At 35.6% G+C, this 144,179-nt stretch overlaps 1 protein-coding gene across 2 annotated transcripts; it reads left to right on the forward strand.

Annotated features, from left to right (window-relative positions):
- The first annotated feature begins 55,685 nt into the window (after positions 1 to 55,685).
- On the forward strand, positions 55,686 to 118,379 carry LOC117074480. Of its 2 annotated transcripts, XR_004433594.1 has the most exons (5): positions 55,686 to 56,001; positions 58,760 to 58,868; positions 58,991 to 59,364; positions 110,781 to 110,865; positions 116,482 to 118,379. XR_004433594.1 is itself a non-coding variant. In XM_033195946.1 (2 exons), the coding sequence occupies exons 1-2, from the start codon at positions 59,353 to 59,355 to the stop codon at positions 60,490 to 60,492; spliced, it is 387 nt and encodes a 128-aa protein (XP_033051837.1). In that variant the 5' UTR covers positions 59,152 to 59,352; the 3' UTR covers positions 60,493 to 60,861. The 2 variants fall into 2 exon arrangements, 1 of the variants encoding a protein (XP_033051837.1); XM_033195946.1 differs by lacking the exons at positions 55,686 to 56,001; positions 58,760 to 58,868; positions 110,781 to 110,865; positions 116,482 to 118,379 and adding an exon at positions 60,118 to 60,861 and having other exon boundaries at positions 59,152 to 59,364.
- Positions 118,380 to 144,179: the final 25,800 nt, after the last annotated feature.

Below are 144,179 nucleotides of genomic sequence, written 5' to 3' on the forward strand. Positions count from 1 at the left end.
AAATGTTGATTGAAGAAAATTTTCATTAAAGATATCGCCTATAGGCTTTTGACAATATTTCTCATTTTATATAAATACGTACTCACATGAGACATACATACAAGTCACACATAGTACTACAAGCCAAAGGATTTAAAAAGTAGTTCATGGGAATAGAACAGTTAGAAAAAGCAAAATCAAGGTTCTCATCTCTACTATAAATACATGGCAAAAGTACTTCCAAATGCAAGATTTTGGAATCACAGGAAAAGTATCTAGATTCTAAGCACTCTCTGCTTTGCCATTTAACAGCCAGAGTCATTAGATAATTTTATTAAGTTCTCAGCTATTGAAATCCCTTATATAGAAAATGAGGATAACAATGCCTTCCTTGATTTATGTCAAAGGCCTCCGCCAAATACTCTCTCTCTGAGGCTACATATAAAACCAATGAATCTCTTATTTAGGAAACTTAGATAACAAGAGTTATAAAGCAGTTAAGAGTAAGCTAGAACATATAGTAATAATTTTAAGCCTTTAGATTTTTCACTTAAAATACATAATTCTACTCTAGTCTTAAATTGTGCCCAGGAATGCAATCAGATTCCCCTTAACTGCATACAAGGAGACACAGGTAGAGTTTTCCTCATAATATTCCAAAAGATTGTTGGACATGAGACACATAGAGTTACCAGCAACAGGGATGTCTGCCCTGTGCCTTCCTCAACCTTAAGTTCCAGTTAGAAGGCCCCGATATTTAAACGGTAACCAGGCAGAAGAGTGAACCTTCACACAAAGATTTTCAGCCAATAAAGCACCAAATTGGGGCAAGCCTTCTTGGATAGGTGCCAACATAGACTAATTCATAAATTCGTCAGGGCTTGGGCCTTCTCCCAGCTGTGCAAGTTAAACCTTTTTAGTGCCTCTCTATGCTATTCCTTCCTCCTGAACCTCACAATGTCCAGCTGACATTCAGGCTGTGGAAAACTGTATTGCCTTTCTTGATGGAGGAGAATGGAGTCTGCACTAACCCAAGGACACTGAGGATATGCCTTTTTGCTGTAAAAAGAGGCCATCACAGCTTACACAGTGTTTCTGCTCAGAAGAACACCTCCTCACTATTATTTCAGCAGATATCTTGGTGAAGCATATTTTACTATTTATGTTAGCCTTCTGTAAAACATCTGAGAAAATTCAGAATAACAATAAAAAATGATTGTGTTCACAAAATCAAGTAAATCCAATAATATTTCTGACAGAATTGATTACAATAATGTCAAACGCCCCTCTCCACTCTCTTTGAAAGTTATTTCAAACATAAAGATAATGAAATATGTTGCCTGTCACTTGTAAATTGTGTGCTGAAAGTCTAAAGAGATAATTTAAAGATTTCCAGGTAGAACAATACACTTGCTTTATTTTATTTGTCAAGTAAATATATTAGTGGGAACTTTCTACTGTGGAAGTTGGAAACCCCACAAGAGAAGCAGACATTTAAATTACAATATGAAATTTTTTCACAGATCACATTCCTGAATTGTAGAGGCTTCTTTACAATTGGTGGTGGCAGTGAGTGGAGAGAGAAGCAGATACTTAGTTAATATTTCCATAAAATTTAGATATAGGTTTTGTTATGGTGGCATAGCATAGTGGTTAAGTGCATGAATGTTTAGTATTAAAACACCTGGGATCAGGTTCCAATTCCATCACTCACTATCTGTGTAACCTAAGAAAATCACTTCACCTCACTGTGCTTAAATTTCCTGCTCTGTAAAAGGAGACAATACTAATTACCTCATTGGTGTATAAAGTGAACAAAATGAGATATATAAATAATTGTATGGCATGAAACACATAATAATTGCTCAATAATGATAGCTATTTTATTACTGAATGCACTGATAGCTATAGTTGTTATCAGATATAGTCCTCTATGTATATTCCTTCAGCTCTATTTCTTTCTAGTCCCCCTTTTTATTATTTTAATCCCATAATTACATCACACTTCTCATAGTCTATACCCCTTCCTCATTGATTGCTCACTAAACTCTGTAATGAGGGGCTTATGATCTTATTTCTGAACTGGTTGATTTTTTTATTCTTTGCTTTCCCCACTATATGTAAACCCTGCGTGGGTATGTCTTGATCCTCACTGGCTCCTCCAAATCTAGCATTTATCTGTCATGTGGCAAGTGCTCAACACACACAGTTAAATAAATGAGCGCATCATTGTGCTTCATTTACAGATAAGGAAAGTGAGGCCCTGAATATTTCAAGAAATTGCTTAAAATCAAAGTCAGTTCAACCAGCAAATGGAGGAGCTAAGATGTGGAGACTGGTTTTCACTATTCGAGCTCACGCTCACTTCCGTGCACTCACTGCCTTGTTGAACCTAGAGCTGCATGTGGCAGAGCTCTAGAAACCTGACTCACACGTTTTCCTAACAATTTTTCAGAGCACACTTTCCCTCTACAATATTTTTAATGGAATATCAAAAGGGGCTACTTGTAAATCTCAGTTAGTGGAGTCCTTTTGAACACCAACCACTGACATTCAAGCAGTTAGGCAATTATTGCTGCTGGAAATCCAAAGGCCCAACCTGCATGCTACCAGTACTTCCATCTCCAGTGAATTTACCACCAGGGACAATAAAAAAGAAAGTAGTGAAATGGTAAAGTAAGTGTCTGATGGTTAAATGTCACAATAACAGATTTCTACAGCTTAATTGTTGTTTGGGGGGTGAAAGGGAATGTTCCTTGGGAAACAGTAGGGAACAGTTGGTAGTAAAGCCAATTTATGCTCATATATTTTGCTGTCATCAACAAAAGACATTGCCTAGATCTGGTTGAGACAGTGTTTTATTGCTTAGCTCTTTTAGATACATCAAATTTGATATTCATTTTAACACCTTTATCTCTAGATAGCAATAATAATAATACACATTTTGTAGCATTTCAAAATTCTTCTCACTGCTAGTATACATCAATTATCTTTGATAGTTACAGTATCCTCAGGTTGGCCAAGGAAAGACTTATTTTCCCCATTTTCCACATGAGGTCATTGAAACAGATCAAAAGCTAAGAGATTTATGTGCCATCACACAGACTATGACTGACTCAAGAGTAGAGCTCATCCCTGACTCGAAGTCCAATGTTCCTTCTTTAGCGAATATACAAATATGTTTGGGAGCTCCACTGACATTCTGACTTAATTCCAAGCCATTTCAGATATGTCAAAGTCTGGTATTCATCAAAGAGCAAGGAAACTGACACAATGCAGCTTTTGCATTAGCCCTTTTTTTTTTTTTTTTCTGCAGTAAATTTCAGTTTCTATCAGTACACAGGCCACTTAATATTCTTCCCATGTTTATTTGGGAGATTCCATTTTTCTCACTTTCAATAAAATCCCATAGATTTTTTTTAAAAACTGAAAACAAAACACAATAATGAGAATACTTAAGGACCAGTATCCAAATCTGATTAGCATCCCCAAAAGGGTACTTCCACTTATTTCATAGCCCAGCCTTAACTGTATTTACCTTGTTCAGAGCTAGAATGTCAACATTACTCAAGGTGCCGGTGTGTGGGGTCTGCTGTGAAATCACAGTGAACACATAAGGGACCGATTAGCATGACCTGCTATTTATTAGGCAACCATGGCATTTTGACCACATCATAAAAAGTCCTTCCGAAGAAAACAGTTTTCTGGCCCTTTGCTACTTAAATCAGGAGAGGGCTTCTTAGACAAATGTGTACTTTGCCTAAATATCTACATTTCGTAGTCAGAAAGACATGATAGGCTTCTGAATTTTAAACATCAGAATGCATGGCTGTGAAACATGTAAGTAGCTCACCTTTATGACAAAGCAGTGGGTTCTATTTGGACCCTTTTGTTCCTTTCAAAGTAAGACAGCACTTGTTAACAGAACTCTTCCCTTTGTTACCAATACTTTGCTAGGCACAATAGGGGGAAATAAGATTAAGGTTAAAAGTCTTGACCTGAAAGAAACTGCAGTGTCACCAGGAAGAAAACATCGAAACACTAAGTGCACTCAGAAGATGTCAAGTTAGTAGCCATTTGATGAAATTTCTAGAAATGTCCCACCTAGCAAAGGTGCTTCCTACTTCAAGGTACATTTTGTTAATAATTCTTGGTTTTCCTGCAGCCAGGAAATTCCTTAAGGGAACCAGTATAACCCAGAGGGGAAGATCCTCTGTTATAGGGTTGGACAGTTCTAAATTTGAAACTGATTTCCACTTTATATGCTGAGGAATCTTAAGCAATTTATTTAACCTCTCTGTGCTCAGGTACTTCGTCTTCAAAGGTGTAGACAGGAGAGTGCCACGCTGGATATATACAAACCAGAGGTGCTACAGAATGTTAATCTTCCTACTTTCTTACTTCATATATTTTTGTATCCCAAGATACCTTGCACCCTGCATTTGTAATTGCTGACCTTGATGTAAAACAAAGGAGGCCGGGCGCGGTGGCTCAAGCCTGTAATCCCAGCACTTTGGGAGGCCGAGACGGGCGGATCACGAGGTCAGGAGATCGAGACCATCCTGGCTAATACGGTGAAACCCTGTCTCTACTTAAAAATACAAAAAACTAGCCGGGCGACGAGGCGGGCACCTGTAGTCCCAGCTACTCGGGAGGCTGAGGCAGGAGAATGGCATAAACCCGGGAGGCGGAGCTTGCAGTGAGCTGAGATCCGGCCACTGCACTCCAGCCTGGTGGCAGAGCAAGACTCCGTCTCAAAAAAAAAAAAAAAAAAAAAAAAAAACAAAGGAACAAGAATGCTATTAGGCATCCACAAGAGTTAAATAGCAATTTTAACCCAAGGAGGAGGCCCTAATTAGATTAATTTGTAGATATGAATGTAGGCCATTCTGTTGAGATGGTCAATTAATTCAAAAGAAGATCTTCCTTTGCAGAAAGACAGAACCCTACCAGAAAACAAATCCCCTTTCATGTTGTTCTTAGCCAAGAGCAGATGTCTGGCAATATGAAAACATAGTGGTTATTTTCACAAATGAGATCCTTCTTTCTGCAGGCAGCATTGCAAAGCTAACTCTGGCTCCTATTTGAGGCTCAAAGATTACTATCTGTGCAGTGTTTATAGCAGTATTCCTGCAGCTGCATTAAAAGATACCATGACCTCTTTAAGTACATGAATAATATTCTTCAATGTGCAGTTGTACAGGTTCGGAATTCATTGCTCTTAAACAACCAGCAGGTTCCCAAACTTGACTCCCTTAGGAGGTTCAATTAGCCTCGGATTATTTGCATATTGATCATTTCTTTCCCCACCCCCCTTTTATTTTTAACCCTACATCCTTATTCTACTAGTGTGAAACATATATTGAGTTTGTCAAACCACTTTTCCTCCTGATGCTTTACACCAATATTTATTTGGAAAATGCCCCAGTTTACCTGTGCCCACTTGCTCCTTATGATAGTAAAGGGTTGTTTTATCTAGCATTAATTATATGGTAATTTCAGGAACTTTATGAGCATGCATAATTCAATATTGCCTTTCTCATTGTTTTGCAGACCAAATTACCCATTGCCTAGGCTGGAGAAAACAGTTCAAAAGCACCAGCCCTGACTCAATTTAGGATGCGGCTCCAGCAAGTTCATCAACCTACTCTTTAGATATTGATCATCACTGCTGGTAGACACAATGCTGTTTTCTTTTCTTTTCTTTTTTTTTTCTTTCCATGTTGGGCCCAGCCTTTGGTACAGTTTGTTTACAGAAGCAAAATAATTGTGGAATAAATCAGGGAGCACAAGTTATATGGACTTCATAGAAGGATCCAGATAATTTAGATCAGAAAGCTAAGTAAACCTGAGGCAAAACCCAGTTTTTATACTCTATCCATATTGTATTTCAGTTCAAATCACCTCAATTTACAAATCTTGACTTTTGCCATCATATTCCCTATCCTAATCCCCAAACTTCCCAAGCTTCCACTGTCTATCTTTTCTACTTCTAGGTATAGAGCTGTGAAAATTTAAAAATTTGTAAATACTCTATGGGTTTCATCTTTACAACTTTGAAGTTAAAATAGTCTAAGGAGCTAACTCTAAAGCTAAAGCTATCTACCTCAGGAAGTGCCACCTCTATTTAAAAATATCTTCTCTAAATCACACAAAAAAAGTTTACTTCATTCTTCATACTGCCTGAAAGCCCAACATTCATTCATTCATTCAACAAATAATATTGAAAGCTTAACATATGCCAAGCCCTATGTGAGGTGCTCTTATACATTTACACATGAAAAATTAATTTGAAGTAATAAGCCTTATTTTTAAGGATGAAAATATTGGATCCCTGGCAGGCATGAACTATTTTCCAGCCATTTAAACACTTGTGTGAATTAATTCAATCAGTACACTTTCTACTATCAACAGCTTAGATCGGTGGTATTGATGTGAATCGCAGTTACGAAAAGGGAAGGTGAATTGGGAATGTAGGAAACTCAGAACAGAAAGCTTGGCTTTGGACAGAGAGAAAAATTAGAACACAGGGTCAACAAATATCTGTTGTAAAGTAAAAACAGTAAAACAGTTACTATATGAAGCAAATACATCCATCATCTCATATAGTTATACATTCTTTTATAATTTTGTTGCAAGAATGGCTAAAATCTAATCTACACATTTAGCATGAATCCCAAATATAATACAATTGTGTTACCCTATAGTTCTCATGTTTGTCATTAGATCGCTAGACTCTTCAGCCCACATGTCTGCTACTTTGTATCCTCTAACCTATAATAGCTATTTAAACATTTTGTCCAATTCAGTATAAGATAGAGATTTAAAAATCCGTCACTTCTGCCAGGATCACAGCTGTAATTTCAGCACTTTGGAAAGGGGAGGCTGGCACACCACTTGAGGCCAAGAGTTCAAGACCAGCCTGGCCAACATGGCGAAACCCTGTTTTTACTAAGAATACAAAAATTAGCCGGGCGTGGTGACATACCCTGTAATCTCAGCTACTAGGGAAGATGAGGCACAAGGATCACTTGAACCCCAGAGGCAGAGGTTGCAGTGAGCTGAGATTGCCCCACCGCACTCCACCCTGGCAGCAGAGCGAGACTCTGTCTCATTAAAAAAACAAAGCTGAGCATGGTGACTCATGCCTGTAATTCCAGCACTTTGGGAGGCTGAGCTGAGTGGATCACCTAAGGTCAGGAGTTCGAGGCCAGCCTGGCCAATATGATGAAACCCTGTATCTACTAAAAATACAAACAAATAGCCAGGTGTAGAGGCAGGTGCCTGTAATCCCAGCTACTCGGGAGGCTGAGGCAGGAGGATCACTTGAACCTGGGAGGCAGAGGTTGCAGTGAGCTGAGATCGTGCCACTACACTCCAGCCTGGGAAACAAGAGTGAAACTTCATCTCAAAAAAAACAAAAACAAAAAACAAAAACAAATCCTCACTTTTGCCACCAAGGCCATATGTCCCCTTTGTGCTCTTGGGATTCAGATCATAGGCTAATGCTTTGAGGGACATTATTGAGTTTCTCTAGAGCTAGCCTAAATATCCAATCATGGTTTAATTCAACTATAAATCTATTGTGAACTACTGCTATGGTTTGACTATGTCTGCCAGAGTTCATGTATTGGAAATCTGATTCCCAATACAGTAGTGCGGAAAGTGGGGCCTAATAAGAGGTGATTAGCCGATGAGGGCTCTCCTCTCATAAACAGATTAATACAGGAGTGAGTTAGTTATCACAAGAGGGAACTTGTTTATAAAAGCTAGTTTGCCCCCCTCTTGCTCTCACCCTATCTCTTGCCTTTGTGCCTTCCACCACGTGATGATGCTTTATGACAGCCCTCACCAGAAGCAAGTCCATCAGTCTTGGACTTCCCAGACTCTGGAACAATGAGAAATAAATCTCTGTTCTTTGTAAGCTACCCAGTCTCATTTATTCTGTTACTGTAGCACAATACGGACAAAGCAACTATTTATAGCACTCCATGAGTAAACGCCTTCCTGGTTCCAAATAAACACATACATGTATATGTTACAATCCAATCCACTTACTATCTAGAGGATTTTTGAAGAATAATTAAAATCCACACATTCACTTCTTCACTCACTAGGCCTGTGAGTGGTTCAAGATAAGATCTACATTATAAGTATAAAGAACAATTAATTTATTTGTTACTTAGGGCCCTCTACACAGATCATTAATGCTAAATTCATATGTAAAAGTCAACAATGTCTATCAGTGAAAGATAACACATTCAAGTCTCTTAATATAACCATTTTATGAATATTTACTTTGGTAACAAGAATTTAAATCGGAAGTTTCACCAAGTCAGATACTAAGATACAACAAAGGGTGAATTCCATGCCCAGAATTTAAAAATGAATGGGTGAAAAGTAGTTATTGGACTCTTGAAAGCCCTCGCCCCCACCAAGGATATAAAATGGCCAAGATTTTGAAAACTGAAAGAGGATTTGTAAGGAAAGCCATTCTTTAGAGACAGCCTTCAGTGTGCTATGAGTAGACAGTGGAGAAGATACCTTCCTCTCAGCTCAAGCTTAGACAATAGGGCTAAAGGTATGCCCTGATATGTGCTAACTGGATTTTGAGAGGCACAGTGGAATGGTGTCTGACACACGCCTGAGAAATCTAAAGGAAAAAGGCTCTGCTATCAATCTGAGGTAGCAGGCAGTGAAATAGATTGACATGGGCTACACCAGTGTGGCTACTGGGATTCAAAAGTGTGGCCCAGGGAAGCGAGAGCCAGCCTGGTGTCTGTGGAAAAACTGGATAAAGAGGATGATCTGGCAGGCAAGGTAAGCCCACCTGGGGTAGATCCATGTGGGGCTGATAAGGGAACAGCCAAGCAGAGGAAAATGCATCATATGAGTTCCAAATTACCCACCTCTAGGGAAGTGGGGTCAGAGAGGCTCCCAGCGAGGGTCTCTGAAGAAATGACAGAAAGCTCATGAGGGAAAGAACAGATTTAAACCTCCAATGCCACTGCACAGCAGTGTCAGCCCAGTAAAACCTTCTCGGCCTCTTCCCCACCCTCCCTTCTGGAATTTCAACCCTGGCAGTATCAAATAGAACAACTTGCCAGAGAGAAGGAAGGAAGAAAGACAACAGAAAGTGCTGCTGTGCATCCAGCCCTCTGTGAGGACAAAGAATTCCTCCAACTGTGAATGAAATTACAAGTTTTGGTTATTACATAGGACCCTATGCATTTCTAATTATTCAGTGAAGACTATGTTTTTGACTTAAAATGGCTATAGGCCTTTTTATTACCCAAAAATAAACAAAATTTTAGACTGTGTGAGTTTTTACCCAGGGTCAGAGGAGGAACTTCTCCCCACTGAACAAATTTCATTAGAATATGGGAGAAAAAATAAAGTTGCCTTTGATTACATCCCATGAGTCTTGCTCATTGAGCATATCAGTTAAACTTCTTAAGATAGAGGGAATTGCTTAAGGGAATACACGATGATTCTTCTCAGCAACTTATAAACAGACTCTAATTCATAAATTTGCTAACAGCTCTTTCCTGCTAGACATTAACAGATAAAAAAAAAAAAGTCTCTGTTTGGTCATTAGCTTTAATTTAGATATAGCCTTAGAGTTACAAGGAACATCTTGAGGACAAGCAAATGGCTCTAGACTTTATTAAAACCACACTCCAACGAAACACTCTTGAAGCAGTGCCCTTTAGAAAGGATTGCTTGAAATAGATGAAATGTAGTTCTTTGAAAATTTGTCCAACACTGGTTGCCCTTTGTTTTCCCAGTGCGTGTGCATGATCTGCCTCTTTCCCCCTCACCAGTAGCAAGAAGTCTTCATGATCAAATTTAGGGCCACTAAACATTCTCTGATGTTCATCTCCACCATTCTTTACCCAAAATGACTTATTAAGCACATTTTTTTTATTTTTAGATAGGGTCTCGCTGTTTTGGCTCAGGTTAGACTCAAACTCCTGGGCTATAAGGAGTTCTTCCATCTCTGCCTCCTGAGTACCTGGGACTACAGGCATGAACCACCATACCCAGCTTATATTTCTTTTCTTCTTTCTTTCTTTCTTTTTCTTTCTTTCTTTCTTTTTCTTTCTTTCTTTCTCTTTCTTTCCTTCCTTCCTTCCTTCCTTCCTTCCTTCCTTCCTTCCTTCCTTCTTTCCTTTTTTTATTGTTTTGAGATGGAGTCTTACTCAACTGATTCTCATGCCTCAGCCTCCCAGGTAGCTGGGATTGCAGGTGCATGCCAACACACCTGGCTAATTTTTTTGTATTTTTAGTAGAGATAAGGGTTCGCCATGTTGGCCAGGCTGGTCTTGAATTCCTGACCCCAAGTGGTCCACCCACCTCGACCTCCCAAAGTTCTGGGATTACAGGAATGAGCCACTGCACCCAGACTTATATTTCTTTTTTTTTTTTTTTTTTTTTTTTTTGAGATGGAGTCTCGCTCTGCTGCCCAGGCTGGAGTGCTGTGGCCGGATCTCAGCTCACTGCAAGCTCCGCCTCCCGGGTTCACGCCATTCTCCTGCCTCAGCCTCCCGAGTAGCTGGGACTACAGGCGCCTGCCACCTCGCCCGGCTAATTTTTTGTATTTTTTAGTAGAGACGGGGTTTCACCGTGTTAGCCAGGATGGTCTCGATCTCCTGACCTCGTGATCCGCCCGTCTCGGCCTCCCAAAGTGCTGGGATTACAGGCTTGAGCCACCGCGCCCGGCCCAGACTTATGTTTCTTAAACATCAAGTATAGACCAGGCTCCAGGTAGTGATACTAGGACGACTAGAATCTGCCATCCCAGGACTACCAATATAGAAGTGGAGCTAGACAGTTAAATAAGAAAATCACTAATAGAGAACAAAAAAATACACTGTTGGAGCAGAGAAGCAGAGATGATAAACTCCACTTAGAGAGGTTGGGGAAGCCCTCCCAGAAGAGGTGACAATTTGATCTGAGTCTTGACAAGTGAGTAAGGGCTCACCAGGCAAAGGGCAGGCAGAATAGCATTTCAGGCATTACGTGAATGAGGGACAGTGAGAAGGAGCATGGATATTATGGGAATTGGATAGAATTTAGAAAGTGATGAGGGCAGAAAATGACTCTCGGTGATGGCAGGGATCAGAAGAGATTATCTGTGTGGTTTGTCTTGTTGGGTGACCTGTAAATGAAAGGGAACCAATGAAGAATATTCAAGCTACTAGATGCCTGACTGGAAGAAGACAGAAACTGAAAGAAGGAAGTTATGATGACTTTCCGTACATACACAAGAACCATATCTTTCTCTTGCTCTTCCTGAACTAACAGATTGTGCACATGATATCAAACTGTCTGGGTATTTTAGTGAAACTGCGCAGTGGCATCCACCTCAAATTTAACTCAGAGAAAATTCTTCCAGTTTCTGAATTAAATGCAAAAGATAGATGTATCATACCGCTAAAAGAATAAAGTCTTTTAAAAAGGTAACCCTGTGTTACCCCTTAGCATTCTCATGACACTGAGACAAGGTATTGAATCAGATATATAAAATTGTTGACAACTTTCTGTATGTGATAATAATCTGTTCAAAAATTTAAGTGAGTTATGATATGTACTTTTCTTTTTTATTGTGTTTCCTTCAGTTTGTGTCTCTCCCCACACCTCTTGCATTTTGGTACTATGAGTTATACTTTGCTGTTTTTAATGTCAATTATTGTGAATGAAGTCAAGATTAGATTCTACTCTGGATTTACAAAGTTATTATTTATTCTAGCACTATTTTCTCCAGAGAACCAAAGAACATAGTTTTAAAAATTGAAGATGAGGCCAAACGCAATGGCTCATGCCTGCAATCCCAGAAGTTTGGGAGGCGAAGGTGGGTTCAAGACCAGCCTGGCCAACGTGGCAAAACCTCGTCTCTACTACAAAAAAACAAAACAAAAATTAGCCAGGTACGGTGGCAAGTACCTGTAGTCCCAGCTAGTTGGGAGGCTGAGACTGGAGAATCACCTTAACCCGGGAGGTAGAGGTTGCAGTGAGCCAAGATTGTGCCACTGCACTCTAGCATGGGGCAATAGAACAAGACCCTGTCTCAAAAAAAAAAAAATAAATAAAGATAATATTTATCATTTCTATATGAAACTCTTGAGAGGTGAGCATCAAAAAAACAACAAGAAACTTAGATGTTTAGGTTTTATTTTCAAGTTTTGTAAAACTATGATTGAGTTTAAGAATGTTAAGATTTAAATGAAGAGTAAGGTAAACTGTTTTATTACATAACTAGTATCACAAAATATTGTGGGATTTTTAGTCCTATTATATTTAAAAGATATTTTATTCTGTAGTCCTTGACATTATATAATTATAAATATTATTAATACTATAAATATTATTTATAATTATTTTAACTGAATAATTTATGTGAATCAAAAGTAAATAGTTTATTCTATTCTACTTATAACCTTTCATAGTCCCAATTTTTGTCACTATACATGAGATCGAGTAATTCATAAAGAATAGAAATTTATTTCTTACAGTCCTGTAAGCTGGAAAGTCAAAAAGCATGGTGCCAGCATCTGGGGAGGATCTTCATGCTGCATAATTCCATGGTGGAAGGAGGAAGTGCAAGAGAGGCCATGGGAGCAAGAGAGCAAGAGGGGAATGACCTCATATTTAAAAAAAGTTCAAGCTCATGATAATGAACCCACTCCCTAGTTAATGACATTAACCCACTGATGAGGGCAGAAACCTCGTGACCTAATCTCCTTTTATTAAGTCCCACCTCCTAACATTGTGGGATTGTAGATTAAGTTTCCAATGCATGAGTTTTGAGTGACACATTCAAACCACAGGATAGCCCATAGCACATTTGATTATAGCTTATTTTCTCAGTTTAGAATTTTGTTTCCATTTGTAGATAGCATTTGCCTGTTGTAACATCTCTTGTAATCATGATTTACTGAATCTCTTTCCCTCAAAAGACTACAGCCATTATGAGGCCAGAGGTCATATCAATCTTATTCATCCTTTTATTTCTACACCTAGATCAATGCCTAATGCAAGATAGGTGCTCAATAAACATCTGGTGAATGACATTTGAATCTGGAATGTGCCATTAGCCATTTTTAAAGCATGGACAAGATAACCTAAAGACCTGTTTCCTTAACAGGGAGTGGAAATCATAACATAAAGTTCACAGGATGGTTTTAAGATTAAATTAGATAGCTACATATAGGGTCTTACTTAGAACTCTAAGAATTCTGATCTAGTCTATCTGTTCTAATCTATTAGTACTTCCACACAGTAGAGAAATAGTTGAAAAGGGAAGATATGTAAGGTAATGAAGAAGGTGGTTAAATATTTCTGTTGAGTGTTGCTTGACATTACTCTGAAGTATGAAAATGGGAATCCAAAAGGAATTGAGGACCAGATGCATCATCACTGTTAGGTCTTTTACCCACACGAGTAATTCTCTCCCTGTCTTTGCATCATCAATATTCCCCTCTCTAATCTGTGAGTGAATTATTAACATCAGTGCATGGTGAATTATTCATATCATTATACAACCTAACAATATTTTTTCCATTGGCCTCACATCATCTTCTAGCTACCATTCCATATATCTCCTCCCCTTTCAACACAACTTCTAGAAGATGTTGTATTTTTTTAAATATCTCCTATGCCAAACCTAATGGGCAATTTCAGAGCTCATCTGGCAACCTATTAGCAGCATTTGAGAGAGTTGATCTGTCTCTCCTTCTTGAATGCTTTATCAAAAAAAAAAGTTAACCAAATATCAAAATAATTGTTTTTTGTTTGTTTTAGACGGAGTTTCACTCTGTCGCCCAGGCTGGAGTGCAGTAGTGCGATCTTGGCTCACTGCAACCTCTGCCTCCCAGGTTCAAGCAATTCTCTGCCTTAGCTTCCCAAGTGGCTGGGATTACAGGCGCCCACCACCACACCAGGCTATTTTGTGTGTGTGTGTGTGTTTTTAGTAGACTCAGAGTTTCACCATTTTGGCAAGGCTGATCTTGAACTCCTGACCTTGTGATCCACTCGCCTCAGCCTCCCAAAGTGCTGGTATTGCAGGCGTGAGCCACCACGCCTGGCCTCAAAATGATTTTTAAAGTGTACATACACAAGCACACACACACAACTATGGATATGTATCATTAGTCCCTCCCTTTATTATAGATAAAGTAGCATACTATACATTTTTTACTTTATAATACAACATGGAGATTTTTTCATATTAGTTCTGTAAAGAGATTCCTCACCCTTTTCTAAAACTGCATAATATTCCATCATGTGGATGCACTTTAGTTTGAGTAATCAGCTTCCTATAGATGAACATCAGGTTATATCCAATTTTTTACTGCTATATAAAATGTTTCAATGAATAGTGATATTCAGTCACAACTTCATATTAGTGCATTTTATATGCATTGTGTATGTAGTAGAAGTTCCTGGCAGTGGGATTACTGAATTTTAAGGTAAATTCACTTACAATTTTTTATAGATATTATCAAGTTGCTGTCCAATATAATACATGAGAAATAGTAGTTTTATTTTGCATTGCTCTTATTCGAAATCACTCCATGCTTGTCAAATATACTGTTTTCACTAGGCTTCCAGAAGACAATTTCTCTCTTGATTCTCTCCTTGGGCTAATGATTCTCTCTTTTTCTGACTTCTTTCTATGGCCCAACCTCTAAATGTGGCATGCCCTCACAGCTCAGCCTTTGTTTTCTCCAATGTAATATCCCTGGAATCCAGAATAGCACCTGTCACAGGATATGTGTTCAATAAATATGCATGAAATGAATGTAATATTTGCAGAATGTAACTCCCACAAAACCTTACAAAGAAAATAAATAGTAATCACATTTTATAGATAAGGGCACTAAAATTTAGTAAAGTTACATAATTTTCCAAAATCACTGCTAGTAAGTGGTAGAGGCTAAGATTAAACCTAGGTCTGGTGAATCCAAAGCTAGGAGAAAGAAAAAATGATAGTTGCAAAGAAATGTAGTTCAATATTATCTACACTTGGAAAACTGTGAACAACATAATTGTCCTACAGTAAGGAGTGTTTAAATAAATAAATATTAACTTTATTATTATGAGTCCATTAAAATGAACATTATAGAGACTATGTGGTTACATGGGAAATTCTTCTGATATTAAAATCATGATTACAAATGATTAATTAACTAAAAGATTTACATTTTTTGTCTAGAAGGCAATGAATTTCTTTTTATCTGACTTCTGTGATTATAATGTTGCTTATTTAACTTCTAGACATATATTAAGACAATAGAAAAATCTTTATTTTAAATCTTGTATAAATATACTTATATTATGATAACATATTCTGCTGACTAGCAGTCTCTATGATATCCTGTAATTTTTAAAGAAAAGAATAAATGTTGAAATCATAATGTAAACATAACACACAATTTCATTGCATATATTATTACAGAAAATATGCAGTAGATATTGGCTTGGGATGCCTGACAATTAGCAACCTTAAAAAAAGTAGGTCATGTACTATATAAATACTACATAAATCTTCAGTAAATAACCACAATACCATGTAATAACTTCCTTTCATATCAAAACAGTTTTTTAAATCACTTATCATTTAAACTATCTTTAATTTGGCATGGTTTTCTTCTTCCCTTAATAGAATCCTCTATAAAGTGTAATATTTCCAAGAACACAAAATAGAACTGCAGTTGCTATTTAACTTAATACTCTGAAGTTTTTAAACTAACAAAGTAACATTTAGTTATTGGAAAATTAATGATGATATCTCATGTAAATCCACAATTTTATATGTATACTGTTCATATTGTTGTTAAAATATAGCAGAATGCAGATGGTGATAACAAAACTGATATTATCTGACATAAATATAAATTTGTCAGACAAATGTGCTATCTCGCTCTGTACTCTACGAAATATAGGGATAAACTACAGGCACTTTTAATCTAACCATTAAATTTTTTTAGAATTATTAATCTCTGGTAGAGAATCAAATAATTCAAATATTTAAACAAGTTAAAAATCAGTATGCTTACGTGATCCAAAAGTAATCCAATGGAATTGAGTATAATCCTATCTTCCCAGAACATAGTTTTTAAACACATATACACATGCAACAAACATAAAGACTCCAGATAAAAATTGATTTTGATTATGGTCAAATACTGACAAATATGTTTATCTTCCTTATTCTGCACCTCAAACCATAGTGGAAAAGAATATTAATGATGAAATGTAGAAAGTGTTTACGTAATAACTATAGTAAAGACTGACTGAGCACCATTGCCTCGTGAATTATCCCAAATAAATGGGGTCTTGAGAAAGAGATATTTTTCTACATTTCAAAGCCATCCCCTCTACTTGGGCTCACAATACTCTCTCCTCACCTGTCGAGGGATCTGGAGAGTACATTCATAGCCTCTTTCTTTTACAGCTTCATCTCTCCTTCTCCACAGACTTCTTCCCTTGCGTCTCCAAATATGCATGATTCTCCATTTAAAAAGCAAAACATTATTTCTTTTCATTTTTCTAATTCTTCTAACCTATTAATATATTCCTTTCCACAAATTTTCATAGGAATCATTTGCATTTTATTCTGGATGATGAAGGCTAGTAAGAATGAGCAACATGACATGAATTCATTAACATATTTAACACTAGGCAAGGGTGGCATGAGATTCACTGAATGAGTTTAGTAGCCCACAAAACCTCTTCTTTACTTGCTTCTTTTTAAGGACTCAACCATTCTCACTTCTCATCGCTGAGCTTCCATTCAAACTAAATATCCTTTGTTCATTCTTCAACTCTTCAACAGAGCACATTTCATTCTCTTTTTATAACACTGAAGCTCTGGCTGCTTCTGGCCTTTCCATACTCTCATTTGAGGTTACTTGCATTGTCCCTCTCTATAGCTTCATCTGCCTGCAAATGCCTCCTACAAGACACTCTTTTCTCCTTAGCATTTACTCTTCTGGGGAATTCATTCAGTCTCATATCTAATCACTGACTCATTTTGCAAACATTCAGAGGGTGTTTATTCTATGCATGCTAGTGTCCTGAGCACTGAGTTCACAAGTATGAGTAAGGCAACATACTTGTCCTTAGAGAGCTTAGAATTGAGTTGAGGAAAAGACAAAAAAAAAAAGCAGTTATTGAGGTATAGCTAGGACAATGGGCCCAGCAGAGGAGAAGAAGCCTCCTAGATAAGGGAACATTTGAATTATAACTTAGCAGGAGATGGTCAGGTGTTTAAACATATATATACATATATACCTATATGCATATTTAATATGTGATATATGTGTATGTAATATTATATATACACATATGTGTCCCACATGTCTAAAACTTACTCCTTCTCTCTTTTTTTTTGAGATGGTGAGATGGGGTTTCCCTCTGTCACCCAGTCTGGAGTGCTGTGGCATGATCCTGGCTCACTGCAACCTCCACCTCAAGAGATTCTCACACCTCAAACTCCTGAGTAGCTGGGACCACAGATGCATGCCACCATGCCTGACTAATTTTTTGCATTTTTGGTAGAGACAGGGTTTTGCCATGCTGCCTAGGGCTGGTCTGAAACTCCTGTGCTCAGGTGATCTGTCCCCTTGGCCTCCCAAAGTACTGGGCCACTTTTGGCCTCGCCACTCTCTCTTTCTTTAAAACAACTCCCCTCTTCTACTTCGCCATTTCTTTAACACTGAAATGGGGCTCTCTGGTCCACTAGACTTGAAAAACCCATATTCACATTCTATCATTCTTAGGAAAAATATATTTTGCCCACACCAATTATACTGTTACCATTTTAACTTCTGAAAATCCTGGATGGTTGTTACAGTTTGATTTAAAAACAAGTACAGATCCTAGGTTTTCTTGCAATCAGTGAATTTAATCAGTCTGGGGCAGCTTGGGAAACAGGTATTTTTTTTAATATCACCAGGTGACTTCTAATGTGAAGCCACTTGTCTATGTTCTCATCACTACTAACCTCCATCTAATCTGTCCCTAATCTGTTTCAACAGAAAAATGTCAAATTAATCTTTCAAAAACACTGCTTTAATCACATTTCTCAGATCTAATACAACTGGAACTTTCTCACTTGATCGCTGCAATTTAAAATTCTAAAAAAATTCTGTCTTCTAACAAATATCCTTCATTCATTCTTGTAATCAGCAGTTATTCAATACCTAAATGTTAGGCTCAGGGAACTGATAGTCCTCAACTCCTCACAGTCTTCATTCCAGCAAAACAGACAGACACTATATAACCACATACAATTAAGTGTGATCAATCTTAAGACAAGGAAATACTAGACCCTAAAGAAACCCTTAACAGAAGAAGTCAGCTTAGTTGTCAAAGACGATCTGCTACACTTTAAATTGAAATATCATCAAAAATTTCTCAGGTAAAATGGAGAGGGAAAGGGAAGATTTCCAAAAGATAGGCCAGCAAAAGCAGCATATGGTGGCTAAGCGAGAGATACCTCGTCATTTTTGAAATGTGGAAATAGTTTCATTTCTAAGGAGGGTAATTTTTAAGGAGAACTGTTAGATATGAGTGAGGCCAGACCACGCAGGCCCTTATAACGCATGCTAAGGAGTCTGGACTTTATCCCAAAGGAAATGGAAAATCATTGAGGACTTTTATGCAGGGAGTCATTTGCAGATTTGTGTTTTTGGAAAGATCACTCCGGCAGCAATGTAAGGAACAGATGAAGGGGAAGCAAAATTAGAGTTGGAGAGGACATCTGAGAGACTTGCAGTAATAATGAAAGAGATAGGGAATGGATGGTTTGGATTAAAGAAAAGGAGATGGATTGGGAAGGAGTTCAGATTTAGAGTCAACAGTACTTGGTGGCAGCGAATGTAAGGAACAGAGTGATACTAGGGATGACTCCCATATTGCTGGTTTGGAAAAGTTGGTGGATGGAAGCATGATTTACTAAAGCAGAGAATATGCAAGCAAAACAGTATTTCTGTGTTGTTGGGTGGAGAAATATAATTAACTCACTTTTGGAATTTTAAGTTTAAAGTTCTTTAAAAACAAGTTGGCTCTGAGTGAATGGATATCAGAGTGGTGGGATAACAATCAGGAGTGGCCACAGATGCCAAAGGAAAGGAGGAAAGGTAATGAATGCTGCAGGAAGGGGTATTTTAGATTTGCAGACCCACCAGTTATTGGTAACCTAAGGGGGAAGGCAGATTAGAATGTGCTGAGGAGTGATTATGAAGGGAGAAAATGGACAGTCAGTGTTGAAAACTCTCCCAAAAATCTGATGAGGGAAGAAAAGAAAGATATTGAAATAATTAGAGGAAGTGCTGTGCTTTACGAAGGTTTGTTTTCCTTGCATCAATGAGTTTGGTAGGAGTTTTGTTTAGTTTTAAATTTGATAAGTAGGCATATGTTTACATTCTGAAGGAAAGGGCCGGCATAAAGAGAAACACTGAAAATCACGAGGAGACAGTATGTATAACCACGGCCCAAAGTCTATGAGACATTAAGAGCAGGTGAGATCCAGAACTGAATTGGAGCCTTTAAATACCTTTAAGTAAGAGAAGTTCATTCTCAATCTTAGGATGGAAACAACTGGCAAATAATAGCTTATTCCAATGCAATTTTAACTGTTCCAGAAAACAGTAAGGGCAATAATTGTTTTAAAAAAAATTAAAAAGCAATAAAAGTATTCATACTAAAACCTGAAAAAATTTCAAAAGCATCTACAGACAAATCTCACTTGTGAATATCAGTGCAAATATCCTAAGTGAGATGTTGAAAAGCAGAATCAAGAAATGGTTTAACATAACAAGAAGAAAAGAGGTGTAGTAGCTGAATATCTTCAGGACTGCCAAGATGGGAGTTGAATGCCAGTCACTGTTGGCATTTAATAGGAAGAAGGTGGAAGAAGGAAGAGGGAGGAAATCTATGCCAGGTATTCCTCTTCTTATTAGGAAAGCAAACATTCTTCAAAGTTTCCCTGGAAGTCTGCTATTTGTCATAGGGGCCATAATTGAGTCACTTGGACTCTCATAACTAAAAACGAGGGTGTGTGGTGAGCAGTGACCTCCAAACTCAGTGTAGAAGCAGCAAGGGAGCTTGGGATTGAGGGTGGCTTGAGATACTCATCAATAATCTATGCACAGCATGCATTCATTTCTTTGTGTTTTACTCTTTACTATAGGTTAATTTACATTTGCAAATCAAAGTACAAATTGATGCTGCTGTAAAAAATTTAAAGCTAAAAAAGAAGTACTTTAAAATTACAGTACATTACAAGTAAAACAATCAAATGTATTAATCTAATTCATTTAATTGACAGAAGAAAATTATATAGTCATTCCTTGGATCAGAAAAGACATATGACAACATTAAATGTCCATTCTAGATTTTTTTAAATATTCATCAAAATAAGAACATGAATACTTTCTTAACAGTGCGTGTGTGTGTGTGTGCACGCACGTGTGTGTGTGTGCATTGTGTGTATGTCTCAGAGAGACAAGAGAGAAATATCAGCCCGCAAACTGGCATTCAACCTAATGGAGACATTTCTGCTGAAGTTTAAACAAGAAAAGGATAGTTACACTCACCACTGCTATTTAATTTTGTACTGACAAGAGAAAATAATTAGAGATATAACACTTAAAAGAGGGTGGCAAAACTCTTCCTATTTGTAGACAATTTTGTTATTGAAAAACACAAAAGAATAAAATGGAGAAAAACACTACAAAAGCAAGATAATTGAGAATGAATTAAGATAGTAAGGAAAATAATCAATTCATAAAAATTAGTAGCATTCATATGTAGACACAGCAAGTGAGAAGATAAATGGAAAAGAATATACATTTACAATAGCCACAGAAAGATGAAATATTATGAAATAAACTTTGCAAAAATGTGCCAAACCTATATAAGCAAAACCTAAAAATACTCCTAAAATACACCTAAACATGACTGAAGAAGTAGAAAGACATATCATGTTGTTGGATAGGAAGTCTCAACATAATGAAAATATAAACTGTAAGTTAATTTATAAATTATACACAATTCCAATAAAAATATCAATAGATTTGTTGTAGAAATATACACACTAATTCTTTTTATATGGAAAAAATAAACAAGAATAAATTACCACGAAAGCTTTTTTTAAGAAAAGAACACTGATGTAGGAATAATTCTACTAGGTAATAAACATACCCAAAAGCAGTGCTATCTAATAAAAATATAATAAGAGCCACCTATACAATTGTAAAACATTTAGTAGCTACAAGATACAATGCTTTTAAAGGTAGAATTAATTTAAAAATATATTTTATTTAAGCCAGTATATCCAAAACATTATTTCAACATGTAATCAACATAAAATTTATTATTAATATACTTAAAATTCTTTATTTAAACTACATCTTTAAAATCCAGTGTGCAGTTTTCAATTAAAGCACATCTCATCTCATACTAGTCACATTTCAAGTGCTCAATAACCTATGTGTTAGACAGCCTAGCTCTAACAACTAAAACAGTAAATTATTGGCACAGGAATAAGCAGACAGGTGAATGAAACCAAATAAACAATAGATCCAAATAGAAACATCAATTTATTATATTATAAGGTAGTATCTTAAATCAGTGAGACAATGATAAAGTTTTTAGGAATGGTACTACAACAAACACATAAGCATCAAAAGACAAATGGTGATCCTTATCAGTAAATGCTAAGTGGACCAAAGACATAAATGTAAAAGGGAAACCATAAAAGTATTAGAAAAAAATAAATACATTTCTTCACAGCCTTGGAAGAGCAAATTCTATTTGTAACTCAAAAATCCAGAAACTATGAGGGAAAAAGACTAAGAAGCGGCATTACAGTTTTTAAAGAAGTCCACAAAGCAAAATGCATCAAAATAAAATGCACACACATAAAAAGGGCGAAGCGGAAAAAACTGTCAACTGATGTCAGAAGCTCAGAACTAAACCCCTACATAAATAACAAGCTTTAAGATATGGAGAAGAAAAAGACCAGCAACACAATAAGCAATTAGAAAAGGATATGAGTAATTCTCAGGAATAAAAATACAAACTGTTTTTAAACATATGAAAAATTTATCAGCTATCATTTCTCACCTATCATAATGACAAAAAATGCAAAATGATGTGATATATTCTATTGTCAAACCTATGGGAAAATAGGCATCAAAATTATTAATTTTCTTTCTTCTTCTTTTTTTTTTTTTTTTTTGAGATGGAGTCTTGCTCTGTCGCCCAGGCTGGAGTGCAGTGGCCTGATCTCAGCTCACTGCAAGCTCCGCCTCCTGGGTTTACCCCATTCTCCTGCCTCAGCCTCCTGAGTAGCTGGGACTACAGGCGCCCGCCACCATGCCCAGCTAGTTTTTTGTATTTTTTAGTAGAGACGGGGTTTCACCGTGTTAGCCAGGATGGTCTCGATTTCCTGACCTCGTGATCCGCCCGTCTCGGCCTCCCAAAGTGCTGTGATTACAGGCTTGAGTCACCGCGCCCGGCCAATTTTCTTTCTTCTTTAACCCTCTTTTAGGAACTGACTTAGATATACTTTCACATGAACAAAATGACAAGTATACCAGCGTTTCATTGTGGCACTGCTCATAAAAGCAAAAAGTTGGACACAGACAAGAGGCCTACAATAGAACTGGTGACCATAAACTATAGTACAGACATATATTAGCATGCTATGCAACTATGGTTGACCCTTGAACAATACAGGTTTTAACTGCGAAGACTTTATACACAGATTTTTTTTTAATAAAAGTTACACCACGTGTACCTGCCTCTTCTGCTTCCCCTTCCACCTTCACCATCTTTTCCACCACTGCCCTCTCTGAGACAATCAAGACCAACCCTGTCTCTTCTTCCTTCTCCTCAGCCTACTCAACATGAATATGACACAAATGATGGCCTTTATGAGGATCCCCTTCTACTTAATGAATAGTAAATATATTTTATCTTCCTTATGATTTCTAATTACATTTTCTTTACTCTAGCATATTTTATCGTAAGAATACAGTGTATAATAAACATAACATATAAAATACATGGTAATCAATGTTATGTTATCAGTAAGGCCTTCAGTCAGTAGTGGGCTATCAGTAGCTAAGTTTTGGGGAGTCAAAAGTTATACATGGATTTTTGACTGTGCAGAAGTCAGCACCCTTAATGCCTATGTTGTTCAAGGGTCAACTGTACTAAAATAGCAAATAAACAAAAAATGATGAAAACATTTTAGTGACAAATAAATACATATATACATATAATGCTGTTTTTAATAAGAAAAGTAGATATATAAAATAGTTCTTTTTTATTCAGATATGTTTGCACAAAGAAACACTGGGAGGGTGTCCACCTAGAGTGGATAGAAGGAAATGTGGTGGATAAGGAGGAAAGTGTTGTGCTTTTGATTTTGAACCATATGAATGAATTACCAATTAACAAAAAGAGAACATAAGGTCAAATATATATGTGCTTGTTTGTGTTTTTGCATGTATGTGTATGCGCATGCAACACTTTTTGAGATAATGGGAAATGGAGATCATTGTTGGTAATCAAAAGACTAGTTCTAAGTCTGACTCTTCTAAAATTAGGCTATTACATTGCCTCTAATTTTTACTCTTTTTCCATAAAAATGAATGAATATCTTTCAGCATGGTTATTATAATGACATTTTAACATTTTAGTTAAATTATAATTCAAGATAAAATTAGATGTTTTAGAGTAAATTGGAATTGGAGAAAAAATGAGAAGGAAGACTTGAAGCAGGTGGAGGATATTTGGAAGAGTCAGTGTGAACAATGGGGGAGAGAGTTAAAGGGAAAAAGAATAGATTTTGCTAAAGTTTTGAGGGTCCAACTGCAGGAGGTGATCAAGAATCTACCTAGTTGTATGATTTGTCTCTGTGTTTGTTTCATCTATGTTTCAACCCACAGATGGGTTCATTCATTGTTGAGCTTACTATTGAAAGAAAAAGGAACTATTATAGGAAAGGGAATATAGGATTTGATTAGAGACTGGCTGAGGCTTTGGACCAGAGAATATCAGATTAATCGTGGGGAGTGGAGATTGAGATCAGCAGAAGGAGTTTCAGAGAAGGAAAAAGCAATGGGCCAATGACGTCACTGAATGAATGAGCTGCAAAGATAAAGATTAGGATAAAGACTAGGGTGCAGAAGTTTTCCCAGTGATGTGCCATTCATAGTGAGTTTTCCATTCTCCAAATTTCTCCAGATTTTGAATTTTGTACCCCAAAGTCAGACTATTTTTGTTATCTCAGACTTTCTTGCTACTCAGACTTCCTTGCTTCAAATCTTGGTTCTACCGCTTACTACCTGTGTGGCATTGGACAAGCTACTTAAATTTACGTGTTTCAGTTACCACATCCATAAAAGAGAGAAAAGAATGATGCCACCTGCCTTAGCTTGTCATTTTGAGTTGAGGACACCATCAAACAATTAAAACACGACAAACGCTTTCTTATTACTGGCTGTAGGACAAATTCTGATTTCAGAGATGTTATAATGTAAAAACAAATACGCACCTTGAATTTGATTCTTATTGAATTAGTTTGCTCCTTCACCATAGAACCTAGGCCTTCTAAATTAATATTTTAAAGGCCAGATTAAAGATTTAATATAACAAAGTTACAGCCCATTAATGTTCATTATCAACCCACATTTCTCCCGGTGGTTCCTCTAAAACAGTGAAATAAACCAGCCCAAATTGTAATTATCCTGAAAAGGGGGGTAAGATATTTTTGTGGCTTCTTTAGGCAATGCTTATTGATAAATGTTTCTAGTAAAACAGTTATCAGATACAATGTGCCCTATATTCTTTGTGTTTATTTAATAATTACAGGTTATTATACCTGTTTATTTATGACCCTTTATGAATGCAGAAAAATTAGGGATAAAGATGTCAATATATAAATAATATTATTAATAATATTAATGTTAATAAAGTCATTAATAATATCATAAATATTAATAGCATTAATTAATACTATTAATATCCCCAAATCAAAAGACTATGTATAATAGGACAAAGAATATTGGTTTAGATTCAAGTTCACGTGTAGCCTTCTCCCACCTCTGTTAGTTTCCGTCTGTATGAATTTGGATAAATTACTAACCTTCCCAAACCTATTTTCTAATTTGAAAAATGGGTACATTCTAATAAGTAAAAATACATACCATGTAATAGAATTGTTGGGAAGTTTAAATGACGTGCTGTCTATAAAGTACCTAGATACATGCGATTTGAATGCTTGTCCCTAATGCCCTACATTGATTTCTGCCCTGACATCTCTAACAGTATAAGATTAAATAACAAGGGAATGCTAGGAAAGCTAGACCTATTACAAAACAGTTCATACTTACTAAGATCAGTCCCCCTCACCCAAGTCATTTAGTCACTTCCTCTCTTTTCAATATCCCATTAAAAACAGTCTTTTTCTCTTTAGTTTATGATTGATTACCTGGGAAAGGGCGGTAATACTCTTTGTGAATAATGCTACATATTGAATTGAGAACAAAATAGCTGAAAACAGTCTGAGGCAGTTCTAGTTGGCACACAAATCAATTATAGATCATCATTTAACAGAAACCAAAACACATGCTCACTACAGGACCAATTTTGTCCTCAACCTCTTTCTGAGAGAATACATACATATATATATATACACACACACATATACATATACATACACACATGTAATTGTCAGCTTTCTCCATTGACTTGTAATAAAAGAAAAACTATTTAAAATGCCAATATTGCCATTCATTTGAATCAGAAAAGGATTGTCTCTACAGTATGTAACCGTAGGAGCGAGTTACCTGCAGTAAAACAGAAATTAGATTCTCTGCATCTTAACAAAGTATTGTTTTGTGTAAACATTGATGCAAAAGAATGGCAAGAACTTTTAGCATAGCCACTAATATTGATTCCAAAAAAAGGGAGAAGGGGCATAAATGCTCTCATGTCTGTGTGCACGATTCTTTGCAGTGTGACATTAATGTTCCTTTCATCAAGAGGTAGAGGCAATTTCTTTACCTGCTCATATTTGGGTCTGCCGTATAACTCCCCCTGATCAATGGAATGTGATGGGTGTTATTTTATCAGAGTTCCAAGTCTATGCCTCAGAGGCCTTGCAGTTTCTATTGTCAACCTCTTGGAAACCAAGTAACACTTTCTTTTATTATTATTATTATTATTATATTTTATGTTCTAGGGTACATGTGCACAAGGTGCAGGTTGTTACATACGTATACATGTGCCATGTTGGTGTGCTGCACCCATTAACTCATCATTTACATTAAAGAAACATGAGCTAGCCTTCTTTTTATTATTATTATTTTTTATTATTATTATACTTTAAGTTCTAGGGTACATGTGCACAACATGCAGGTTTGTTACATATGTATACATGTGCCATGTTTGTGTGCTGCATCCATTAACTCATCATTTACATTAGGTATATCTCCTCATGCTATCCCTCCCCCCTACCCCCTCCCCACGTCCAAGTGATCTCATAGTTCAATTCCCACCTATGAGTGAGAACATGCGGTATTTGGTTTTCTGTTCTTGCGACAGTTTGCTGAGAATGATGGTTTCCAGCTGTATCCATGTCCCTACAAAGGACACAAACTCATCCTTTTTTATGGCTGCATAGTATTCCATGGTGAAATTGTGCCACATTTTCTTAATCCAGTCTGTCACTGTGGACATTCGGGTTGATTCCAAGTATTTGCAATTGTGAATAGTGCCGCAATAAACATATGTGTGCATGTGTCTTTATAGCAGCACGACTTATAATCCTTTGGGTATATCCCCAGTAATGCGATGGCTGGGTCAAATGGTATTTCTAGTTCTAGATCCTTGAGGAATCGCCACACTGTTTTCCACAATGGTTGAACTAGTTTACAGTCCCACCAACAGTGTAAAAGTGTTCCTATTTCTCTACATCCTCTTCAGCACCTGTTGTTTCCTGATTTTTTAATGATTGCCATTCTAACTGGTGTGAGATGGTATCTCATCTTGACAATTGGTGAGGGGTGTGGGTTTTGCCAAGAGCCAGACATGTGAGCGAGGTCATCTTAGCTTTCATCCATTAAGCCTCCAAGTTGCTGCAGTCACATAAGTGACCTCACGTGAGACTCGCAGAAAATATATCCAGCTAATCCCAGCTGAAGCAGAATTAGGAGAAATTATACTATTCAAGAGAATTAGGAGAAAATAAAATTATTATTTTATTTTAAGCCACTTAGGTATTTTTTTCTGAAAAAAGTGGCATATTAGTGCTCAACAAAGTTTTCCAGAAGATTAGAAGATTAACAATAACAGTTTGAAACATATTATTAGAAATTGCAACTGTTGGGCCCAAAGAAAGCACTGGTTAAACCAACATGAGTTCACTTCGTTTCTTCTGATTCGTTCATGCTCTACACCTCCTACCTCTACTGGAGCATGTTTTGAATTTCATGTTTCAAAGCAATGATTGGACCAGGACAGCTAGTAAAGAACCTTGGCATTTCAGCTGTACAACACCATTCTCAAATCCTCTACAGGCCACTTCTCCTTTATCTTCTCCAGAGTTGGCCATATTCTAGTTTCTAACAATTTCTTATTTTTACCATAACTTTTTTTCCAGATCCTTCTTCTCCTGAAGATGCTTCTTCAGAAACTAAGGATAAACCAGGTGCAAAGAAGTCCAAAATTGTTGCATAAATATCTGGCTTCATTAAATGTCAGTCTACATCTTCACTTTCACTTGTGAAAGCAATGAAATCTGGGCTAAAGAAGACATTTTTGACTCTTTCCATCCTAAATAACTGCTTTGCCAGAAGGGAGTAAAATGCTGCAGCTGGTGTGGGAAAATCTATGGTCCTTGTCTCTAAAATTGGTTTTCCTCTAATAAACTTCAAACTGTTGGGATTTGGGGTATGTTATGTTTGACTAAACTTATTTTATATGCAGTTACAACTAAGTGATAATCCTTGGTGAAACAGAAATTGAAACTAAATAACCATACGTTTTACTACATCATTGTCCTATACATGTATCAGTTTGTGACACAGCGACCAGGCAGGCAGTTGGAAAAGTGGTCTTAATACATATTGATAAAGAGGCTGTTTCTTAGAGATATGCAAATTTATCATATGTAACAGAATCACTAGCACGGCTCTATAGCAATGGCTACAGTTTCCCCAGTCACTATCACATGAGGTGATTTGTCATCCAGCAGTAGATAACTAATATATCCACCAAAAACGGCAATATGTTTTGGTAAAAGAATACTGAAAAGGCAGATGTTAATCTGGGTTCAAATCCTAATTACACCAATAGATTAACCATGTGAAATTGGATGAACCTCTTCAACTGTCTAGCCCACAAATTTCTACTTGCGCAAACAGAGAAAGTTTCAATGGACAATCTTTTAAGTTACCTCAGCCATAAAGTTTATGCTTCTAACTTGTATAGCTGACAGCAATTGTAGATCCAAATTAATTGAGTTTTAGTTTTAGAATACAGGTCATAACTGTCTAGAAAGCCCAGATTCTCACCTGCTAAAAACAATGACATCTCATATCTTTCTCAGAACAATGATTCTGAAAAACATCTAAGGGAAGCTGCTAGATTGAAAGATACTTTTCTTTTACGAGTTGAATTAATACAATATGATCAGGTGAGTAGTACTGGCTTGTATGTATAAACCTAACACAAACGATGAACTTAGAGTATTTTTAAACTTTCCCCTATTTGAGAGAATATTATTTGTAAAAATCCCTAGCCATGACAATAAATCCAAACAGAGAAATCTGCAGAAATGCAGATGGAAAGTTTTGCACCAAGTTTTCAGAATTTCCATTTCCTAATGTCTTCATATCATTTTAAGTAGCAAGAACTAAAAATGATGCATGTTGTCTAATATTCCATTCTACCATAGACATCATTGAATTTACTTATTTTGTAGCTATCTAAATGTTAACCAAGGATTTTGAATATAGACATTTCCTGAACAATCAAAATATTTGTAATTAGCCTCAGGACATGTTTGTGGGCTCTGAGAAAGCACCCTCTATCTAGAGTCTCATATCCAGAGCATTTGCTGTCAGCTTCCTAGCCATGTGACCCTGGGCAAACTACTAACTGCTCTGAGCTGTCGTTTCCCACTCTAAAAAAAAGGGATGAGGATACCTGTCCTGACTATCTCACAATGATACTGTGAGGATCAAATTGGAGGAATCAATTGAAAGGATTTTACAAATGCTCAACTGGTAATATCCAGAAGAAAAGAAAAGTGAGAGGCCTAGATAATTCTCAAACCAATGCAACACCTGAAAGTTGGCTGTATGTCCATAAAGCTGTAAGGTTTGAGACAGAAATGATTAACACCACAACTAGACTTTGTGGGGTTTTTTTTGTTTGTTTGTTTGTTTTAGAATCATTTACTTTTGTCAGTTGAAAACTTTTCCATTTTTTTTCTTTTTTCAGCCCTTTTACTTTTTGTACCACATGCCTTTCTCATTCATGTGTTCAGTAACTCAAATAAACATTCACTGAGTTCCTAGAGAACGTGGAAGACACAGATGGTCGAGACCTACTCCCTGGCCTGAGGTCCCAGAGTCATAAAGCAACAAGTCATTCCAAGGCAAGGAGAAACAGTAATAATGAAATCACAACCAAGGTGCCAAGGAAACACAAAGGAGGAACAACTCTCTTTTCTGAAAGGCAGAAAAATATACACTGAGTGGCCTCTCCAAAGGAAGTGGTGGCATCTCATCTTGAAACATGAGAATTTTTCTAGGTAAACAAGGGGCATCTGAAGTAAATCATAAGATCACAGCATATGCAAAGCCCTTCAGTAAATAATGATAACAATAATATTAAGAGTTAACATCTAGCATGCATTTGCTATGTGGTAAGAAATGAGTTTAGGCTATATTTTAAAGTAGAAGGAAGAGATTTTTCATACTTCTTAGAGTATTTCACATAGCAAATATTCAATTCCTGATTTTTTAAATTTACATAATATTTTAGTGAATTAATGTATCTAATTGGTGCCTCAGTGACATGATGCCCTCCAATGAAAATTTACCTCAAGGCTATGCATTTAGTAGTTTTTAAAATGCACCCTATGGTTCAGTTTTGAAGAGAGAATAATTAATGATTAACAAGTAGAAGCTGTAATAGCTTAACAATAATACATTAAGGACTCTAGTCTTTCTGTTTACAAGGTGTTCAATCTTTTAAAAAATTGCAACTAAAATGCTAGCTAGCTATTGGAAGCATTAACAATTTAACTTGCACTTTCTTTGACATCAGTGAAAGGGTATTATTTATCACACTAAGTATATATTATAATCTTCTGTTGATAGTAAAAGATCAAAGATTACCTTGCATCAAACAGAATTATGATGCCATAACATTTTATCTTGTTACAGCTGATATCAATCACTAGGCAACAGTGAGCTGCAGAGCAGATTTTTCAGTCAGTATCCCTGACATGCTCAGACATCTGAAATATAGCAACCAACTTCTATGTGCATTGGTTGTGAAAGTGAAAAATGTGGTATAAACAAATAAGTGGCTGATTGCTAATATCATACATGTTGCTAAATATCACTTGGCTTCTGAGTGAAACCAAGTGATAGTATTCTTACCAAGAGCCTCATTAAAAGAGAGAAAAGACAGGTGTCAATAAAAGGAAAAGTGGAACATTGTTTTAAATGAATGGTGGTAACATCCTCAATCACAAGATTAGGGAAAAGTCCCCTCCTAATGTAACTCTCTAGAGAAATATATGCCCTCTCTTTCATCAGAGAGCTATATAAGGCCCTGACTGAAGTCACAAATCTCCCAAGCAAATCTTCTTTCTCAGGAAGAGTCACAGCCTCTTTCTTGCGTCTATTTTGAGTTATATCCTAGGCTCACCCAATGGGTAATCTAGGCCAAGTTTTTCTCCCCTCATGGTCATGTAACTGCATAGGACTTTTCCTCCCTTCTCATTATGGTGGTGGCTTTGCTTTTTGGATAAAGACAGCAGAGTGCATGAGTTTTTGCAGTGTTCAATGTGCATCCAGCTCTCTCAAATACTGAAACTATAGAGAGGAAAACATTTTAGTTGGAAAATCATTAGTTCATCTTCATATGCAAATTTTACAGCATGCTGATTCATGTCAAAAACTCAGCACTATATTCATCCCTTTGTCATACCTGCATCTTTTTTGATATTTTTAAAAAGGAATTACAGATTAAAAAGAGCTTTATTATAAATCTCAAACTTTAACCTTTCCAAGGACTGAATGAATATTAAAGTATTTAGCATTTATAAATTGTTACATTATTTATATTAACAATAACAGTCACTCACCCTGTGATTCATAAAATCATTTGCCTGAAAATTGTATTTCCTTTTTTTTCCTATATCGAGATGGTCATATATCATATTATCGAGAACACAGCAAAACGTTCCCAAACATGCAAAATTATTGGATGGGGACATTCATTTTTATGCAAACTATATGCATATTCATATAAAACAGTTTGAAAAATGTATCAGATATAATTAGCATGTTTATGAATCTATTTGCTCTGCTATTAAGTAACAAATTTGTAGTAACCATGGCAACTGCAACATCACAGGCACAAGTTCTATTTTTGTAATAACATGAGTACTTTTCTTAAAGCAACATTCATGCTCAAACCTCACATTTTTAAAGTATTAAAAGAAGAGTTTTTAAAATGGGTCATTTCATTTTTCATTAGATAAGGGCACATTTTACATTTGAGTTTAATTTATATTAAAAGCTGTTTCTTTTTTGATGTGTGTTGTATCCGTGTCTGTGTGCTTGTGTTTGCCAAAAATAATATTTAAGTGTAAAGGGGAAAAAACCATGGAATATCAGGGGTATGTTAGTTGACACCTGTGGTTATGAGATTGTCAATTTTTTAAAATTCCATTTCACTTGAAACAATACAAACATACTACTTTTCCAAATTTTTATAATAAAAATGAAAATCAAATGTGATTTCTCATTAGGTTTTCATTTAAAATTCTTCTTTAGTTGTAACCATTATGTTTTATCAAATCTAAACAATAACATTTCTCTGTGTGGTCAATTTGGGGAGGTTATGCTTTGGTTAACACTTCGTTAAAATAAATTTTTACTTATTCGTCATCTTAGCAGCACCACTTTCAGACATGTCACCTGGGCATTATCTGTAACCTTTGAAAACCTGAGTTTCCTTCACTGTAAACTGGAGATTGTAATAATACCATTATTAAAATATTTTGGGGAATATAAAATCAGAAAATGCCAGTTTGATAAAAACGTTCATCATCTTTTAAAAATTACAATTCTACATTCAGATGTGTTTTGCTAAAAATATCAAATCTAACCCTGAAATGAAAAGCTACAAATAATACAGGTCCTACAAATATCTGATTTCTGTATTTTCTCAAAAAGCTGCAGAGGTAAAATGTGTGTCTAGGAATTGGGATGATGAGCTTGGAAAAAAGGATTTTGTAAAAACAACTTTTTTCAGTTAAAAAAAAAACAATTCTGGCCTGGGTTTAAGTCCTTGAATCAATCTCTCACTGAGCCTCATTTTCCTCAACTCCATATGGAAATAATACTACCTACTTCTTTGTATTTTTCCATGAGTAAATATAAAGTAGTCATCATATCCTATGATACAGAAGATTTGCCAATAAAAGTAGTTTACTTAATTCCCATCCTTCATTTTAAAACTTTATTGACTTGAGAAAGTAAAGAGAGGGCTAAAGAGAAAGTAAGATGTTCAGATGAAATTGGTCTTTTAGCTGTATGCTCCGAACCAAAGATAGGCTGGAAGGAAATTCCTCTGGACAGACCATAGGAGATGGTGTCTGAGTCAAGACTCAGTGGGCTTTGAGAAGAATGGCTTCAATCTGAGCTTAAAGGGTAAAGCTGTATGCCAGATGGAAAGGACATGCTCATCCTGAGACAGAGGAAGGGACTCTAATCAAACTAGATGGTAAACAGTAAAAGCAAACCTAGTGATACCAAATTTTGGAGCTGGCAAGGTAAAGGAGAACCCAAAAAAGATGGAGAGAGTCTGTGAATCTTTAGTTGCCCTCCTCTACCAATAGATTTAATATTATCTTGACCATTCAATGATAAAATTTCAGCCCCATTCAAGACACATCTATTTCCCCTTACTTTGTTTTATTCATAGCACTTATTACATTGAAATTTGATACATAATTCACTTATTTATTTTGTGTCTGCCTCTACCTGCTAAGATGTAAACTCCAAAGACTTGCATTTCTATCTTCACTGCTTTTTCCTCAGCAACTACTTTTTATGTTGAAACAATAAAGATTCTGTGTGATGTTTGGCTTCTAGTAAGTACAGAGTGAAGAATATTTGTTATTAATATTTTTTTTACTTTTTTCTCAGAGAATTTAAAATTAAGGTCTTCCTGAAGCTGCTGATAATGGAAATAATGATCTGCCTCATTGTCTTTGGGGAAAAGAAACTAATTTTGCCTAGATCGATCACTAGAAAGAGATCTAAACAGCTAATCTTCCAAGTGACTATAATCTGTGGCCAACTGAATACAAATTAATCCAATAGATTATTTGGTCAACCAGTTTAGTTGCTAAATCAAACAAATAATTATCAATTAAGTGATAATTTGCTAAGATAAATCTAATTTCGCCATGTGATCCATATACATCTTTATCTCTGTAAGATCTATTCTTTATTCATAAAAATAAATAATTTGAAAAGTCTATCCCTTTGACAGTGTAATAGCCCCACGACTGAGTTGCTTACTTTAGAGCAGGTACACATTTTAACTGATTTGTTATCATTTAAAAATTTAAGAAGAAAAATAATGATGATGGTGTGATTAGGTCTAATTTATCTCAACCAATGCAGTAGACATAAATTCTCTCTAGTCAAAGTCAACATTTGTTAAGCTGACGTACCTTGTCTTATTTTGTGTGTGCATTTCAGAAGCACAGAAATAGGAGCCATTTTCTGAGCAATAACGTTGTTAGTGATACACTAAACAGGACGTACGAGCTTTCTAATGATAGGAGATACAAACAGTAAAAACAACAGGGAAGGAGTGTTGCCTTTGTCTTAGGAAGAACAGGAAAAGTAATGGGTTGGTCAGGTGTGCTACTAGCAGTCGGTGAGGCAATCTGGATCAGACCGCAAGATAAGTGAAATGAGAGGACCATAAACCAGTCAGCTGCATTTTAGGGGACTCCTTATAGGAAATTTAGAAAGAATATTTTTACTCCAGTTCTATATATCAAACAGAACAGGGACTATCCGGACGCTCACATAACTAGTCTTATTTCAGCTGTCTCAACAGAATTGTGCGTCAGTTAAAAAGCACATATCATGATGGCCGAAAAGGATCTTATTTAGTTAAACTGTATGATCAATTGTTCTAATGAAAATATTTCAAATACATCATGTCCCCACTTGATGTTTATTCATTCATTCTAGAAAAAAAAGTTGTTAAAGTTAAATTTAAAAATAATAGTACACATTGTAAATAATTAGAAGGTTCAAAAATAATATTAACCAATGAAAATCCAATTGCAAATGGCGTTAAAGACAAGGAGAAAAATTGATTTTTATCCCTTCTCATGCTGTGGTGAAGACTGTTCTACAAAATTTGCATCCCAGAAACAGAATTGTAACAAGGCCCAGCAACACTCTATTTTGTAACCTCCCTTTCCTTGCCTTTCAAAGTGGCTTCATGATTTTCTCTCCAACAGAATGAGAGCAGAAGCTATTTTTGTTATGCATAAGCTCTGTTACTTCCAAGGTTGGCCTATAGAGCTCCCTAAGCATCCCTTCAGGTTCTTCCCTCCTTAATATGAGTAACAATGATGTGTTTAAGATGGTATAGTTCTTGTCAACCCAGGTCCTCAAATGATATTCACTCATTCAACAAATACATATTGAGTGCATCACACATTGCTAGGCACTAGGTACCATATGGTTCTAATAATTTACAAAACTGGACTTATTTTATCAAAATGATTTAAATGTTATTTCAATAAATTCAATCATGCCATTCAAATACGTGATTTCATAACATATTTAACGATGTGAGAAATGAGTGTGATATTTAAACTGAAAAATGCCAAACATAACACTATCTATATAGTATAATCCTAACTTTGTTTGATGTTGTAAGAGTTGCATAGGCTTTTTACACCCCATTCCACTCCCCTGCAGCGTCAGAGGCTCAGAAACTAAAAATGGCTTATTGTATATCCCCTTGTAGCTAGGGCTCCAGATGTGATTTGGATTCCCCTTTGATTTGGGTGGAAGTTATGCAAGGAAACAGGGAGAGAAGCAGGATGCAAGGCACCTATCCAGGTTGTTTGTGTGGATCAAGGCAGTAACAGTGAGGTGCTGGAGCCAACAGTCATGAGGAGAGGCTTCTTAATTTTGCTGATTCCTGTGAGTGGCAGACACAGTAGTCCTCTTGCTTCTGCTGTGCTTTGGAGTCATTTCTGAAAGCTGAGAATAGATGCTGATTTTTCAGCCCTGCAAACAATTCTGTGATCTATCCATATTCTCTAGTAAAGTATTCTGTGCTTAAACTAGCTGAAACGGGGTGTGTGTGTGTGTGTGTGTGTACATTGTTATATCTGAATTATTGGATTAAAGATTTCTTAAATTAACTGAATCTAACCCATAAATCATTGACAATTATTATTATTTTAATTGCATATAAAAGGCTTATTCTTCATAAGTACTTTAACTCCAAATTTAATGTTCTAGTTGCTTCTGAAATTACTCTTTAACCATATTCTTTTCTTATGTCTCTATTGTGATAATATGGAATCATAGAAACTGTAACTTCTCTAAAAGTGCTGTTACATAAGGCATTTATAGTCATAGCATTAACTATACTCCAAAACCATGTGACTAAAAGCATTTATGGTCCTTAACAAAAAACAATAATACAAATTGTAAGCTCTGAAGATTGGGACTGGCATTAGCCCCAGTGGAGTCAAAGCAGTTGAACATTCTAAACAATTTTATAGACACTTTTTGTAAAAGCAAAATAATCCAGAAACTTTTCAAACCACATATTTAGATATTATAAATGCATAGAGCTTTTGTAATAATATTTATTATTATTAAACAGACATTTGTTTTGCCCAGATGTATGGTGTCACTCTGAATTGAAAATATACTGGCATTTCTAGCATAATCATATGCAGACCTCTTAATGAATTTTGCATAATTATAACAGTATATTCCATTGGTATTATAAAACGGAAAATACATGACCACATCTTCTTGTTGGAAATTGATAGGCCCTCAATAAAGTAAAATAATAATAATAATTGGTATCAATGCCTTTTGGATTAAAAAACAAACCCTCTGCACTACCCCTACCATACTTTTGACCACAACTTCCAAGACCAGCAAATATCACTTGGATTGATATCACTTGGATTATGTTGCCTTTTTCATTTGTTTTCAATGCACTTCCATTGTGCTCTTGCCAGAGAACAATGTTATAATGCTTGTGACACAATTGTAGTAATTGATTATCCAAATATTTTAAACATCACGTTGCACCAGTATTTCACAATATATCACTATCTACCTTCAGCCCAGTTTTTATTCTCTTCCTTCCCAATTGCATGTCTTTACCTTGATCAGAACTACTCAAGAAAAGAAAAAGGCTGCAGATTACTTGGGAATGTTTGAGTACACCCATTATTGCTGAATCGGGACCTGGTCATACCCAGACCTGGTGACCATATTCTGCTAGGGAGTGCTGTCCCACAGGCTGTTCCCAGGCCAGCTACTCCTGGCTGGGGACTCACTCTCTGTGCCTCCTATCACTGCTTTTTGTCTCCCTCCTCAAGTGTGATGTGACTAACTTTTTACACAAATATTCCTGAACGTGTACATAAAGGTATGTGTATGTATGCATGAAGAGTTAATTTAATTATAATTATAATTCACTTAATTAACATATTCTAAATTCATTTAGAACATAATGCAGCATCTAGTGTGCTTTCTGTTATGGTAGAAATGTAAAACCTCTGTTGAATTTAATTGAATCGTGACAACTTTTTTTTAATATTCTAAAGTAGAAATGTTTTTCTCTGTTTTTTGTGATTAAGTAATCTAAGGTTTATCATACAAAAGATTTAAAAAATCACATATAATCCCCCATCCAGTTATAACTAGGGTGAATAAATTAATGTACTCAGGTTTCTCGACAATTTTTGATGCAAATATACACATTTTTAATAAAAAAGACTGTTCTATTTATACCATTCTATTGCTTTCTTTTACAACTTAAAAATATTGGCCTGGCAGGGTGGTTAATGCCTGTAATCCCAGCACTTTGAGAGGCAGAGGCAGGTGTATCACGAGGTTAGGAGTTCTAGACCAGCCTGGCCAAGGTGGTGAAACCCGTCTCTACTAAAAATACAAAAATTAACCAGGCGCGGTGGCGGGGAACCTGTTATCCCAGCTACTCAGGAAGCTAAGGCAGGAGAATTGCTTGAACCTGGGAGGCGGAGCTTGCAGTGAGTCAAGATCACACCACTGTACTCCTGCCTGGGTGACAGAGCAAGACTCCGTCTAAAAAACAAAACAAAACAAAACAAACAAACAAACAAAAAACACACGTTATTCAGGTGAGAGAGATGAGTCATGAGGATCTGTGTCAAGTTTTGCTCTATGTATTCAATATTATCTCTTCATCTCCTTTTCAAGAAAATTTCCAATAACAACCACTGATAGATTCCAAAACAAACAAAAAAGAACAAATGTGTCACAAGAGGCATTCTCAGTTCCTGTAGTATAATGTAGTTAAATCTTCATTTCTCCACACTAGTTCCGTATAGAACAACAGAGTAAGTAAAACCATTCATCTCCCGGCCTACAGAATAACTAGGACAGAAGGACCACTACAAGTTTCCAATTCTGTGTAAACATGAAAATAAATACCCAAATCTAGCAGAGGAAGCTCCTGAGCCCACATCAAGCAGAGATTCTACACATGAAGACACAGAAGGAGCATTAGCTGACCAGTGTGGAACACAGTTAAAATGCCCATACCCCTATCCCCTGACCCAGAAAAAGAAAGTCCAACCTTGAGATGAGAAAATACAAAAACAAGTCTGAGATAGGATAGATCAAAGCACCATCGACTGGGAAATTAACAGGAAAGGGATAAAGTGCGTGAAACCAGGAGTAGGTCCCTGGGAAAGCACCACTTCTGGAAGGAAAATACCAACTTGCAGAAGGTGCTCTTGGAAGCTTGAGAATGCAGGAAAATATGGAAGCAAGAGATGAAACTTAAGGAACCTGCACAAACAAAAAAAGAATCACAAAATCAAAACACGCAGGCCCCCACTATCCCCTTACCCAAGAGAAAAATAAATGCAATCAAAGAAAATTAATTTAACCATATTACAAGAAAGACTCTTAACCTAAGAAACTTAATGAGCCATGCAAACATGTCTCCTTTGTCTATATAAAGCATATTTCTAGTCTAAGAAAATTAAACGTTTAAAATTTTTTAGAAAGATAATGTCAACATTCATACAAAACTACTTTACAAGAAAAATGGAAAATGCAAATCAAAATAGTTCAGCATATATTTTCCTTAATAAAACTACAATAAAGCATAAGGAAACTGAATTAAATATCCTTAAACAATAACTTACAGAATTTAAGAAAAACTTAAATCATAAGTTTATAAACTTCAAAACAGAAACAGACAAAAAAGCACGAAGATATGAAATAAGAATTGACAGTCAGAAACAAAAGGCTTTCTTAAATAGACAAAAATCACCTTGGAAATAAAAACTAACTTACAAAACACTCAAGGAAGAATTAATTCAACAACGACAAAAACAGATTATAAGAAATATTGAAAAAATGTAAGTGTAGCATTATGCCAATATAAACAAAGAGAAAAAATCATAGAAATGTAGTTGACATAGAAAGTAAATATAGAACATCTACTATAGAAATAATATAATCCCCTGAAAAATAAAAAAGCAAAACAATGAAATAGAATTAATATATAAAATTACAATCAAAGAAGAAGATCCTGGAAATAGAAAAAGACATGACTCCCATATTTTAAAAGGCCCACATGTACCGGAGAAATCACCTAGACAAACTCTAACAAAACTAGTATTTTTTTTTAGCCGTTAGACTGCAAAGGTGAAGAAAAATCCTGTTGGTTTACTCAGAACACACACACACACACACACACACACACACACACACACACAGACTCCAGTTCTATCAATCTAAACAGAAAGAGAAACAGACAAGCAGATAAAGAAAATGTCTATAAAATGTAACATTGATAAATCAAGGTGAATGGTATCTGAGTGTCCATTGAATTGTTCTTTCAACTTCTTTGTAGGCTTAATTTTTAAAATAAAAACAGAAAAATTATCACAAGCAACACACACAAAAAAGATAACGAGCAATGTTTGTGTAAATTATTTCCTAATTTCCTATCATAATGTCATAATATTTTTGGCTGCATAATGTTCTTTGTAAAAATTTTATGCCATTTTTTAAACCAATAAACACTTCTTTGGCATTTAGGATTTGCTTTAATTATTAGAAATCTTCAAATTTTCAATATGGGTTAATTTTTTTTTTTAAATGAACCAAAATGAGAAGAAAAAGCAAACTGGCAACAAAATAATGAGACTGACTTTTGAAATGATTCCAGAAGACAATCTTAAAAAGAGTCTTAGCAATGTCAACATGAACAGAATAAATATAATCATTTTGAAAGGTGAAATGACATTTGCTGTGTAAATTTCATAGTTTGTTTCAAAAAAGAACCTTGAAGATAAGCAAAATTAAAAAGTAGATGAAAAAATAGAAAATATATTACTTTATAGTCACACTAAAAAAAAAAGAAAAAAATGGTAGGGCTATGGATATACCTCAAAAGATAGCACCACTTTCCCTTGATCTTTCTTTTTCTTTCTTTCTTTTCTTTCTTTCTTTCTTCCCTTCTTTCTTTCTTTCTTTCTCTCTTTCCTTCTTTCTTTCTTTCCTTTCTTTCTTTCTTTCCTTTCTTTCTTTCTTTCCTTTCTTTCTTTTCCTTTCCCTTCTTTTCTTTTCCCTTTTTTTTTTCTTCTTTCCTTACCCAAGCAGTCTAGTGTGATTAGTTGGTTGACTGATCCAACATTCATTGAAAATGTACCATGGAAAGCATAAATATGTGATCCCTTTTCTCGTACCGCTCACAGATTTTTAGGGTACAGATATGTACCTAAGAGCTATAATATGGTAACACAAGCATACACCTAGCATACATAATATAGGTAATACAGGCATACAAATAACAGTTATGAAACAGGTAAAGAGCAATTTGATACGTGCCATAGCAGAGGCAGAGGAAGTGCAGGGCACCATGATAGAAAGGAGATGGTGCTTGGTTTGAATTTTTCAGAGGATGCCCAAGAACAGTAACAGAAAGTTTCACAGATGCATAGGCCATGACTCAAGTGAGAAAAGGCTTTCCCAGAGAATTATGGGAAAACTCGTATAGTCAGAAAAAAATAACAAGATTCAGAGATCTTTCAGAATTCTTGGGTAAATGTAGGACACAATGTATGACAGCAAATATCCATGAGCTCATTCAAAAGATACTTATTGAGGCCACACACAGTGGCTCACACCTGTCATCCCAGCACTTTGGGAGGCCAAGTCCGGTGGATCACCCGAGGTTAGGAATTCAAGACCAGTCTGATCAACATAGAGAAACCCCATCTCTAATAAAAAAAAAAAATACAAAAATTAGCTGGGCACAGTGGCACGTGCATGTAATCCCAGCTTCTCAGGAGGCTGAGGCAGGAGAATCGCTTGAACCTGGGAGGCAGAAGTTGTAGTGAGTTGAGATCGTGCCACTGCACTCCAGCCTGGGCAGCAGAGTGAGACTCTGTCTCAATAATAATAATAATAATAATAATAATAATAATAATACTTACTGAGCACTACCATGAGGAGACCTGACTGACATGCTCAGGATTTTGAAATTGGTCCTCAGAAAATACAGAGTTTTGAAGGCTTTGAAGCAGTGTGGAATGTGGTGATCATGCAAATGGTTAGTGGCATATGAGGGCCTGTCATGGTCCAACACTAGACATCATAGTCTGTCTTGACTTTGTACAACTGACATGCCCAATAAGTTTATCTATCTTTCCTGTGGCAACACAGTTTCTGCCTTAAAAACACTTTATTTCCTGATCAAAATTACCAACTTTTCTATTACTTCACACAATTATCCTAATGAGCAACCCAAGGTTCTCTAGAGAAGTCATATGGCTGACACACTATAAAAATAACAGAAGAATCAGTCCTAAGCTATATCATACTATATATACACATGAATGCTGAATAAAGAAATAATTTTTCTTCTAGATAGCCAGATATGGGTATAGCACAAATTATTCATAGAGAAAGCTAAATGGCCCAGTTATTCACTTTTTTCTTCTGAATGTTTGGACATAAAATAGGTTCAGTCTAAAGGTTTCTACAAACTCCAGAAACATTCTCCATATGCCTGGCAGAGATATCTACTTTGTCTGATGCTTCTTTGTCCCTTTCAACCACAGGGATGAAGATAATGTACTACATCAAGAATTATGACTTGATTGGAAGTAAGTGTGATTTTCTAGGTCTTCTTGGTTGTTGTGTTTACATGGTTTCAGTTTGAAGTCAACCTTTGAATAAACCTCCTTTGGCTGAACTGCTGTTAGTTTCGGCCTCATTTGATTTAGGCAAAAAGAGTACAATCATGTGCTGAAAGATAGAGCCAAATTTCCTGCATGAGAAAGTAGAGATGTTGCCCCACTCCTCCTGAGGATTAGGTGACAAGATACAACAAACACTGGATTGGGATAGAGGACACTTGGATGCTAGGACTCAATCTGTCACATTCATTCATTCATTCATTCATGCATGCATTCATTCAATAACTAATTATTGAGCTTCCTGTGCACCAAGCACTGAACTAGGCATTGAAAAGAAAAAGATGGCATTGACTTAGTGAAATAATCTTATTCAGAGTCAACCTTCTCAAAAAAACTTTCAATATTGGGCTATCTCCAACATAGTCATGAATTCAGGATGATTTTAAGAACCAAGCGGAGAGTTTGTGAAACGAGGATGAGAATTGGTAAGGGTGGTGAGGGGTCATGCTGTACTGGGTAATGTATGCCCCAGCTAAAGGCATTCAAATTCAAGTTTCTGAAATATAATATATTGATGGTAGGGAACCACATTTGTGAGCTCAATTTGGAGGGATTCCAATTGCCCATCCTTGAACTATGTAATTTATAGGACATTCTCTGTTCCTCACATCACTTTCATACTTTAAAATGAAGGAATGAGGCCGGGCCCAGTGGCTCACGCCTGTAACCCTAGCACTTTGGGAGGCTGAGGAGGGTGGATCACAAGGTCAAGAGATCGAAACCATTCTGGTCAACATAATGAAACCCTGTCTCCACTAAAAATAAAAAAATTAGCTGGGCATGGTGGTGCACACCTGTAGTCCCAGTTACTCGGGAGGCTGAGGCAGGAGAATTGTTTGAACCCAGGAAGTGAAGGTTGCAGTGAGCCAAGATCATGCCACTGCACTCCAGCCTGGTGACAGAGCAAGACTCCGTCTCAAAAAATAAAATAAAATAAAATAAAATAATGAATGAATGCACAAATGAATCTTGTTTTTTTGTTGTTGTTGTTTTTTTTTTTTGTTTTTTTTTTTTTTGAGACGGTGTCTCGCTCTGTCACCCAGGCTGGAGTGCAGTGGCGCGATCTCGGCTCACTGCAAGCTCCGCCTCCCGGGTTCACGCCATTCTCCTGGCTCAGCCTCCCGAGTAGCTGGGACTACAGGCGCCAACACACCCGGCTAATTTTTTTTTTTTGTATTTTTAGTAGAGACGGGGTTTCACCATGTTAGCCAGGATGGTCTCGATCTCCTGACCTCGTGATCCGACCGCCCCGGCCTCCTAAAGTGCCGGAATTACAGGCGTGAGCCACCACGCCCGGCGCCCGGCCATGAATCTTGTTCTTTAGAGCTTGACTTCCGTTTAGTTTTTCAGACATGGCTAGTCAAATACAAATTTGGGCAGGAATCACTTCTTCCATGAGTTGGTTCTATAGAAATGAGAAGCAAACTTGGGGAAAAGTATAGAAGTAGATAGGAAAAGGAGCTGATGGCACATTGGCCCACTTTGTCGTTTCATTTTAGGTTGAACCTACCTATACACCCTTCCACTTCTACACTTAGCTTAAGCTCAGAAGTGCCTTTTAGTCAAAGTCTTTGTCTCAGATCTATGATTTAGATTTGGTGCTAAACAAGATAGATTTTCAACCTGTGAAGTATTAAGTACAGTATCTGACACATGGTATGTGTTCCATAAGTGAGAATTGTGAAAAAGACACACCACATTGTATATGAGAGCCTTGTCTCATAAATCAGAACTTGATTTGAAACCAGGCTCTACTTTTTACTAGACGGGAGACTTTGAACAAGGCATTTCAGCCTCCATAGACTTAGTTCCCTCAGATGCAATGGGATAAGATGTGTCCCATATTCAGCACAGTGACTGGCACTTAGCAAGAACTAAAGAGGCACCGGCCATTTTGTCGGCAACGATGAAAGTTCTGCTTACTTTTTAAAATATTCTCATTTATCTTTTGGAAATTGATATATAAAATATCTTAGGAGCACATTATTAAATGTATCATAAAAATTACTCTAAAAGAAGTCTTACATATCAGTTGTAAAAATTATACACATTGGATGATTCTACAAAGAGTTTTATCATTGCTTTATCTTGTTTAAGCCTAGAGAAAACCAAGTGGCACAAGGATCAATATCAAACTTCAAATTTTTTTTTTCAGAAGGAAAATCTTACATCTAGAGTTCAGGCACATTTTACACATCAGTGAAAATTTCAATCAATATTTCTGAAACTTGTTGGCTGGCATAGATTTTCTATATGGTTGGGAAATTGTATCCAGTTAAATTGTGAAATGTTTAAACAAGGCAAAAGAAGTTATGCTGGTACAAATGCAAATAATATTTTAAAATTTAGTGACTAACCAAAGTCCCTAATCTTTGGTCTTATCTAAATCTAGGGAAACTAGTTTGATGATTCTAAGTCCTATTTGTGTATTCATCATCCACATTCTGTTCATTTCTTTGAAATCAAAAAGGGACATCCTATTTTTTTTTGCATAAAGGCTTATCTTAATCAACAAACAACCATCATCCCACCGAAAATAATTAAACACCTATTTAAAACATAAAACTCAGTATTTTCGAACAGTGTACTTTTATCATTTACTTCTGTTTTTTAAAGCTTGGTTAGGATGAGGTTTTTTGTTTTTTGTGTTTTTTTTGAGCAAAAGCTTTTTTCAGATGACATTAAAGGGCTGCCCTCCCTCTCTTCCATGCATATCGATACCAATCATTTCTGCGCCTCAAAGCAATTTCTGACATGAGTAGCATCTCTTCAACATGCTAGCTGCCTGAACCTTAAAAGTAAACACTAACAGTGAAAATAATCCCTCAACTTTTAAAAGGAAAATCTCAGAGGTATAATGCTAAGGGAAGACTTCGTTTCACCCTGGATTTTATTTAACTATTATTCTGAGTTGTCTCTTTTCAAAGCAGGAAACATTTCTCCTTTGGCAATGTTCTAAGCAAATGACTTTATTTCAATTATATAAACCATAAATAAACAGAAATAAAAGAGATTAATGAGCACCGGTGCAACTGAATGACAATCGTTAATGACAATTTTGCTTTATTGAAAAACCTCTCTCTGACTTTTGTTCCATTAAGACCGTATCCTAATTATCTCAGTTTCATTCTGCCATTAATAACCTTATTTTCTTAGAATTAGTACTGATAGATGGGTTTTAAACTGTACTTTCATAAGTAAGACAGAGTACAATCACGAAAGGGGTTCCCATGTATAGTTTGTGGGAATACGTTTGAAATGATCACACTTCCTAAATGGTCTTGTAAATCAGACTTCAGCTAAATGTAGTACTCCATTATAAGGGACAGGGGAAAAAATTGAATGTTGGAGTTCAAATTCATATAATAATTAGAAGGGACATTTATTTCAAAATGTGGAGGACTTGACAGTAAGAAAATGACAGAAATTCAGCTCCACCGTGAATTATAAATGTCAAATTACTGGTATGCATGTAAAAAAGTATGTAGCTATTAGAAACCATACTCTGCATTCACGTGCAGTGCTTCTGCCTTTATCAGCTTCTTATATTCCTCTAAGGTGTTCTGTCATTCACTGTCAAATTTTCAGTGTAAGATTATAAGACATATGTCAGATCAGTGTCCAAAGCCTTCCAGGTTCTGGACACACCAAGGCAGTCCCATATTTTACACAATATTAAGTATATTAAATGGGAAAAGCTGCTCAGTTATTAGAAGTCAGTTACAGAGGGTACTCTAGCATGTGATATCATCTACTCTGAGGAATGCAAAGTGCAGGGGAGGGGGGAGCAGCATGACTTTATATTGTGTGTGGACTCACGATGCTGTCAGAGTGTCAGCAGGATGAACAATGAAAAGGATGTTAACTAAATTTTGATGTGCAAGAACATGTGTTTAATTTGCAAGATGCTTTGTTTAATTAAAAGGTAAATACCATTTACAATTCCTCTTGCAGACAAATTTAGAGCAGCAACAACACCTACAGTGTTCAAATTGCCAGCAGAATTTCTTGGATGCATTTGATCAATTAAAAGGGTACACATTTGGGGGAAAATAATTTTTTTTTCCATTTGTCTTCAAATAGAAATGGCTTTATTTTCTATAAACAGATTATTCCTAGAATTTAATGCCTAGCTAAGTACGGATTTAAAGATCCAAACACTATATTATGACGTACCTGGTGCACAGCAAATATATCTGAAGGCTAAAAGCTTCTCTTGTCACTGAACCTCCATCTCAAATAGGATTTGTTTTCCTCTTTCTGTCTTTCTGCTTTTCTTTTTTTGGTGGGTTAGCTCCAAAAGGAATGTGGGTCACAAAGACCCTTTCACCCCTCCAGAAAGATAACCTCAATCACATTATTTGGGAGCTTCAACATAATTATTCCATAAACTCTGTCCAATCCTAAGGCAGATCGAAAAGATCTCAGATCTCACATTTTCCTTGACTTAAGATTTGCTACTTGTGACCACAGTGGGAGAGCATGCTATTACTTCTTCTGGCCTCAGGGCACAAAAAGTTGAAAAAGACCCAGACTTCCTTACTTGCAACTTCTAATCTCCGTAATACAGGTAGTAGAGATAACAATTCGACCACATTTCTGCAATTCAACACTTCGTGTAGTTGTAGCTTGGTTTCGGATAGGCTTGGAGGCAGGAAATATACAGGTGACTCTCCGGAGAATCCAACTTAATCATTTCCCTGGTTGACACTACCACATGACATCTGACAACATGAAAGTGAAATTCTGCAAAATTTCTTCAACAGTTCACATGCAGTGAATTGGACTTGGGTGGCCCCCACTATGGAACAAACATCTAATAGTTTCTTTCAACCAGTCCTGCTTACATGTTTTGTGTTACGTGACTAACATGTAAAAGACTAAAATATGAAGTAGTCAAACTCTTATATTATTAACATATTATATTATAAACTATATCTGTTATATCACTATATCATCAGAACTCCGAAGAAAATAAAAACTAAACTGGCAGAAAACAGTACAAAAGAAACTTCAATGGAGTAAATGCACTTTTTCCCCTTGTAATATCAGACAAAACCGTCCTCCCCCCGTCACAAATTAACTAAAAGTTTCATTCCGCATATTTGCCGAGAGGGAGCTTCCTTTCATTGCCAAGTCAAATACAGTAAAACACTAGGGGGAAAAATGTGCTCCCCTCAAGTGGTAAATATGGATATAAGACAATTGGCCATTGGTCCAAACAGGCAAAAATTCTTGTAAGGGAAGTGGCAGGGAAGGGATTTAAGGAAGTTACTATATCCTAGTCATTTGATAATTTTTCATTTCAATGTCCAGTATATGTTCCCTTTGTAATGACCAATTGTTTTCTTAAAAAACACCGTTTTTAATGAATCTCACAATCACAAAACCCAAGATTTTACAAGACTGAATTATTAATACCTTTCCCTTCTCAATTATTCCATTGATGAGGGAAGACTACCATACACCATATTCTAAAAGGGAAAAGTTGACTTAATCACAAAAACCAATTATAATAATCCCTGAAGCTTCTGCCTTAAACTCAAGATAATGCTCTCTTGCCCTTTGGTTCATCTGCTAGGACAGTCTAATATACATTTGAAAATGTGTCAAACATCTTGTTGAATAATTTCCTCTTTGATCTCTCTTTTATTTCTTTATCCCAGCTCCTGTACAAGTCTATGTTTTCTCTCAGGCATTTAATTCCCAATTCACAGAAAGACCCTGTGATGACTCTGGGAAACAGTCCTCCTTGGTCCATGGATGGATCATCTGAGAGGGCTCTACTTACCCAGTTAGGGCTTGCTATGACCATTTACTACTAATTTCCAGTTGGTGATTTCATTATTTGGTGATTTCATTATTTAGTGGTTCATTAGTTGGTTTCATCATAAGTTCTTCAAATTTCTTTAACAGGAAAAGCAGAAGAATATCAGCATATTTTTGTCTGCCTTGAATTTTATAATCTATTAGAGGTAATTTATAAGAAAAATGTCTTTATGAAATGTCTTTATAGCCATTGTTAAGACTGCCATTTGATTCTGTCCCACTCCATCACCAGAATATGTTTCAACAAATGAAGGCCTTTTTTCAGGACTGGTTTATTTTTCCCTCTGTTGAATTCCTAATGCCTAGAACAGTTGCCAAGTTCATGACAATAACTAGTTGTTGAAAGAGTGACTGAATCTCTGACAATGAAAGAAGTAGGGACGTGATGCTGTGAGAATGCACGGGTCTTGGAGCTTGAATACAGAAAATCTGGGTTCCAGTTCCCATTCTCCCTCTGACTAGATGGGTGACCTTGAGAACTCTGTGTTACCTCTCAGGACATCAATTTATTCATCAGTAAAATAAAAGGGTTAGACTAGATCATTCCAAAAAGCCCTTCAGGTCTAAAAATCTGTGAACAATTTATGGTATAAATTCACACAGACAAGCAAGCTTCATTATGTAACATAATAGTTCAAAACTGATATTGATACTAAGGGTTTTAATGAGAGGTGAGAGGGAAAAAAATCCCAACTTGACAATAACTATCATATTAAACTAAATTAAACCTTTGGAAAAATCACAGATCCCCAACATGACAGGAGGCCATGTGGCCAAATAATCTGCACAAAAATGACTGAGAAACCTAGACATGGGCTGCAGCCCAGTCAGTGACTTAAGGCAGTTCATCTGGTTTTCTCTGATACTTTGAGCCTTACTGAAAATGGAGGAACCCTAAGATCATTTTTTGAAACATATTCTGGATCTGAACTACTTTTAACGTAAAGGGTAAATCAGTTTCCACAATTTACTTCAGTACATCATAAGTGTGTCTTAAAATGTGGATGCCAGTCAAAAATCTTCGGCCAATTAATATTGTGTATATATTTTTTCTGTTAAAGTGTTCATTCCAGAGGTTTGTTTTGACATTTTTACTGTAACCATTCACAGTTGCAAAGAAGAAATATATGAATGAAGACGAAAGGCACCAAAATCTTGTTAGTGTTAAACTCCTTTGTGAACAAAAGCTAGCAGAAATAAATGTAATGTGGAATGGCTTTCCTGGAGTAGGGTAGGATGGGTCTTGGGGGTTGGAGAAGACTAAATTGGTACTGAGAGGAGCCTTTCAGATATCTTTTTAACTGCTTTAACTGCTTTTCAAGCTAAGCTGATGTAATTATTTTAGTCTTTTGCCATTTTTGTCATTTAATTCACCACTGAGAATAGCCCTATTTCCACATTTGCATCTTTTCAGTATAAAAAGGTATTCACAATTAAGGTGAAAGAAAGCTTCCTCACTGAGAAATACGGGATTTGGGTTGTTAATGATCTACTGCTTAGCATTTTCAGAAAAACCAAGGATCTTTTTGTGTTTCAGCAGTATGGTTAACTGAAATGGATATAGAACCTGGACCTGCAACTCTGATTTTAAGGCCTGGCTATGCACTTTGCTATGGTAGCTAAATGGATTCATTCTCTCAGTTTTCTCATCTGTGAAATGGGGATAGGGAATTCATAACAAACATTTAAAAAGCAAATATCTCCCTTTGATCAAATGCTTTCATTCCAGGAAAAGAAAATATTTTCGTCTTTTCTTTATGAAAAATAAGACTGAGACCTGAAATATTAGCTTAGTTACTACCAGTCTGAATTCAATACATAAACTTGAGTTCTCAAGATATCTCTTTTACTGCCTGCTTTCAGATCCTTGCTCTTCTGCTTACCAACTGTTATAACCTTGGTCAAGTAAATAAATCTTCCCAATCCTTACTTTCCTTCTCTGTAAAATGAGAAACTATCATAGTAGCTAATCCATAGGATTGCAGTGGAAATTAAATGAGAAAATGACGGTAAAGCACCTGGCAACGAGTAAGCACTCAACACATGTTAGTTTTTATTGTTATAATTGCGATTTTATCCTCAGGGGGAGCTGCAACTCTTTATGGCCTGTTCAGATCTCCTGGATTGATGAATACAGAGGAAAGATACCAGATCCCTCTTTACTTCAGCCCCATCCCCTTCCTTATTAGCAGGTCAAAGATTCTGTCATCCACCTGAAAATACCAAATAAGAAAACAGACGCCATTTTAATAGATTGTCTCGTGGATCTTTCCTAGATAGAACAAACTAATTCCAGGGACAGTTAAAAAAAAAAAAAAAGTCATTTGGTTTCTTTCCCCAGAAGAATGTTAAGAAAGTAGAAGCCAATATTAATAGTGCTGATCCCTTACTGGACCTATCTATACTTATTTTTTGCCTAAGCTTATGATGTTTTTAAACTATCTTTCTCCAAAGACAGTAAACATCCAGAGGCAACAGACTTTACTAAAAGTCACAATAATCATAGCCTACTACGCCCATCTCTAACTCAAGGCTGCCTGAATATAAAGAAACATTGTGATTTCTAACAACCTTTTCCTGAGAACAGAAAAACATACAGCCTATTTCACTGTACCACTCAAAGCATATAGCCTATTTCAAGGTTAAACTAATTTCAAAACGCCATACAAAACCAAGTCCTGAATTGTCTAGATAAACAAAACAATCACTTCCCCAGTTCCACAGTGAGGGGTGGGAGTACAGGAAACCTCCCAGAAATGGATGACTCTCTCTCTCTCCCTCTCAGTATAAGAATGAAAACTTTTCGGCCCGTGCTAGGACTTAGGACTGAAAGTAGGATTCACACTCAGATACGGGAGGAAGTGTTAAATTAAGAGGAATCTGTCTTCCTTTACCCTCCCTCTCCCCAATTCACAGAATAATTATTGGTGTCTGCGACCTGAAATATTAGTAAACATTTCTTCCAATAGCTGAGGAAATGCTTCCAGAAACATGCACATCGGTATACTCTTCCAGACTGGCAAGTGTGGGTTTGAAGAGAGAGAGAGTGTGTGTGTATATGAGAGAGAGAAAGAGAGATTTTGATGCTTGGAAAACATGTTTTACAAAGCGGCCATAATTTCCTTTTCGGGGTGCCCCTTTTGGCTCCTTCAGACCTCAGCCCAGAGAACCAGAAAAGGGTCAGAGACGCACGAGGGAGAGGCTGAACTCACACTTACCTTTGACCAGTAGACGAGGTGAGAGTGGGTTTTGGCGCTTTGTTTGTTTTTGTTTTGTTTTCTGTTGCTTTTAGCACGCCCCCAGCGCCAGGGCGCTAGGGTGGAGGCGGGTCCGGGATGGGCAGCGCCCGCGGGGCGGAAGGGACCGAGCGGGCCGCCGCGCCTGCCGCGTCCGGCCAGCAGGGGGCTCCGGCGCTCTTCTCCGGGCGCGTGGGGCTCAGCCGGCGCGGCCCGAGACTCGGGCAGGGCAGGGGAGCTGGAGAAGGGAGGACCAGGGGAGGAAGGCGAGAGCTTGAGAGAGACAGACGGGTTCAGCCGCACAGCGGGGTTTCCCAAGAACCCGCGGAGCCTTCTCGGAGCTGCTTAAGACATGACAAATCCTGGAGGCGCCAGGCGTTTTCGTGAACGGGGTCCGAGCCTCCCCCTTACCACGGCTCCAGAGTCCCGCGGGGCCGTCTCGCTCCGGCCTCTAGCCCTGGGCGCCCTTGGCCCGACGGGCAGCCGTCCTCGCGAGGGCGTTAGGGGGCGAGCCGTTGTCCTTGGCCCAAACTCGGGAGGACTGCAGAGAGTGCGGCCAGGGCTGAGGGGAGAGCGGTGACTCCCACGCCCCCGCGCCCGCACCAACCGCGCCTCGCGCTTCAGGAGCCGCAAAGCGCAGGCCCACTTAGGAGAGGCAACGGTTTGTCTATGGATGTCCTGTGTAACCACACCTTTGCTTTGGCTTCCTTTCCTCGATCTGAAATCCAAGGTGATGGTTGATTTTTTTCGCTCTCCTACTCTCCCAGAGGAGGCCCCCGTCCGAGCCAGCGCTGGCGGGCTGCGGCTGCTGAAACTAGAGTTCCTGTGGCCAGTATGGTGCCCCTTGCCCGCTCCAGGGCTTCAGAGGAGAGCGAGCCCGGCCCGGGGCCAGAGTGGCCGATCTGCCCTGCGAAGGCGCTGTGGGCCTGGAGACTTTGCGCTCTTCACTTCGCCAGACGAGAGTTTAGCCCGGGGCCTGCCCGCGGCACCTGGCCTCCGGCGGTTTTCGGGACCCTCTCTCAAAACTGCGCGAGCGCTGAGATCGCTCTGGTAGTAGCTTGCCTCCCTTTAGATGAGGAAGGCATTGTATCTTTCTAAGGGGGTCTCTCAGACCTAAGTTATTTTGGTCTGCAGTGGTAGTGATGGCCTTGAATTTGTTTAAACTTACTGCCCACGACACCTTCTCCCCAAATCCCCCCTACCCACACAGTACACTCCATCACGGCCACCACCACTCCCACTCCATTTGCATTTGAAAACCTCTGGAAACATAAGCGCTTTCAGGATGAACTCTCTCTCTCTTTCTCTCTCTCTCTCTCAGTTTCTCTCTCTCTCAGTTTCTCTCTCTCTCAGTTTCTCTCTCTCTCTCTCTCTCTCACACACACACACACACACACACACACACACACACACACAACCCGCCGAGTGGAAACTGAGTTGAGTCATAGGATGCATATGAATAGGATTGGATGGTCCTTTGCTTCTGCTGATAAGAATGTTTAATAACCCAGGATTCCAGCAATAACAGCATTACAGGGTTTCTAGAACTCTGTTCTGATCCTTTAGAAACTATTAGAACAATAGTAATGATAGTAGGAGGAGAAGTAGAATTATGTTTTTCAAGACACTTGCAAGCAATCTGCTACATCTTTTATGGGGGAACTTAAAAATATTCCCCTTGATTAAGACTCACAGGTCAAATATCATCTCTCTTTTCTGGAGGCTAATTAAAAGCAACTCTGTTCTTAGGTATTTGACAGTCATTTGAATCAAGATACTTGAAATTTTCTGACTCAATAGCAATGTGCTTCAGTACACACAATCAGGTATAATCATATATATGTGAGATATGACTTTGAAGGGGAGATTACTTTAAAAAAAAAAAAATCTACTCGAAGACAACTAGAAATGGCTGCTGCAGGCAACCAGTCACTGGTCTGGCTACAACATATTTGTGCAATTAATAGTCTCACAGCCTAGTCCAAATCCCCTCTTTACTCGGAGCAGGAGTGTTAATGAACTGTAGATGCAAAGCTCTTAATGTATAGATGTAGTGTCCTCTTGAAATTTAACAAGCTTTGAAAATGTAATAAAACAGATAAGTATTCAGGTTATTTTTATTTTGTGTTGACTTGTGTTTTTAATATTGTTTAAAATATGACACAGTTATCCCCAGTTCCTATCCCACATGTCCATTCTGGAAGACCTAGAAAACATATCAGTGGTTAGGGTAACAAAAAATCCTCCAAAATGACTCAAGTTTTGCCACTAAACTTAAAGTCTTTTTTGAACATTTCATAACAGCTTTAAAATAGCAAAGTGCAGTTCATGTTTCTAGCTACTTTAATACAATGTTGAAATAATACTTCTATAATTTGACTAAGTAAGATTCTTATTGATGGCTAATTTGGTGTTAGAATTGATTATATTTCACATAATGATATCCCACTGCTCAATGAGATGAATATTTATATAATAGGGAAATACCATTGCTGGTTTCTTTACAACTCAGTGTGAATAGCCACATCATTGACTTCCAAAGAATAAAAGGATCTTTCCATAAACCTTCTGAAGTCATTTCTATAAACTTGCTCCACTTTGTAATATTGTGAAAGAGTTGATGTAATTTAATTTCTATTCTGTCAATTATAAATTTATTTCATCTGGGCAAGGTGCCCTATTTGGAAAAGTTGATTGTGGGAAAGGATGATGGTATAGCAGGAGTATGGAGGCTGAAATAATGTTTCATTTTATAATCAAGAGAAACGGTGTAATTGACCTCATCATATCAGGAGCAGGGAGAATCTGAAATGGTTTGATTTGCACGCACTTCATTGAGTCTACCAAGAGCATACCGACATCAAATTGCCCAGGGCTATATATTTATTACTGAGAATTCATAATTCCCGTTCTGTTACGTTTGTTTTTTTTTTTTTAATTTTGCTGGATCTTGTGGAATAAGGATAAGGAAAGATGAAGAAAACCGTACTAAGTGCATCAAAATGCTCCTTGTATCACAACAAAGTGGATGGTTTACTCCATGCAGCTAAATTCTCAGGAGAAAAACTGAAATCACGTCTTTAAAGAGCATTTTTTCTTAATGTACTACCTATCTGTAAATAAAAAGTTTAAACCATAATGAAAGCAAACTTAAAAAGTTGACTCTAGTTAAATATTGGAAGAGACTGAGTAACTTGACTACCATCAATTTCCTGAGGACTTGGCCAAATTCTGCCTGCACTTTCAGCCTAACCTGCAGGGGGCAATCGCTTGACACGAATGACAACAAAAGCTGCTGAACTATTATACTTGAATATCTGACTATGACCCTGGAATGTTGTGTAGGTTGGAAAGAGTGCTTAATTAATGTATATTGAAACAAAAGATAGGTAAATTGTTTGATTTGTCTTCAAACTATATTTTTAGACTAACTCATAACTGTTAGTTTTTTTTTCTTAAAGAGATTATCAAAGTTTTAGGAGATGCATTCATCTTTAGAATTTTCCTGAACAAACACTAATTGTTTACTATGGAATTTGTGTAATGTATGTTACCAAAGAAAAGGCAGCAAAATCAAAATGACCATAGTTTTCAGTGTTCAAATGAATGACAAAATCAGAGGAAACATGGAATTTTTAGATATAGTTAATAAAAGATTGTCACATATCTAGATAATAAACTCTGTTTCAATATTTTTTTAAACTTATAACTATAAATGGGTGGGGGAAAGTCATCTAATTGTTTGCAATATGTCTTCTTTCCATATATCAAACCTTAATTTTTAAAACTGGTTTAAACTTAAAATCATGATGAACAATTAGTGAGTTATCTCTTTTATTGCTATATATTTTTCTATTACAAGTGGAATATAATTTATTGGCTATTGATAATCCACACTCTCTTTCCCTCCCGCTTGGTATTTCCACTCCCTCCCCCATCCCTATATTTCCCCATCAACTGATCTGCGAAGACTGGAAACAAACCAAAAGGGGTTTTGGCTAGAGAGAGTAATTACAGAATTAGAAAGGAAAACTCTTCTCATCTCCTCACTGCAATCATATTTAATGTTCATTATATCTATTTTAAATGATACAAAATGCCTTCCCCAAAAGGCATCCTGATTTCAGGAAGTCAAAAGTGTACCTAGCATTAAACAACCTTCAGTCAATCCTGGTGGGATTAACTGGACTGAGTTTCTGTATACTGCACATGCTATGGATCTACTTTGATCACAGTAAGGAAAAAAATGATAATAGATTTTTTTTAAGACTTGCTGCACAGGAGTGTTCCGTTTCTTTTATATGTCAGAGTTTGATCTTGATAAAAACCTTTTAAAACATCCTTTTCCCCCCACTATGGTAAAGAGATCGTATCTATTTTTGCTTTTCTTTAAGAAAAGAAAATGGGGATTGCTTACACGGGGAAAGAAAATTTTATTCTCCAACACCCCCTCCCATTCTACTAAACCATTTTAGTCGACATATGTTTGTTATCAGAGAGAGGTGCTGTGAACACACAGCCATTTTCTTAGCAGCTTTTTGACTGTATGTTACCATAGTCCCACAAGGCATTGGTCCTTTCCCATTGGGAAGTCATGAATAAGAGACTATGAAGCTTGCACGTCAGATCTTCCTCAATTAATCCACCATTAGCATGTTTGGGATCCACTACTGGATGGTTAACAGCAGCTTTTGTAACTGTACGCCGACCATATCCAATTATGCTCTGCTAAAAATGAACTCTTTGCAGACCAACCCTCTCGGCTGTCAGTGTTTTCCGTTTTCCTATTTTAACGTTTGTGTATAGTGGCAGGCGACAGATGGTGTAGATCAGATCGATTTGATTGCATTAGATGATTTTTTCCCTTCCCCACTCCTTTCTGGAAGCTCGCATCAGCTGAAGGCTATCGCCTGGGACTCCTCAGAAGCATGAGCAAGCCGCCACCACGCGAAGGCACTGGGGCACAGCCAGCGCGAGGCGCCGAGGTCCCTTCCCAGGGCTTGTTAACACTGTAACCCGGCACTCGGAGAGAAGAAGCAGCTCCCACTGCCCAGAGCCTACCTCACCGCACATCAGATGACTCCCTGGCTTCTACACACAGTTGGAGTCCCGCTTGAAACCTGGATTTAGAGGGTAAGCACTTCAATCGAGATGGATTTGTGACAGTTACTTTGCCATACAGCAAGACAAATCTCAGCAAACGTAAAGGATGTAGGATGTATGGGAGAGGGAGACTATGTTTACATCGAAAAATGTGTTTCTTTTTGTCTGAGAACGAGAGTATTATTCAGTAAAGATGTGTATACTCTTTTTCCATTGATTGTAAGAGTCGACTACCACCCTCCTCCCGATTTTTTCTCTCTCCTTGGTGTTTCCCCCTTTCTACTTGAGAGGGAAGGAGAGAGGGAGAGGGAGGGAGTCAAGGGGGAAGAGAGAGAGAGGGAGAGGAGGGGGAGAGGGGGGGGAGAGAGAGAGAGGCATTTCAGCTTTAGCTTAATTGGCTTATTTCCTCAAACCGATTGCTTTGTCGCGTTTCTTTATGTATTTTTGGTTGCAAATTGCGAAGCGATTAACTGGAATGGGTGTTGGAGTGTGGGGGATAGCATAGGAAAGTACTGGGAACCGTCAGTCAGTCGCGGTGGCCTTGAGAGATCAAAAGGTGCTGAAAGCCCCCTGCCCGCAAAACACACCTCTAGTTATTGGGGCGCGAGAGAAATGTAGATTCTAATAAACATGGCTTGCAGGAGTCGATGAACAAAGGTACTTAATGCGGACCTAAGCCTCCGCTGATATTGTTCCGCTAGCAGTATCTAAATATTCAAAAGCGAAGTGTAAGTTGATCAACAAACGCCCTAATGGTATTGGGCTTTTTCCCTTTTCTGTTTTTGTGTGGAGGGTGGAGAAGGGGGGGAGGGTGGATGGGTGGGGGAAATCCGACAGCTTAAGGAGGCTTGAATTGAATATGCACCCAGCGGCAGTGGTCTCGTAGGAAATGGTGTTCTCGTAAGTCAGGCTGCCCCGCTCAAGCACGAGAGAGCTTTGGTTAGAGCTCAGAGCGTCAGTTCTGCTGCGAGTGCTGCCGGCAGTCGGCCCGGGTTGAGCTGTCCACTCGTCCAGGTGCTGAAGCTGGTGGAACATTGGGTAGGTAGGGAAAAGGCTGGCACTGCTACTTGGGTAGAAAGAAAGCATATCAACTGCGTTGTTCTAGTTTCTTAAAGCTTGTGAGTCTGTGGGTCAGTGTGTGTATATATTTTATTTTAATTGTGAGGAAGCAAAACTGAAGGAGACTACTTGGAAAGCATTGAAAAGCTGTGTGGGTATTTATGCTGTGATTCTGATGCCCTGTGTATTGGTGTGTGTCTGTGTGTGTGTGTCTGTGTGTGTGTGTGCCTCCCTTGACCATCCTTTTGAATTTAAAAGGTTCCATTTAGTAAATCCAAACCTATCTATATAATGTGTTTCTTGTTTTCCTTTTAATATTAGTTGAGATTTAAATAGAAGAGTGCAGAAGCAAATGTACACTTTGCTCATAGACTATTGCATTACTTTCCCTAAGGGCTTTTGTTTCTAGGAGTTCAAGCTGAAGAGAACCTGTCAGCTTTCTGAATTTTTTTTTTTTTTTGTTCTAGCCCCAGAGAAAAGCTCCAGTTTATACCTATGTTAGGTAACAGCATAAAACAGTGCTTATTTATTTGTTTTATTGATATCTGTCTTTTTGTAAGTGGTGTACTTAAGAGTTACCTGAAAATAATGTAAAACAGTCTGGTAGTTGGGCTATACTGGTTTCCTTTCTAGTTATTTTAGGTTCAGACATTATATATTAAACATCTATTCATAAAACCTAGAATTCAAGTTGATTTTTCCATCTGTAAATAACATGTCAAGAAAATGATGAGTTGGTGTGCCTGGATAAATATTATATTTTTAAAAAAAATAAGAGCAAGCACAACCTAAGTGCGTTAAATTGCAACCAGGTCAGTTAAAGATGAGTTGTGGTAGTGGGAGAGATTCTGTTATATAATTACTCCTTGATGAAGAGCTATTTGCACTTACATAATTTGGGAAATCATAATGTCTATTGCCATGTTTCCATATTCCCCCCCATTCCCCTTACATGGATGTACTTTCATGTATTTGAGAGTAAAGGGGAAAGCAAATTGAGAACTTTCTAATGAAGCTACACCATGTCTTGGGTAGTGACGTTGCACTTGTCCATTTTATTTAGTGAACAATAAACCCCCATTATCAGAATATCCACTGCAGGATCTTAAGACAAAGCTTTTCCAGTAAGAGCCATATTGATCATCAAAGAATCACAGAGATTCTCTCTCTAAATGCCAAAATTACACTCACTTTGCAAATGAGTTTTTATGGGCTTTCTCTTCTTAAAATAATTTTTATGAACACAGAGCTTCAAAGGTTTTTCTGTAGAAGTGTCCACAACAGCTGTACAGCAATGCATTTATAGTATATATTTTAAAGGTGTGCTATGAAATTAAATATTGTGGTGATATAAAATGATACTTAAATCATAGAAACTCTACCAGCTTCTCAACTCAGTTAGTTTTGATACTATGGAAAATGGATTTAATTATTGTAAGCCTTGGAGCTTTTTTTTTCTTTAAAAATCATTATGTTGTATAGCTCTAAGGCCTTCAAAGAAAAGATGCCTATTTTTGTAAATCTATAAGTATTTGATTTCAAGTAGTAAATTGAATGAGTGTTTATTTTCTATGATCTTGGACTTGAGAAAAATGCATTTCCAAAACATACTACTGAAAATTTCACCCATGCATGACCCTATCTTTATTTAAGCCTCACTTCTTCCCAAAGCCGTCTAGGCAAATATATTTGTAATGTTTGTGTGGTTAACTATTCATGTCTCTTACAGGGTTCTCTGGCTGCCATGGCACTCAATCAAACCACCTAGAATGGACTGGCCGAGACCAGACTGGGTACCAAGCAGAGAAGTGCAGAGGAAGGCACTGGGAGAGCACCAGGTAAACTGAAGGTTACTTGTCACTCCCACTTGTGCCCAAAGATCCTTGCCACATCTTCCCTTCTCACTGGAAAGACAGCACTCTTCTGTGTTAAGTATTTGGTTTTGTGATTTGTCTTTCAGAATTGGAAATAGAGCGGCCATTTGGATTTGGGCAGGAAGCAGCCGAGCACAGCTTTGGATCCTTCTTTAGGGAAATCGAGTTATGGATTTATGGTCCCGGTCAAGCTCAGCCCATCCCCAGCCAGGGGCGGGCTCAGCAAGCAGCAAGAGTTCTGGTGGCGGCGGCGGCGGCAGTAGCAGCGGCAGCGGTAGCAGCGGCAGCGGCAGCTTGGTCCTCTGACTCTCTTCGGTGACGGGTATTCTTGGGTGGATAATACGGATTACGTTGTTATTGCTTAAGAATACGCGTAGTCGAGGAGAGTACCAGCGGCAGGGGGGCAGCGGCCGCCCTCCCCAGCCCACCAGCTGGCCACTAAACGCCCATGGTTGCCAAGGTAGCACTTTCTTGTTCTTTTCATTTCCTCGGGTGTTTTCGCACTGGTTCCACCGGAAAGGCTGTGTGCTGCGCCTCTGGTGACCAGGACTGGAAAATGGGTTCGCGCAGGGGGCGGGGGGCGAGGTGAAGGGGCTGGGCGGGGAGAGGAAGGGGGTCCGTTCCCCCGAGCCTGTAGGGCGGTTCTGCGTCCCCTGCCCGCTCCTCTCCTCTCCACGGTGGGGTGCGGCTCGGGGGAGAGACGCGTTCTGGGCAATTTTCTAAAGTTGGGAACGACTGAAAGGCCTTGAGCAGTTTGGGAGCGTCGCGAGTGAGGTGCAGAAGCTGGGCAGAGGGTCGTTGGGGGCTGCCTCCGCATAAAGGGCGTGTCCGTGGGCGAAGGTGCCCCCGCAAGCCTGCGGAAGCGCGTGACTTCGCGAATCCCGGGCCCGGGGCGGTGCCGGAGCCCCACCCCCGGCCGGCTGCGCCGCTCCGCAACCAGACTAGGCGGTCGAGCTGGGGAGGGGGCGGGGGTCCGGGGGCTGGGTCCCCGTGGAACTTCCAGATCGGAAGTGTGGCGGGTCTCTCGGGAACGCATATTTTCTTTTCGGATTCTCCGAGAAGGGGTGGAGAAACAGGATGGGAACCGGATTGGTTGCAGTGTGGCACAGACCTGGAACCTTCCTGAAAGAGGTTGGGGCAGGCAGTGACTGTTCAGACGTCCAATCTCTTTGGGACACCTCTTCAGCGCTGTCTTCCCTGCCTCTGCCTTTAGGACGAGTCTCAAACACCAACAAACTCAAGGCACGTGCCCTCTCTCAGGTCAGCTGCGAAGGGACGGGAGCAAGAGAGAGGCTCTCCCTCCTTCTACTTCGAGTTTTTGTTTGTTTGTTTCAAAATATTAATGGACGATAAAACAACACGGATTTGTCACCTCCTAGCGAAGAGGAAGCTACCGCCACCAACCCCCTCAAGCATGCCCGGGCACTTCTGGGGACAATCGGACGTGGCAGGAGTTGGCATGCCCAAGATGGAGCTGGGAAGGATGACCCAGAGTGGAAGGCGTGGGCCGGTGCTCCAGGTCTCAGCTCTCGCCGGCGTCGAACCACACAACTTTGCCAGCTTTGCACTTTGCCTTTCCCTATTGTGAGGCATCTGGGACCGTCCTATCAAGGCGCTTCAAAAGTGTTAAGGACAGAGTGCTGGAGACAAGAACGTACCAGGGGCCCAGAAGAATTCACTAGCGCGGCCAAACACTAAGACCAGGTTTCCTCCCTGCATAGTGGTCGTTGGTTGTGCACGGGCTGCGCACGAAGACTGAATTCCTGAGAAATGGAAACTGCAGGAGAAAAAGCAAATAAACTTAGAGGCCTGCGAAGCTCTCCCTCTCGTTGCTCTGGGATCGCTCTAAGCTGACCTGCAACTCAGACACCTTCCCCCCCTGGAGGATGGGCCTTTCCCAGGCACGAAGTGCGTGTGCCCCACTGGGCTCTTGCCCACAAGAGTGGTTTGAATCCTGGAGAGGCTGACACCACCGAGGTGTCTTGAAGGAGGCAGGCACACTCTCATGCTTCCCCACCTAGGGTTTCGCCTTTCTTCTAATATTTAGGATTCCCAGTGAAGGGTACTCCACACATACCCTCTCCCTACCCCTAATCCCACCCCATTGTGTCTGATCCCACAATTACTCCCAGGGTATCTATACTCACAGTTTTTGCGCTCAAAAAACACTGCTGTCTGCAGGGAACGGGTGGAGCCCTTCTCAGAAGCTCCCGGGGGCGAGTCCATTTTAAGAATGAGTTGAAGTAGGAAAGAAAACACAGATGCTGTCTTTGCATTCGACATTCTATCACCAGCAAGAGAATATGTAACTCCTGTTCTTTCCTTCATTATTCCATGAATTACCTTCTTTCTCTAGGGATCCACCAGTTGGTGATTTAGGGCTTTTATATATTGTGCTTGTTATGTATTTAACAAAATGCAATATGTCTACTGGTGGCATTGTTTCATTGGGAAATTAGAAAAGTAGAAGCTACATACTTTAGCTCCTAGGTGGTCTCTAGAAAGTTGGCCTCATGCTGGTTGGCTAAATAATAAGTGTTTAGGATTTGAAAGGAAGAAAGAGAGTTGAAGGCCTGGTGACAGAGTTTGTGAGAAACCAAAGATGTAACACTCTGGCATTTGTTGAGGGGATGAGGAAGAACTTTTGAAAAATAAACTATTCTATTTAGTTTCGTGCAGATTTATTGCTGTTGCTTCATCGAAGAAGAATAATGTTTAGAGTGGAATAATTGCAGATGCTAGTGATGAAATCTAAAGGAAATCTCTACTCATAGTTAACAAAGTATTTTTGTTGTTGTTGTTTAAATACTTATCTCATTGCTTTCTTTCCTTTGCAGAATCATTTTCCTATAAAAGCTTCCATTAGGTGTCAGTCTGACTGAACTGGTTCTTATTTAAGTTTGGGGTGAAAATGTTCCATCGTCAGACCTTTTAAGATAAGAAAGTGGGAAAAATTAAAACTTTATTAAGTTGAAATTACTGGAGGTAATTTTTATTGTTACAAGACAGCTTTTTTCTTTCCAGAAAAATAATTTAAAAGTCAATTACAATTGACTGTCACCACTAGTCAATTGCGATTTTGCCCTGTCACTGTCCAAAGCCAAGATTAAGGAAGTACAAAATGCTTGTTTGTGCTTTTCATGCTAGATCCAAGTAGTATTAAGTAGTCATAATTTTTGGATGGCTTTTCAATTGATGTCCTAATACTAGAAGGGTAAGCAGCCTTTTCTAATATTTGTTTTGCTTTACAAAGGTGATAGAAATTTTTCCTGAAAAAAGGAACATAGATTCAGCTTAAGCTGTTCATTTGACAATACTGAGGGCACAGTAAAGGAGAAGGGAGACAAATTGTGAAAATTACTTTTATCCACTAGTTTTACTTTAATAAAGCCTGTCTAAATACTCAGAATTTATGAACACAATTTGTGATGTATAGGTGGGAGATTTTAGGTTGCCCATTTAAATTTATATAATGTCTATAAATGGTCAATTTTATACTATAATATTCATTAATAAGTGTAAGAAGAAACATCAGCTTGATTGGTCATTTGCTACCGGGTCCCAAGTAAGCAGATTGATAGAAACTGCATTTTTCAGAAAATTTGCTTATTTTATTCTTTGTAGTTGTGAATCTTGTTCTGATGTTGTTGCTTGAATAGAATTGTGGGGAGTGGTGATGGTATTCATGGTTAAAGATCCATAGAGCATTATGACAACCCCATGAACTTTCCCCGAGGCCATTGTGAGCCCTAGAATGTTGCGGCTGTTGGTGTCAGAGCAATGGCAATCTAGAACCAGAACAGAGGTCCCAGTGAAAGTCCAAGCAAAGGCAAGAAACAATGAAGTAGCATTTTGATGGAAGGAATATTCCATAAACCCTATTATCAATTTTTGTCTTATATTCCACATTAGTCATGAGAAATATTCAACTATAAAAATATACAACAAAGGTAGAGATGATGGGTATATTGGGAAACATTTTTGTGTTTTATGTAGCACAGAGGAGAAGTACTAAGGGCACAGAAGGAAAGACAGCATAAGGCCATCACAGTTGTTCACCATCTTGTCAATATGTACAGGTGCAGCTACCATTGTATTACAGAAATGACAGAATGATGTTCTTACAGTGTTGGAAAGTAGTGTATTTCTGCATAGGAGACTTACTATTTAAAAGTAAATTTCTTTTGGATGTATTTTCAGTAAGAAGAAAAAATGTAATAATGACATCAGAATATTTAAAGACTTTTAAATCATTTAGCTATTGAATTTAGTTATTGATAGCTGTACAATTATAAACACGAAAGCTAAATAGATTTTAAGCAAATAGCTTTGTAGTACAATTTGTTTTTTAAATGTTTTCAGATTTTTATGTTAGTGCTTATACTTTAAATCATGACTTACAAGTCTTATGTTTAAGTCTGGAAAACATTTTGCATGAGTGTATAAAATAAACATTTTAGTTGAGGAAACAATGCAGTTCATCCAAAAAAACATAAGCCAGAAAAGATATATTATAAAATTTAAAATTTCTTGAAATGTGTTTATTACCCATTAATTAGTCAAGTTTGTTGAGTGCAGCCTAACAATAAAATCAGTGTATCTGTATATTTGTATCGTTGACCAGCTTAAAAATGTATTGCCAACTGTATCTTGTGAGTTCTGAGTTCTGTTGTCCTGGCTAATAATAATGTGAGCTAAGCAAGGCAGTCTGATCTTCAACACAATTAAAATATTATAATGCATATGCAAGGGTAAAGACAACCCTTCATTTGCTTTGTTTGTGGAAAAGCCCTTTGAGACTCCTAGTATTTGAAAATATATACATATATAGTAGATCAAGCTAGAACCAAATGTTAAAAACCTGAGTCCTAAAGCATGCAGTTCAAAGATTTTAAATAAGGGTTATTGCCTTTATTAATATTAAACCAATACTGAATCTCATTCAGTTAAATTACAAACTAAAGAAGACATATTGCTGGAATCTGTTAATACTGTGTTTTCAGTTCAAATGCAATTTATATCATAATATGCTTTTTAAAAAGTTGACAAACTATATTACAATAGCGACATAATTGCATAATTTGAAAGTAGTGTCTATTTGTAAACTTGAATGAAATGTGTGCTTTTTGGAAACACTTTTTCTGAAAAGATTATTTTTATAAAAATGATACATTTTAATTGGAAAATTGATATTTCTTGCAATTTTGTTTTTAAAATTTGTATTCAATACATGAGTGAGTATTAATTGTTTGAAGCCTATTTTTGTCTCTCTAAGCTAGTATAGTCAGTTTCAAGAACTGGTTCAAACAAGTCTCAAGATAAACTAAAAATTACTCATTTAAAATAGTTTTTTATATATCTGCCAAATAGTCTGCTAGTTTTTGTATTCCAAGAAGAATGAATGAATGAATGAATGAATGAATGTCATGCCTGCTATTCTATCAGAAGCAGATATGAGAAAAAGATTTTTTCCTTTGTAATAGAAACATATCATGATAAGACTTCCAAATATCCTGGATTGTTTTACAGATAACTACACAGGAATTAAAGTTGTAGAATGATTATTTTATGGATCCAGTTTCATGTGGTTTTTTTCATAGCTGTTATTTATATGGGATTTGGTGTTTACTGAAACAAAGCAAATTAGAGAATTGAGGCCGTTACATGGAGAAATCTCAAATTTCATTTTGTCCCTCAATGACATGATACTTAAGGAGAGAGAATCTCTCCTGTGGTAGAAAGAACTTTGGAATAAGACTAGAAAATCTGATTTCGAGTACAGATTCTGTTGTGAACTATGACAATGGACCTGTCACACAGCTTGCCTGGTCTTCAGTTGTCTCATCCATAAGAAGGGCTAGTTTTGGATTCGCTTAAAGCCTTTTTACATCTTTAGGGTTCCATTTCAAAGAAAGTCTTTTTTTTTTTTTTTGGTCTGAATTCTATTCTTCATGTAAAGATGGCATGCCAATTAATATCACAACTAAGAGAGAAGCTTTTAAAAAGTATTCACCAACATTTTGTCTTGATATTAAATAATAAAATGGTCTTTAAGATTTTTACTTAAATTCTTAAAGCATGAAACACATGGAAATATTTGTTGCTTTTTCATACTTCATTTTTTATTTGAAGTTTTGGTGGGGAAAAAAAGCCCCCAAAGAATGCTTTACAGATTCATTCTAATGTGTTAGCATGGGAGTACATGCATATGTATATCTGTATAATAAATTTGAAGCTACTCAAACTGTAGATCTATCTTCATAAGCATTTTAGCCTAATGAGGCCAAATCACAAACAACTCTATTCAAAGTTGATTTATGTGATTGTAGCCGATAAAGAATGAACATGAACAGTTGGCCTCTAAAAATGTTTACTCCTTGTGTAAATGTTTATACTATTAAATTCAATTACAATATTTGGAAGAGCGTGAAAATTACTGTGTTTTTTTCCATTCTGTTAAAAGGACCAACAATTGTCTAGGAAATTTAATTCTTCTAAAATGGTTAATCTTTTAAAATACCTAGTCCAGTGTTTGGCACATAGTAGGTGCTCAAAATATTTATGAATTTTGTGAAAGCAATGATATCCTTTTGGGGCATACGTTAATATAAATTTTACATTTTTTCATAATTATTTAAAGTCACTATTATATACAATGATTGTTGTATTGCATATATTTAAGTTTAATTTAATGTTAGACATAAATTTTAATTCTCAAATTTGTGTACTAATAGTGCAGTTCTTCTTGCCAAGAAGGAAAATACGTTGTCTCTGGTTATTTGATATAACTTTTAAATAATGGAAAAATCCATGAGAACTTTGCTTTCAAGCTGGTATTCTTTCTGAAACTCCAAGTAGCTGTTTAATCTACTACTGAAATAGAAAATTTTAGTCCATGTGAATGTTACCTAATGTATTTTATTTAATATTAAATGTATACATATTTGTAAGAATTTATAAAGTTTTAAGACGTAATCAATAGAAACGTATTTTATGCAATATAATAATTACTGTGATAGGTATGTTTTCAAAGCTAAAGATCTGTGTAACTTTTTTTTAATTTTAAAAAATTACTAGGAAAGCAGACTAAGTTACAATTTTATTTGAAAGGTGTGACTCTCTGGGATGTTCAACGTATAGTAAATGTAAGCTGACTTTTTAATCACAAAATAATACACTCATTGTCTAAAAATTAAAATAATATGCTTTATCAGCTATTGCTTTAATCAGATAGTTTACATGCTATCCATTCTCAGTTTAACTATGGGTATAAAATATTATGTCCATTGAAAACTTTGATTTGTGTGCTACATGGAATCAAGCATAAAAAGAATAGAGATTTAAAGAGAAAATATTAATTAAAAAATAAAAACTGAGAATAACTTCAATAAAAGTTCTACAAAGTTTTCTTTTTTTTTTTTTTTTTTTTTTTTTTTGAGACCGAGTCTCCCTCTGTCACCCAGGCTGGAGTGCAGTGGCCTGATCTCAGCTCACTGCAAGCTCCGCCTCCCGGGTTCACGCCATTCTCCTGCCTCAACCTCCCAGGTAGCTGGGACTACAGGCGCCGCCACCTCGCCCGGCTAGTTTTTTGTATTTTTTAGTAGAGACGGGGTTTCACCGTGTTAGCCAGGATGGTCTCGATCTCCTGACCTCGTGATCCGCCCGTCTCGGCCTCCCAAAGTGCTGGGATTACAGGCTTGAGCCACCGCGCCCGGCCTAAAGTTTTCAAAAGTAATTGCCTTCAAATATATATCTGGGGGTAGGAGTATGAGGTTTGGAAGTCCTTTATTCACACTTTTATTAAAATATCTCATGTTCCTTTTTGTTGTTGGATGTGGTTGTCCATAAAACAGCTTTGAGATTGTTTTGATATTATATATTAGAACAGAGTCAAAATAAGGAGATTCTTTACCACAAACAAGCAGGGTTCTGTTAGTTGTGAATGCTATGTTTATTAAAAATAGTGAGTGACGTTAAACTTTTGAGGCAGTTTCGCATTTACATTTGGCGATTTGTGTAGATAACAATTGGATTTGACAAGAGAAAAGGGACAACGATACCAAGTAACAGTATTAATGATGTGGACTGTAGGGAAGAATGTGCAGATTTTGGAGATGTATTAAGTAAAAATAATGAAATTCCTGGTGTCTGGGACCAGTACACCTTGAAAAAATATCAATTTTAGAAAACGTTAGAAGAGGTCTTGTTTGTTACATGGTACCCTTTGCCCTGTTGTGATGCGTAGTGTTCTATATTGATTTTATATAGTTTATCTGTGTAGAAGGATTCTTTCATTGTAGAAGGATTCTTTCATAGTATGAGTGACAAGTGTATCCAAAAGTTCTTGCTTTCAAAGTCATGCTCTGATATAGAACTTTGAATCAATTAAAATAGAAATAATCTCTGAATAAAATAAACCTAGCCTATCTGTAGAAAATTGAGAAAGGCAAGAAATCTGGATGTTTCTCAAGTAAAAGAAAGAGTATCAGTCTGAAAAGACAGAGACTTCTGAAAATTCTAGGGGGACATGGCTTAAAAGAAACAGCCTTTTTAACAGTTTTTCTATTAGAAAATATATGTATGATACTTGAATTTGTGCTCTAGAAGTAAAGTAACCTAGGAGGATTTGTTAAGACAGTATTTCCTGATATAAAATACTGATACCAAGAGTTTAGTTTTTCCCATTCACTTAATTGATTTAGATTTTAGAGAGGAAATCTATTTGTTAGTTAACCATGATAAAGACAGAGAAGATTGACATGTTTGTCTTTGTCTAACTTGGCCCTTATTTCCAAATACATAACATTTCCACCTGATCATTTGTTTGCTTTTAATATGATTATTTTCCCTTCCTATATCCACATGGAATACAAAATTTCAAAAGTCTTTGATAAGCTCATAGTAAATTCATATGATATTTAGTTGTCATTATAAATTTCTATCTCAGATCTAGTTCTTTGGTATGTAATACAATTCTCATGTTTCCCGTATGAAGTCCTCACAACACAGAGAATCCAAATAACTTCTCCATGGACACCCAGATAATATTAGTAACCCATTTTCTAAGTCCTTGTTTGGCGTTTTCTTTTTAATACACCACACTAAAACTTCACTAAATGTTGAAGTTTTTCTCACAACGTTGCTCTTCCTATTGTCTGAGAATAATTCTTATTTTTTTATACTATTCAGTGCTATTTTACCCAATTAATCTAAACTTTTCAAAAATTCTTATATTGTATATATAGATGTGAATGTATCAACATATTCCAAAGGTCTCTAGTGTGCTTGTACTAATGATTTTTTAAATCTTGGAAAATGGTATAGGCTATCTTAATGTAGAAACAGAAAATGAATCATAATTAAAGGAATAACTTGATCTTTTTACCCTAGTTGGAAATATTTCAGTAAAACAAGGGAAATGTTAATCACAAGTATATCAACTCAGTTTAATAAGCTTCCAAATGCAAATGTCGACTAAAAGATTGGATACAAAAATATTTGTCATGCAGTGTATTCAATGAAAAATTTAAAGTAATGTTGTTAAATAACAGTGACCTCATGATGTTCTCATACCAAATAACAGAAATAAAATCACATTTTAATATACAATTTAAAATTATATTTACTTTTACTTCACTTTTTAAATGTTCAAAGCTATCTTGTTGAATAAAGAAGGACAGATCGGCTATTGGATTAGGGCAGAATCAAAGTAAAATTCTCAGTTTTGCAAAACCCTGTTCACTTCTGTTGTGCTATTTATGAAAATTGCGTGGTGGTCTGCCACTGCCACATCTGGGTGACTTGTAATGCTAACCATTTAGGAGTGTGAGAAGGTGAGTTTTCACTGTGGATTCAACCAACTTATCAATCATGAAGCATGCTCCTTATACATATGTTGCTTAATGACAAGGATACATTCTGAGAAACACATCCTTAGGCAATTGTGTCATTGTAGGAACAACATAGAATGTACTTACAGAAACCTACATGGTATAGCCTACTATACACCTAGGCTGTATGGCAGCCTACTGCTTCTAGACTAGAAACCTGTACAGCCACATGTTACTATACTGAATAATGTAGCCCATTGTAACACAATGGTAAGTATTTGTGTATCTAAACACATCTAAATATAGAAAAGGCATAGTAGGAATACAGTATTACAAGTTTATGGGACCACCATTGTATATCCAACCTGTCGCTGATAGATACATCATTATGTGCCATATGACTACCAAATCATTCCTCTATCATAGCAGTGAGGGTTCACTAGAAAAAGTGGTATAACTATCTTTGTTTCAAATTCATCAAGATAGAAAGTTGATATCCTTTTGACCATTTAATCCCGTTTAATAGGTTTTCCTATTTTATTAATTATAAACAATAACTGTAAATAACTATGTTCATTCTTTTCCTCAAGTTTTTTAAGAAGGTTGTAGATACAATCCCGAGATATGTAGGTAGATAAGCAGACAGACAGATAGATTGGCTCTTTAAAATCTATTTTGATGCTCAAATGAAAATAATCCAGTGGAAAAAATGGCACTGAGAAGTTGCACCTAAAATAATCAATATTTTGTCCAAAGAAAAATGTTTTATGGATTCACATAATTTGGCCAAGAACAAAATGTTTTAAATTGTGTAAAGGATAGATTTTAATCCTCATACCAGCTAATTAAGCTTCTTCTGTACAACATACAGTTTTAAGTTAACAGTAATTAATATAGCCAGCTTGGAACCTCAGGAAGCTAAAGCCAGCAAGTGCTTTTTGGTTCACTCAAGAGGATGCAGTTTGATTGCTGGCGCCAGTAAACAGGTTGGGAATTGTCAACATTGTAATTAGCAGCAAGTTTCTGGATTCTCTGCCTGCCAGACTAGTGGGTTGATGCTTGGAGCAGTTGCCCCAGTGGGGAGAGTGAAAAACAAAGGAAGGGAATTTGAGCAACCTTGGTAGGCTCTGCCAGCATATGCCACTGGACCAATGTTTTTCTTGGCAAAGGTCTATTTTAAGACATCTAGCCATGGTTTCCATAAAATATGAAACTCACCATAGCAACCAAAATGGCAAGTGTATCTAGGAACCTTTCCTTGATTGGGTATGAGGTCAAACTGTGTTCAGAGTGATATTGCCTTATGTGCAGTATGCTGTGTACCGTGTACAATGTGGTTATTAACAGTATGATTAAAAGGGTTAAAATCTGTTTTGGCAGCAATCCTTCAATAGTCTGCCTCTGCCAAAAAGCCTTCAAAGAATAAGGTTATGCAAACCTTATTAACCCTTCGTGTAGTGCAAATAGAAAGGAAATGTCAACCTGAATGCCACCCAGCATCCAATCTTCACTACTTACTTAAATGATCGTTTCAATCTAGTTTTCTTAATTCCAAACCATGTGTTTGTTATGAACAAAGGTTGTCATAGATTTTAAATCCAAACCTTATTGCAGTGACTATAAGATGAGGACTACATTAGTACAGTTTATAGGTAATTTATAACCCAACTGAACAAACATTAGACTATCTTTTGAAACCTACTTAATAAAAGTTTGTGTTATATATGTATAGACACACACATATGTAAAATTTCACTCTCAGAATATTTTGTCTTATCTAAAATAAACAACACGTATACTCTGAGTAGTCACAGGATAAATACTAACCCACCTACCTTGTGGCAAAAGCACGATAACAAATCCTTTGGCCTTTTCTTTCTTTCTTTTTATTTATTTTATTTTATTTTATTTTTTTAAAAAAGCAGCTCTGTAGTACATTCTTTTTTCTTTCCAGTCAAAAAAAGGTCAAGGTTGCTGGGCATTGCTAAAATACACATATTAATTTCTCCCAAATAAGTGGTTGGAGTCATATCACAGATATTCTTACTGTCACTCTCTATCTTTGCCAAAATGTGAGGAGGAGTTTCAAAAAGACAAACAGGATACAGAGAGACAAACCAAAAAGCTTTCTTTACTCTTTAAGTCCTCAAATGGATCAACGTGCTATATTAAGTAATTGCCACGTGGTAATTTCTGCAGGTGGATTATCAAAAGTGCACAAAAATGGCTGTGTAGATCTGGCACTCAGGTGTCTGGTGTAGCATTTAACGGACTCTTTTGTGGGGAGAAGGATTACTCATTTGTTGGAGAGAGTTCAGTTCTCTAATCCTCCTCCACAACAGAATCCATGTTGGAGTGAACAAGCAACACGATTCTTATCCACTCTCTCTAGACTCTGAGGAATGCTCCACAATTATTTATTATTTTCACTGGAATTAGATGCCTACAGGTGGTCCCATAATGTGCCTCCAGGCATACAACCTGCTGTAAATTTTTAAGTTACATTAACTCAGGAGTATGTTGTCTTATAACGACAGTTCATTCAGTTTATGGGGAAAGGGAAGGAAGCAGAAAGGCAGCCTTTCGTGTTAAGCATCATTACAGCTCTTTCCCTGTTCTTTGAAGTTAGTAAAGGATATTTGGCAGAAGCAACACTCCTGGTGTTTTGGTGTGGGCTGTGTCTCCTGATAGATTCAGAAAGGAGGTCACAGGCTCCAGGCCTCTGTATCATATCCTAGGGACAGATTTGTTTATGGGGTGTCAGTATTTAAAACAGAGGCAGAGCAGTAGCACTTTTTCTTTTCTCATTCTTTTTTTTCTCTTACTATTTCCCTGTTTTTTGTCTCCCTTTCTCCCTTCGTCTCTCTCTTCTCTCTTTCTCTTTCTCTTTCTTTCTTTCTTTCTTGCTTGCTTGCTTGCTTGCTTGCTTGCTTTCTCTCTTGCTTTCGTCTCTAAGTGACTTCTATTACTCAAGTGTTTTGTCATTAGTGGTGTTTCATATTATATTGAAAAAAATTAGTTTTATCAAGACATTTGAGCTTATGATGCTATTGCAATTTCACCCCTGTCACATATCCTATATTCTGCACTTGTTTTTTCCTGGATGTTTGGGTTACCAATCAGTGAGAGAAGGAGGGAACTTCTTCGTAACTTTTTGGTTATTGGGTTTTATGCCCATGCTTTCTTTGTAATGGTGCAGTCGTCACTGAATGGATGCAGTTAATTCCCTTGTATATTTTGGGGTATAATTATCAGAGCTGATGAAAAACAACGATAATATCTAAATTAATATACTTCAGGAGTAGAAATTAGTAATGACATTTTTAGGGGAAATACACAGGTCGATTTAAGCCTCGGAAGTCCTAGTACTGGGTTATAAAGCTCCTTCTTGCAGCCATAACAGAGTAAAATTTGTCTCCCACCATTCTATTCTCACTAAACCTGTAACTTATATTACAAGTAACAATGATGATGTGCATATTTTAAACATATATTTTATGTGCACAAAGTCATATCTAAATTATTAAAAAGTACACAATAAAACTAGTTTTAGTATTAACACCTTTTTACTAAAATTCCTGTATCATAGACATGGGTAAACTTAGTAGCCTAAGGTCAATTGGACACTTGCAGAGTTATCTGCCTTAGCATACAAACACCTATACTAGCCCATCTTTTATTTTACAGCAAGGGATGAACTTGCTGAGAAAAAGCAACTTGTATATTCGAAAGAACTAGGATGTCTTTCAGAATAAATCATGAAATATCCATTATGCATGTACTATTCATGAGGTTTGTGTCCAGGTCTGTGAACATTTCTTAAGTACCTACTATGCAACTGGTATTCTTCTAACTGTTGGGGCTACTGAGGAATAATGAACAGACCTTGCCCTTGAAGCATCCATGATGTACGGGACCTCTTACAATTCAGGCTGTTGGAGACTTGGTGGGGAAGTCAAAGGAATGTAAAGCAGCAACATCCTTTCAAGCAGCAGACTAGGATGTGGTTAATATTAAATATTAAACTGTATGAAAGTGATTATTTCTACAAGCCCTTGCTGGTGTCTCTTCACCGGAAAATACTTACATGTCACAGATGTAGTAGTAAGTTCTTTCTAGAAGTGGATTTACCTTCTTTTTTTTCCTTTAAAGTATGGAAAGTCTTTCAGAACTGAGTAGACTAAGGAAGCACCAGTTAGGAAAAGGAAAACATACATACTTTTTTGCATCAAAGCAATAGTTGCTGTATAACCAATTATAAGTTACATAACACCATTTATAATGACACGTAATTATATTATCCCAGGACAAGTTATTTGTGTATCCATAGTTATCAGACAATATGTTTTAGTGATTATAAAATGATAGTGCTCGTATGTAATTCCCAAATTCATTAATACTTGATTCCAGAGTCAATAAATGTCTTTTGAGACTGTGATGACAGGCTTTGTAAAAGAAAATGCTGAACACACTATGCTGTACTTTAGAAAGTGGTTCTCAAAATGTGGCCTTCTTAGCAGTAGCCTGAGTGTCACCTGGGAACTTGTTAAAAATGCCTGTTCTCAGAACATATAACAGGCCCCCTGTATAAAAACTCTGAACCCTAATCTGAGTTTTAACAAGCCCAATTCTGATGCCTGCTAGAATTTGAGAACCACTGCTTTCTGTTGATTTTTTTTAAATCACAATTAAAGTCAGGTTCTATGCAACACTGACCCAGTGCTGACCCAACTTAGGCTCTCTTTTAGATTTAAAGTTACAAGTTGTTATTATTAATTAAACCAGATATTTTAAATTAAAAATTATCACTTTACTTGTCTGGTAAATTCTACATTTGGGGAATATTTTAAGCCTCCATTTTGAGTTCTATTTATGTAAAACTTACATAGTACTCTTATTAGTGTTATATAATGCTCACATTGCTATCTTTATAATTGTAACATTAGATTGAATTTTTCCAGGACTTATACCTTTCTTTTATTTAATTTATTATTATTTTTGTAATTCCAGTAGCTGCTCAAATTTTTCACTCTGGCATTTAATTATATCCTAGTTTACAATCTAGGAGAATCAGCCTAATTTTATAAAAGGCATGCAATATTGAATAAGACCTTTAGATCGTGTGTGTGTGTGTGTGTGTGTGTGTGTGTGTGTGTGTGTTATTGTCTCATGGATTATTAAAATTTTCTCATTCACCTATGACACAAATAATTTTTAAATTCCCGTGGAAGGGAATTGCCCTGACAAAATTATTTGAGCACTTACAAAATGTTCTAGCATTACAGTAGCATAAAATAAGTTTCCTAATATCTGTATTGGAACTGTATTTAATAAAAATTTACTTAGAACATAGGTGATTATATAATAGTAAAAATGAATGTTATTGGTTAAGCAATTAGATTATATGGGTTCTCATTACACCAACTGGAAATTGTTTTACAAAACTATAATATGTTCTTACTTCAAACTACAGCTTTTTATTGAAGCTTTCACAAAAACATTAGAAATTCAAAGGCTGGATTGTTTAAAATGCAGCTCTAAAACTTAGTGAATAATTTCTTGTTTAGTGCTTTAAATTAAAATGAGACCATATAACTCTGGATTGTAAGACCTAGACTAGTCTGGTGACTTTTACATATTGGCTTTTGTGTTTAACACACCAAAAAAACATCAAACCACCTTGAATTTAACACTGAAGTAACTGGCTGACAATGTCAGTGGGCTTTTTCTCAGTCCAAAGTCTTCTTTTCATAAAGGAAACATTGTGTTTGCTTATGTCAATGCATGAATTTAGTCATACACATTATAGGATGCCAGGATACATGACAAAGAGTTAATGATAATATTTTTTAGTAAAAGTGTAGCTTTGGGGGGTTTTCTCTTTGTTCGAATTCCCCCTCCCTCTGTCTCTGTATGAGGGAGCTGTTTTCTTCTTCCTTTCTTCTTTCTTGCCTATTAAACATTTTGCTCAAAAAAAAAAAAAAAATGTGCAGCCTTTACCAATATGTGAAAACAAAAGGTAATGGCCTGAGTAGCAAAAAAATCACCTAAGGAAGAAGTATGTGTAACACTGATTCATAAATTCTGTGGTATTTTACTTGTATCCCTAACACATTAATGTATTCCATAATATTCTGTTTTCTCAAACAGTTACCTTTACAGTTGTTCATTATTTAACTGTGTAACAGATCTTCCCCTCACTAAAAATATATTCTGACTATAAGCATAGAAAGGTAAATCCATTTCAGAATATGATCTTATTTCCTTTTCACAGTAGAAGTGAGTAACACTGTCCAAACATACAAACTTAAGTTAAGAGAGAGTCACAGTGGTGGAACAATTTATGCACACCCAGTTTAGATAGAATGATTGACAGGAAATATGTAAGAAATTCAAGTTATTCTTATGGAGGGAAAAAAGGTCTATTATTTTGACAGTTAACATTTAAGATTAAGCACTTTAGATTAACCAGAAAGGAAAATGAAATCGTTTTAGTAGGCCTATAGTTTGATGGATTTAGTTATTAAATAGACACTAATTTAAAGGTTACTACTTCAGTCCTTAAACAAAGAGAGTTTTAACTGTATAAAAAGACGCAAATAAAGCACCAAGTAGCTTAGATTTGGGCAGAGAAGATACTTAAAATTCAGAAATGTCAAAAATAGCTTATTCTTCTCTTGCATTTTAATTAAACGTTTCAGTTTATTTATCTTTAGTTTATCTTAAGTTGTATGATGGATTAATTGTGCTCAATAATTGTTTTGCTGTTAATGGTTTACATGTTCTTTTTTATGTTAACAAGTGTTATTTTAAACATTTTATAAAGGAAAGTTTGAAAAGAGTTGTTTAATATCACAAAACCCATTGTGATCTTTCTCAAATGAGTTTATAGATTTGTTTTTTTGGCTACATCTTCTTTTGTCTAGTTGTGGGTCTATATCACTGATAATCCTATAATATAAGTCATTATATTAAGAGATAGAAAACTTATCAGATGTGAGCTTATTAATTATTCACAATAAAACATTAACAGTTTAACATTTCTCTTCTAGAAAGCTCAACGTTTTACAGAATTGATTTATTCATATTTCTTAACCATTTTATTTGCAGAGTGCTACCTTATGCTATTTAGATTTTTTAATATGCCTATAAAAGTAGATTTATGATAGAAAAGAATTCTAAATTACTCAGTTAAAAATATATTCTTTTATACTTATTGAACACTAACTTTTACATAAAGTTTTGCAGTTTGTAGTATGTGAAATCTTACACTTATAAAAAACAATATTTAGTCTATGTTTAATAAATTACCATTAAAAATGCATGTTGGATTGCATTAGGTTAAGAAGTATTACCAGAATTCCTATTTATATTAGAAAACTGTTGCAATTATAATTATATGCTAAATCTATATATTTATAAAATATTATGAAGTTTAAATTTAAAATTATTTTAATTTTTAGATACTTGACATAGGAATTCATAGTTCTCCTGAATTCTGAATTATATTTCATCTTCTAAAACTTTCAAATAAGATTTATATGATATAAATTTTCATTTAAAAAAAACTTGGAATGTTTGACCATACAGGAAAAGATAATTGAAAAAAGACTTACTAAGGAAATAAAAGTGAAAGTACACTTTGGTCAGGTATTAAGTCCAGGTATTAAAATTAGCATACTAAAATAGAAACTTTTATGTATAATCTGTTTATTAAATCAAAGTATTTCTAATGCCTTTCTTTTCTGTTCTTTCATTTTGATCCATATCCACTTTAATGCCATGACTGGCTCACTAGTAAATATCAGGCAAGATCATAATTTAGCACTTACCTCAAATTACATGAAAATCAAATCCAAAAATGGCATACTGCAACCAAGTCTACTTTCATGTATCAAAATGGATTGCTGTACAATATAAATGATACTCCCTGATGTTTTTGTAATGATTCATGAAACTATGGGGCTGACATTTTAGTGCAAAGAATTCCATAAATGTTAATAAAGCAGGAAAACGAATCGCAAAGCACTTCTAGATCATGATAAAGCCAGGTATTCAAATAACTTTAATCTCTTTCTACTACTAATGCTATTTGTAATGCTTAAAAAATATCAAAATACAATACAAAAACATTTTATAGCTAAATGAATGGAAATTAAATGCTACAAATCAAAACTGAGCTCTGATAAAAGATCATCACATGATAATTAAGCTTTTGCTTTTACATCTCTTGGTATAACATAACCACTTAGAAAATATCCAATCTTTAGGATGATTTAGCATCTTAGCCTGATGTAGAAACAATTACAAAATATTAAGAATTATCATTTATATCATTTTGAAGTTATGTGATAAATTTCTTAAAAGAAACTTTGCATCAAGTTTTAAATTCTGTACTGATTCATTAGCTTTTACCCTAGTTGATCTGGGTTTCTTAACCTTTAAAATGGAATCTCTCATCTCTCACACAGATGCCATTTCTTTAGTTATATGTATTTAGATACATTTTAAAATGTAAAGTAATGATTTTAAAATCTTTCACTTGTTAATTATATTTAATAATTTATTTGAAAAACTAGGCCAATTATGTCAAGGATGCCACTATTTATTTTTAATCAAGAGTTAAAAATTTAGTTTGACTTAATTTTAATATGATTTCCCAAAATGGTATTTGGTACATAATGATTACTGTTTTCATTTTTGTCTGTTTAACTTTGTATGTTTATCAGTAGAAAGTACACTTATGGTAAAAAAAAAAAATCTATTATTTTGTTTATATAAATTTTTTCTAAAAGAATTAGCTTCATTTTGATTTCTCTCCATTTTTTAATAGGAAGGACATTTATATGAATTTTTTATTTTACCTTTATTATAATATAAAATTACACTAATTTAAGGATTAAAGTTCATAGAAAGAAAGGGCATTTATTTTATTTTATTTTTATTTTTCTGTATACATAATAATTTGCTTTCCATGTCCAGACCCAGTGGATACAGAAATTATTTTGAAATAAAAACATTAATTTTTAATCTTTAAATTCCTTTAGTTATATATTTTACAGAATTATTTATGCATTATTAAATGCTATACATATATATTTGATTTACATTGATTTTTGATGGTTATTATATTTCCAATCGTTCTTTACTATGAATATTTTTTTTCCCAGAGTATCTAGTTTTAAACAAAAAGTAATCTGTCAGTGCAAATCTCTTGGTGTAGCATATTTGAAATTTTATCTACAAATAGATGTAAATGGAAGTGTACTTACTTAGCATTTATAATGGTCTCAATTTCCAGGAATTTCATGCTCACTTTTCCCCTTTATTTCTTTTTGCAAATGGCCACTTTGTCATATGTTTTAACTGTAGGAAGATGAAAAACTCTAAAAGTGCTCACCATCAGCATAAAGTGAGGCATTTTGAGCTCTACTGTGCAAAATGAAAGCATAATAGTCACTGCAAAGAAGACTTAAAGTTCTATTATCCTGTCATTTATACTTAGAGGCACTTCAGTTTCTGGAATAGGTTAAACAAAGGAAATTTGGAATAGGTGTCTCTTCAAAATTTTGAAAAACTGGAATCCTGAGGCTGGAAGACTACTGAATACCTTCGACCACCTTCCAGATAATATCTGGATGGAGGATACTTTGTGATGTAATAAGCTCTAAGTGTCAAGATATGTGAGCATTAAAAAAGGAAGCTGATTTTGTGATGCCACTTATATCACCTCCGCTAAAGGAATAGGTCAGCACATTGCAATTGATTTCCCATTTCTGCAAAACAGTGCAGTTCTGCTTCAGGCTCTGAATTTGAGATTTCCTGTTGAAGTCAAAACTAGGTCTATGGTTTCCTAGGGGGTCAGGAACAAAATAGGTTGTGATTACGGAAGCAGTATCTCTAGGCTCACTGCCAAATCCTCCAATACTCCTGGGTATTGATTTGACCTATTATAATAGAACTTCGCAGGGTGGAACATCTCCCATCAATCCTCAGTTCTGATGGATTCTGGGTCCATATGTATGAAGACTTTATCTTTAAATGGATATCTTTGAATCAACGATAGAATTGTTTTGAGACTTTAGTGCTGGAAGAGACTTAAGTGGTTGTTTGGCAAAATCCAACTTATTTTAAAGATGACAAACTGAGCTTAGAGATATTACAGTTTTCTTTTTCTAGTAAAAGCCCTGCTGATAGTAGTAACTCTAAAGTCATGGATCAGTTTGAGTACACATGTGGTTTCACTTATCAAGCATTTGTCACAACTATCATGATTGTTACTACAAAAGTGATTATTATTATGAAAATATTTCTTCCTCACCTATAGTTTATCACTAATTTTCCTATTGTTTAGTTGATCACTGGATATCTTATGGAATTTATTTAATTTATAAGGTATTTTAATGTCTTTATTTGAAGTAAATATATTGTTTAAATGTAACATGACAAATATTGAATTCTTTTTCCCTTTATGAAACACAGAGGCTGGAGGAACAACTCTGTGTCCAATTATTAATGCTAATATGTACACTAACATTAAAAATAACTGATTTTCACATTCAGTGCATCTACTTGTTGGCATTCAGATGATGTTACAATCCCCTTCTTTTCTGTGTAAATCTGATTAAGGGACTTCTGCCATTATTTTGCATGCAAAATTTCCGTTCCATTTTGACAACAATCCTCTTTGCACAAGGACCTTAGGGTTGTATACTGAAAGTACCTAACCATTACTGTATATTGAATCATGTCTTTTCACATAAAATTGCAAATATGGTTTGAGAGCCGATTTCCAGATTACTTTGGTTGAGTAGGACTAATTACTTTTAAACTCGGTGCAGCCAGGGTCTGCCAAAACAGTGCTGAATTCTTCCAATGTTAGGCGAGCTCTACCCATCCTGAGATTGTCTCATCCTGAAGTGCTATGAGATTATTCATGCTTGTAGTAATGATTAACTATAAAAATAATGCCAATTGCAAATGATCATAATAGCAGCAGCTATAGTTTATTGAATGCCTACCATGGGGCAGACATGGTGTATAGTATCTATTATCTCATTTCATTTCCTCCTGAAAACAATCTTATGTGAGGTATTATTATTATTATTTTCTAAATTTTGTTTAAAAACTGAGTTTCCAGAGATGAGCCAGAGAAAAATATCAGTTTGTGAAGTAGTAGACTTGAGTTCTCTTCCTGCTTTTACCACTAGCTGAAATGTGACTAGAGGTTCAACACTTAGTACCTCATTTCCCTTCTCTGCAGAATTAGGTCATAGAACTAGCTTTAACTTTCTGTGATTTTTGAAAAGTTCAAAGCACTTTATTTTCTTTTGAGAAAGAAAAAAATCTTAAAGCATTCATAGTAACAGTATCACTGAACAGTATTTCTCTGGTATTTCCCACATTCTCATCTGATTTCATGGCTTCAAACACAGAACAAAATGCTCATTAATATAAAAGGAAGTCCATATTCTGACCAGATCAGTGAAGCACAGAGAAAGATATGAAATTCACTTACAACAGGTCAGACTCTTACAAAGTTTGAATTTAGCAACATGTATTTATTATGCTGCGAATACAAAAAATTAAATGGATGATGTGAAGCAAGGTGGGAATCTAGTACAAGCATAAAGAATATTTACAGTATGTGTGATGAAGCATAAAAATACATTTTTCTCCTTCAAAAAGCAAAATGTTGGATATATTCATATAAAACACCTTAGGCTATATCAAGAACACTATACTTAAATACTTAAGTACATTTACATACTATTTATGTAAATGTATTGACTTAATCATAGCAGCTCTATGGATTCATGATAAGCTGTGAAAATTGTCTATAAAAGATGAGTGAATGACCCTTTAAAATAGAATAAAAATTAATTATAGCACACCAGCAATTTTAAGCACATATATGTACCATTTTGAAAATCTGTGCTTTTGCAATGTTAGCAGTTCCTTATATAGTTCTCATAGTGATGCATCCACATCACATATACAGTATCCTAAACATATTGTATTTTTCTTAGAACATCAAACACCATTATGTCCCATGTCAATTTTGTAATATTTTGAAAGAACAAAATATGGTATAGTAAGCTGACATATTTTCCTTCATTGAAATATTCTTTTGTGTGTAAACTCTTTACAGATTTTTCTCACCATTTTCTTCTTTTCTGAAGTTGACAAAAATGTAAATGATGGCAAAGTGGAAAGAATTATCACTTCTTTCCAAAGTTACTACTCTGTGCTCTCGTACTGCTATTGTGTAAATATTGACAAAATTTCACAATTGTTGTATCTGAAATAATAATGAATAATTACTCCCACCTGGAAAATAGGATTTTTTTCACACACATATACAAATATGTCCCTTCCCCATTGTGAGCAAGTAAACAATAAAAAGTATGGTTAAGTTTTATTTCACTCATTTATTTATTTAACACGTATTTACTGAGCTCTACTATTTGCCAGGCACTATGCAAGGCACTGAATGGCATTGCTAAAAAAAAAAGACAAAGTTGATACCTACATGAAGCTTACAGGATGATGAGAGAGATGAAAAAAATAAATAAATAAAGAGAATCAGTGATTACAAATAGTGAAAACTTTCATAGAGGAAGTTAACACCCAAGGAGATAGAGATAAATTAGGGAGGCCAATTTAGATAAGGTGGAATGAGGATCTTTCTGAGATACTAAAAGATAAAAATAAAACTAATGCTTGATGAAGAGTGTTCTAAGCCAAGGCAATTCCAAGTACAGAGACATTGAAACATATCAAAATATTTTATGAATACATTCTCTGCTTTGTCCTTCGGTTTCATTAATTAGCATGATTCTCAGGAAAATTCAAACTCTTTGCGCAAAGATTTGCCAAAGAGATATCAGGCATTTTTGAAAAGCTGTAGTAATTTGAAAAAATAAAGAAATTACTCTTTAAAAATAGCTTTCAGAGTGGGAAAATACTTAATACTTAAAATATTATTCTTCACTGGATACAATGTTTTTGAGAAACTTCAATCTCTTACAGCAATGATCTCTGGATTTCCTGTGTTTGTAGGAGTATGTGAGAAAGATCAAGGTGTTTTTATACAATGTGAATCTTATTCTGATAATTTTCTGTCCTTAGCATCGTAACTGTTTCTTATTTATTTCTTCTTATTCTCAATAAATGCGTTGGATTTCCAAAATATATACTATATTTGAGGAAGTCAGAAAAAATAGAAGTTATTTGTCAAAAACACCTAAAAGTATTTTTATGTGAACTCATCGTTTTAGAAAAAACATACATAGACCAACTCAAAGACATGAAGTATCCTATTATTGGGTTATACATAGGTGCTAAGTAGACAGTGCTTTATTTTGTCTTGAAATATTTACATTGTAAAAATAAATTAAATAATGTTTTCTAAAGCTATTATAGCTGTTTTTATGAAAATACATTTTGATCAATTGACACAAAAATTCATGATAATAGCATCATATATCTACATAACTCCATAACAAATAAATAAAAAATAAAAGAAATTTTGTGTGATTTTGTGTACATAATGTAAGGATTTGTCTTTTTTGACCATTCTGAAATTTCATTTGATTCAAATATTCTTAATTGACTAGTACTGAGTGACAAGAATTAAATAAAAATTGAATTAGTTTAATAACTTTGCATTTCCCTATTAAACGAGAATGCTACCAGATTTAAACTAAAACTAGTATATTCTATGAATCTTTAGCTTAGTGCTTGGAGGCAGTACCACTCAATCTTCAGAATAACTCTTACAGGTAAAGTTCTCATTTATTTATTGAGACAGGGTCTCACTCTGTCATCCAGGCTGGAGTGCAGTGGTGTGATCATAGTTCACTGCAGCTTCCAACTCTTGACAATGAGTAACCCTCCTGACTTGGCCTCCAACAACGCTAGGTTTCCAGGCATGAGCCATCATGCCTGGCCTTTAATTCTCATTCAAATACTACTCTACAGCACAAATATCAGTTAAATATCATTTTCAATCAGTTTTGAAATAAATTTAAAGCTTAATAGGAAGCCAAATCATCTCTTCTGAGACAGATGTAACACAATCCAAATCCACTTTGAAGAAGATACATTCTAGAGCATAGATTTTGTAAAAGTTGGAGATATAAAGAATTTCTCAGGAAGCTTGTAAAATAAGACATGCAATAATAATTTAACTTAAAGACTAAAGCTTGAAAGACAGAGCTAAATTCTCATCACATGCTAGAAGTTGTAAAATAAAGCTTTGCCCAAAGAATGAATAGATGCCACATTACAGTCATGAATGTCTCTTCCATTTTTACATAGTATTTAGAAAGAGGGAACAATTCATTCAGATACACTTTATACAGGTATTACACAAATAAGGTAAGTTGAAAATTATGTTTCAATTTCAGTTAAGGTTTACTGTGAAGGTTTTGAGCCAGCTAGAAGTATTTCTACTTATACAATAAACGATGTCATTGAACATACCTTAGTAATTCTTGTGTGAAAGACCAAATGAAGCAGATTTTTATATGCAGATAGTAATTGAGGAAAATATGAAGGTATCATTGACATGGATCCCACCTGGCAGAGTAGGGGTCTTTCCATGGTTTCATATTTCCTTATGAATACCTTATGGCACCTATGACATCAAATATAATTATTGATTCCAAGACCTATGGCTTCTTCATGAAGAATTCCGTGCATACACAATTTTGGATAACTAACGCTGTAAAGAGTCTCTTCTAAATCTCTGGTAGATACTCAGTAACTGTGAAATCAAAGGATAAATGAATCAATGAGAAGAGAAAATGAGGAAATGTAACCAAGATAAAATTAAAGTCAGCTACACATAAAACAGGAACTGGGTAGAGAGGGAAAAACAACCATTTTCTTTCATCCTATTTACCCAAACATGTAGAAATGGAGGCTGTTAAATGATACATTAGGAAACTATAAATTTTTGGTGCTCCAAAATTCATTAAAGTTTGGCATGCTTTGGTAGGGAGGCAAAAAAAAGAGGGTGATAAACCATGATTTCCTTTAGGCATGTTTTATATATTCGCATAAGGTTATACATCACCATTGTCTCACATCTATACACTCTTGCCTCAGATCACATCTATCTTGTGGTGTCATTACGATCTTATTCAATTTATACTAATTGATCCTTATAGCCATGTTGGTCTGCCTCATTTTTCTGCAGAAATTTAATCTCATATGCTTTTTAATTTCAACAGTTGTCCTTCAAGGAACAAAGATGGTCTGTATGTAAGGATGCTGTTTCCGCTAAAATGTCATCTTAGCCAATATAGAAGGGTAAAAATAGAAACAATTTTGGATAACTAACACTGTAAGAGTAGCCATCTGCTTCTTAGAAAGATATAAATGTGTTTTCTTATTTCTTTCCTCAAACTAATCCAAAAGATTTCATTCCTGAAATCTGAGATTATGTTATTTCCCCAGTTGAAATTTCTGATATTTTATGACCAAGTAATGAACTTGCAAATACCTTGGATGAACTTTAAATAACCCATCAAATGTTGTTGATGGATACTACATAGAATGATCCAGCAGCCATCTGGAGACCCGTTGGACGATCAAGCTACCATTTTCCAGATTGAGAAAGCAATCAAAATGAGGAAAATGGGAAGAGTACCACACCAGATGGTATTCCAGCTGAACTATACAAGTGTGGGTACACAGCAAATAGTGAATACTTTCACCACTTGTTCAAAACCATATGGACACAGATAAATGCAGATATTTGAGGGACACCTATTTCTTAAGAGAACAAAAGAGGGGATATCGTAGGGTACTAAGAGCTACTATGTTAACTGACAGGAGGTAGCTGACTTAAATTTTGTTAAGTTCTCGGTTTTCTAAAATAATTTACTTTGGAATACTATAATCATCACAATGTCCTAAAACTTCAAAAAGTATAATTCATGAAATAGTAAAATAAGAGTAATTTAGAGAATATTTGAAACATACTGAGTAAATTTCAACTGAATTTATTTTTCTTAAGTCAAAGTTAATAAAAATGCAAACACTCTAAATTGTAATGTCAATCTCACATTAGAATATTTGAAATCATGGTTACTTTTAAATTTTTCAATGAAATAAAGCAACCTAAAACACAAAATTTGTTGAAAGGCCTAGTATTTAGAATTATTTGGATTATAATATTATGTAACACTCACTTATTTCTATCACTAAGAAACATTCTAATCTCATAGAAGCTTATAGGCAAGATTTTGTTTTGTTTTGTTTTGTTTTTCATGGGTTTTTTTTGGCAGAATGGGGTCTCTGTAAAATATAGCAAATTATTTATTTGCTATTTATTACAGAAAGTCTTGGGCAGGCTCCAGCAAAGCAGGGAACTCTATAAAGATATATTCTTGCATGGTTTTAACCTCTGAGGCATATATCAGTACCAACTTTACTAATTGTGTACCCCATGCAAATATTAAAAAGCTCAGCTAAGACAACAGACCTCTGAAGTAGATATGAAATAAATGTATGCATGAAGAGAAGATACAGGCAGGGTGCAATGGCTCAAGCCTATAATCCCAGCACTTTAGGAAGCCAAGGCAGGCAGATCACCTGAGGTCATGAGTTTGAGACCAGCCTGGCCAACATGGTGAAACTTCCGTCTCCACTAAAAATACTAAAAATTAGCCAGGCATGGTGATGGGCACCTGTGATTCCAGTTACTCGGGTGGCTGAGGCAGGAGAATCGCTTGAACCCAGGAGGCAGAGGTTGCAGTGAGTTGAGATGGTGCCACTACGCTCCAGCCTGGACGACAGAGCAGGACTCTGTCTCAAAAAACAAAGCATTTGATTGATTTTTCCTTATCTATGTTAGTTACTTCTTCCTACTAAGAATTTTATGATGAAGCTGCTTGGAATGCTTACTATAAATGATATGTGGAGATAACTCCAATAATAATTGAGTCAATGAAACTTTTTAAACCCATGCTGTCTTTTGCAGAATATGTTATCATGCAATACTACACTTTTCTCATGTACACTGGTGTAGACTACAAGCTACAGGAAACAGATAGGAAGCTTTTAGAGATAATTTTCAGAGATAGTATCTCAGAAACATGTATAAATGGTAGTTCAAATGCTATGCAAACAACTGAAATCCCACATTTAACTTTACAGGAAAGAAAGAAGTCAGAAATATGCTCTTCCACACACATACGGTTAACATTTCTTAAAGCAAACATCCCAAACCAATTGTAAGTAAAAATTTGAAACCCTATAGTCATAAAATCTAGTTTATTTTTATATTGAGACTGCCTCAATTTTAATGGTGTTATTATTCTAATATCAAAAATGTATGGAACATTTTCCATGTGCCAGGCACAATGCTTGGCTTAAATGGAATGTTTAATTCTCAATCCACTCTGTGAGATTGGCATTATTATTTTTTTCTATTAGATATATAGAAAACAGTCTCAGTCTCAAGAGAAAACATTAGAATTGTCAGAGCATGGCTTTCTAAAAAGCAATCTGACTGAAGAGCACTTTTTGAACTTTATCACCATGCTATACTGCTTCCTTTGGAATAACCCACCGAAAATATTCTAGTGCTAATTATTTTTCAAAATGAAGAAAGCACATTTAAAAGGAGTCATGTCTGTTTTTTGGTAACTAACATTAACATTTAGTTACTACTGTATGAAAATAACATTAACATTTAGTTACTACTGTATGAAAATTTGTGCAACTGATTTCTCCTAAGAGTCTGGTAAAAAATTAATGCACCTAGAGTTCCTGGCATATGTAAATCATATTGCTCTTTCAAGAAAGTTAGCTTTAGTGTTACTTTAACTCATAAATTGATCAATACATTCCTAAGGTGTTTTATTATTTTTTTGTTTTGTTTTGTTTTTGTTTTTGTTTATTTGTTTTTTGTTTTGTTTCTTTCTTTCTTTTTTTTTTTTTTTTTGAGACAGTCTCGCTCTGTCGACCAGGCTGGAGGGCAGTGGCGTGATCTCGGCTCACTGCAACCTCACTCTCCTGGGTTCAAGCAATTCTCCTGCCTCAGCCTCCCGAGTAGCTGGGACCACAGGCTCCCACCACGATGCCCGGCCAATTTTTTATATTTTTAGTAGAGATGGGATTTCATCATGTTGGCCAGGATGGTCTCAAACTCCGGACCTCAGGTGATCTGCCTGTCTTGGCCTCCCAAAGTGCTGGGATTACAGGCATGAGCCACCGCGCCCAGCCACATTCGTAAGGTATTCTAACATTCACATGAAGATTTCTTCATTGGAGATATCCTGATAGTTTCTAGGTCTATATGAATAACTTATATTACAGATGTGGAGAAGCTATCAAGCATCAGAGTCAATAGAAGTCATGAAAATTAATCAAAATATTGGCAACCATGAAAATGTAGAGATTAAGACAACTTCTTCATGTTTAAATGGGTGGAATCACTTATTCAAATATTAGCTCTTCCTTTCCACCTGGAGAGCTGAATTCCAGCTAAGAATGAGAAAAGCACATATGAATTAGATTGAATAAAATTAGTATTTTATGATAGGGAGATATTATTACACTGATGAACGAAAAAAATTCTACTATAACCATGAAGGGATGTGCTTTTTAATTTATAAAATCTACCTTTACCAGCTGAAAAACCGAGAAAGAAACCACTTTTGTGTCATATCTAACTATTTTGCATGCAGATGCTAAGGTCTGGGGTACTCCACTTCTCAACTGTGACTGTGTGTATGTTGACAATTGTCATTCCTGAATGCAGTTAGGGCAGAGGTCTTAGATCTGATTCTTGCCTCATAAACAAACCCACAGTCAGTTTGTTCTTAGCATGTAAAGTTAGATAACAGCTGTGTTTAGGAATTTTTCTCTTTCTTTTTCTAAGCTTCTATTATTCATGGAAACAATATTTTCCAAGATCACATAGGGGAGAAAATTCTTGTATGTTCTATGTTAATTGTAAGTAACAGTCAAATTTCCCTAACTTATGAAAACCTAAAGACTGCTTCTCCGAGCAGCCTTTTCCCTCCCACTTCTCTATTGCAAGGTTTTATCGAATTAGGCTTTCGGTGACATAAATAATATACTCTAAGTTATCCTTGACATCTACTTCCTTTAATAATTGAATGAATGACTTTATGATGCTTGACTGCTCTGTAAGGTGCTATTTAAATGTGAAGTATTTATTTGTAAAGTATATAAACACAAACACACACAGCCAACATCTGCTGGTGTTAGGTAGATACAGTTTGCAAAACTGTGAAATATATATTCAAATTTTGAAACATTTCCCAAATTGTTACAAGTACATATTTGGTCAGAATAATTCAAGTTCAATAACTCTTTCATATTTCTAGTATAAGAAAACTTTCCCCCCTTTTGCTATAGTGTTAACTTAAACTAAATGACCAATTACTTCTAATAATGAATTTTTTTTTTCAAAACCAAAAGAAAATAGCTTTGGGGTATTTTTAAAAAACAAGCCACATTGTATACATACATAAATACACACATATACATCGATTATCTTTTCTTTTGTTATGGTACAAACACAATATAAGATATAACTCTTAACAAATTTTTCAGTGTATAATACAGCATTGTTAGCTATAGGCACAATGTTGTGCAATCGGTCTCCAGAATGGATTCATCTTGCATAACTGAAACTTTAGCCTATTGAGTAGCAACTTTATCCACTTTATATTGTTATTCACTTTATATCCTCGAAGTTCATCCATGATGTCACATATGTCATGATTTCCTTCTTTTTAAGGCTAATATTCCCCTTGAATCTATATACTACACATTCTTTATCCATTCATCTATTGATGGACACTTGAGTTGTTTCCATATCTTGGGTTTTTGAATAAAGCTGTGATGAACATGGAAATGCTCATATCTCTTCAAGAACCCGATTTCAACTATTTTTGATAAATTTCCAGAAGTGGAATTGCTGGCTCATATGTTAGTTCTATTTTTAATTTTTTTCGAGGAACACCTTCATACTGTTTTCCATGGCAGCTGCACCATTTTTCATTCCCACCAACAGTATACAAGAGTTCCAGTTTCTCCACACTTTTGCAAACACTTGTTGTTGTTGTTTTGCTTGTTTGATTTTATTTTTGAGACAGGGTCTCTCTTTGTCACCCAGGCTCGAGTGCAGTGGTATGGTCACGGCTCACTGCAGCCTCCACCTCCTTGACCCAAGCTATCCTTCTGTCTCTTGCCCCCAAGAACTACAGGCATGCACCACCACGCCCAGCTAATTTTTGTATTTTTTGTAGAGACAAAGTTTCACCATGTTGCCCAGGCTGGTCTCAAATGCCTGGGCTCAAGTGATCCTCCTGCCTTGGCCTCCACAAAGTGCTGGGATTACAGGGATGCTCTAATGAGGCCAGCCTTGTTTTTTGAAAAAAATAATAGTAACCCTAAAAAGTGTGGGGTGAAAAGACTCTAGTCAGACAATCATATATGTGATCAGATACAGAGATCTTTAAATCAAAAGGGAGAAGAGTATCTCTGGAAGGAAACTTATTTGTAATAATGCTTTGTTTTAATCTCTGTAATCCCATGACATGCATAAATAAGCACTCAATGAATACTTTTTGTTTGACTAAGTGAAGATTAAATTTGCCTTTTAGCAAGCTCAATGATTTCCATTGTTGAAGTATAAGAAAACAAGTATTAAAGGGTACCTCTAAAGGATAGTAGACTCCTAAAATTTTCAGTTTTTGAAATTTTCAGTTTCCAAGTTTACAAACATAGAAATGCTAGTGCAGCATTGGTTTGTTTGAATCGAGAAATCCTTTCACTGAAATTTAATCGCTTTAGCCTCTCTCTTTTGAAGATATTTTCTTTCCGCAAAGAAACTGAGTTTTCTTGTTTCTTTTAAACAATTCTAAGAGAAACGTTTTGTATGGGCAGAGATGGTTGGAGAACAACAAGCAGCATTGAGCATGATGCTCAGTAACTCACAATACTCACTAGCTAAGTGACTTCTTCACACTACCAGAGTTAAAAGAAAATAATTCAGATCTGGAGTTTTGAAAAAAATGACCATAGTTTTAAAATATCATAAACTTTTCGGAAAGCTCATGAATAGTCAGATTTCAAATGGTAAATCCATAAACGGCAAAGATCTAATATAAATGACAACTCTCATATTTCTGGAGTCTTCCTAGATAGTATTTCTCCTGTCACTGCTCACCAGAGTTATTAAATCTCTCAGCAGTCCTTAAGGACTGCCGAACCAGAAAGAAAAGTCTTGAATCAGTCGCTCTTCTATTTGAGCTACCCTTGTTCATACTTCCATTAGGCTAAATATCCTAAAATTGACTTAATTGCAATACCTAAAGGCAACTTTCCAGTATGTGAAAGTACTTTGGAAAAAAATGAAGTGCTCTAATATTAGCAGGGCTACTGAAAGATGAGTGACACATCAAAGAAATGTGAGCTGGTTTTTCCATAACAATTTAAGGATTCAGAGTCCTCCTAAATCAAATCAGTTCTCCAATATATAGTCTAGTTTAAGATTCAAGCAAGCACTATGAATAAAAATTTTGTGTTATGTTGATTAGTCACTATAAACAATTAAACTGTGATATAGTTATTTTTTCTCAAGTGAATTCCTTCAAAACCTTGTAGAATTATAAGAATTAGAATAACTGGAAATACTATAACCACTAGACCATTTTAATGACGCCATGTTCATCATCACTAGATAGAAACCAGAAAACATAGAATTATAAAATGTTTTCCCATTTGCTTTGCTTGCTTATATTATAGTTTCCTATTACACAGTGATAACACAAATGGAATAATACCAATATGAAGAGAAGAGGAAGAAATTTGAACCCCACCTCAACCTCATCCTCTGTCTTTCTTATAGTGTAATACTAAAAGTTACAACTAATTGTAGTTTAATTCACCAAAAGAATACTGTGCTTCTGGATTTGATTTCACACACATCTTAGAGTACTTGACTTCCATGCTGTTTGACTACTGCCTGCAGAACTGATTTGCCTTTTAGTGATAGGCTAAAATGCAAACCTTTTGTTCCTCCCTAGTAAAACGGGTATGAATTCAAATAAATAGAGGTGAAAATTTTCTATTTTCTTATTTTTTGGGGATCATAACAGTCTCAGTGGCTACCTAGAAGTATATTTTTCCAGCCTACACTCTAGAAGAGGTGTTTTTTGTTTGTTTATGGTTTTTCTTTTTTTTTTTCTTTTTTGGCATTGCAGCACATGATGCATTATTTAAAATAGCAGTTTCCTATAAACTCTTCAAATTTTTAGGCCAGTCTTCTAGGGTTACAACTGCACAACAGGGGACAGGCAGGTACAGTATATGTGTGATGTGGGTCTACTGGGAGCTGTGCTGTACTAGAAAGTACATGTCTTGTGTAGAGGGAACAGCTGCTTTCAGTTCTAGCCAATTGTCACCATGTGAGAATGTGGGCCCAGTATTGTCAGAGCTTCCAAATTTTCAAGAGAAAGCTGGAAACTCAGGGATTCATGTAAAAAACAAATATCCTGATGTTTAAATACTGGCTTAAATTTTTTAAAAAAATATTATGCTGGCCAAACAACACATTTGTAGGCCAAATTGAGTCTGTTGGCAGGCAATTTGCAACCTCTGCTACCCATATATAATCACAACTTTGTTCATTTTATTTACTGATTAACTCATAGTGCACATGCTTGAGCACTGATGCAAATATGTCCAGGGGTGGTCTTCATAATGTAGATCAGCATATCTTCATTCGTGTCAGCTATTTGCCAAAGTTACTCAGTTTTCATTACAAAAAGTAATTTGCCCTATCTACCTCAGTTGTGGAGATATATCTTACTCCACTTTTACATCCCAACCTCGTTTGAATATTCAGATAACAGCTTGATTGTGTACATCATCCTTTAAAAAGGAGATTATGGAATACAGTGATAAGTCAGGCACGGTTCATGGTGCTGTCCAACCTGGAGAGAAGTAAACATTTCTTGAGGACTGAACATGTCACTACCTTAGCCCAGTGGTTTTCAAGCTTTGTTCCGTAGAACCTAAAAGAAGTTCCTTATGGGCCACTTTATGGGGATAACTGAAGGTTGGCATTTGAAATGTGGATGTTTTGGTTGACATGTAATAATTGTACATATTTATGGAATACAGAGTGATATTTTGATATATGTATGCAATGTATATCAAATATGATATATGTATGCAATGTATATCTGATATGCAAATTAGAGTAATTAGTCCATCCATCACCTCAAACATGTACCATTTCTTTCTGTTGTGAACATTCAGAATTTTCTCTTCTAGCTTTTTGAAAATATGCAATTAGTTATTAACCATAAATGTTATTTTCAAATAGAATAGCTTGAGCATACTTTTTCATCAGAATACAGAATTAAAAATTTTATCTGTAAAGAAGAGTGTCCTATCTTTAGATCGATGGAATTCTAAGTGTCTATAAAAGTGTTTTAGAGGATCCATGAACTAGCTGATATATACTAAATTCTGTATGGATCTGAAACTTGCATTTTCTTTTACTTTTATTAAATTCTCAAAGGGGTTTGTGCATCAACACACGATATTGGAATCTATGATTATATATGTTTATGATTATATGTGATTATATATGAACTGTGAAGTGAGATCTGTGTAAGTTATTCATCCGAGACTAATTACAAACTTAAAATTTTTTGATGATACATAATAGATGTAATTTGTATTGATTGCAAACTTTTAAGTTTCATTTTACTTATCTTTAAAATAGGAATAAAATAGCATCTACTTCACTGTGTTGTAGTGAAGACCAAATGAGATGAGCAAGATAAATTTATTCCTTAAGATCATACATATAGTAAGCATTCTATAAGTGCTAATTATTACTATTGTTGTTTAGCAAACTGAAATTCATATAGGGAAAATCACAAGAAAGTAGTATACTATTATGTTTGCAAAGAAAGTGATACAGAAACACAAGTGGAAGGATAACTATTCCTTCTTGTATGATTCAGGGAAGACTTCCAAACGATGTGCCATTTGAGCTGGTTCTAGGAGATGAGTAGGAGTTTTACCAAGAGAAGTGGGAGAAGACCTTTCCAGGAAGTGAGTAGGAACAGTGTGAGTAAGGTGTAGAGTGTTCACAGGGATTAGAGAGCTCTGAGTGATGAGAAGTTTGGTGCAACTGAATCAAATCATGCGTAGAGTGGAGGGGTAGAAAGTGAAGTCAGAGAAGTAAATTGGCGTTAGAATATCCAGGTGAATTGTGATTTGTAGGCAATGTGAAATCATTGAAGATTTTAAATAGGAAAATAAGTTTTTGCGGGAAGATAATTTTTGCAATGTTGTCCAGGGTAAATTGCACTGAAAAAGTAACAAATGTGTGTGTGTGTGTGTGTGTGTGTGTGTGTGTGTGTTTAATATGTGCCAGGAATTGTGCTAATCACTTTCTAGCAAGATACTGCCTAATTCAACGAATTTGAAATGCACAGATTATTACTTCATTTAATAGGTGAGAAAACTGAAGCTTAGAACGATCAGCCATCCAAAAATCACATGACCAAATCATGCACATTTAATCATTTTTGAGAGGTTCCAAAGCCCCTTATACTTCCACTACTAAACATGGTAGGAAAATAGGATATGAAATTTTTGCCATTTATCCCGGTGAAAGGTGATATAGGACCAAGATAAAAGGTGGTGATGAGGATTGATATTCAGAAACTATTTTTGAGGAAAATCAGCAAACTAGGGTAACAAATTCAATATAAAAGAGGAAATAGGAGGAACTAATCAAGGATAAATTCGAGGGCATGAAGTTGGGAAAGTGTGAAAACATGTGGCAGTGTTGCAGACTGAGAATTCAGTAGATGAACCAGGATTTTGGGGGGTGGGGGTGAGGGAGCACTGGTAGAGGGAAAATTAAATATGTAACACAATGAGTTTTAAGTGCCTAGAAGACAAGCAGGCAGAGATATCCACGAGGGAGCTGAAAGCACAGCTCTAGATAGAAGTGTTAGTGATGGTCACTATATACTGTGGTTGAAGTCTTGAGGATAGTGAGATTCCCCAGGCAGAACTGAAGTATAGAGAAGACAAGCATTGATATCCAGTTGGGATGATTTACATGTTAAATTTCAAAATCCTCAGGACATTATCCTTGTTGTATACAATTTTGAATCCCTCAGAGTTTTTTATACAACTTTCTTTCTTTCTTTCTTTCTTTTTTTTCTGAGACGGAGTCTCGCTCTGTCGCCCAGACTGGAGTGCAGTGGCGCGATCTTGGATCACTGCAAGCTCCGCCTCCTGGGTTCACGCCATTCTCCTGCCTCAGCCTCCCGAGTAGCTGAGACTACAGCCATGCGCCACTACGCCCAGCTAATTTTTCTATTTTTAATAGAGACGGGGTTATGCCATGTTGGTCCGGCTGGTCTCGAACTACTGGCCTCATGATCCGCCTGCCTCTGCCTCCGAACGTGCTGGGATTACAGGCATGAGTCACCATGCTCAACCAATTTTCTATATAGTAAATACTTCATAAATGTTCTATGGGTGGATAAATGAGAAGAGTACCAAAAATAGAACCTAAGAAATGGGAAATGGGAAGGGGCCCAAAAAGGAAGTTCAGAAGGATTGTTTAACAGATGGCATGAGATGAGAACAAGAAGAATGGAAGCCAAAGGAGAAGAGTATTTCAAGATGTAGGAAATGGTCCTATAGATTGAAATGCTTCAGAAAGATAAGTTGGGACAAGAGCTTAAAATCAGCCATTGGGTTTGTCCATAGGAGAGTGCTAGAAAATGTGATTCTCAATTAATCACTGGAACGAATCACTGGGATTTTATAATATGTTCTTTGATGAGCTGGGAGTCAGTCTATATAAGGCAAGTGCCCAAACCCAAAACTTAGCAACATATCTGGAAGTATAAATCTAGCATGAGAGACTAACAGGCAATTAATTGTGCTGAGTTTCATTACAGGTTTCCTAATTGAAAGTGCTTCCTGCTGATAGGGCAGGCTTAATATATATTAAAGGGAAAAAATGAAAATAAGGTATTTCCATTGTGATTCTTTACCAATTAAAAATTCCAGACACAGATGCATTTGAGAATGCATTGATTCACTTAAAGATTAACATCTTCTCTCACTGAAAATGTTAATATAAAAAAGATAAAAATTGTTTCAGATAAAAGCATGTGTCTTTGATATTTCTGTTTCAATATTTGATTGCTTCAAATGCTTGTATTTTTCTATGACAAGCAAACAACCATTTAAAAACTCAGTCTAATAAAAAATCTGAGTGTTGTTCTTGAAAAATTGCAAACTCATAAATATACTATAACTTTCTATAAATTAAATATCCTCATTATTTTTCCTACTTAGGTGAACTTTTTGGATAAAAAATATTCAGATAAATTCAATTTTGCGTGATACAGTGCTGTTATAATATTTCATTATATTTCATTATGATGTTTTGAGAAAAAAGGTCCTACAATCCAATAAATAAATGTATTTGAATAGTATAGTTTTATTTCTTAGAAAAATGATAGAAAAGTGTAGTTTCTTTTAAAAAATCAGGATGGTTGTCCTCTAGATATCAGATTCAGTGTGTTAAAATTTTATTTAGATATTGTCTTATAAAATCCAGAAAGAGCCAACATTTTTTTTTAACCCACGAGAGAATGTGACACCTCTGAATTACCAAGCAATCATTGATTAGCACCTAGCATGTACTCTTAAAGCTCATAATAGCTAACAGGAAGTACTGCTATAGGCTATAGAGTTAGGAATTTAAAAATGTCGGGCAACACTAATAATTCATGCATCCGGGGACCATAAAGCCAGTAGCATGTCAATAGTAATGGCATGCTCTTTGGAAAACAGGTAAAATTAAGATGCTAATGTTTTACCTTAAGAGAATACCATAGAACTTTGGTAAAAGAAATCATTTTTCTCCGGCATAGGAGATTCTGATTTGTGTTCTATGGATTTCTACTACTTATTATGCCTCCTAGATATGTATCCAAATACAAGGCTACATATACTGTCAATTGACAAAGTGCCTGACATGGCATAATAGCAAAATGTGTAGGCAATAAAAAGAAATGCACAAAATAAATATCGATAACTGAAGAAATCAAGCATGCCAGAGGATACAAGAGAATTCACGTTTAGGAAATATTTAAGAAAAGAGGTGACAGACAATGAAGGATACCTTTAGGGAGACCACTCTTTTGTTAAATTTTGATTAGACTTTTTATTTTTATTTTTACTATTGCAGGATTGCCTATTTTAGAAATAATGCTTAAAAGCAAGACTTCAGTTCAAGGCTTAAAAAGCTACCGGGCTCTTCAGAAACTGTTTTGTTTTGCTTTGTTTTGTTTTTCTCATGGTCTTCATATGTGAAAGAAGCTTTAAGAAAACAGCTGCATTTGAAGAGAAATGGAATACCAGAAACAGAGAAAAGGGAAATTGTGTTTTATTGAGCGATTTCTTTATTACCACTCTGGGAACCCAAAAGTGACTATGGCTATCAAATAAGTCTACCTCAAAAAAATCTTCAGATCAATCTTTAATGAGAAAGAAAGAAAGAAAGATTGTTCACCCAGGTCTTGCTTTATCCACACAATTCTGTCTTTTCCTAACTCATCAATATGCTTGTGGTTCTTAAATTTAGTATTTGAATTAAATGCTCAAGAGCCTTGAATGACATTCACCCACCCCTTAAAAGATATATAGGTCAATTATATGGCATTGATAAAATCCTTGATATGATTTGTGTCCCTTTAACTAATGACATTTCCTCTAACGTGACAAAATCACAACAAAACATAAGAAAAGAGCACCTCATTACAAAGGAACCCACCATACATTATTTAAATCTTTCCCTCTGAGATAGCAAGAGCTAGAATGCATACTGAGTAACTGCTTCTCAACAGGAAATTATTCTTTTTCGTGCAGTTCAGACAACTGATTTCTGACTGGACATTACAAGAAAAACAAATACCATCTGCAAATAATAATTAGAATGTAATACTATTTAAGCTTCTGAAAATAATACAAAATATGTATATAGAAGCTCTGAAGCTAATAAAAATATAACGCAGATTACTTCAAAGCATTTCACGTTTATGTTGCTCAACCACTAATAAAATGAAACAATGTTAAATCAATTTTCTTAAGTCCTATTTTAAAAGAAAATCTCTCAGTTGCATCAAGAATAGTTCAGCTCACTTGAAGTTACAACCTGGTTTAGGAAAATTGCATTTTACTGCTCTTCTATTGATTTTTAGCAAATTTAAAACTGTCACTATCCGCTGATTCTGCTTATCTTTGAATTTAAAATGTCCACAGTATTTACATAGCATTGAAAAATTACTGTTTCAATGTATTGTATTTTTAATGCAGCTCTCTTTTTGTGGTTTATATAGCTAGCTTGCTACCAAGAGGACACTTTGATGTCATCCTCCTTTGTAGCATGCAATGAAATCACATTTTTCTTTAATCGGCAATGGCATACTGACTGAAAAGTAAAACCATTTCTCATTTCCTTCCTCTTTTTAAAACAATGATCATTATCTCACTTGTTTTACATTTTTAGTTTTCCATAAAGCCTATATGTAGTATTAGTGGGTACTTCATTACTTTAAAAATTATTTTCAAACAAACACAACATCATCTTCAAATTAGCCCAAGCAGAGATATCAATTTCTAGTTTCTTAGCTTACTGATGACTGTTCTACCCCAAGATAAATATATTATTCAGTTTCTGTTACCCATAAAACCACATGACTCAAATGCACATAAAACTCAAATTATAAGCATTTGTTGAACTTCAGTCCCTTCAGTTATGCTTTGTATCCCTATGATTTAGCAAATTATTTATTCAAAAGATGGTCTTGGGAAATGTTTAAATATCTTGGTAAACAATTAATGTGCATCAATCAATATAAAAACAAGCATTTTTCTTAGTTCCTGTTGAATATACTTCTTTTCCTAAATAGACGTTACCAAATAAACTCTATAGATTCAGTTACTAAGCATCTATTAAAACTATAACAACCACGTGTGATGAAAGTCATATCACTCTCGCAAAAATGAAATTTGTATTCTTTGTGCAAATTCCATCGTGATTGTAGCTCTCAGTAGTGTAACTGTAGGGGCCTGTAAGTAATTTTATTGTAATCATGAAAATATATATTATAGGGTTATTATCTAGGCACACGTAAGAATTTCCACTTCCCCTGAAACTTGAATTCAACAAACCGGCATTGTGCCTACTAACTGAATTTGTTTTACTCAGAAAGCTTTAAAATTATGTTAAACAAAATAAATATATTTTGTTTGTTTGTTTGTTTTGTATTATTTTAAACATGAAATCTTCCAGGTCACAGTGCAGATTTGAATTTTTGACTTAGCTATCAATTAAGGAATCAACAGAGATGAAAAGCAAGGAAATTGGAGTTCATTAAAGGCCTTTCATTTACTCATTCATTCCACATGCTTTTCAACTTGTTCATATTATGTGCAGAACACTGTACTACCTTGTGTCTGGTGTTGAGCAAACTTCGTACATATTAAGTCAATACAATTAATTAATAAACATTTTCCATACCTATATTTACTCAGTTAAAAAGCATTGAAATAAATATCTTAGATGTGGTGTTTACCATCATGAACATAATCACCCCATAGAAACCATTTATCTTCCACAAACCTTAGTTATTTGGACAAAATTGAGCAGTTAGGCCTGCTCCCAAGTTATGCTTATCCTAAGACCATTCTTCCATTTTCATAGTTACCAGCTTGGTGATAATATAAAAAAACATAGTAATTGCTAGGATGAAAGCAAAGATCTTTTAACAACTCCAAGACTTTGTTTGAAAGACTCTAAGAGAAACTAATAAACTCCTATTTAGTTTCCAAACATCACAGATTCAAGTTCTCCAAAGTCAATATTGTTTGCAAGAAGACACGTAAAATGTACATTGAAAAAAATTCACAGGAAAAAATTGTTTTTACTATATTTGATGAATTATAAAGGTCTACTTCTGCATGATTTTATAATTATTTCTTAATTATAATTTTCATACCTTCTTTGAGATTTTTTTAAACTCTCAACTTACCCACATCATTTTACACTTTACAGAAATGAAATATTGGAAATGTTATTATACATTAATCTAAGTGCCTCAATTATTGATAATACAAGTATGAATCAAGTTATCAAATGTATCAAAATTTGTCACCCAGGAGTAAGAGATGGAATGTTCTAGTATATGGGAGCAGTTTGATAGTGTTTTTTTTGTGCATTTCAGACGGGATACATTTTTAATGAAGGATACTCCTTTTTCCACTACCAAGGGCTGAGTTTATTTTTTCATAATAAGATTATTGTAATTATAAATATAATATAATATAATATAATATAATTTTATGCAATTTTGAAAAATTTTAGAAGTGTAAAGAAATTTATAAGAACAGACTGGTCATAGTCTCTCCTTGATAGCTGTTATGCATTTTAAATACGGTTAGATAGAAAAACAGAAATAGCTACAAATACAGATATGCACACATACAGAGATACAATTCTTCCTAAAATTATGTGATTCTTTTTTAAAGATTATTTTCAATGGTAAGTTTTCATTGACTTAATTTCCCATGTTATGAATTTCCCATGATTTCCCATGTTATGAATAATCTTACAATTTTTAATTATTTGTAATATCTTTTCCTCATGCAGGTATACTACAAATTATTTACCCAGTTCCATTTTGTTAGTTATTCCCATATTTTAATATTGCAGATGTCACTGTCATCAACACCTTTCAATACACTTTTAGTCAGTATTCTAGTTTTTCATTATGATATATTCCCAGAAATGAAATGTATTGTCTCAGATGATACAAACATTTTAAGCTTTTCAGTGCATCTTGCCAAGATGAATTTTAGAGAGTTTATCAATTAATTGCCACTATTCATATTTTAAAGTGTTGATTATATTGTATTTATATCAACTGTGTGTTCCAATTTCAGCAAAATATTGCTAACTTGGTAGCTGGGAAATGGCATCACGTGTTGTTTAAATGTGCAACACCCATCAGCTAGGGAGGAAATCAGAGCTGCATTAAAGACAGGGACTCATAGCAGATGGTGGGGTCTTGCAGGTGACCTGGCCTGGCTATAATTTCTCACTTATAAATGTACAACTAGACTTCCAGAGGGAGCTCAGGGCAACTCTGGGAATTTTACAGAGCACATGCTTTGGACTTGACCTCCAAAACCCATGAACTCTCTTGGGATAGAAAAAAGAGCTTCCCATGTGCATAGACCAGGACAGAATTCCTTTCTGTCCACATCTTTAGAATATAGACATTATATTAAAATATGCTCATAAATTTATAGATGAAGAAGATTCCTCAGTAGACAACTAGAGACATAAAGTAATCTATTCATATTGTAGAAATCATTTTTAGATGTGATAGTGATAATTATCTTTGCAACATGACATTCAATCAAACTAGTAGTTTTCTGAGTAATTGCTGAATTATTTGGAAAGAATTTCAGGCAATAGTTTAAAAGAAAAAGCCTTATCTTAATATGACTTTGCTTTATGTCACTTTCTGCGTAGAAACTAGTAAAAGCTTATAGCAATATTACTAACCATTAGATCAGAAAATTATTTTGACTTTTCTACTTTTTATTGAACAATAATTTGGTTATTATTCCATATGTTGAGGTATTAGCAGAAGTTAATTGATGAATGGATCTACATTCCTGACATTAAATTTTGTGATTTAAACAGATATCACCTTAATGAAAGATCATTTATACTAATTCCATATGATGCCAAAATAAATTAATTCAAATTGGTTATCAAGTTACAGAGAAAACCTTGGACCTACAAAGTTCATGGGAAATGTAGTGTTGTAATTAGCTGATATTTGAAATCAAGAATCTAGAAAAAATTAGCAAGTTCTAATTGAAAAAATAAATAGACTGTAATTCAGAAAATGTATGTAATTACTACTTGGTAAGAGACTGTTGCAAAAAGAATCATAAATCACAAACAATGTAAATAATATAATTTATTTCAACTCAAAATTATAAAATGGCTTGGTAAAAAACATTAATTGCAAATGTTATGAAAAAACTATTTTATAAATTTATTCATAGGTAAAATTTTTTGTGCATGTGTGGCATCTGGAAATTTATTCTCTAGACAGACTTTCAGGGACTGCACATAAACAGAAAGGCTTTTCTCCCAAATCTACTGCTCAGGATTTATTTAATGATTAATTTGGACAGATCTGTGGGTCCTGATGACTTACACCCGTATTTCCAGCTCTCTGGGAGGCTGAGGTCGGAGGATTGCTTGAGGCCAGGAGTTCAAGGCTACAGTGAGCTGTGATCGTATCTTTGTACTCCAGCCTAGGTGACAGAGTAAAACATAAAAATCTGAGAAGAATAATTTCCAGTTAATAAGTGACATAGCAACAATGTGCCTTATTTATTTTCCCCAAAACTTGGAATAATAATAGTGTATATTTCCTATGTTTTTAATAATTTATAGACATTTTTCTATGCTTGAATCAATTCAATGTTTGCAATAAAAGTCTCATAAATAGTGAATACATTGATATATTTAAAATATTCTCTGTACAATTATTGAGGATCGTTAGAAATGTCATGTGAGAGACAGCATATACTTGGAACCAGCAGTTTCTCTAAAACTTCCTAGGACTTTTAAGAGAATGATAAACTTCAAATATACTTCAATAAGTTCCTCAGAAAAGATTTGATGTTGAACAGTCTTCTCTAACTCATTTCAAGTACAAGAGCTACCATTAAGAAGTCTGAGACAAATAGTTACAGACTGGTTATTTTTCTGTAATTGTGATCCAATTTACATTGCTTTTAAGGCCACAAAAACTCAAAGGGTATTCCTGATACATGATCTCAATCTCCAACAGATGAGACTGGCCCTCATGAGTACATACTGTAATGAGACTATCTTCAAAATTGAAGTGATTGTGAAAGTATGAACAGGATAATGTGTCAGAAAATATACAAAGGATTATTAATAAAGTAAAATGAAAATAGGAATCAATTGCTTAAGTGTCACAGGTTACTGACATCACAATGATGACATAAAACTTCTTTTAGGCTTCATTTTTGTTTTTAAAATATTTTGAAAGAAATACAATTGATCTAATCTATCATGGCAAGACAGACTCATGATCTTTTTCTGCTGGAAAACAAGGCAGGCTTTTTCCCCCCTTTTTTTAAATTTTCCACTATTGGACACTATTTCCAAAGTTTAAGGGTGATAGAACAAGTGGAACAGCTTTCATTTTATAGTCGTGTCAACACTACCCAATCGTGGTTGTAGAGCTGGTTATTCTTTAACTTCTCTTACACTCTTGGGGCCCTCTGCCTTCCAAGACATAAAAAGAGAAAATGAAGTCGCATTGTAGTAGAAAGATTAAAGCTACATATAACAATTTCTAGACAGGAAGAATTGTTAAATTTTGAACACACTAAGGGAGACTAAGAAATCAATCTCTTTTTCTCCTTCTTGCCTTTCTAATTCCTTTAAAGACATTCCTTTCTAAATTGCTTGACATGCTGCATTCTGTTTTAGTGATTGTCATTATTATGCCCAAGTTAGATGAGAAACATTAAGCATTATATTTTAAACTCTAAAAGAAAACATGCTTAAGACAAAATTTATCAGTTACATAGGTATACAATCTTATTCCTTTCCCTCAAACCATGAATAATTAGCTTACATAGGTAAAATTGCTCAGGAATTTAATTTGCTACTTGCAATCCCACGTTTTTCATCGACAATTTCAGGTAAAAGGAAACACCCAACTCAGTACAAACAGGTTCACCTTTGCTAATTGCTTTTACTTGAGACTTAAAGCTCAAATACTTGCCTGACATCAACATAGATGTTGGAAACAATCTATTTCAATAGAAAGCTAAGATACAATATAAACTACGGAAACACTTTCTGCTAAACTTTAGGCTCAAGGAAACTTCAAAAAAAAAACAAAAACAAAAAAACACACAGCATTGTGTGTGTGTGCATGTGTGTGCAAATATATCACAATTTATTTGTCCATTTTCCTGTCAATGAGCATTAGAGGTGGCATTATTTTGCTATTACAAGTAGTACTGCTAAAAATATTGTTGTACATATCTTCTGGTGCATGTCTTCTTATACATGCACATGCATACACATACATATGCACATATCTTGAGGAGGAATTTCTGAATTGTAGAATGTGTGAAAATTTGGCCTTACAAGATAATATTGAATTATTTTTGAAAACACTTGTGTCAATTTATACTACCACTAACAATTTGTGGTAGAATGATTTATCCACATTGTCTCTAACACTTGCTATTGTCAGCCTTCTTTTTGGGATGGGAGGAAGGGTATTATTCTCTCTTTATTACTAATATGTGTTATTTGAAATCAAATACAGAGCTTTCCAACCGGCATGCTAATACACCCCAATGTTTCCAAACAGGCTGCAGGTTTGCCAACAACAGTGATGTCTGTAGTCCTCAGAGCTTAGGCATGGGGCCCTGCATTTTGCTTTCAATGTCTGCTGGGCAAACCCTTCTCTTTTACCCCAGTGTGTACACAAATACTATTTTCAATGAGTGCCATAATATGGAAATATTTAAGAAAACCTACTGTACAATATACATGTTGGATGGTAGTGTTGATGGTAGTGTTGGAAATTATCCAAATTACAGTGATAAATACATACATGTGGGACTCATAAAACCCCTGGAAGCAAAAGAGATAACTTCTCTTTTTAATCTACCAGTTTAAAAAATTTGTTTGTGTTTGATGAAGTCATTTTCCAAGGATACCAGGGAAATGTGACCAATAAAAGAAACTGTAAGATGCTCTAAGTCTCTTAAATTTATAGTATGGTGATTAGTGAGAATATCCCTCTCTCCAATAAATAAGAGACAAAGGATATTTATTTTGATATACCAGCTTTCTATTTTTAAAAGTCAATTGCACCACCCCAGGGACATTTAAACCACTGTTAATAAAGACCATTTTTCTCTGTTTTATTTTGCAACTACAGGTATGGGTGAAATTTTGGACCCAAAATTAAGATAGATTTTTCTTTTGCTTTTCTTTAGGGCTGTTGTGTATGTAAGAGTTCATGTTTCCTAATTCACATTTAGTGACCAGTGTGTTTCTTGTAGTCCTTGGAAACAATCTCACAGAAATCACCATGGCATTCTTGGCTCTTGAAAATTCTTCAGTTTTCTAACGCATATACACTTATAAAGCTTTTTTACTGAAAAGAAAAAACAGAATAAAAAACAAAACAAATAAAAAACCTAACACACATGCTTATTATTTTGTTTTCAGTTTGCATGTGCAAAGTTATATTTTTATTTTTATTTTTTATATTTTTTTATATTTATTTTATTTTATTTTATTTTTTTGAGATGGAGTCTCCCTCTGTCACCCAGGCTGGAGTCCTGTGGCCGGATCTCAGCTCACTGCAAGCTCCGCCTCCCGGGTTCACGCCATTCTCCTGCCTCAGCCTCCCAAGTAGCTGGGACTACAGGCGCCCGCCACCTCGCCCGGCTAGTTTTTTGTAGTTTTTAGTAGAGACGGGGTTTCACCGTGTTAGCCAGGATGGTCTCGATCTCCTGACCTCATGATCCGCCCGTCTCGGCCTCCCAAAGTGCTGGGATTACAGGCTTGAGCCACCGCGCCCGGCCACAAAGTTCTATTTTTAAATGTAGCTTATTTCAATATGGTCTTGTCCTGTCCTTGGATTTAATTTAGTAGACTTTGTCTTTGAATGAATTTTCTTATGAAAATGTAGCAATTTTACTGTATGTATGCACAAAATCTGTTCTTTAAAATGGGAATCATTTTATATAGAAATGAAATATCAAGAAATCTAATTCTTGACCTTATGATGAAGGATTTTTTTATAAAAAGTAGTAGTAGAAAACATTGCCTTTCTCGGGGTCATCATTTTCACTCACCACATTTCATAAAAATATTAGGTGTTCTGAAAAGTTGGCAAAGTTTAAAAAAATTCTCTATTACCATAAGTGCATATTTATAAGTTATCTTAGTTATCTCAGAACTCTCTCTCTTAGTGTGCTGTTTGATGCAGATAAATTGCACAGTAATTTTAATGTGTAAGTATTAAATACCAGGCACTATAATACATAACACTGTCTTATATGTCATTTTTTCACAACCTGTGGGATAGGGACTATTATCCCAATTTTACAGCTGATAAAATTGAGTCTCAGGTAGGTTAAGTAATTTATTCATGGTTCAATAGTTAGTAAATGGAGCTAAAATTTAGTTAATCTGATTTCCAAAGCCCACAATTATCCCCACTTGACCATCTTACTCCAGAGCTTGAAATACGAGTGGATTTCTAAAAATGAGCACAAAAATGCCCAGATCAAAAGATAAAAATAAGAAATACAATGTCATTGTACTTAAAATGATGCGGACATTTAGGTCAGAGACTCAAAGCTAGATCTAGAACGAACCTTGGCCAATGACATATATAGATCTCACAAGGTAAGAAGTAGTGTCTGATAATCTGAACTCACCTGTTACACCTTCAGAGGACATAGGATACTTTTGGAGTTTCCAGCCAGACTGAAAAACTCAGACACTTTTTTTTTCTTTTGAGACAGGGTCTTGCTCTGTTTCCTAGGCTGAAGTGCAGTGGCACAATCATAGCTCACTGTAACCTCTAACTCCTGGGCTCAAGTGATCTTCCTGCCTCAGCCCCCTGAGTAGCAGGGACTGCAGGCATGTGCCAGCACATACCCAGCTAAAATTTTTATTTTTTGTAGAGATGAGGTCTTCCTATGCTGCCCAGGCTGACACTTATTTTTTAACAAGGATAATGATGGGACTTTGAGGATGATCATTTTCAGTTTGCGTAAGAATCAAGTGGCTATGAAAATAACTCTTAACCACCGGAGAGTCCTAGAGACAAGTGTGGTGAGTATAGACAAACCAATTGAACAAAAGCAGAGATTATGTGTGTTTAGCCATTGCTATATCCCCAACACTTAGAACTGTACCTGACACATAGTAGGTATTCAATAAATAGTTGTTAAAAGATTAAACTCGGGGATTAGAGCAAGATTTTCATTAGAATCCTTAAAAATTGGTCATAACTCTCTAGATCTGATGACACTTGGACTCAGTCATTACCCATCTCCATTTTCAGAGAGCTCCAATAGAAATTTCTATGAACGAATTCCCCTGCATATACTTTGGTACAAGTGGGCTACTGGAGCCACCTTCCTTTGTTCAATCAAACAGCATTTATTCAGCTTATTTAATGAACACTATCCAAGATACTTGGGGGACAGAAATGAAAAGATGGGGAGACCTATCATATATATGGTACTATGTCTATGCAAAATGACATTGGAATATCGATTCACGGTGGAATGCAGGGCAGGCATGGGAGAATTCTGAGAATGAGTGTGACATAAGCAGATTTGAGTCTGGAAAGATCACTGAGGAGTGATGTCGGCATAGTGAGGTGGTGATTTTTATGTCGAGTAGCTAGTACGAAGGCTATTTCTGTTGTCCAACCAAGAAAGAATGAAAACATGCACCAGGACAAAAGCAAGTGAGATAGAGAGAAGAATTACTCAAGATCATTTTCATCCAGTTTCAACAAATGAGGATATTTAACTAAGACAATTAGATTGAAAGATATATTTACCAGAAAATAAGTAGATGTCAGCAAGTATGAAACATTGGTCAGTCATCCCCTTCACTCCTTCAAAAATATTAATCAAGCACATGTATTTGTTTGGTGCTGAGTTAGAGATACAAAAATGTACACAATGAATAAAATACAATTCCTGCTTGTTAGGGGTCCACTTTTAGCAAGAGAATTAGAATTATGCAGGGACAATTATTATAATATAGTATTTAAAAGAAAGGCTATAATATTGCTATTAAAGTGCACCATCAAATTAGAGAGGGGGTGCACTTAATGTTTTAGAGAACATTTATGTGGGAACATAATGAATAAGTAATCTTTTAGAAATAACAGTAATTTATTGAAGTCTCATGTAAAATATGGGATGTTTTCATATACTGATTTACAGTTTCTTTTTGAAAAGGAGTTAAGGGTCGCAGGGAGATATTATTGGTTACAAAAGACACGACAAGGCATGCAACTTCAACAGTAAAATTAAAATTAAATTCATAAAAAGCACAGAAGACCTCCCAGAATATTATTTATACAAATCATCATGTTGTGAATCAAACTGCTATTTAAATTGCTTTTCCATATTACCCTAGTGAGACTTCCTACTTAATGAAATATCTGGCAAGGAAGATTTGGGGAACATTTATCCAAAATGCCAGAACCGCTTTCCACTTTGCTCAAATGTTAGCAAGAATCTTTGAAAGTGGCAACACATTTTCCAGACATCATTGTCAAATTTCCCCTAAAGGAGCAATGTGAGTAGATAGTAACAGAACCATGAATCAGATTGTCAATGCCAGGCTTATGCTACTAAGTTTCCAGGAACATGGTTCTAACTTTGCAGTCACTTTTCCATTTTAGGATTGAATTCTATTTTTCAAATTAATTTTTTACAAATGTTAATCTTATGTGACCCTTTCATTCATCAAAGTGTATCATTCATTCTACCTCTTAATTGTATGTATATGAGGAATTAAAGTAATTTAAATATTAGCCAATTTAACACAAAAGTTAATAAAACAAAATTACTTGTTAACAATTAGAATGGATTCCAAATCAAAACAGAAATAACATACATTGTCTGCCAGATTGTATTATTCATAGGCTAGATGGTCTCTCAGTGACTCTACATACCTCTGTAATAGATCTGACCACATTGTATTGTTGATATTCTTTTCCACATTTACATAGCACCTTTCTTGCTATAACAGGTGTTTTTGGAGGGGATGTACTATGACTTATTCATCTTTGTATCTGAAGAAATCCCTGGCACAAAGTAGGCTTTCAATAATTGTATGATAGATGACTAATCGACAGCCTAATTAAATTAACAAATTATCTCTGCCTTACTGTTTTGTGTTGGGCCTATAATCTTTTGTTTATATCAGTTATTCGTTTTCTAAACTGGCATAAGATTTGATTTGAAATTCTCTTTTGAAGTTGTATATTAACTAAAAGCCATAACTATAAAAATAAATACTGTATTAGATATTTTTCTTTTTAAATGAATGAGCAAATTTATTAATAGGTTTTTAAATTAATGAGTTTGCTAATAAATAATATTTTTCTGAGCACTTGCACACTCCCAGAATATTTTTTATACAGAGAAAATGACCAACTATAAGCTTGAAAACCTGTCAGGAAAAAAAGAGTAACCTAGAGGAAAAATATGTAAAGGTAAAAAGAGAATAAATCAATCACTGAGGCTTCCAGAAAGACAGAATTATCCGGTAATCCTTTTGTAGTATTTATCCATTTGCTCAACGGTATTGTCTTCCAACGTTCTCTGAAGGATAATTAGGTAAATACTTAGCATTCTCAAAATAATGATAAAAAGGTATTGTGCCCCTCAGAAAAAATTAACAATTTAACAACAGAAAGAATATTAAAGAAAAGAATAGACATGCCAGATCTAAGGGGAGAATGAACATAAAAGAAACAGGTAACTTAATTAACTAAGATGTCAGAAGGTAAATCAGTGAAAAACATAATTGTACTTTAATCTATAAATAAGACAATGGCCCAAGATAATTTGTACTGTCTCCTCATGATCTCTGCTATCATTTACACTGAACATAGTGCCATATGAAATGTTGTTATTTGTATATGAAGATGGTGCTATGACTCATCAGTAACAAATCTACAGAATTGCTTTGTTTTAGGAGTAGGAAAGGGCTGGCAATAAATTCATTCACACTCTCAGCTGGTCCTCTTGTGAGCAATGGTGTACATTGGCAAGTTGAAGTTACAGCTGCATTCAGTCAGTGAGCCTAAAACAAAACAAAACAAAAAACCCAGTGAGTGAAAAATCAATTAGATTGTAATTGGTGAATGGGGGAAAGTGAATCTCAGACCTGATATCTCAACACCAATCTCTGACCAACTAAGCTAAGCTATCCATGTGATATCAAACAATGAATCTATATTTAATCCATTTTTTTAACATCAGATGCTTTTATATTTTAATGAATTTGAGAAAACGTCCCCAATTCCTGCTTAATGTACTGACTCCAGCATATGCATTACAAATAGAATGTGAGACATCACTCAATTCTATAACTATGAGAAAATATGCAAAAATGCGTGGTCAGTCTCAACTTTTCATGGAAAAACACAATCCATGTAATATTTTGAGTGGTCTCTTCACATGGACCAGCCCAATGGCTGGCAGTGAGTTTGATATCCCCAGAAATTAAGTAAGCCAAATAGGAATCATTAAGCTTTTTGACTCAATGGAATGTCTGGTGGACATGTCGTGGAATGTCGTGAAAAGATATTTTTTAATGTTTAATGCTTTTATGAAAGCATGATCTAGCATAGGGTTTGTAGTCAATCATGAAGAGGAACTATCATTGATGTTGAAGTTATGCTGTGTTAGGTACTATACCAGCTCCTCATGTTGGACTCAATTCTAACAGTAGAACTATGTGGTGGTATTATCTTTATTTTCTAGACAACAAATTAAATCTTGGAGTAAAAATTTGTCCAGGGTCAAAGATGGCAAAGATTGAATTTAGTTACAAAGACTTACTCTGAAGTCCACAATCTTTTTTATTTAAAATAAAGATAACAAAAGTATAACCAAACAGCTTGGCTAGAATTTATATAATTTGTATTATGTATATTAATCAATGGGTGTAAGTACTTGACCTAAAAACTCAAGGGGCAGAACTCAAGGGATTTTTGTATGACCATGGTTTTTGACCAAGAGCTTTATACATTCAGAACATATTGTCAGAAATATTCTGTTTTCTCAGTTATTTTAGCTTTATCTTAAGGACTTTACTAAACTGGCAGAATTCATGGGTAGTTACAGCCTTCCAGTCATGCTAATGTTTTAAGAGATGGTTATAACCCAGAAAATAAATATCTGTTCGGTTAAAAATTAAAGTATTTCTTTCATTAATTTATCCAAAATTTTTAAACGCAATTCTCAGCATGGCTTATCATGATCCCTATATTAAAGATAGTCCAATATCTATTAAGTTAAACTACATACTCCAAGACCAATCAGAGCACTTTCTAATTTACCATTCTTTATGGGGATTCTCTGTTTAAACAAATTGGGAATGTTATTTTAAAAAGTGTGTGGCAACCAAGAAAGATTACAGCTGCATACATACATAGATACTTTCAATCACTGATATGCATACATGTAAATGAATCACGGTGAAACACTCATTTCAAAAGATAATTGAAAGGTTGCCTTAAAGTATCTTCTTCTACATTCCCATGGCCTACTAAAAATTCTGTTTTACTGACCATGTTGTGTTGTCAATGCTTTCTTGCCCAACCAGAGTATGAGCAAAGACTATATTTTTTTCTCAATGACATCAGTGCATAACACAGTTCTGGCACTCACAGATTACTTTTTGAAGAAATAATTGAATGATGTAAAATAAAATATCAAATTACATAATGGCATCATAGGTTACAATCCACGTTTGTATCCATGAGTGGATCTGATTTCTTCCTGCATACTCTTGAATGCTTGAAAATGCATCTTTGGTTCATCCAGGCACAAATTTTATAGAAGAGAGTTCTATTTAATCATGTATAGATGAAATAGAATTATTACTCAAAAGCAACAGGAGCCACCTATAGTGCCCATGACAGAAGCTGAAAGGAGTTGACTTTACTTGAATTCTAAGCAATTGTTGCATGCTGGTCCCCGGACAATAATAAAAAGCTGGTAAAGTTTGTATTTGAGATGACCTTCCACCTCCATTTTTTGAACTTGCTTGACCTTTTGCCTCTGTTCCCAGGCATCCAAAGCCTCTGGGATATGTTCTGACTGTAAAAACTCTGATGTTGTGAAAAAAGCTGACGCTTTGCCTCCACTCAAACCAGGTAACTGGCTTGGATGTGAGTTAATTTCTCTACACTTAGTCCTCTCGGTGTAAGTTTAGAATAATAGTGATCTTCCTCTGAAAGGAATGGTGTAGGCTTATATGAAAGGTTGCAAGTCAGAATACTCAATAAACTGTGCAACTTTAAACAGATATTTGATATCACTCAAAAGAGCCCTAAAATGAGGAAACTTCTAAGGCCCTCTCTCCCCTGATGTATTTATGACCCAAATAACTCCATTTTCTCTCTTCTATAAATTCCCATCTCTTGTTGCAATTGTTGGGACAGAAAATTATCTGACTGTTCCCTAAATTTATTCACCTTAAGTAAAAATGCCTGATAAGGCCAGGTACATTGGCTCATGCCTATAATCCCAGCAAAGGCAGGCTGATGGCCTGAGCGCAGGAGTTTGAGTCCAGCCTGGGCAATGTGGTGAAACCCTGACTCTACAAAAAACTACAAAAATTAGCAAGGCATGGTGTTGCACGCCCGTAGTCCCAGCTACTTGCTACTTGGGATGCTGAAGTGGGAGGATCGCTTGAGCCTGGGAGGCAGAGGTTGCAGTGAATGGAGATCAAGCCACTGTTCTCCAGCCCAGGCAACAGAGAGAGACCCCATCTCAAAAAAAAAAAAAAGAAAGAAAAAAGAAAGAAAGAAAGAAAAGAAAAGAAAAGAAAATGCCTTATAAACATAAAACCACCTTAGTTGGGGACAAGTCCTTCTTTTGTCTAATCTGTTCATCTCTACCCTAAGAAACACAAGAGTCAGAAAGGTGGCATCCCAGAAACAAAAGCCTATTCATCTCAATGTTAAGGCTCTGATACATAAAAGATGGTAATTTAACTTCCTGAAATTTGTTAGTCTGAAAGTATAATTAAGAGAAACCAAGACACTAAAATAGTTTTGCATCAAATATGTCAAATATGTAGAATAATGGGACTTAACTACTAGATGACTTATGTTTCCATACTGATTGTTAAAATGATATTTATGAAAGAAACCAAGTGTAACCATTTTAGCAATTCTAGGCATACTCTAAGAGGTAAAATTAAAATTAGGGAAAATGAGACCATTTATAATGGGCCATTATGACTCTGAATAACGATGATTATTGGTTCTGCTTAATAAAACTGTCATCTAACACAAAATAGATATTAAGCTAAATTACATTACATTATCATTCTATTATCCCACAGAATTAAATGCAAATCTTAAAAAATAGATCCACAAGGAAACAGACCCAATATTAACCTTTTCTACCTATTTCCAATTAGCTTTAATTAGTAAAAGAACCCATGTGAAGAAGTTAAAAAAAAAAAGTATATGCTGCAAAATGCATACAATTTACTAGAGCAAATGACTAAATATTTATTACTTGTGTATTTTTAAAACAAGGTAGCTTTGTTTTAGAACAGGAGGATTCCAAGACAGCATCAGAACTTCTCAAACTTCCTCCTAATATTTAACTTTTGCTCCTTCATTCCAAAGCTTTTCCTTCCTGGCAGTCTCTTCCTGTCCCATCTGCTGACCAAGTCATGTAGAAGAATCTTTGCTTTACCTTTCTAGCATTGCCATTTCTAAATCTGGTTGCACTCAGACAGTATTTCTTTCAAGGTACTTCTTTGGTTCTCAGAATCAAAATTTATAGTTTATGTGACTTCACATGTTGTGAAAATACAGATTTTTAGATCTCAGACCTAATTAATCAGAAACTCTATGGTGGGACCTATGGATCTACACTTCAATGTTCTCCAGAGGTGATTTTTAATATCTCTGGTTTGAGAATTACTGTACTTGAACAACTGGCAATTATTAAAGGCAACATATTAATATTAAGGTATATTGTTGTGACATTTAACATTTACTTCGTTTATATTTAATCCATTACTGAAAACATTTATTGAGAACATACTATTTGCCAGGCTGTTTACTGGGTAGTAGGGCTACCTAGATAATGAAACATCCTTTCTCTCATGCATCTTACAGTCTTATCAGGGGCATTTGCTCTTTTGAATCACTTATAGCATTATCTCATCAGAACACTATAGAATCCTGTGTTCCCTGCTCCCACTAGTGTAAGCCAAAAGGAGATTTCAATCAAATAAAATCATAAATAATTGAAATAAAACAATAATAGAGAGTATGTAGACTAGATGTAGATGAAGAGAAAAATAAGTGAATAGGTAGATCGAAGCATACAAAAATGCAACAGAGAGAGAGAAAGAAAAGAAAAATATTAAAGAAAATTGAAAAGGCAAGGAAAAAAATATCAAGAAGCCCTGGCATATGTCTAATAAGAATTCCAGTAACAAACGTGGCGATTTCTCAAAGATCTAGAACAAGAAATATCATTTGACCCAGCCATCCCATTACTGGGTATATACCCAAAGGATTATTAATCATGCTGCTATAAAGACACATGCACACGTATGTTTATTGTGGCACTATTCACAATAGCAAAGACTTGGAACCAACCCAAATCTCCATCAATGATAGACTGGATTAAGAAAATGTGGCACATATACACCATGGAATACTATGCAGCCATAAAAAAGGATAAGTTCATGTCCTTTGTGAGGACATTGATGAAGCTGGAAACCATCCTTCTCAGCAAACTATTGCAAGGACAAAAAACCAAACACTGCATGTTGTCACTCATAGGTGGGAATTGAATAATGAGAACATTTGGACACAGGAAGGGGAACATCATATACCGGCGCCTGTCGTGGGGTGGGGGGAGTGGGGAGGGATAGCATTAGGAGACATACCTCATGTAAATGATGAGTTAATGAATTAATGGGTGCAGCACACCAACATGGCACTTGAATACATATGTAACAAACCTGAACATTGTGCACATGTACCCTAGAACTTAAAGTATAATAAAATAATAATAATAATAACTGTATTGATAGGGAAGAGGAAATCTTTGAAATGATGGCTGAAACATTTATTGAAAACTGAGGAAAACAATGAGTAATTATATTGAAAATTTAAATAGACAAAAAAAAAATTATACCTAGTAGTCACTTTGTAGTGGAATGGCAGAACATGAAGGACAAAGAGAGAATTTTGAAATCTAATAGAGATAAAAGGTAACTTACAAAGGAACAATGAGGCTGATAGAAGTCCTCATCAGCACTAGGAAAGACTAAAAGAGAATGAAAGAGTAACTTCAATATGCTGACAAGATAAATTTCAATGAAAAGTTAAACATTTAAGAGAGAAGGTGGAATAAAGAAGTTTAAAGATACACAATGACACAGAATTTCCCACCTTCACTTGAAAAAAACACTAAAGGACATATTTCATTAAGAAATAAATAAATCCAGAAAGAAAGAATATGATTCAGGAAGAAGCAGTGAGCAAATAAATCAGTAAAGAATATTTTTAAATCTAAGTAAGTTTTGGATATAAATGACATTTATACTACAAACACTATTTGTTATGGCTTAAGTAAAAACTACAGTTAAATTATAGATAACCTAAATGTTTATAAAAATAGATTGTCAACAGGCAATTTTATTTTTAACAAACTAATTTGGGGAGATATCAAGAGGCACTTGAATTAACACTAAACATGTAATCAAAATCAGTTTATTTTCCCTCTATTATTATCACGTTAATGGCAACTTAAACTTAGTTAACATGAAAATGGATCTTATTTCCCCTAGAAGAGGTTTACCAGTTTCCCCTAAAAGGATGTTTTGTGTTGTTTTAAGCAACAGTCAATTTTGTTGTCTAGTTTTAGCTTGTCAAACTTGTCAAACATTTAATTGTTGAATGATTAGCTCTTCACAAACAATGAAGGCCCCACCTTAAAAACTTTTTTGTTTTTCAGAGACATCCTAACCTTGTATGCCTCGTTTTTAAGTTATAGATATTAGCAGTATTACAATGGTTTTAACAAAGAGAGGAGGCTATATGTGACAGAAAACGAGCAATCTGTTTGTTATGTAATTTAGGATTTGGATTGGTGTGCTGCAGATTAATAACTCTCATTTATATTGTAGCAATACTTAAAAAACATCATGCAGTCTTTTAATTTTTTCACTGTTTAGATTGGTGGGTTTTTCCCTGAAAACAAAACAAAACAAAAACAAAAACAACTTTTGAATAACACAGCATCTGGTAAAGTCGAAGTAAATTTGTTTTTTCTTCCTCTTCTAGAGAGAGTTGGCATAGTTTGTAAGGATATTTTCAAGAAACAGCAAGGAAATAAGTATGCACTTTCATATTTAATGAAAAATTGAAAGATGAGTTCATAATAATATCAGTTCAACATTTTATCAAAAGTGTTGGCATTAGTAATATCAATATATTGCCAACATCTGCTTAAAAGTGATCAAACACCTGGTCAGTTTATGCAATCAGGCAAAAAAAAAGCTGTTTGATTCACTAAAAGAAAAAATGAGATCATTTAAGTGTAGATAATGCTTTTTGAATCTTTTGGGGATGTGTGAAAATAAACCGATGAATGGTTTAAAAACTGTCATGTTAAGTGTTACAGAAATATAAATCTTAGTCATTTTTTAAGATTTTTTTATTACTACATTGCCATGCAATTAAGAAAATGATCTTATTATTTCTTTTTTTTTTTAACTTTTATTTTAAGTTCAAGGGTACAAGTACAGGTTTGTTGCATAGGTAAACTTGTTTCATGAGGGCTTGTTGTACAGATTATTTCATCACCCAGGTATTAAGTCTAGTACCCATTAGTTATTTTTCCTGATCCTCAGCCTCCTCCCACCCTCCACCCTCTTAAAGGACCCAGTGTGTGTTGCCCTCTATGTGTCCATGTGTTCTCAGCATTTACCTCCCACCTATAAGAGAGAATATGTGGCTTTCGGTTTTCTGTTCCTGAATTTGTTTGCTAAGGAGAATGGCCTCCAGCTCCATCCATATCCCTGCAAAGGACATGATCATGTTCTTTTCTATGCTGACCCACAATTAACCAGAGCATTCTTCCCTTGGATTCCCTAAACTTGTGTGCCTGATAAGCTGCTCTCCAGTTATGTCACCATGATTTCCATTCCTGAGGGGAGGCTGTGACGAAGAACCAGGAAAATAGGAGCACTCCTCCTACTCTTATACAGCAGTGGTTAAGGATCCTTTATTTTATACAATTTTAAAACTGGAAATACACAAAATGCGCCAACATAATTAAAGGTAAAACTACCATGAAATAGCACAAATATTCTGCACATGAAATGTTAAGAACTAAAACAAAAAAAATCTGCTTTTAATAGGACTACATAAAACTGAAGATAACCAGTCAATACAGAATTGGGCCTATGCACAATTATTCTTGTAGTAATCCAAACACATTAAGTACTCTAATATGTCTAAAATAATCTATGATGAAGGAAATAGTCTGAAGGAAAGAAAGAAAATATAATTGTGGGAAAATCTTATGTGTTCTATTTTTATGTGGAGATAAGCTGAATGGAAAAAGACTTACTGTAAAATATTGAGAAAAGATTAGAAAATATGGCATAATTAAGAAAAAGAAAATAGGTAAAAGGAGCCCATGGTGATGAAAAGGTACTGCTCATTTTCTTTTTAAAAAATTTCCTCAAATTATTAAATCTAGGCATTCCCAACTTTTTTTCTGAGATGGTGTTTCACTCTTATTGCCCACGCTGGAGTGCAATGACATGATCTTGGTTCACCACAGCCTCCGCGTCCAGGGTTCAAGCTATTCCCCTGCCTTTGCCTCCCAAAATGCTAGGATTACAGGCATGAGCCACCACATCCGGCCGGCATTCCCAATTTTTAAAAATGAATGATTGGCACAAATCTTAGAAAGCCATTTTCTGTAGATTTGAAAGTAATGCTATTTACAATGTTAATACCTTCTTGCTAAATCTTGCATGTCTGCAGTATGTGTTGTAATAGAAACCTAAGATCATGGTCTGCCATATTCATATTTTAAAAAGAAAATTTCAGACTGTATAATCAACTAGTTGATTATTAATATTTGCTTGTACAAAGTTAATAGTGTAACTTGTCAGAAAAGAAGGAAGCCTGAGAAGTATTTTAAATACATTAATAAGAGGGGTTCTACGTGAATTAATTTTTGTTTTACCATCTACAGAGTTCCTGCCACATTCTAGGCACTTCATATTTGCTGCAACATTTATTCTGACATTGACAGAACAAGAGAAAAGAAGTTAAATTTTAGGTACCATGGATTTAAGTTAAACACAAGGAAGATATTTTATAGGATCAATTATTAATCTGTATTTAACAGGATATTCCTTTATTTTGGGTGACTTAAGGATGGTCCCTTCTGGAAACGGGATTACCAACATATGGACCTATTTAGGTCAATTTCAACCTTGTGATTTTGAATCTGACAGGTTCTCAGCTGCTTTTATTAAATAACGGATTTTCTTAATAATTATAGTACTCAAACTCAGCAAAAAGCTATCACTTTTTATAGCCCAGTTTTTTAGTCACACAGTATTGTGTCTTGTCAAATTGAAATCATATACTATACTCTTTACTTATTAAGATGGTCTTTTCTTTGTACTAATTTTGGAGTAAATAGTTTACTTATCTAAACATCTGATTTCTGATTTAATAGATTTCTGAAGCATTTATTTTCCTTATAATACATAAAAATTGTCAGTTGAGGACAAGGAAGGAATAACCTGGACTACGGCAAATAATTGTGTAGGTTGCTTACTGTGTAACTCCAGAGGAGCTGGAGACTTTGCTCCTGGAGACTTTGCACATGGTAGACTTTGCAGATTTAGGTATTACTACAACAATTTTCTGGCAGATAGTAGTGGAACACCTTGTTCTATTAAAATTAGTTTATTATGACAAATTGCCTACAGATGGACATAAAGTGTCTTGAGGAAGGCACCTGCTTTAAACTGAATTGTGTCCCCCAAAAATCATATGTTGAAGCCTAATCTCCAATGTGACGGTATTTGGGGATGGGGCCTTTGGGAGATAACTAGGTTGAGATGAGGTCGTGACTGTGGGGTCTTCCTGATTAGTACCCTGAAAAGAGAAGACACCAGAGAGCTGGCCCTCTGTCTCTCTTATCCCACAGGCACACAAAGAGTTCATGTGAGTATGCAGTGAGATAACAACCATCTGTGAGAAAACAGAAGAGGCTTCAGAATGAAATCTACTTTGCCGGTACTGTAGTCTTGGACAGTATCCTCTAGAACTGTGAGATCATGAAATTTATCTTATTTAAGCCACCTAGTCTATGTTATGGCACCCTGAACTAAGACACATTTTGGTACCAAGAAATGGGGGTGCTACTGTAACTAATACCTAAACATGGGGAAATGGCTTTGGAATTCGGTAGTGAGTAGAGGCTGGAAGAATTTTCAGGTGCATCCTAAACATATAAACAGTAAAGGTGATTCTGGTGAGGGCTTAGATGGAATTGAGGAATATGTTATTGGAAACTGGAAGAAAGGTGATACTTGTTATAAAATGGCAAAGAACTTAGCTGAACTGTATTCTAGTGTTTTGGGGAGGGTAGAACTTGTGAGTGATGAAATTAAATGTTTGACATTTCTAAGCAATCTGACTAAGGAGCAGCTGGTTTGGTCCTGACCTTTTCTGCTGAAATGAAAAAAAAAAAAAAAGATAAGTTGAAGAGGAAATTGTTCAGCAAAAAGGAGCCAGAACTTGAAGATTTGGGAAATTCTCAGCTTATCCATATTATTAAGAAATGAAAAAAACTTGTTCTGAAAAGAACACTAAGAGTGTGACTGGACAACTATTTGATAAGAATTTATGAGATTATGTGAGCAGATATTCTGCCAGTTTGAACTGAAGGGGATGAAGATGGGACAAAAAGAATGAAGGCTTCGAGACTTCTTGGGTTAGACATGATGGGCTCGTTTGCTTATTTGACTGAGAACCTGCACTATTTTTCAAGGAGAGGAAAAAATGGTCCCTAAGGCAATTCAGAGATAGCCAGAGCCACAGCCTCAGTTTCAACAGGTTGGACAGTCTCCACTCAGCTCTTTGGAGGCAGAACCACTCAGAGGACTCAAGCCTGTCAGAGCTAGGGGGTGGGGCCGGTAACCCCACAGGGTGGAAAGGGTGGGGCTATCCTGCAAATCCATGTGGGTGATGGTTTGGGTGGAATGCTCTGGACTGAACTGTCCTCGCATCCCCTGCTCAGATTCTGTGTTGAAGCCCTTCCCTCCAGTGTTACGGTATTTGGAGATGGGGCCTCTGTAAGATAACTGGGTTTAGATGAGATCATGAGAGCGAGGCCCTCAGGATTAGTGCCCTTATAAGAAACCTCAGAAAGCTTGCAAGTTCTCTCTTTCTCTCTCTTTCTTTCTTTTTCTTTCTCTCTCTCTCTCCGTGTGTGTGCATGTGTGTGTGTCTGTGTGTATGTGTGTGTGATGTGGAAACACAGCACAAAGGCAGCCTCTGCAAGCCAGGAAGAGGGCTCGCCAGAACCCAATCAAGCTGGCACCCTGATCCCAAACTTCCACCCTCCAAAACTGTGAGAAAATAAATTTCTGTTGTTTATGCTACCTAGTCTATGATATTTTGTGCTGAGCTGACTAACACAGCTCCTTTCCAGAGTATACAAAGATGCCACATGAATCAGAGCTCACCAGCTCTGGTAGGTATGATTTTTCAGTGTTCAGCATGTAGGAAACACTGGGGAAAGGCTCATATATTCAATGAAGAAAATATGCATGACAAGCGATTTAACAATAATGTAATAATTCATTGGATTACTCTAAGAAATATGAGTTTTTTAATGGCAAACTCTCCACAACACACTTGATAATAGATTGAGAGGGAAATGGCTGTGTAAATCATTAAGCTGAAAAAATAAGTTACATTTGCTGTCACAGATCAGTGGTCAAAGAGAGACAAAATGTTGAGGGTGGGGTGGGGTGAACAGGACACTGAGGATCAAAAGCACTTGGAATCAGCTTCAAACTGAAGGTAATAACTGGAATCTTAAACATGGGTTTCTCCAGAAAAACAAAATGAGAGAAGTTAGATCAAGCAGAGGAAGTTGTATGAACAATCACTAAACTTCCTGACTTATTCTCCAAGTTTCTTATTCCTAAACTACAAGTATCTTGATGGCATTCTGAGAACATGCTGTGCCTCCCTCTATCTTAGCATTCACTACTTTATATTAAAATATATTTTGATGCTTTCCTTTCCTATAGAGTCTCCAAGTCATAAACAATATCCCCAGCACCTACCATGAACCGGGTACCATGTTGTTTGTTAAATTAGACTGAGCTCTGATACTGCCTTCTTCACCTCCATAATCTCTTCTACCTTCCCTTAACACATTCGCCTGTGTTTTGTAAGCCCTTGCCACATTGTATTCAATTGTTTGTTAATGTTTTTGTCTTCCTAATTAGACTGTGAAATTCTTGAAGGCAGAGATTAGGTCCTGTTCATCTTTGCACCATCAGTGTCTTGCCTAGCATATAGTAGGGTTCCCTTAGGGTTCCTTTTTTTTTTTTTTCAATGAAATGAACTAACATTAAGTATTTCAAAATTACTGGAAATGAGTGTGCTTTAGGTAAGGGTGAGAGGAGGGAAGATGGATAAGATATGTGGGAAAATATGGGGAAAATCCATCTTTGAGGTTAATTGATTAAAAAGGAGGAGCCTTGAGTGACTTCAGTGCTTGGCGTGATGGTGATATTCACCAAGGTAAGTTATACTAGAATAATAAGTTAGGGAGATAATAGTAAGTTGAGACATTTGTAAAATATGCAGGCATCTAGTAGAGTTGAATAAATAGGCCTGGAGTTTGAGAAATTTGGAACAAAGATAGTGATTTGGACATCATGAGAGGCAGTACACAGTAGTAATAATACTAATAACTAGGCTGGACGTGGTGGCTCACACCTGTAATACCAGCACTTTGAAAGGCCAAGGCAGGCCGATTGCCTGAGCTCAGGAGTTCAAGACAAGCCTGGGCAACATTGAGAAACCCCTTCTCTACAAAAAATACAAAAAATTAGCCGGGCATGGTGGCACGTGCCTGTGGTCCCAGCTACTTGGGAGGCTGAGGTGGAAGGATTGCTTGAGCCTGGGAAGTTGAGGCTTCAGTGAGCTCAGATCATGCCACTGCACTCTAGCCTGGGTGACAGAGGGAGATCCTGTCTCAAAAAAGAAAAGAAAACAAAATAATAACAATAATAATAATAACTAGCTATTAGAGCACTTTCTAAGTGCTGGGTACTAATTGCTCAGCACATGCTAGTACTCTTAATACTCACTTAAACAAACTTTTGGAGATATGCATAATTATCCCCATTTTACAAACTAGAAACCAAGTCATAGACCTGCTAAACAGTTTACCTTAGGTCATGCAGATCCCAAACCAAGCAGGATTCCCATCTAGACAGTGACTCTGCTTCTAAAATTCGTACTCAGTATACACCCAGCATAGGGACTGGGACTGTCAGTCTTTCCTTTGCTTTGTGACTTGATTATGTTACCCACCACTTCTGTGAGGAAAATAATACTGTCTCAAAACAGTGCTGGTATGTGGTAGCACTCAATCAACCTTAAATCATTATTTCCATTAGCCTATCTATGAATGTTGAAATCAGGGAGAAAAAGGAGATTGGGTGAATGTGGGGAATAAGAGAACCAGAGGGTCTTTGATCCTTTAAGCAGTGCTCGACTAGAAAGAAATCTAGTATGGAGGCTGGTTGATCATCCCAAGAGGAAAAGTGAGGCTTCCAGACCTGGGGCCTGGGCAGAATCTGAGATGCCTAGTCCAGTGCAGAGGGCTGAGTAGCAGCCATCCACAGCAAGCACTGCAGTGCTAGAATGATAAACTGAGAAGAAATATGCCCAATCAAAAGCCTGGTGGGCCATCCAAGTGTAAGGTTCATCTAAAGGGACTGCGCAAAGAAACATTAAAAAAAAAAAATCAGCACAGACTGTAGAAGACAAAGCTTGAAGTTTCTTAAGCAGGTGGTAGGGACTTCATAGGATGCCATGACATTGAGAGTTGTCCAGAAGACAGCTCTTAAAAACAGTAGTCTTGCACAAGCTGAGTTTGAAGAATGATCAAAGTGTTAGTAGGGAATAAAGATGAGGCAGCATCATAGAAGCCCAGGGAGGAAAAAAATGTGAAGGATGTGGGGAGACGGGAGATTTGGTAAGGTTCCATTTCTTGCCAGCACCCACAATTTAGTTAATCCATACAACAGTTTAATGAGGTGGGCAGTCCATTTATTGCCATTTTTATAGTTTAGACTACAAAGACAATAATAACTGACTTTGGGTTACACAGCTGGTGAGTGTCAGAGCTGGGATTTTAACCCAGGCTGCCTGGCTCCCACATCCATGTCTTCTGCACTGGACCAGGCATCCCAGATTCTGCCCAGGCCCCAGGTCTGGAAGCCTCACTTTTCCCCTTGAGATGATCACACAGTCTCCATACTAGATTTCCTTCTAGCCAACCACTGCCAGGCTGCCTGGCTTCTACGCCCATGCTTGCAACCATCTATTGCATAGTTCTTATTCCTGGCTGATTTCCTCTTTGTCATGGCTCACTTTACTCCATCCCTTGTATGTTTCTAAAGAGAGAGAACTTGTTTATAGCATTTTCCATTTACCTACTACACACTCAGCAAGCCTGGGCGGTGGTTGGGGAGTGGTACACAGTTAGATTTTAAGGAATTGCCCTCTCAAATATTTAAGTATAGTCGGAATCCTCTCCATTCCCAGAAGGCTTCAGATTTTTTTGAGACAGATTTTAGGAAAAAAACTTAAATATTTTCTTGTTTCACTTCAGGAACCTATGAAGGAAAAAAATCAGTTAATATTTCAAAATGAATTAATGGATTGCTGAGTCAGCAATGTGTTATTAAAAACATTCAATTATTTTCTAAAACAAGAAAGATTAGTTAATATTCATTGGCTGTTTGGTGAGATGTAAAATGTAAAAAGTGGTTCGAAATACATGTTATATCTGTGTTTAAAGAGAGAGCAAGACAAAATACTAAGAACATTAAAAAGTTAGAAATGTCTACTTCAATTGGATCCGCTCCCTCAGTAAGTGCAGTGTAATGCTCTTTAAAGCATAGTTCAAGGATTCAAAATCCATAATGACCTTGAAGGTCTTACCAGGGTTCCAGATAATCAATACTGTTGATAATCACATAATGTGTATTAAGGACCAATACATTCTAAAATTTAAAATAGCCTGATTTGAAATCATGTTGGTACTAATTAAAATTCCAATTTTAACCAACAAAAACATAATTGAACATAACTGTTGGTTAAATGAATAGATAACTGCATGAACAGAATAAAAAATCCAGGCATAAATTGTGCTGGTTTGCTTTCTGGTCCTGTAACATATTCTTTTTGAATATTCTAATCTCAGATAATTACATACAGATTTTAAAAGTCAAGTTTTCTATTAAGATCAGTTCTTTCTTCTATGTACATTATCTATTAGGTATTAAATTCCATTGCATAGCTACAGTGAGAAGATTAATTTGGGTGGATTTGATTGTTGGGGTAAATATAGTATATGAAAATTAATCTTAAACTAAATTAAAAATTCAAGTTTCCCCAGCCTACACTTACTCTGTAGCTCAAAAGTTTTTAACTTTGGGTGTACTTCAAATTGTCTGGGGGAACGTTTAAAAATACCATTTAGTGAATCCCACCCAGGGCAATTAAATCAGAATCTCTGTAGGTGGAGCATTAGTGTTTCTCAAAATCCTCCCAGTGATTCCAGTGTGCATCCCGGGCTGAGAACCAACATTGTAGTCTTTTTATTAGCTTTATTAGCATTGATCTTAAGATCCCCTACTCTGGGATGTCAGAATTTCAGGGATAAAGAGATGTCAGTAAAAGCTACCTTAGTCATTTGTTCATTCGCCCTGACAACATATATATTGAGATGATAGAATGAAGTGTTATATGAAGATCTCGGGAACACCAACCAATAACACAAAGTCCTAGTTCTCCAGTGACTGAGAGTCTAGTATAAGGGGGAAAAGACAGGTGAAATGCCATCTTAAAAGATATACAAGAAAAAAATAAGACCAACCTGATATCCCACCATCACCTCAAAAGCAACATATCCAAAAGCTTCTCTCTTCTCTGCACACTTTTTCCTAGTCCTTGAATATTAGGACCACAATCCTAGAAAACCAGGCTTGGATATTAGCCTGGCTCTGACTCCTTCCCACATGTCTTGAGTTGACAAATTGTGTGGATTTTCCCTCAACAGTATTCCTTACGTCCTCATCCTCCTCTGGATTCTCACTTTGTGTCTATAGTCTCTTATTTAATGTTGGTCTAGAATATAAATACACTGATATAACTTGACTCTCTCTGCATACTTCCTTCATGCAAAACATAACTCTGGTCATGTCCAAAAACCTCCAGTGATTTTTTTATTTGTAAGAATTTTAAATTACTGATTTTTCAAATTCTAATAACCTACACTATTTGTCCAAACCATGTAAGTATTTATTCTTGTAGTTTATATGAATATTATTAAGAAGCAATGAAAAAAAGCTAAATAAACATTTCACAGGAACAGAAACCCAAACACTGCATGTTCTCACTTATAAGTGGGAGTTGAACAAGGAGAACACATGAATACAGGGAGGGGAACATCACACACCAGGGCCTGTTGGAGGGTGAGGGGCTAGGGGAGGGATAGCATTAGGAGAAATACCTAACGTAGATGATGGGTTGGTGGGTGCAGCAAACCACCATGGCGTGTGTGTACCTATGTAACAAACCTGCACTTTCTGCACAGATATCCCAGAACTTAAAGTATAATAAAAAATAAAAATAAATAAATACTTCATGCATGTCAAATGCAAACGTTTACGAATACATTACAAGGAGGAATGCAAAAAGCAAAAATGTAAATTTATAGTACATAGTATGGGAATATTAAACGTCATTCCAGTATAAATTATCCATAAGATTCAATTAAAGTATTATTAAAATAGCAAACAAAATACTAGATTAAGTGGAAAAAACAAGATAATTGAAAGCAAAACAATATTTTTTGGTTTTATAGATTTGTGATGTAAAGAAGCAAAGCTTCATTTGATCCATTTTGTTGTAATTTTTCTAACTGCTCCAAAAATTCTTTTCACATCTACACTGCTCAGAGAAATGCTGTAGAGCACACTGTAAACTATTTCTGCATATTTTCCTTTGATTCCTTCATCTTCAGATAATCCTACTTTTTTCATAAATGCAAGATCTTTGTTACTACCTTTTTTCTTTTCAAGAACTGCAATATTTTTAATTAAGTTAGACCTATAATTTTTATTTCTATATTTTTTAACATTTCCAGTTTGTACTTAACATCTTTTGTTTTGTATACTTAGAGATACCTACGCAGAGTTACCACTTTCCTTATCAACACTGCCTTACACATGTGCCATCAGAGTAGGATTATTCCTGCAAAACAAGTTTGCAGCACCATAGTATGTTTGCTTATTATGTGTGGATCATTTGTCTACTTGTCTTTTTTGTATAAATTGAACAATTAAATCATTGATTTTACTTGTAATAAATGTCAGAATAATAAAACAATATACTAACAAAATTACCAGTACTTTGGTACTTCAAATTAATATGACATGATTGAATGCTGAAATACTGAAAGCCTGTATTGAAATCACTAGCTTGCATTATTAATATCACAGTACTTCTTAAAATAATGATATTTTTACTAGGTGGACTTTTCTAAGTGAGGCACTGTAGGTACAGTGGTCCAAATTTACATAAACTTCTGTAATATTCTGTAATTTAATTATTGTGACTCTATTGTAAAGTAATAAAATTACTAAGGTTATATAGTTGCCCATCAGAAGAAGCAATTCCTGTTATTTAGTTAGTGTTTTTGCATCAGACTGCAATGTCAGAAGGTCACTGGAAAGTGTGCTAATATTTTTTAATTGTGTTTTTATTCTTTGCATTGTTTCTGAGATTAAAAAAATCATTTAGCATAATGTACTGTGTTTTATTTGGAGAATAAATAAATGTAAGTAATGTAAAAGTAATGTAACATTTACATTTCACATATATGACAGCAAATTATACATATATGCAAAAGGAATTTTATTTCAAGGAGCCCAGTCTTAATAACTTACTATCATACCATTGGTGGCAAAAAATAAAAAAAATACATTTGCATTTTACAATTTGATTTTTAGGATTTTAAAATTTATTTATATTTCTAATTTCATATATTTTCTGACATTTCTCTGTGAGAACACACACAGACATATTCACACATATGTTTACATAGATGTTCTGACTTTTGCTTGAAAGTTTTGTTCTACCCAGAATAACCCCATTCATCCTTTCCATCCTTTTAAATCTTATCCATTCTTCAAAACACTGTATAAATCCTGCCTGTGCTTCTCTGGCCACAGTAGCATGAAATCCTCTCTCCTTCCTCTGGGTATCTTTGGTCTTTAATATTTATATCATTAATTTATTTAATATGTTAATTCTCTTAATAGTTATTAGAGTTATGTTGCTTAATATTTTTTATTTAACTTTTATATGCAATCATCTAAACTGTAAACTTTTTGAGAACAGAGTGCTAAGTTCATCTTTATCAATTTGCTCTCTAATTGCCTTCTGTAAAAACTAGTAAATACAACAGAAACAAGCAATAAAATCCACACTGCGCATATCTTACATTTTATATGGGAAAGCGATAAGATTTAAAGTAAATATATGTATTATGAGTATGGATGTTAATTCTCCCATGTGACATGTATATGGATGTATATGTAGGCTTGTATTTATAAAGAAACTTTATTATAACTTAATTCTGATTAGCCTCTTACAGCTTTTCAAAATTCATTCTACTGTGTCTTCTCATGACTGATAACTTGGAAAGGTGAGTGACTGCCATTATAGTCCTTGTTTATTTAGGAGGAAACTGGTGTTCAGAGAATTATAATTTGATAATAAAGATTTGATCATTATTAATTGGTTAAGAAAGCGCCATAATTAGAATCTAGGAGTCTTCTAATCCGGTTTCTCTCAAAATATCTGCAGTGAAAGACCAGCTTCCCACCCACCCCCAGTATGCTGCCAACCATTATTTTTTAGTAATATAATTGAATTACTAGAAAAATAAAAAATAAGTTAAACAAAACACAAGTCCAAATATTTTGTTACTAGATTAAACCTCTATTTCATTACTTTAACAAATAGCTCTAAGAGTTCCTAAATTGTTAATCTCAGTGTGCTTATTGTTTTGGATGGATAGCAAATAGCACATGGAACAGCTCCAGTCTCTGGATCACACTTTGAGTATTATTTGTGTCAATCATGACATATCCCTTCTAAAAGAATCATCCTTATCCAGAACATCTGCCATCTAAATTGCTATGTTTACTCACACAAGATCTAACCCTAACGCTAACCCAACCCAAACACTAACTCTTTAAATTTACAGCTGAATGGAGTGGGGCCAAAAAATAGATTGGCCAGCAGTTTATGAACGGTGTGGTCAGGCTGCAAAAGATGAGCTGGGCTCATCAATATTTTGGTCTCTGGACTTAGATACAATATGTGAAGAAAAAAATTTGTATGAAATTCCAAGGTTTGGGACATAGTTAAAATGGGAATGAACAGAAACTTTGAGTCGTCTGTGAAAGCTGGATTGGGGCAGGGCAAAAAGAGGAATATGTGCAATGCAGCTGAGTCACATTAATAGTAGATCACTTAAGATTAAAGAATTGCTGGGCAGGCACACTGGCTCATGCCTGTAATCCCAGCACTTTGGGAGGCCAAGGCGAGTAGGTCACGAGGTCAGAAGTTCGAGACCAACCTGGCCAACATGGTGAAACCCCATCTCTACTAAAAATACAAAGATTAACTGGGCATGGAGGTGCATGCCGCTAATCCCAGCTACTCGGAAGGCTGAGGCAGGAGAATCGCTTGAACTCCGGAGGCGGAGTTTGCAGTGAGCTGAGATCACGCCATTGCACTTCAGCCTGGGCAACAGGGCGAGACTCCATCTAAAATGACAACAACAAAAAGATTAAAGAACTGTGCTGAAGCTGAAATACATAAATCTGCTAGAATTCTAGAATTATCCCCAGTACCCTTTAGCCCAAGACATGAAACATCATTTTCTTTGAATGTCTTAAGATACAGATCCCACACGTCTTACAATGTACATCTATATCCTAGGTGGCACAAATAAGTCTCTGAATTATTCAAGAAGCTTAGCTTAACCAGGACATAGTCCCAGGCTTTTCCTGTTATACCAAACAAGTTTATTTCAGAACCAATAGAAGCTATATTTGAAAGACAAGTTATTGGCATCCACATCTCTGCAATGAGATTGTAAACCAAACTGTGTTGATCTGGTGGAACTATCTGTTTGCTACTAGAATCTATCTCCTACATACCTACTTTTCTATTTCTTTGTTTCTAACTTAGTCACAAAAAATAATAATTACAACATTTTTAATAGTTAATTATAGTCTGATTTTGCTCAGGGAGGAAATATCTTGAAATTTATACCAAATTATCTCAATAATGGATGAGCTCCCACAATTCATCTGCCCTCTGTATGTTCTCTGATTTGCAGAGCTTTTTAGAACCAAACCCCACTCTTTAATGGGCCAGACATGTGCTTTTAGGTGTACTAACCCAGACACATATCATATATTAATGGCTTCTGGAATCACACCAGAAATCAAAGGTGTAGGTATGAGATTGAGTGCACAGTGATTTTCAAAACATGTTTTATTGCCTTGATGCTTTTTATTTAAAAGGAAAATGTTCAGATAGATTTTAACTCCTTAGCTATATTAAAATAGCATATTTGCTTCACAGTCAAAAAGTTTCTTTTAGTACAAAAATGAAATCATAGCTTCTTTTTTTATTCTTCAGTAAATTCTAAATTTTAAATTACTGCTAAATTAAATGGTTTGTGTCAGATGTTAACAATATGTGGCTTTAGATTAAAACAAGCTCCATGTAATCTTTCTGAGCCAGTAGGTCATAGAAATAAAAGAAAATGTGCTTGAATCACAGGAGAGAAGGGGTGTTGGATAGATCTGTGAAATCTTTATGTTGTAGTATCAGCTGATGGATAGCAGTGATTCTCAGAAGGGTTCCAATATTATGCCTTTTAAAAGCTGGAGATTAGTGCAACCATGGTGAACACAGTGACATTCTGGCAAAGAAAAAAGGGTCAGGGCTGGCAAAATGTGGCAGGTGTCAAAATAAAAGGTTAGGCTCTATGCCTGGGGACCCATCTGTCGGATAAAAGTATGATAAGGCAGTTAATGTGTTTATTTATGTTGCTTATGACAAACCATGCATTCCCTAAAAATGATCAATTTAAACATTATCAACTGTTTTCTGGGAATTAAAATTAATATAAAAATAAAATGCTTAAAATAAAAAGCATGGTCAAATATTGAAATGGATTGTTCATATAAACAAATAAAGTTAACTTTGGGGAATTATAGTAGTGTTCATTGAAGGATTAAAACTATTAAATATAACATCTTGACAATATAGAGGTTATATTAAGGACCTACAAAACTGATGTTTATGTTGCAAGATCATCTTGGTATCACTCCTCGTAAGTTCAGCATGTTTTATATTCATTGAACTAAATTTGATAATTTCATAATAAAATGAAGCCAAGAAAATTATGAAGAAATGGAATTTAGATATCCAAGCTATGTGTCTTGCATTTTCTTTAAATGTTTTGTTCACAACCTTGTCATTATTAGAGCTTTCATTTTCACTTTGTGACTAATCCTGACTTCTCTTTAATTTATTTATTATTTATTTAGCTTTCTCACTACTTCTGTTTTACCATCTGTTTAAACTAGAATATGTTTAGATTTAATATTCATTGGTGATACATTTTCCTACAGATAATATAAATTACTACAAGCTCCTAAAATGTCATGTGTTTTACAGGTCAATAAAATCTAACCCAGAATTATGAGAGAAACAGAATTTACTGCAGCCTAAAGTTTTATGCAAAAACTGATCATTCCCATACTTTCCTTGAATAAAGAAAAAAAGCTGTCGATTACCATGTATTAATAAGCGAGGCTCACACCTTATAGTAACAACAAAATTTGAAGAGAAATAACATGTTATGTGTTATGTGATATGCAGAAGAAATATTTAAATTCTTTAATTGTAAAGGAAAAAAGCCAATATGACGATGTTATTGCCAAGGTGCACTTTCTGTCTGCTGAGCGATGAAATTAACAAGTAAAGCCATTGGAATAGTAAGTAAAATCACTTGGCTTTGGAAAGAACAGAAGTATTTTGTTCAATAGCATTATTTTCTTTAGGTCGAGGCAGCAATTATGCCATCATCATCACTTTTCATCTTTTAGAAAGACACTGGTTAAATTTTGAGTTAATGATTTTTTTTCTCCCCAAGATTCCTTTCTAGCCCCTAACATTACTATAGTCTTAAACTATCTTCTGTTTGTCATACGAAATGGCTTCTCATAGGACAACACCAATGTCAGGATGGGAGCTGAGGAAGAAAAAGTAAATAAAAAGACACAAAATCCAAACTTTGTTATATATTCCATTCAGTGGCCTTATACGTGATTCACAAATTTTGTTTGAAGTTTAATTATAATTAACCACTATTTAAAGCGAATTCACTCCCGGCTGTATTTCCTGATTCAGAGTTCCATATTGCTTCTATTGCTGGTTTTAATATATTTGAAACTCAATTTTCTAAATTGTCTCTATTTTCTATCCATTTTTTTTTTCATTTGCCTGGAGGTACTTGAAAATGCATTAGGCAAAAAAAATTTTTACTCACCATTTTGTAAAACTCTTTAAAACTCTAAGATATGCTACATAATCTACATAATAAAAGTAGTAATTTCAACAGAAAATCAAGATGCCACTCGATTTTGCCATGGATTTATAAAAATAACACATCAGACAACAGGTAAGTTTTTTTTTAACTTATTGACTGTGATAATAATCCATTATCAACTAGCTATTTCACAGGCTATATTCTGTCTTTACACTGGAAAAAAATATACAATGAAACTCATTTTATAAAAAGAAGAACCCACTTAATTCATACCTTTATATTTTCACAGAAGCATATGAGAAAAATTTGCTGGATATCTACTCACTTCAATTCAAACATTTGAAGAAATTATGAAAATTCCGATGAGTTCTAAAACTCTTGGCTTGCTCTGGTGTAGTGTAACCATGCATTGATCTATCATCACAGGTATGCTTTCATGAATTTCCCCTCAACCAATCAGATAGAAATTCATACCAATTTGCAAAATTATTTTTCTTATTTGTTAAAGATTAACACATATAAGATAATTTGGGAAAAATAGATTTTCTCATTTATCATTCTTTCAATCCATGATAATGTCAAATTGTATTTTTGAGTAACTTTATTACTCTAACAAAGGATTAAAATTTTTGGTGTAAAATAGGTTAAATGAAGAAAGTACCCAAGTAAAATTTTATTTATGTTGTGAAAAAAATGCTATCAGTTTGAAAAGTTCAATTCTTTCCAAATTGTTAAAATGAGTCCCTATCAATCATCAAATGATTTTTTTGTATCTGCATCAAATAATTTTGGATCTCATTCATTCTCAAGGCATCATCCCTATCTCAGGGTTTCCATATTTGTTTCTTGTATAGTCTATTGTTTTGTTTTATTTTAGTTGATCAACCACTCATATAGCACAAGGTAAGTATTATGTCATCCCCATTTGCAGATGAAAAATCTCTGATACAGAGTGGGTAAACAATTTTTAAAATGTAAGCCCACCTCATTTTAGTAACAGGACTTCCTATCCATCTTCTTACTTGCTCAAACCAGAATGTTGAAGAATCAACAAGTCAAAGTGTGAAAGTTGTGCCATAAGGTAAGAAAAAAATAAATAAATATGTGATGAAAATGAAAAAAGGAAAGAAACAGCAGCAGCCAACAGTCTAAAATAGCAAAGAAATTTGTTGGGGGCCAAACATAAGAATTTTAAGATGAAATGTGGCAACAAAATGCAAATAAGAAATAACACAAATAAATTGTGAAAGCTTAAGGAAAAAAGAGGATAATGGAATGAAGGAAGCATAAAACTTTTCCTTGACCTCTATCATATAACTTGTATAATTCTGAAAAACCATTTCCTGTATTAATTTCCAAAATAGTGTAAAAAGATATCTGTGTTTCTGAAATTTAAAATGCTATTGATATTCATAATTTTTATGATTTGTCAGGTGAGTAGTTTATTATGTTGGGAAGGCATCACTGTATGATGATTTAGAGGATGGGCTTTGTAGACTACTGGTAGCTCAAATCCTGGCTCTCCTATTTCCTATTATATCTGTGATCTTGGCAGTCGTGTGTTAGAGCCACCTCCTACTGGTTTATGATAGCTGATTGTGTGTATCTCTTCCCAACATTGTGCTCAGTGACATAATTGAAATCAGCCAAGATGAGATTATTTACACCTCTAAAATTGGCACCCTAAATCAGACAATCATGGTTTTATTCCCTATGTGCCAGCTTACCAGAACACCACTGGACCTTGGACAAGTTTCCTAACCTTTATGAATCTAAAGGTTTTTTTTTTTTCTTTTTTTCATCTGAAACGGAAAATTAAATATGACAAGTTCACTTAAGATTCTGAAAACCTTTCATTGGATGATATATTTCATATGATTCCTGGTACATAGTAAACATCAATAATGGTAGCACTGTAGTATTTTAACTCAGCCTATTGTATATGGAACATAGAACACTTTCACATTTCTAACATCCTAGAAAGCATTTCAAATAGTTCATCAAAATTCCAGGAGAGGAGGACTTGTAAAAACTAGTTTACTGACTTTATAGATGAAATGGTTTCTCCTAAATATTGTTAGATTTTTGTATAGAAGATAAACAGTTACTGATACTTGAATAGTAAATTTCTTCTGTGTGATTAGTTTAGAAAAAACTCCGTTTCCTACAGTGATATATATAAGCTTCTCTCTCTCTCTCTCTCTCTAATATAATATATACAATATTATATATATATAGAAGCTCTCTCTGTCTCTCTCTCTCTATATATATATATGTACACACACACACACACACACACATATAGAGAGAGAGAGAAGCTTAAGGGCACTTCTTGAAGTTTTAACCCACTCCCCTGAATTAGATTAAATTCGTGGCTTCAGTTCTTCAAAATTTCTTGATAAGTTAACATGAGGACTGATGCTAGCTATATGCCCCACTGTTCAGAAAGCTCTCATAGAAAATTCTGAGCCAGAGGCCACTGTGTCTATCATGATGACAGACAGTATGTGTAACTTGAAACTTTAAAGGTAGGCACTGCAGGAAATAAATTTAAGGAAAGATTAAACAGTCTAGAGATAACCCTGCTTAGTTGCCTACTTCAAAACTCTCATCTAGGTAGTCTTCAATATGAATTATTCTTAAGATCCTTTTTTCATTTCTGGCCTTGGAATTTAATTATTTGTAATATTTTTAAATGTCATATATATGCATTTTCTGATACAGCTTATAAATTGTAAAGATCATGTTATTGTTAAAAATATTTTAAGAATCTAAGTAATTTTCTAGTAGAGAAAAAGAACTACTGAAGCTGAATTGAAATGTAAGTCCTTCATTACTTCAAAGACTTTATGGTAGGTTGTTTACAAAGATAATTGAAACAATTTCTTCTATCCCTATATGAACACATCTTTGCAATATGACTTTGCTGTTCCTCTCATCAAGAGCTAATCTTTATTTCCCTCCCCCTTCAATCTGGCTTTGCCAGCTGACTTGCTTTGGCCAATATGACACTAGTAAGCCCGATGAGAGCAGAGGTTTGACAAACACGTGCACATTAGGGCTTGCTGTCCTTGCTGCCCCGAGACTGCCATGTCAAAAAGCTTGAACTAGCTGCTGGGAGGAGAGACCACATTGGGTGTAGATGAACCATACCAGCTGAGGTCCCTGGACCAAACACCAGACATATGAGCAAGGTCACTGTAGACCATTCAGCCCTAGATGATCTGTCTGCTAACTGGAGTACCAATTTATCACCCACAGACTCATGAGCAAAAATAAAATAAAAATTTTGTTTGGAACTGCGGATTGGCTTCCCATGGACAAAATCCAGTCCACTAAATGATTCTGTGTATTGTCTAAGATTGCTTTCACACTACAGTGGCAGAGTTAAATAGTTACAACAGAGACCATACGGCCTGGAAAGACTAAAATATTTTCTTTCTTCCCCTTTACAGAAAATGTTTGCTGATCTCTGTTTTAAGTCACTAAAATTTGAGGTGATTTGTTAAGCAGCAATAGATAAATGGCACAGAACTATTTTACAGAAGGGAATATGTCCCATTTTTTATTAAATGAATTTTATTAATTTCTATGTTCATAAAAACATACGAGCCGCACCCCCTCTACCCCTCGCAGGGCCAGTAATCCCCTCTATGGCGAAAGGATAACGATTCAGTTTGCATCCCTAAAGTACAGTTATGGAGATTGCTAGTTTTATACCACTATCTGTTTTTTCCCTTTTTCCACAATTGGAGCTGGTCATCCACCCAACCAGTCAGGGATTACATTTCTGAGCTTCTATGTCAATTACATATGACCACAAGACTAGGTTTTCACTTCTAGAGTATGAATGGAAATAATGTATGGATTTATTGGGCTTTCTCCATGCTCTTCTTCCCCTCCCCACTAACTGGAATCAATAGCAACCTGACTTACAATTTAGAGAATTACAATACCCCAGAGAAAGGAGGAGCACCAATGAGAGGAACCTTGATCACTTAAAAATTATGTAGAGCAGGGACTCTCCCTAACTTAAAACACTGTAATGTTGAATCTTCCTTAAGTCACTGAATTGTCAATGGATGCCATTTTCATAGCAGGCTACTCTTATCCTAACTAAATTGATGGTTTTATACAATATACTTTGGCATCAGAATGATTTAGTTGGTAAACTATTGGATCTTGGATCAAAAACTCTAGGGTACTTTGATAAACTTTGTCCCAATTTTCTGAGTTGGCCGGAGGCTTGTTACTTAGCATAACTGTGATTTTATTTTCCTAGATAAAAATATACAACTCCAGGTAGGCGAAACAGGAATTTCGAACACTGATCTTTCTAGTTCCTACTTCTCCCAAGTAAGAGGGCTGTAATAACTGGTGATTGCCCTAGGCATGTGTCATTTTAGTCCCAAGAAATGCTTATATACCAACATAGTGCCTTAGGGTAATGCAATGCGAAAATAATCAAGGTGAGTGTTTTGGCATTTGGACAGCCAGAGATAGCTTTCCCATGAAAGGGCAAATACACTCCATTTTGAGACAATTAGAAGAAAACTGGGGAAGAGGATTTTAGTTACATTCTGTATATACATTCAATGATGGCAGCCAATAAGTCTTAAACTTCAGTGTGTATGAATGGAATTTGTTAATCATGCAAATTTGAGGACTCTCCCACATTCCCCAGAGATTATACTTCAGTGGAACTAGAGTGGACCCTATAATCTCAAAGTTTGATACTACTTTAAGTGATTCTTTTTCTTTTTCTTTGAGACGGAGTGTCTGTCGCCCAGGCCGGAGTGCAGCGGCGAGATCTCAGCTCACTGCAATCTCCGCCTCCCGGGTTCAAGCGATTCTCCTGCCTCAACCTCCTGAGCAGCTGGGACTACAGGTGCGTGCCACCACGCCAGGCTAATTTCTTGTATTTTCAGTAGAGGCAGGGTTTCACTGTGTTAGTCAGAATGGTGTCGATCTCTTGACCTCGTGATCCGCCCGCCTCGGCCTCCCAAAGTGTTGGGATTACAGGCGTGAGCCACCGTGCCTGGCCTAAGTGAATTTTAGATAGTGACCCTTCTTTGAGAAACCACAGCCACAGCAGAAATTGAATTCAGATATTAAGATTCAGTTCTAGGAAATGCAGAAATCAAGATGTGGCAGCAAAATCCCAGTGCAAAAGACTTAACAGAGTTTCCAAATGAAAGGCTTTTGGATTTTAAAATATTATTTTAGGAATGATTTTATTGAAAAATAAAGAAGTTCAAAACAAAATTGTGAAAATGAAATTGGCCTGTTTAGCCTGTGAGCTCCCTACTCAGCCTTCAGTATCCAATTTAAAAGTAACTTCCTCTGGAAGTTGTATTAGGTGTCACTGTTATGTGCTCTCATCATACTCCATAATTTCTGGTTCAGAGCAAATAGCACGTTGAGCTTAGTTATCTAATTGCCTGCCTTCCCTGTTGAACTAAATACTCTGTAAGGAAAGAAATTGTGTCTTTCTTGCTCACCAAAATATCCCCAGAGCTTATTAGGTTGCCAGGAATACACCAGGTGTTCAACAAATATTTGTTGAAGGAATGAATCACTGAATGGGAAATAGCTAGTTGATTTTACCAGCATAGGAAATGGACATGAAGAGTAATGAGACAAAGTGCAAACTGCCTAAGCTTATATCAAGCAGATGACTTAAGCAATGTAGACCCAGAGGTGTATTCAGAAGATAATGTTGGGTCATGTCCCCTTGTGGGCATTTTACTTTGAAGGAAAGAGAAGTGGTAGATTTTAGTGCAGGGACAAGGATTGGAAGGTAAGGTCTTTATTCAGACCAATCTTCCTGCAGGGACTATACACAGCTTTGGGAAAGGGACTTTGAAACACTTTGATTTTCTTTTCGGTAATATAATTACGGTACTCATTCTTTTATGATGTTAAATATTCCTTTGGATGACACTCAGGAAGGGGTGCTTGTGAGAAACAGCACTGTTGTTTAGATTTCCCAGCTATGGGGGAAATACTCTTCACAGGTATTAGAGCACAAGCAACACATGATAACTGAAACAAAATTCATCTCTCCATGGTTATGTTTCTACAAGAAGTTGTTTAAATTTAAGTAAAATATTAATATATGTTATTTGTCTAACATTGAAAGAGAAAAAAAAATCAAGAACAATAACACATTAGAGAAGAAAATAGAAAAATCCTGTGAAAAAGTCCAAATGCAGGCTGCAAAGAGGGGAAGCCAGTCCTAGCAAGCAGCTAACCAGCTAAATGACCTGAAAAAAAAGTCTCTCAATCTCTATCTACCTGGATCTCATTAGTAAAATTAGGAGGTAGGATGAAATAATTTATAAGGTTGCTATTAGCCCTAAAATTTTTATGAGTTCAGAGCCTTTAAAAACATGGTGTCTTCAGCAGAAAACACCACTGTGAATTTTTTTTCAATATTCCTTTTAACTATAATGGAAACAAGTTAAAAATAATAGGTCTAATGTTCACAAATCCATTAAATATTTACCGGTCACTCTCTTGATGACTATTTTGATTTAATACATGGTATATATAAATCATCAATATTTTCAAGTTCAAAAATGCACAGGCAGGAATTTTATGGCTTCTGTGATGGCTCTGAACTAAAGTGTAATTTGCCTCCTTGTTTGTGTAAGTGTTTGTATACTTATCATTTGTCAGTAAGCCTAATAATGTAAGCACAATATTGTATATGCGTGCTAAGTGCTTAGTTTATCATTATGATTTTCCTCTTGAATTTCAAATTGCGTAATGCAGATAATTTAACTTTTCTAGGGTTCCCGTTTATTTTTAAAAATGTTAGTGTCCAGGTAGCAACCAGAAAAAACAAACAAACAAACAAACAAAACAAAAGCCTCTAAGCCATGTGGTATGCTAATACTGAAAATAAAATGAGTGCTATTTCCCTTGAGGGAAATGCAATTAAAGATAAATGGGAGAGATGCATAGAATAATTACATTCACTATACCTAACTAATAAGATAATATTGTTTTAAAATTCTGTAAATTTTTCTTATTTTACTTAATTCTATGTCCCTGCTGGTATTTTTGCTTTTTTCATAAAAATTATCATTTATTTTTCTTAACTGCATATTGCCATCTTCATTTTTTAATTTTCTCAACTATTCATAGAACTGTTCTCTGTAATAGATGCTGTACAGTAATTATTTGTTAATCGATTAACCTTTCCAATGCTACTTCCAACACGTACTTCTCATCCTCTGTGTAACAGATACTGTCAGTTACCTACCCTTAACAGCCTTTCCACTCCCAACTTCTGTGAATGGACAAGAGATGCAGTTGTGATCACTGAACATAAGGCAACATCTTCTAGGAAGACATTCCCATAGTCTTCAGACATAAGGAAGAGATATCTTTTCAGCCAATCTTTGAACAATCTTATACGAAGCTTACCTGAAGTTGCTGTAGCCATTTGGCCAGTCTGGGGAGACTAACAGACACATTGAGGATAGCAGAAAATAAAGATAGAAGCAGCCTAGGTTTTTGGTGAAATTCATGAGCTTCTGAATAATGAACCCCGTAACACCCTACCTCTATAAAAGAATTCTTAATATGTGAAATAATAAAATTCTTTATTATTTAAGGCACTTTTAGTTGGGTCTTCTGTTTCTTGTAGCTGAAACTCATACACTCATCATTCTTTTATTTATAATCTCTCTGTATATGAACTCTATATTCTTGTAGAGTCTGGCTAGTCCAAAGTCGTAGGAAAAATAATATACCAACACTGTTTCTTTTGAGCTAGAAGCTAGTCACGGATGTGAGCACTAACCCATGCTTGTAATGATAATGACAACAGCTTACTATTATTGAGTGCTCACAATGAATGAAAAGGACATCGTGCTATGAATTTTACATATATTCCTTTATTTGATCTTCACTACAGACCTCTAAATTGGGGAGTCATAATATCACTTTTGTTAAAATGCAGAAAATACATCAGAGCAATAATAAAACTGCCATGGTCCTACAGGTAGTAAGTGAATAAATTCTAGTCTGTTGGGAACAAGCTAGTAATCACTATAGGTCTCTATAGTGGATAATTGAGATATAGACTATATATGGACATTTCGCTGTATGTAGCATTAAAATGAACAGAGCAGCAATTCATGTTCTCTAGGGTTATCACTTATATTGTCACTCTGTGCGCTGATTATACTAATGGTTTGCAGGTTGGGGACTGGGGTATGTAACAGTATACAGTATATATACATAGCATATGGTAATTCAAGGAAGAATATTTAAATGACATCAAGTAATGCTGGCATTCCTCTACACTGATACATTTTTAGCACATTTTCACTGGTAGTTTCAAAATTATAGTTACATTTCTGAACACAATTAAATAAAACATGCCGAATTTCCCTGGACATTACCATACAGCCCTTCCATATTGAAAAAAATCATGTAGTAAAATTGGAAAGCAGCTCATTAAATTGAATCAATGTTTATGCTTTTTAAAATTACGGTTCTTTTGATGGAGAATCTAAGAGACTCAGTGTAGTATGATCTCTAGACCAAATTCAAGATCTGTAGTAAGTAAAGCTTGGTAGCAAAATCGGTAAAACTCATTTTTTTGTGAATAACTTTTTCAGTAATTAATGGTATACCTTGCTCTACTTACTAGACATATACTTTAAAATCAATTTTTAAATTTTACATATTATTTTATTTTATAATATTTGATACATAAAAATAATATATGCAACTTACATAAAAGTAAAGAAGCATGAAAATAAAATAGTCACTAACCCTCCAACCAGCTTATGAGGTAGATATTACCAATATCACTGAGGCTGTATCTATACTTTTCTCCAAATCCCATCCCTCTGCCAACCCCAAAACAAAATTAGTATCCTAGATGTTAGGTTTATTGTTCCTTTGCTTTTGGAAATAGTTTATATTACAAATGTATTTATCTCTAGATTTTGCACTTCTTAGTTTGGTATCATAGTCAACGTGTTCTGCAACATGCTTTTCTCACTCAAGGCTGTGTTTCTTAGGTTCATCATGTTGTTGCACACAGCTGTAATTTGTTTGTTTACATGGCTACATAATATTTCTCTGAGTGACTATACAACTTCTTTTCAAGTCATCAGTCAAATGATATTTTGGTTCATTCTAGGTTTTCGAAAATTGCTATTAGAAATATGTCAACAATGCATTTAAATTATCTATATTTCCCAATTCCTTTCTGGTTAACATATCAACAATTAAAATAAGTAAATTGAAGTCTCTTCCTGTGATTGAGAATTCGTTACTTTGTTACTGCTGTTTCAGTCATTTTTGCTGTATACATTTTGATGGTATTTTATTAGCTGCACACAAAATAATTATTAACTCTTTCTGGTAAATTTGTTTTATATAATTGAGTATTTATCCACCTTATTACTTAGTTTTTTATTCATTAAAATTTATTTTATCTCCATTTAATAGAACTACAGTAGTTTTAAAAAATTTACTATTTGCCCTGCTATATATATTTTCGTACTTCTTTCAAATTTTCCATAACCTTAGGTTTTAGTTGTCATCATTTAGAATAGCCAATGTAAAATATCTTTTCCCTGATAGCCCATCTTACATAAGCTTCCCTGGAAAACAGACCTTGAGGCAAAAGTTCATGTGTTACAACTGTCTTGAGGATAGAATTTTAGAAAAGCAAGAGGAAAGGAAAAATTAAGTCTAAGGAGTATGTTCCTGATTTTTTTTTTCACAGCCCTGCATCACAGTTGATTGTTAATTGTTGCAGGAAGTCTCCAGAGAGGTTATATGAAACTATTATAAAAATAATAATTACAGGAAGGGATGGCAAACATTTATCTGCTGGTCCCCCTCATTTTCTCACTTTTATTGGTTAAAGTCTATTGATTTAGCATTAATGTCACCATATTCTGGGTTGTATTAGCTCGCCCCTTCAGATACATTTTGGAGAAGTCAAAGCCTCCATGTGACCAATACAGCTAATGGGTAGATTCTATGTCCCTATGTCAGTAGATGCAGTGTGTGGAGGCTCCTAAATGTGTGGTGATGGAGGTGGCAGTACCAGTGGCAGTATCCAGGACATCGCAGTTGTGGAAGGTGTGAGCCTCCGCTAGTGCCTCTCTAGCTCTACCAGAGAGGAAAGTGGCCAAGGTCTCGTGATGTAGGTGGTTTCAGGCAGAACTCAGGTAGCACGTAAACTGAGCCTAGTACAATCCATGTCTGCTTGCACTCAGTTTCATCTGAGTACAAGTGCTCTCACTTTTTATCTGAGAGCTGAGGTGCAAGTCCAATCTTTTTTAGGAGGTAGCCAGTTGCAGCAAACCAAGAAACTTAGAGTGTTAGCAAATCATAGTTACAGTCCGCACTACTGCAGCTGGTCTAGGGCTATAATTAAAGGATTTAAGGAAGAAAAAGTGCAGAGAGAGAGAGAGAAATTCAGAGAGAAGAGAAGATGGCATTATGTTAGGTTTCGAATATTTAAAACTTTTAAGGATTCAGAAGTTATATCATCTCTAGTTTTTTTCTTATTTTCATCCCCCCTCCCACTAACCAGATGTCAAACATTTTCTACTTATTATGGAATTGATCTTTTTAACATTTATCCCTTCATGAATACTTTTAGAATGAAAAATATATTTTTTAACCTCGCCTAAATGCAGTGAGAATGGATTTGTTGTATAATTTCTAAAACTGATTCTCTTATGGGCGGTACATCATGCAGCAAAATGCCAATTAGGTAATGAAGTTTCTCACAGTTCTACTCTGAAGAGGGTGTGAAGTGAAGCTACTGTAAAAAAATGTAAAAAATAAAGGAAAGGAAAAAGAAAAACAACCAGAAAGCTAATTGTTCCAGATTTTGTATTTAATACAAGAATCACTTTGAAATGTTAATCAAAAAAAGTTTTATGGACACAGCTTGATGAAATGGAATTCAATAGTAGAAGAGAGAATAGAAGCGTTTTAAATATATTTAAAAACAAACTTAGTGGAAGGGGGTTGAGAATAGTATTGTATGTTATAAAGTTATGGGCGTAAGTGGAAATTCTTGAACTTTGGGAAGGAACAAAGGGAATAGAGAAGCAAGGGAAAGGGACAAAGGAAGTGAAACCATTGGAGGACTTTGTGAAGAGTTCAGATGACACTATTTTGATAAACATTACAAGACTACCACAAAGTCAAGGCATAGTGTTAAACAGGAACTTTAACAATCAGAACTTTCTTCCTTGGCAGAGTATCTGAAAATATGTTAATTATTTTGATAATAGATGTATGCCCAGAAGAATGCCAGGAGAGCAATATCTAGGATGCCAGGAGAGTATATCTAGGATCAGTTTTCACCAATGTGGGAAAAATGATTGGTAATACAAAAGTGACAGGACAGTTAGGACAATTAGAAAAGCAGTGGCCATTTAACCAGTGGGGTTCTTCTCTGATTTCAGGTTTTCTGCCTGCTTCATGGGCACCTTAGTTTTTCTTTTCTTCCAAGCAAAGGAGGGGCTCTGAGGGCAATTTCTGGGCTGGTGTTTTAGAAGAAAGCCCAAGTTATAGGGATAGAGTGAAAGTTACTCAGAGATGTTAGAATATAGAGTAGAGAAAGATTAGAAAGTCAAGAATGCAAAGGTAAGCTTGGAATCAAGTAAAAACAATATCAACACATCCATCTGACAGCTAAGATGCTGAAAGTGGGACCAAGGCAACAGACCAGAAACCTGGACCCTAGCTGGAGAGGTTTTTGAGAGCATTCCTGCCCACTTCGCCTTGGAGGAAGTTCCCCTTAATGCTACAAGTAGCCGCCAGTTAAGATACTAACCAGCTCTTAAATTTGATTTTTTGTGTGTGTCTTTTTTTCTTCCCTTATTGCAAAAATGTAATTTTAACGGTTTTTCTTATCCATACATGCTGATAGCTCTCAAATATAAAGTAAGAAAAGATTTAGGCAGGGTTTGGCGGCACACGCCTATAATCCCAGCACAGTGGGAAGCTAAGGTGGGTGGATTGCTTGAGCCCAGGAGTTCAAGACCATCCTGGACAACATGGCAAAACCCCCGTCTCTACAAAAAGTACAAAAAATTAGCTGGGTGTGGTGGTGCGTGTCTGTGGTCCCAGTAACTTGCAAGGCTGAGGTGAGAGGATCACCTGAGCCCAGGGAGTTTCAGACTGCAGTGAGCTGAGTTCATGCCACTGCTCCAGCCTGGGTGACAAAGCAAGACACTGTCAAAAGAAAAAGAAAAAGAAAAAGAAAAAGAAAAAGAAAAAAAAATGACCTGGAGGAGATGATGCTTTTCTTTTCTTTTCTTTTCTTTTTTTTTTTTGAGACAGAGTCTCACTCTGTCACCCAGGCTGGAGTGCAGTGGCGCGATCTTGGCTCACTGAAACCTCTGCCTCCCAGGTTCAAGTGATTCTCCTGCCTCAGCCTCCCAAGTAGCTGGGGCTACAGGTGTGTGCCACCACGCTTGGTTAATTTTTGTCTTTTTTAGTAGAAGCAGTGTTCTACCATATTTGCTAGGCTGGTCTTGAACTCCCGACCTCAGGTGATCAGCCTACCTTGACCTCCCAAAGTGTGGGATTACAGGTGTGAGACACCATGCCCGACCAGGTCATATTTTCATCTGGGCATCTGAGAAGCAATTCAGAGGTAAATGCTACAAGGTTAGAGTCATTATCTTATACCCCAAATCTCTCTCCTTCTATTTAAAATCTAGAACTTTTAATATCAACATCTGCCAAATACTTCAAGGTGGAATTATCCTTAATTCCTCCTTCTCTCATGTTCTTCATATTTATTTGATCACCGATTATACTTCATGAACTTATCTCGGGTGTTTTACCACTCTTTCTTCCTGCCACTCTTGGGTTCCTCTCATGTGCTAGTCACATATTGTCTTCAGTGTTAAAATTTGCTTCCATACGTGGTCTTTCTACCTCCAGTTCTTATTCATATCAATGTATTCTTTTTATGGCACTAATACGATTGGGTCAAATCCTGCATGAAAAGTTTTGATGATTTATCTTTTTATATATATAACTGAAGGAAAATAATTATTTCAATAGTGTGGATAAAATTCATGTGAAAAAATAAACACATGAGAATATAAGCAAATCACGAAGACTGATGAAGGAGTACTCTGAAAATTAATTCTATTTTAAAATCAACCAAAAATAAAACAACAAGATATTGAACAAAACTGGAAATATACAACTATAGAATATAATAGAAAGCCCTTTTATAAAAAATGATTAAAATATGTAAAGTATACGTTTAAACAGTAGAAAAGATTTATGGTAAATGCTGTACGGATAGCTACTTAGCAGTTATATAACATCAGTTTAAATTCACATAGTACACAAAGAAAATTATGTAACAATTGAAGTTGAATGCAGTATGTTAGCAAGATTTTGGTGGGATACGTTTCTGAGAAATTCTTTTTTTTTTTCCAATTCTTTAGTAATCTTTTGATGCATGTAACAT

This window comes from Trachypithecus francoisi, unplaced genomic scaffold, assembly GCF_009764315.1.
Source record: "Trachypithecus francoisi isolate TF-2019V2 unplaced genomic scaffold, Tfra_2.0 Lachesis_group5, whole genome shotgun sequence".
Taxonomy (NCBI): domain Eukaryota; kingdom Metazoa; phylum Chordata; class Mammalia; order Primates; family Cercopithecidae; genus Trachypithecus; species Trachypithecus francoisi.